General features: G+C 42.1%; 2 protein-coding genes across 4 annotated transcripts; one reads left to right on the forward strand and one right to left on the reverse strand.

Annotated features, from left to right (window-relative positions):
- Positions 1 to 4578: 4578 nt before the first annotated feature.
- On the reverse strand, positions 4579 to 101701 carry LOC117883493 (multidrug resistance-associated protein 1). Of its 3 annotated transcripts, none has more exons than XM_034782763.1 (31): positions 101554 to 101701; positions 61137 to 61313; positions 60079 to 60204; positions 58567 to 58704; positions 56788 to 56913; positions 53378 to 53439; positions 52354 to 52485; positions 50069 to 50296; positions 48968 to 49145; positions 48068 to 48229; positions 47082 to 47174; positions 45167 to 45370; positions 41216 to 41362; positions 40455 to 40542; positions 37843 to 37912; positions 36518 to 36644; positions 33365 to 33541; positions 31575 to 31742; positions 30626 to 30803; positions 19313 to 19397; positions 18166 to 18304; positions 16739 to 16946; positions 15441 to 15751; positions 14143 to 14342; positions 13563 to 13689; positions 12828 to 12929; positions 10832 to 10978; positions 9605 to 9763; positions 8109 to 8275; positions 6984 to 7178; positions 4579 to 6096 (listed from the first exon to the last, which is right to left on the reverse strand). In XM_034782763.1, the coding sequence occupies exons 1-31, from the start codon at positions 101599 to 101601 to the stop codon at positions 5988 to 5990; spliced, it is 4578 nt and encodes a 1525-aa protein (XP_034638654.1). In that variant the 5' UTR covers positions 101602 to 101701; the 3' UTR covers positions 4579 to 5987. The 3 variants fall into 3 exon arrangements, with proteins under 3 accessions (XP_034638654.1, XP_034638653.1, XP_034638655.1); XM_034782762.1 differs by lacking the exon at positions 101554 to 101701 and adding an exon at positions 61482 to 61825; XM_034782764.1 differs by lacking the exon at positions 101554 to 101701 and adding an exon at positions 61477 to 61561.
- Positions 101702 to 119355: 17654 nt separating this feature from the next.
- CEP20 (centrosomal protein 20) lies at positions 119356 to 131946 on the forward strand. Its single transcript, XM_034784528.1, has 5 exons — positions 119356 to 119502; positions 125317 to 125514; positions 127021 to 127105; positions 128002 to 128138; positions 131463 to 131946. The coding sequence occupies exons 1-5, from the start codon at positions 119475 to 119477 to the stop codon at positions 131537 to 131539; spliced, it is 525 nt and encodes a 174-aa protein (XP_034640419.1). The 5' UTR covers positions 119356 to 119474; the 3' UTR covers positions 131540 to 131946.
- The last annotated feature ends 6403 nt before the right edge of the window (positions 131947 to 138349 follow it).

Below are 138349 nucleotides of genomic sequence, written 5' to 3' on the forward strand. Positions count from 1 at the left end.
GAGATCCAACAGTTCCTAGGATGGAGACAGGGTGTTCTCACCGCAATGTGGGGACAAGGATATTCATGGGTCTCTGGAATTAGCTTTCACTACTGGCCCATCAGAGCCCAAGTTTGTTTATACTCCTGCGTAGAAAGGGAATGTTCCACCCAAGTTCTATATGGAACATCCCCTCAGACCAGCCAAAATCACTCTGAAGGCATACACAAAATACTTGCATGTATTTTACGAAGTACAGAAAACAGGTCTCGATGCCATCCATTAACCCCAATTCTAACCTCTTGGGGCAAGAATCAGTCAAAATGACTTCAGTGCCTTAAAACGGTAGTGGCTGGCATACTATTAGCACGGAACAGCTACATTCCCCCAACCCAGTTAGGCCAGTGGGTCCAAGAGCATGGCCTTTCATTTTGTACATTGTCCCATGTTGCTAGGCCATTGAAACATGAAAGCGGTAAAAGGCCAATTCTAATGGGAAATGCCCTAGGAAAGTGCCCACCCAAAAGTAGGAAACATCTCACCATGGGACACATGTATGTCAAAGGAGAACATGTATGGGATAGTTGGACAGTGTGTAAGACTGGTGGGAGCCAGCACCATGGGAGCTGCCAGGTCGAACCACAACAGCTGCGGACTCCCCTGTGCCTAGCACAGACAAATGCAATTTCCCCCCTTCTGTCCCAATGCACTTCGTTCCATGGCAGAAGCTTACAAGCTAAGGCTATGTCTACACTACCCCATAGTTCGGACTATGTGGGTGTGAATTGCAGTGCAAACCCAAGTAACTCCCCCATGTGGATGCTGAGGGCACAAACTAAAAGGTTCACATAAATGTAATCCTGTCTGAAGAGGACAATGTGAACTAGGAACCTTTTAGTTCACACCCACAGTTACAGCCTAGCACTTAGGCGCACACTTCTAGTCACCTCTCCCCCCCCCCCCCCCGTACGGACCACAGGGCAGTGTAGACAAGCCCCAAGTTAAAAATATTGAAGGGTTGAGACTGCTTTGCTTTCTCTACTCAGAAGTGCACAAAAGGACTACATACAAAGGAAAACAGGGCAAGTCATTCCACCTCTAAGTAACTTTGAAACATGGACTAGAATGAGCTATATACATAATAGATGAAATAAAAGTCAACCCTCATTATATGTAAGATTTCTATTAGCAATGCATGTTATTCTCATACAGTAACAAGGATTCAGTACAAAAGAAACTGTAACGGGACTTTATCAGACTCCTAATCCTTGTTGAAAGCCTGAAGTAACTTGCTAAACTAGGGAATTAATTTTTCAACACTAAATACGAACAAAACTAACTTACCCATATTTTTTTCTGAATCGATTAAGCTACAAAGCCATCATAATGAAAAGTAATTGCCATTCACTACATGCAAAATGCTTTTGGATTCGTGTGCAGACAAGATCTGGAAGGATTGTTTTCCAAGCTTAGCCTGAAAAAAGACTTCATCTGCAGTTTACTTGTTAGTAGTTAACAAGAACTCTAAAAATAGCCAGAGCAAAGGCCTGCATTAACATGACCCTATCTCACATTATTCCTATACATTTACATATCACTGTGCACCTAAAAGGTAGATTGTTTTATTACAATAAACTTGCATTTAAGAGGCCATTGGTACTTAGTTCATAGAACACGTACTGCAGTCCTTTAAAAAAAAAAAAAAAAAAAAAAAAATTTAATCAACTGCATATGAAACTACAAATTTCACAGATGCATTGGAGATGGTTTGGTAGGAATCCTAAAGGTGAATGGACAACTAGCATGGATGATCTGTGATATTACAGAAAGTCAGAGTAGATGAACTGCTGGTCCTTCGTGGCTTTAAATTCTATTAAATTAGTTAAACCTAGAAATATGTTCCAAGAGCTTGCACTAAAGAGATTGTTCCGTTCCAACAAGAGATGTTTAGAACACAACCTGAAAGCCTCCCACCCGACACATTACCCCATCGATCCCTTCTAGCAAATGTCTGAAATGTGCCCCAAAAGTCTGATGCAAGCTCCTTGGAGCTGTACGAGAAGCCAGTTCCAGAGGACAAGGCTCCTGCTCCCACTTTCAAATGAGGAGCACCCCCATCTGATCTCAGCTGTTAAAACAGCGAATAAAGGTGGTTCGTACCCAGGATGCAAGCAATATAATGCTAGGGCTTTATAGATTATGGTGTGTAATACTGCTTTGAGGTTGTGGAACACAGAGAAGAGTAACGAACATGCTATAATGAGAGAGTGCAAGCTCAAAAGGGTACTTGAATGCAGCAGAATTCATGAATGGTACATAGAACAAAATGCCTCAAGTGCTGCCCCCAACATGTTGTGTGCCAATCCCAGCTCTGCAGATGCCACCGTGTTCTGCTGCAATTCTGTGTATGAGAAGTCAAGGAATTAAGCAGCAAGATTATAAGGGGTTTGACAGGGCAGCATGGAGCTGGATTTTTTTTTTTTTTTTTTTTTGTTTTCCTTATTACACTGCACAGGTGCTGTCAATTTGGGAGACAAATTCAAAACAATAGGTTATATTGTAAACGTTTTTTCTATGTGGGTTGTCTCACTCTTGGAGCAGCCAGTGCAGAACATCTACGGGTCTTTTTATTGAGTTTCTTTTGTAGGTTTGGATTCCAACCTCTAAGATATTAACTTCTCTTTTGTTTAGTTTTTGGTTTGTCTTATCACTGCACAATACCGACTGACACTCCTGGTTCAGGTGGCAACTCATCCTCTAGATCCTGCACTTTTCTTGATATGGTGACTCGTCTGCCTCAAAACATGGTTCCCTCTGCTCCCCACAGAAAGGGGGGATATTGAGAGCTCCCAGCCCCATCAAAATGCACACCAATAGGAAAAATCCCCCTAGAAATGGAGAACCTTCCCCCCTTCAAAGAAGTTCGCATTAATAGCTTTACAACAAGGTTGGACCTTCTTAATACTGCATATGGGATTGTCTCTTCCTCCATGGAGCCAACAGGTCTTGCACAGGATCCAAACAACAAACAGAAGTGGCTGTAGTGGAATTTATATGCTGCCAGGAGAGAACAGAGTTGAGATTTGAGGAGACTTTTACAAGGCAGCAGCCCCACAGGAGGAGACCAAACACGGTATGCATTATACAGGAACAAAAGTTGGCGGTGGGCGTTCGGAATCAAGGGAACAGAACAAACAGTACTGTTCTAATTCACCTCCCTCATACCAGGACTGTGCCCGCTTACCAACCACCATCAAAAGGAAGAGGCGGTGAAGTGGGAAAATGTATCTTTCACCCAGGCCAGGCTTGCATGTGCAACACACAAAAATATTCAGCAGACCCCAAAAAAGGGGAAAAAAAGAGAAAGTTAGACATGACATGGGATGTAGTTATTTTTAAGTCATTTTTAAGCAGTGCTGTATGATTCAACATTTACAACACTCCTTTCTAGTCATAATTCATATCAGGACTGTGCATAACACACCGATAGGAAACTAAGTCTTAAAGCATGTGACATCATTAGGTACTGTTGAAATATAGGTACAAGAGAATTGACTTTGGCGAGGGAAAGGCTTAAGGAATGGTGCTTGCAATATGCTGATTTTATAACTCCTGCAGATAAGGAGCAAGTTACAGACAGGAACCAGAAAGATTAAGGTGAAGGGCCTTTCCCACCAGTCAGACTTCACTTTTTTCATACCCTATAACTCTTGAACTTTGAGATATTTCAGTTATCTGAGGGTTTCCTGGATTCAGATGTTACTTCCAAATGGTACAGGGTTGCAGCTCTACTCAGGTTTGCCTCGGCCATTCCTCCCTCATGACAGATGAGCAAGCTGGGCCAAATCTGAGCGAGTATTGTAGTGACCTAGCACATGGGGTGGCAACACCACTCATGTCTGGCCCAGCGGCCCCTCCATCATGACTAGTTATGCTACAACTACAGATTTCTAGAGAGTGTGTTTAGAGCATAATTCACCAACAGACCATGAAGGAGAACAGCTCCCTGGCTGTGGAGCAGGGAGGTCTGGTAAAAGTCCAGGAAAGGCCTTGGAGACTACACCTGGTGATCAATAACCACAGCCCTTAGTCTAAAAGTTGGCCCTTGGTAACCAGAAGAACCACTTTTATTTGCAAATGTTAAAATGTTATTTTCATAGAACAGCTACGCAGTGATAGCGCCACCTGAAAAGAGCAGCAAACATCAATTGGGCATGTTGGGTACTGCAAAGCATCTTTAGCACCCATATGTGGGAGCCAATTCTTTTTACTTGCCACCTCTGAGAAGCTCTCTCTGCTTATTTCCCATTGTAGTACTGCCATAGTAACAGAGTTACCATGTAATCGGAGTACTATGATCTGCTTATCCAAAGTGCACACTTCCACATATTCCCCTCAAAACAGGCCTCAGAACAAGGCTGATTATTCTCATCTATTCATTCTTTAACTGGCGATGATATTTTAGAGGCTTAGTTTTCAAGGCATGAACATCAACCTCCGATGCACCCACAGTTCTCCGGGCCTTAAACCCTTTGTCAATAATGGCACTAATACTTGTCATTAAAAGATTACAAAGGAGTATAAAAATTGGGACAATCATTTTCAAACAAAGAAAGTTTACTCCGAGTTCTTCCAGTATAGTCATTACAAAAAATACCAAAGACATTTTCAGTTTACTCAATTTTAAAGAATCATAATTTACAAAAAAAAATAAATAGCTTTTATTCTAAGAGAAGACACTTGTCTAGTTTTAAGGTCGGCAACATAAAACTCCCAACAGTCCACATTTCCAAAGTGGTAGATATCTGGATCCATCTGAACTCAAACTGCAGTCATTCAGCAATTGTTCTATAAAATAAGACTGTATGGAACTTTTCTTTTTCCTACTAAGTAAAAAACAAAAAACAGAAAACACTTGAGTTTCTTGGAACTAGACTCCATTATAAATTAAGCTCTGTCAGGCTACTCTGACATCCACGCATTAGTAAAAATGTGTATATTTTTGGGAACAGTAAGAGCATTTTGCACAACAGTTAAGAATTAGTAGCAGCAGCCTCTAAAGAAGGTTTCACTGTTTCCGTAGGGCTAACAGTCCTGGATGTGGCAGGGCTTCTGAATGAAATATGCGACAGTGAAATGCAATGACCAATAACACTACAACCAAATTATAACGGACTCTGAAGCCTTCAATCAGGTAAATCCTTACTCAGAAGTGTAACCCTCCCCCCGCCCCCCATTGGTACTTTTCACATAAGTAAGAACCACTGTACTCTATTCACTCAGAATTGGGTACTTAATATTGAAATACATTAATTTTTGCATTCACACAAGAGTTTGGTGTTATAGTGACTGTTTTGATGATGATTGTGCTTTTTCACATCAATGAGATGGACACATTTCTGCAAACTTGCTGCTACAAAGTATAAACACATATGAAAATTAACATGATGCATAAAAGCACTGACCCCATACAATAAGTGCCAAGATAAGGCCTGGTACATGACAGTATTTCATAAGGAATAAAAACGTTGACTCATATTGCTATTCCATAAAATGTCCCGAGTGCATCCCAAGGCAGATGGTTCTAAAAATGGTAAATCTCAACTGAACAAATAGGTAGCATTTTACAAAGATTTTTCAAACAAAATGACCTTCAGAACATAAGCAACTCAAAACAAAGGATTTTTCTTGCTTTCAGAAGACAAACATTTTTGGACTGCAGTTTCATCTTTTGCCTCAAATCTATCAAACAGGTCTAAGTTTGGTCTTTAGCACAGTACATTCAGAACTTCTACTTCTTGCAAAATAAATCTTTAAGGAAAAAAGACATTGCATTTATGTTACTTTTATCTTCTTCATGTTAAACTTAGATTTTTCTGGGTCTGAGTTGGAAGCATTTGGTTTGAGTAGCAGAACAAAGGAAGTCAGAATTCTCAAAATCCTCTCAATGTGTATAGTCAAGTCAATTTCCACACTTTTTCCCCACTCGTACAAGCTAAGTTCTTGTATTATACCAAGCCAGAATCTTTGGCCATACTATAGAAAATGCCTTTCTTCTGAAGTAGATTGGCTGGGGAATCACACTCCACAATTTCGCCTTTATCAAGGACTAGAACTCTAAAACAAGAAAAGAAAAAATGGTCAAAATACTGACTTCTCTGGAATTTTAGCAATCTTAGCATAATATCTCATAGTCACTGGGAAATAATGCAGGCTATTTGCAGGAGCTTTCACAAAAGGCGAAATTTGTCCCCGACCTCACTAATCCTATCGCAGATACACGGATTTACTCTGTGCTTAGACTGCCTAAGCAAAGCAACAGTGTTACTGTAACATTAAGGCTGTGAAAGCAAGCACTAAAGTCAGGAAACCAAGCATTCAGTCGAAATGCTACCCCCAACTCGCTGACCTCTGGGAGAAAAATACTGCTAGTACCCCCAAGAGGGGGTGTGTGGGGCGGCTTCCGCTGCATGAATGGCTGGAGTGCCTGAATTAGTACTGAGTGACTGTTAACAGAGGTGGTGAACCTCTGCAAGTTTGGTGGGGATATAATGCCCACTTCTCCTGCTTTGTCCCATCAACAGTGTGGCTCCCCAGTCCAATTACAGAAGTCACAGAAAAAGGGGAAGAGTAAAACACCTGTCAGGGGCTTATCAAGTTTTGATTCCTACCCCCACTCAGAGAAAGAGGGAACATTATGAATCTACATTTCAATTGTAAGAACAAGTGCTGCCATCAGCCACATCTGTGCAAGCATGCTGTGGACAATGGGGTTGCACAACCAGAGCCAAGGACAGAACTTGACCCTCCGCATGCTTACACTGGCGATACGGGGACACACAAAGAACTCACGAATTTCAGCTGATAACAGATCTAGCAAACATAAGGAAAAAATATTTGTAAAAGTTGATCAGTGTCCATTTTTGGTTAACGTCGATTCCTATTCAATGTAAGATACGGACACTAAAGACCATTCTCCCTTTGCAACAGTTGCATCACTTTACCTTTCATAGTCCATAATAGTGTTTAGACGATGTGCTATAGTTAAAACAGTGCAGTCTTCGAATTGAGTCCTTATTGTTGACTGTATAAGGTCATCGGTTTCAAGATCAACAGCAGCTGTGGCTTCATCTAAAACCAAGATCTTGGACTTTCGAAGTAGAGCCCGAGCGAGGCACACCAGCTGACGCTGTCCGACACTTTGTAAAAAAAACCAAAAACGTTAACTGCAAGAAGAAACTTATATTTTGTTTCACATCCGAACTTTATTACCTGTACAATCTTTTGTGAATTTTAGGTGCCAAGAGTCTAGCAAGCTTTAGATATGGAATTAACTTCAAGTTCTGTGATTTCTTCTCTATAAACAGAGGGTCTCTTACTACAGCTTCTTAATGGTAACAATTAAAAAAAAAAGCTTTCGTTTTTAGAAAGATACACGGAAACCATTTGTAATGTGTAAGTACACCAGACTATAGCATTTAAACAGTGCAGACTGTAGCAAAGTTTTGTATTTGAACTGGTTTGGTGGCCAATTTACAATCAGTAGATTGAATGTGTTTATTTAGGATTAGTATCGCAGTTACTAGATAATGTTTTCACCCCTCAGCTCACAGAGCCGAGCTGCATTATGAAACCTGCATTTGTTAGGTACAATTTTCTCTCCAAATTATAAGCAACTACAGCAGCCTGAAGTTAACCAAAAATTTCCCTAAGATTGTCCAAGCCAATAAATATAAATCTAATATATTTTACTATTTCTTATGTACTTTCACTTACATGGCTTAAAGCTTAAAATATTTTCAAAAACACTTAATTGTCTCGTTTGGCAATTTCACATTAAAATTTCTCTGTTTCCCCAACACAAGATAATCGGGTCTTATGCAGTGAATAAAAACTACAATGTTTATTTATATTGTTAGGTCTGTTTTGATGTCTGAGATAGATTTTAAGGTCCATGGGTCAGGGATCTCTCATGTTTGTACTGCACCAATCACGTCACAAATAGTAATATTGAACCTGTAGTCTGAAGTAAAGTGGGAGAAACATACAAGCATATGTTTCTCTTATGCTGTCAAAAGTTTTAGTTCTAACAGTAAATTTTCACTTAAAAATAAGGCATTTTACTGTACCTTAGATTCTCTCCACCTTCAGAACACTCATGATTAAGTTTATCAGGAAGAGACGAAACAAAATTTTTCAAGTGAGCCAATTCCAAAGATGTCCAAATTTCTTCATCAGAGTATTTGTCAAAAGGGTCAAGATTCATACGCAGAGAGCCAGAAAATAATACTGGATCCTAGTCAGAAAATAACATGCACTCAACAATTCTACACACAAAGAATATGGCAAATGTTCAAGAGAGATTTCATTTAAATGGCGAAGGAAATTGTATATTTTGTAAGCAAACCAAGGAATATAATTAATTATAGCAAAAGATCTTTTGAGTTTAATTATTTTTAAATAAAGTGACTTGTTTCTTGCTTGGAAAATGCATCTGCAGAAAGAACCTCAGACTAGTTGCAATACCAAAGAATATATAGAAACATCTTCAATTTAAATGCCAAAATATCTTTTTCAAATAAAATGGCATGTGAAAAACAAACTTCAAAATACACTCCCACAAGATTCAAAGTCCAAACTGGCTGCATCAGTAAATGCATCATGCCTACAATCTACTTATTCCATTTCCTCTTATGGCAATTAGTGATAGATTTCAGCTTTGCTAACATGGAATGATCAAAAAGGGCAAAAGCAATATAATCCCGACGTCAAACCTATTACCCAGATCCTAGATAAATAATTGCAAAAGGTGTTCTGCAATTCAGCTAAACCCAGTTCCTTCTTGCATTACTATAAATAGGCAGGAACGCTTATAGACTAAAAGCTAGTAACTTATAAACCCAATAGTTTTAAAAACTGAATTCAAAGACAAGTGACTCAGTCATGTGGCAATTTCATAAGCAGGCATCAAGCCCAAAACAATAACATGATCCTAAATCCTCAAAACTGGAGTGCCCTGTGCCATATCCCCATATGATTAATGTTGTTTCTTACTGTTCCTAAACAGAAGTGAACGGCAGAGACCAGACTTGATCTGCCAAGTTATTGTCAAAACAGAGTGAAATTTATTGAGTCTTAGTGTAATTCTAGTGAGACGTCTCCACCCTGTAATATGCAGTCTATATATGCCCTCTATTGGTCCAGAAGAGCTGGAGGCTTCTAAACCTGCTAAGGTCTACATCATGTCAGTTGCACTACCTGGTCAGACCTCTGCACTCATGCGGAGAAATCCGCAGCATCAGGACCTACGTGACTACTGAAAATCTATTATAAGGAGTTAACTAAATGAGTTCGTAATTTCAGAAGGCCCTGGATCCTGCCTCCATAGCAGCCAACCAATTCACATCCAAATTTGACTTCTTACATAAAGCAAGAGAAACATGCCTAAGCCAGCACAAAAGTCTGATCCAAAGTCAACTGAAGTCAATGGAAAGAGTCCCATTGACTCCACTGGGTGTTCAAGCAGACCCTAATAAGGTATATTAATAAAATACGCATCCAGTTAATTAAAGCCTCAATAGCCTTAAGAAATCAATTATAGTATTGGCAGGAACTTTGCACCTACCTGGGGAATAATGGTGATCTTGAACCGCAGGTCATGGAGCCCTATTTTTGCAACATTAACTCCATCAATAATAATCTCTCCCTCTGCTGATTCATTGATTCGAAATAAACCTAGAGTAAGGGAGGATTTTCCAGCACCTGTTCTTCCAACTATTCCCACCTATTAAAAGGCACACAGAAAGAAGTTATTGTTTAATAATTCTGGGGAAAGGATAAAGTCAAAGTGTCACCGAGAATCTCCTGAAGTGGACAGTTTCAGACCAATACATCTACCCAGTGCAAAGCAACTATATTAAGAAAATGGAGAACTAAGTTGGCACATTACATACATACATACATATATATTATATACATATACACACACACACACATATATACATACACATGCAACCGATGGTGCATATATATATACACACACACACACACACACACACGAAAGGAACAGATGTGATCTGAACTTTGTCAGCACTTCTCTACTTCACATTTTCACCACAATTCCATTTTCCTGTCCAGAAAAGTCCCAAAGCTTTTCCAGGTGCATTGGAATTTTGATGCGCCATTTGAAGGACTTTTTCGTTTTATATATATTTATTTTATAGCTACAGTTGTGGAGCTATAGGTTTTGATCTTGTTTTTCCACCTGACTTTAGGATACAATTGTGCTCATTAACAGAATACTCAGTTGCATGTCTGATTAGGAAGTTATAAAAACATGTGCCTTTTTTGTATTTGTGCTTGTATGGTTATATGTATATAAATTGCCTTGTATTTTATTTTAAAATAAAATAATCTACTAACTTACATAAAAAAAGGATGCACAAGTCAGTAAAATGTGGTTTTTAGCAGTAAGTGAAATTTAAACTTCATAAATTTGCCATTTCATTTTTGCTTGTATCGAATAAAAAAGGAAATTGGTTAAGGTCACATTCTCCAGTACACTCGTTCGTATTTCTATACCAAAAGAGCACACGCTCAGGAAAACAGTGAGCACATGTAACCCACAACGCACAGCAGGGGTCGTTGTCCCACTCTAGCTGGCAGCTGTAGTGGGCTCTTATTGTCTTATAAAGACCAGCCACTAAAGGACTTAATCTTTTAGCTCCAATGGTAACCTCATCCTTTTAGTGCTGAAAGTCTCAGGGCTCAAATCCCATTGTCAGCTGAAGCATGAGGTTGCCAGCTTATAAAATGAAGTGCGGGTATATAAACAGCGAGCCACGTTACTTACCTTCTCTCCTCCATTTATGGTAACGTTTATGTTTTTCAGAACTAAATCCAAGTCCTCACGGTAACGTAAGCCATAGCCTCTGAACTCCACTTTGCCTTCATGAGGCCAGTTGTCTGGTGGAGCAGTTTGCTCAATACACCAGGGAGCCTGAAAGAACAATTGCCCAGCCATTCAGCTAGATCATTATTAACAGATCTATTACTTTTTTTGACCCATCTGACTGAGCAAACGAAGAAATAGCTCCACCAGGGGTTGAATAAGGAAGAAGAGGGCAGAAGTCTTTTTCAAAAAGGACAGTACTGGAAAAATCACAAAGGGGCAAATTCGGCTGCATTGAAGACAATGAGGTTACAAGGTATAATCAAGGGCAAGATTTGACTCAAAAGTTGTGAAAAATTTGTGTCTTGACTAAAACAAGCCTCACCTCCCGGAATAAGTCTCTCTACAATTGCTGATGTGAGAATAACAGACAGCAAATATTATGACAAACTGGTCATGCAACAGTTACACACTGCGGTGCCAACCCAGAGAGCTGGGTTTATAACGATAAGAAGCTTGCCTGAGACAGAGAACACTGAACACTTTGCATGGTGGTAATGAACGAGTTCTGACTCAGATTTCAGTGGGTGTGTAAACGGAGCAGGGTTTTCACCCTAATCAGCAGTTATATTAAAGCGGAGATCCCAGTGGGTTCATTGCTAGAGCCAATTAAAACATTCTTAAAATCAGGAAAATTTTCCAACAGATTTTAGTTTGGAGGAACCACATGTGGAAAGGAGTGAGGAGAAACTCAATGGTTTGTACCCCACCCCAGACATGACTCAGGCTGGGCTGGGTTTTGATTTGAGGGTTTGGGCTTCCTATGAACACATTGCTGAAAATAAATCACGTGGGGGAAGAAGGCTAAGAGGGGAAACGCACGACCAAAAGACGTTTACATAAGTCGTCATCAGACTGAAAACGAATTTTGCATAGCTCCATTTGTTAATTTGGTACGGACTAGACAGAAGACAAAGGGTTCCCACAAATTAAGTGCAAATAGCGATAGAGGAAACAAATGCTTTAACTCAGTGGTTCTTAACCTGGGGTGCACACACCCCCTAGGGTGCGAGATGCCCCTTCTGAGGGTGCGAGACATGCCAGATTTTTTTAGAAGGTAAATCATCGAAAACACAAATTAAGCACAGGCACGTAAGTACAACTACTTTGTTTAATCAAACCTATGTATTTATTAACATTATACATTTAACGATTACTGTAATATACAAACAAAAAATATATCTAGGTTTAAAGAACTGACCTACTTCAACCATTTTTGATAAGGAGTGCGAGAATATATTTTGAGAACCAAAGGGGTGCAGGCAGCAGTAAAGGTTAAGAACAACTGCTTTAAGTGAAGAAAAATACCTGCAAAGTTAACATTCTGCCACTAGGGGGCACTCTCAGCATGAAGTATGAAGAAAACAACTACCCTGTTTCCCCGAAAATAAGACAGTGTCTTATATTAATTTTTGCTCCCAAAGATGCGCTAGGTCTTATTTTCAGGGGATGTCTTATTTTTCAGAAATGAAAAATGCCTTATTATCGGTGGATGCCTTATTATCGGGGAGGTCTTATTATCGGGGGGATGCCTTATATTACAACGAGAGGCAAAACTGTAAGTAGGCCTTATTTTCGGAGGATGTCTTATTTTCGGGGAAACAGGGTAGTACTTAAAAAGCAAATTCCAAGTACAAGTATCTCTGGATTCCCTTGTCAGTAAGGGCTACGCAAATTCAGCCCACTAGGGAATGGCAAGAAACACCTTAGCGTAAATTCTTTTGTTCAGAAACCAATACTGTAGTAGTCTAGCCAGTTAGGAGGCAGCTTGACTAATTGAAAGTCCCCCTTCTGTCCCATTAGAAAGGCAATGACTGTACAATGCAAGCCTGCAGCATTAGTTAATAGCAAGGAAGACCTTTAGACATAAGTATAGAACCTACTAGCCACAACGTACCTCTTTCTCCGTTTCAGAGTATTCTTTGACTCTTTCCACAGCGACAATGTTAGTTTCCATCTCAGATGACATGCGAACCAGCCAGTTTAAGTATGTTGTAACCTGAAAAAGAATTCCTAAATGTAGCGTTTACAATACAAATGGACATCAACATATAAAAGAACATTTAGCATGCAATATTGAGATGAAAACCCGAAGTTCCATCTGCTCATTAAACGCAGCACTTGGCTTTACCTGGGATGAGATGAGAACAACTCAGCCACCTTCTACAATTATGAAATACAACTGGGACCAAGTTCCACCCTCAGATACACATGTGCAGTGGGAGCTGTGTAAGTATAGAGCAGAATTTGGCCACTAGTGTGATCCCTAAACCAGCTGCCCATTTGTCCTGCTAGAGTCAGTGTGCCTCATCACAATTTCGTTTCATTGGTTCAAAAGGTTTCTCCTTACAGCCCCTCCCACATAGGAAAGCCCTTTATCACACCACCTGGACTCTAAATCTCTTTTCAAATCTCATCTGTAAACATTTACCCCATCGCATGCTCCGCAAATTAGTTCTCTCTCCAGGACTTGTTTAGTTTCATGAAGTATTTGGGGATTCAGTCTGTAGTGACAAAGCCTATTTATGACTATAGATGACAGATCAATTCTCAACTCTAATTCCATTACAGATTTATATCCTGATACTGGGATGTGGTCTTAAAGTGCAGAAAGATTTCTGAAGTATATTACCTGCAATGAATAGGACACTGAGAGTCCAACTAATCCAGGGCTGAGGCTGTTGCGAGCAATCACTGCAAACAGCGCCGCAAAGAGGACTATACAGTTCCCCACACATTCCAGCCGGACAGCCAGCCACCTGTAAGACACAGACAAGTGATTCAATTTTCCAGAAATATCTGATTAAACAAACAAAAATTCAGGGTGAACATGCTTAAATTCACATCTGTTTTGTTTTTTTAAAGTGTATGTCAAGTGAGGCATTTACATCTACGCATCCCCTTTGCCAGTGACACGGGAACTGACACATTTGGAGCTGTCTGACCATTTCCAGAAGGATGGGGTGCGGAAGCACGTGAAACTAACTCTTTGGGGCAGAAAATCCTATTTTAACCTTGAACATGTTGGGTCTCAGGTGCCCAACACAGCCACAGTTCAACTAAATGAACAATGTGTAGAGGAAGCGAAGGAGGAGCAAAACTTTCTCTGAAATCAATGGGTTGTACCTGAGTAATGGAGCGAGGACTGCAGAACTGCACCCTCGCTATGCCACTGCTCTCTATGTGCTGACCCAACGCTCACGCCCATCTACCTGTTTGCAACAATGCTGGGAAAGTACGCTTTCTGATTTTCATCCACTTTTAAGTCACTCTGCTGTTTGAAACGCGTCTGCTCCTCAAAGGCTCGAATGACACTGACACCCAGGAGAGTCTCGTTAAAGTGAGAATACACTGGAGAGCGGCTGACAGATTCAAGACGTTTCAGCTGGCGAGAGGTGGCCACATAAAATCTCTGGAAATCAAGTTGAATAGAACACTGAGTTCAAAGGCGCAGCACAGCCTGGACACGACTTCAACTATTAACTACAGGGAGTCAAGGGAGCCAACTCTCACCCAGACTTTTACTCTGGATAAGAGTACTACACATCACTTAGAGAAATCCAATTTGCTTCTAGAAAAATGCACTGATTCATGGATTTTAAAACCAGAACAGACCATAGGATTATCTAGTCTGACTGCATTTTTAAGAAGCGTGGTAAAAACAGCAGTGGGTGCTCTTGTTTATGATCTCCAAATGGCTGAAGATCACATTTCCTCACATCAGGAAGATGTATTTTCCCCTCAAATGCTGGTCCTGAAAGCTCAGTCTGAGATCTGAGAGTCAAGCTGAGTTCTGTTTGGCTCAGGCATCACCACCAGGAAAAAAGGATTCCACAACCAGAACTTGGTGAACAAACTCACTGATACAGGAGTCAAAAAAGAGAAGCCAATTCCCTTTCCCATGGCTGTATTGGCTCTGCAGGGATCACTAGAGTAAAGCAGTGAAGTCTTTTTTTTAGCCACTAAAGTAAGCAGGTATGACAATACACACAGGGAGCAAGACTGTAGAGTAAAAAGGTTGCTGTCAATCCTATTCTCTCCCTGTTTTAAGCTCAGTTTTCTGACTATACCTGCATTTTCTACATCTGTGCCTCTCCAAAGCACACACTCGTTGTTTGAATTATAGGAGTTTCTTTCCCCAATATTAGAGCTCTGAATGAGAAATATTCTATGTAATATACCTTAGATTCTTAAGGAGGCTGTCTTTAAGTCCAGTTATATTAAAATATTCCCATTATCTTCTTTGTAGCATTTACAATGAAATGATCCATGATAGCAAAAATTATTCATGGTTTGACACGGTGTCCTACTGAGACAGCAAAGTAGAGAATGCTCAGCTACTGGAAATCCAGCAAGCTGACGGGCCTGCCAGGCACAGGGCACGTCATATAGTATCCAAAAATGGTCAGTCAAACTCAAGTCACAATCACATTAAAATCTAAAACCGAAGTAACAAAAGGAGAGGAGAGACAGAGGCTGGTGAGAGAGCTCAATGGCCGACGTTCCTTACCTGCACAAAGAAGTAGACAAGTCCCAGCGGCGGAATGACGATGGCAGCTATTGGCGTGGCCAAGAGAATGATGATGCAGGCCCCAATGACGTTAAACAGTGAGCCCATGAACATTTTGATTATCTGAGGAATCACAGAGTCTATAGTGTCCATCTCTTTAGAGAACCGGTTCACTAAGTTCCCACTGGGTGTTCGTTCAAAAAAACTCATTGGAGACCTAAGGACACTGTGAAGCAGGCCAACGTGTAGGTGTCGGGAGGCAAATATCCCCCCTATTGACACAGCCATTGAGTAGCCAAACACAGCAATACCTGAAAGAGAAAACCGAGTTGACAACTTTTTTTTCCTCCCTGAGCAGAAACGTTTTTCCTAATTATGTTTATTCTTGGTTTGTAATCAATGAAATCTAAACCATAGTAAATTTAGTCAACACAAATTCAAAATCAATCAATCCTCATTGAAGAAGGCAGATGGTGATCTGAAGTAGTTGGACTGAGCAGTAAAGATTCTTCAGTGAAAAAGGTACGCTCATCCGAAGGAAATGTTACCCTGAAATCACATGTTGAAAGGCTATTTGGCACACATGGCCTGCTTACACGCTGCTCCACTTTAAAAAGTTGTTTATTTCTCATTGCAAGGCTGGACATGGCAATTCCGAAGAGAAGTGGGATATTGGGTGTTTATTTTCAGGTCAGACAAAGCCTATTTATACACAGAACAGACTTAACAGGCAGCAATTGTGCAAACTTCTCCTGGACACTCTGTCAGCATGTCTGAATCCTGAGGTGGCAGGACCCATGTAGCAGTGACAGGATAGCTTAGCAGTCCACATGGCTCAGGCAATCCTTGGCTGCTGCTCTAGAACTGCCAGTAAGGCTGCCAAAGAAGACCAAAAGGTGTGGTGGCAGCTCCTGACCACTGGGAACTGGATTGAGACTCAATTCATTTCATTCGGGTTAAAGAACCATCAGATGGCAGAAACTTTCAGTCATCACAGACCTGGGATGGATTTGAACCAGCCATCCAGAGGCTAAAGATTCCAGATCCCATAATCAGAAACAAAGCTGGAATGCATATTACATTAAAAGAAAACCAAATTCACTAACTGAATAATTTATTGCCATTATTTAAACCTTCCCATAAAAAGCAAAATAAAATTCATGGCAGCAAGAGACTCCTGAGGAAGCCTTTGTGCAGTGCCGGACACACCAAGTCACTGATCTTTCTAACATTTGGCTTAATATTTTGAACCAGTCAGTTAGTTTTAAAATAGCTTAAACAGATAATTTCAGGCAAACCTTGAGACATTCCCAGTGCTCCATACACTCCTAGCCGGACGTGCGTGTGCTGCTGAGTCCCATTAATAACGGGATCGTCTGTCCATAAACTTAGCCAGTAGTTGGAAGCCAGGGCGGCTATGTGGTTACACATAAAAAGGAAAATGCTCAGGAAAGAGATAAAGAGTCCAATGGCTTTCATATATTCCCAGTAAACTGTTGCCTTTACCTAAAGATGCAAGAGAGGAAAAAAAAAAGGTAATTTTACACAGGAAGTGTAAGGCCTAAAACACTCATATATGTAACCACCACCTACAGGATAGTGAAGTCAACATACCGGTTACACAGTTTACATCTTTATGGTGGGCCACAAAATACCTACTAGTCCTGTCCCAGAAAGATAATGCCTGGCAGCACCAGTGTCACATTCTAACAGAATGCCTTGCAAAGGTTAGCTCAGTGACCCCAACTGCCCTGGGATGTTGGTAGGCACTGCTGCCTTTACACACATGGAGAAAGCGAGACAGATTAAGGGACTTCCACAAGCTCACACAGGAGATTTATGGCAGAGCCAGGAATAGAATCTGTTTCTGAGCTTTAGCTATAAGATCCTCCCACCTTTTAACAGGAGGATCCAACCACAAGCAGATGGGGGTACTACAACCAAAGGAAAAATTGAGCCCAAGGTTACTGCCCAATACATATGGATGGGACAAGTTATAAGCTACATTTAGAGAAAGATTCAAGTGAAATAGTTGACATTTATGCTGCAGTAGAGAAGTATTTCCCCCTCAAAGTACTAGCTCAAAGATCGCTTACAAAAACCCCTGGGTGTGCTGGGATTCAGCACTTGGATCTGACAGTGGAAACTTGGTTTTAATCCAGTTGTCAACTCCAATCCCTCTAGAGTGTGACTCGGGTCACAGAGCTTGTCACAACCTTGTAGCCTTTTTCCAAGAAGTGACCGCAATAGAGTTATAATTAACAGCTGAAATTTTCACCTCATTTTTTCCAGCTTGCCAGGTAATCGTGCCAGCCACACCAGTGTAACTGAAGCTTTCATTTCATCCCTCTCTGCCCTTCCTGGGCCTACAAACAAACCTGGGACGCAGGTTTAATTGCATAGAATCTAGAAACAATCAATGAAGTTCCACATGATCTGTCAACTCAAAAATGTGTTCACCTCCTTCCCCAAACTAGTTACTTGCTCTTTGCAGGGGTGCTGGAACAATTTGTATCGTGGGGGTGCTGAGAGCCATTGAACATAGCTGTAAACCCTGGATACGATGGAAACCTCCTCAAGCCAGGGGGTGCTGCAGCACCCCCAGCACTGCTAGATCCAGCACCCACGGCGCTTTGCTCCTAGATTTGAATGCTATTGTCTCCTGAATCAGAGGGATTTTTGATAAACTAAAATTTGGAATTGAAAAGAAATAATTAAATCTCACCCTCCCAGTCTTTGCTGTGTCAGCCTCCGTAAGTTTCCAAGCATTCTTTTCTGCTGGTGCCTTCTGAAGCTCTGTTGTACTAGTCTGGTTCGGAGACTTCCCTGTTTCTCCACTGTAAGTTGATGAGTTACTGAGTTGTCTGAAAAAAAAAAAAAAAAACATTTTTAAACAAGCCATCAGAAAGGGACCAGTTCTTTACTTGGCAAATGGATTTCAATGACCCAGATCTACAAGTCTGAACACAATCTTACTTTATGCTTCGCTGAGCCAGACAGAAACCTCCCTAACAGGAGAATGCATGTGAGTATTCAGTATTCTCTACCTGATTGCACTTCCTTAGCACCTGAAGACAAATGCTTCGGAATAAGTACACAATGGACTGCCAAGCCAGAGAGGAGTTCTTGCTTGAGCAATCAATCAAACTCAAGGGAGAACGATTCCTTGGTTAAAATAAATAAATAAATAAAAACCTGCCTTTCTGGATCCTGCCCTTGTACTGAGCAGATGCAGGGACTCCCGAGTATTCCCATCATCAGCAGGATTGGAAAATTAAATACATTTAATACATTACTCGTCAGCCTTCAAAATTTGCAGTCAAATTACTTCCAGAAATGGGCATATTCATCTCTGTGATGTTTAAAGGAGAAATGGACTGACTTGTGGGTATCCTGACCTGAAGCCTCCCCACAAAATGCAAACCCAAGCAGTGGAACAGGCTAAGATTTTCATGGGATATTCAATTTTTGCTGGCATGTGAACTTCCTTAGCACAAGACTTACACTACGGAACTACAAAACAGCCTTAGATGTTCTCTTTGGGAAGCTTGAAGGAGAGAGACTTTATTTCCTAAGTCTTTGTTCAGGTCAAAAGCCATTTAAGACTTTTAATCATTTAAGGAAACTCATTCTCATGAAGAGCAGAAATACTGTACTTGGAATGGTAAGAGTAGGCTGCAAACTGTCCAGTATGAAGCAGAAGGAAAAGACTAAGAGCTTGTCTAGGTGAAGAGAAAGCGCAGAGAACACTGGGCTGTAAATGTATAGCATAGTAGTGTGCTGCATACTAACTGTCTGTGTAGACCCCGCTACTGCGCACTAACAGTTCCCTAGTGCACTTTGACCTACTCTGCTTTGAAACAACTACACACCTAAGTATCGGTTTTCCCGTTGCTTCATTTGCGAGAACACCATTTTCCATATGCTTTCCTTCTTTCACAGTTGGGCTGTTTGCATCTGTAGGAAAAGCAAAGATGAACAAAGTTGGCCAGAGCTAGAGAAGTCATAGTCAAAACCCAGTCAAATATTTGCACACCAAAATTGCACCCAAAGGGGAGAACACAATTAAGCAATTAATACTCTATATGGTAATTATTTCTAATAGGTTTTAACAATCATACTTTTTAGCACTAGTTTGACTCTTAATCTTACTAGGCAAATGCAAAGATGATAGAATATTCTGCTCCTTTCCCTACTCAATGCACACTAATTTTAGTAGTTTGAAATAGGGTTATGAGAAGTGTTTGATAGTAAAGCACACATCAACTTCATAGTACAGAACATGCTACGGCTAATTTAGAGGATGCTCTAAGCTTTTTCTACTCTTCAAAAATTCATGCCTTAACTATTCATTAAAGAGGCAAAAAGTTATTTTTATTTTAGAGCAGACCAGAAACCACACAAAAACTTTGTCTGGATTTTTAGTGCAAAGATAGAAGATACATTCAGAGTAACTTGGAGAATGCTGGCTTTCCTTCATCACCCTAAAACACCACACACTACACAGCAGACAACAACAAACTTTCCAATAGCATTAATCAAGTACGTGCTACTGAGGCTGAGTAACTAGAAAGGCCTTTCTATGAATTTAACATAAAGCAAAAAATAGGTGTTACATTTCCCCTTAATACAGCTATATAAATCCATTTGATTAATAAGAGGCAGTATTGCATTTACGCAAGTTAACCGGAAATGCTTCGAAAACCAAATTAAAATTTGAAGTTTATGTAGCTTGTGAAACAGTAAAGATAAACAACAAGAATTAAATTCAAAGCTTTCTCCAGGCAGTTTAGTGAAACTCTATGAAACAGTGTCTAGTGCGGCTATCAGACCCTGACACATTTATATTTCATAGTTTTCCCACACACAAATCAAATGCCTTTTTTCCCTTAAAGAAATACCTTCTCTTAGTCTGGGCAATAATGTTTCCATGTATGCAGAGCTGTTCAGTGTTTAACCCAGAAGGAATTCTGCACACAAACAAACATTCTTAAGGAGGCTGAATACAGCCAAAAATAGTCAGTTTGTATCTACAGTAAAACCCGCTATACCACGATGTTTGGGGTCCAAAAAGTTACATTGCACTAAATGTGGGGTCGCGGTATAGCAGGGTTTCAAGCCCGTCAGTGGTCCCCAAGGCGGTGCATTGATGTGCGCCGCTTAGTGCCCCTAGTGCCCAGCAGGGAAGAGAAGCTGCGGCCCCACACCTGCCGGGGACAGAGAGCTCCAGGGCTGCGGGCGCCGGTGCTCTCTGTCCCCGGCAGGCGCGGGGCGGCTTCTCCGGGGCTGCAGGCACCGGTGCTCTCTGTCCCTGGCAGGCCGGAGAGAAGCCACGGCCCCGCTCATGCCAATGACAGAGAACTCCAAAATAAGTCTGGAAAAATTGTTAGCTTCCGCCACACTCTTCTCAAAACATGAATGTGCTTCTGGCCACACAAAGGTTGGGGACCACTGCCGTAATACTGTTAGTTTTGCCACTTTTTACAACATTTATAAATAAACCGCGTTTTTCCAGTCCTAGAGGATAAAGTGACTTGTGGCCATTGCAGATCCATTGCACTTACTGTGGTTCTCAGGTTGTACATGTGTATGGTGTTTGTCTATGAAGTTGTTATTCATTTCCTATATTTTTAAAAATATTTTACCATTATGGATACCCCAGTTCGCAAATGCAAGTCATTTTCTGCCCGAGAGAAATTGTACACCCTGGATCAACTAAAGAAGGGCAAACAACAAACTCAGCTTGCTAGATATCTAGGAATTAGTGAGTCCACTCTGCGAGGGTGGAAAAAAGAAGAAAAGCTCCGTAGCCTACTCTGCACTCTTGAAGAGGAAACTGGTTTACAGCGCAAAAAGGTCAAGTTTGCTAATGACAAAAGCCTAGATTCAGCCTTGTATCAATGTTTTGTCCAGGCTCGCTCAGGAGGAGTCCTATTTCTGGCCCTGTTCTGAAAGCTCAAGCTGAGAAATTTGACCACCTTTCTCAATGGAAATGAATCAAAATGTAAGGCGAGTAACGGTTGGCTGGACAGATTCAAGAAAAGGCACACTGTAAGCCAAGTTCTTGTGTCTGGGGAAATCCACTCAGCTGATAAAGAGCCTGCTCATTCCTACCCAATTGAGCTTAAAAAGTTGCTGGAGGAAGGTTGCTACACAGCCGGTCAAGTTTACAACTGCAACGAGACTGGTTTATGCTTTAAGCAGAGAAAGGACCAAGTCACTCTCTTGTTTTGTGTCAACAAGTCTGGCAGCCACAAACTCAGACCTCTGATGATCGGAAAAGCGAGGTCTCCCAGATGTTTTCATCATGTTAATATGAAAGCCCTTCCCTTTGAATACACCAACAGCAAGAATGCATGGATGAATAGCTCCATATTTAAAGACTGGTTCCATAAAACTTTTGTGCCAGCCGTTTGGGCTCATTTGCAAAAACTGAAGCAGGCGGAAAAAGCTCTCCTCCTGCTGGATAATTGCCCTGCCCACCCCCCACCGGAAAATCTTGTCAGTCATGATGGCTTATCTCCCGATGAACACTGCATCAGAAATCCAGCCACTGGACCAAGGCATCATATCGGTATTTAAACAAAACTATCGTCGGGAAACGATCAAGAGGATGGTAGCGGGTAACAACTCCTCTGTCCACACATCACTGGCATCACTCAACTTGAAAGAAGTCTGTCACCTCGGCGGGAAAGCCTGGGATGCTATCTCTGCACGTTGCATTGAACAGTGCTGGATAAAGAGTCTTGGTCCAGCTTTTCCATCATCTACACACGATGACGGCAATGACGACGAGCCTGAATTTACAAGATTCATTGAAGACAGCGTATGTTTAGCCAAAGTAGCACTCCAAGAATATGAGCACAGTCATCATGATATCCTCAACTGGTTTTCAGCAGATGACATCTGCCTCATATATGAACACATCTCAGATGAGGAAATTGTTGCAAATGTCAGCAGGAAGAATGAAGCTGCACCACCAGAGCCCGAAACCAGTGGCGATAATGATGATGACGACGATGATGGCACCTCAACTCCCCCACCAAAAGCGTCTGAGGCAGTAAAGCACCTAGAAGCCAGTTTGAGGTGGCTGGAAACTCAAGATGTGGAGAGCGTCAAAATCCTCCAACTCAGAAGCATACTTGACTTTGCTAGAAGCCAACAGTCCCCGGCAAATAAGCAGACCTCACTAGATAGCTTTTTTAAGAAGCGATGACATTTAAAATTATGAAGTCATGCAACCAGATTGACTTTGCACTCTGCTCAATGATTAGTACTGTATACAGTACTGTAGTTGGTTTCACATTTCTTTCATGTACATTTAATTAAATTACTTTTGTGTTTAAAACAGGCTGGGATAACCGTTTTTTTTTTTTTAATAAGACAAACCAGTGGTCCCCAACCTTTGTGTGGCCAGTAGCACATTCATATTTTGAGAAGACTGTGGCGGGAGCGAACAATTTTTCCAGACTTATTTTGGAGTTCTCTGTCACTAGCAGGACCGGGGCCGCGGCTTCTCTCCGGCCTGCCAGGGACAGAGAACACCGGTGCCTGCAGCCCCAGAGAAACCAGAGAGAAGCCACGGACCCGCACCTGCACCTGCAGCCCTGGAGCTCTCCAGATTGCTCGGTCACATGGTGTGACCTGCAGGGCCCCCTCTCTGCAGAGCAGCTGAGCCAGGGAGCTGTGCCAGGCAGGGGGAGGTGGAAGCAGGAGCAGAAGAAAAGTTGGGAGTTGCTCGGAAGTTCCGCTGCTTTAACTCTGCCAGGAGAGGCAAAGGAATAGCTGGGAGCTGCATGGAGGGGCCACGGTTTTCCGGAGCGGGGACTGCTTTCCAGAAGGGGAGATTGATGCCAGGAAGGAGGGGGGCATGGCTGACAGTGGTTGTGCTCCCCACTGTCAGCAGACAGGGTAGTCTATTGGGAGCAGTGAGTAGGAAATAAAACAAAATGGTGGGGGGCAATCACTAGCACTGGGGAAACAGGTCCATGGGGTAAGCAGGGCTGGGCAGAGCAGGACAAGTAGGGAAACAACTGGCAAGTGGCATGGTGCCTGGGCAGTGCAGGGAATAAACAGATAAAGGGGGCACTGGGCTGGGAAAGCGAGTACTGAACAATGAAGGGGCGGGGAGGGGAAGCTGGGGAGGGCAGGTACTAGACACCAAGAGGAAGGGCAGGGAACAAACAGTGAAGCAGGGAGGCCAGGTCTGGCCTGTGAAGGTGAGTATCAAACCACATTGTGAGGACCTGGGCATGGCAAGTATCAGAGCCAGAGAGAAGCCGTGGCCCCGCGCCTGTCGGGGACAGAGAGCACCGGCGCCTGCAGCCCTGGAGGTCTCTGTCCCTGGCAGGCGCGGGGCTGAGGCTTCTCTCCAAGCCAGAGGAGCCGCGGCCCCGCGCCTGCCGGGGACAAAAAACAACAGGGCTGTGGACGCCGGTGCTCTGTCCCCGGCAGGCGCTCGGCCGCATCTTCTCTCCCCTGCCTGGCACTAGGCGGGGGCACATCAATGTCCCAGCAGCCATCATGGCGTTGGGGACCACTGGTACAGTACATACAGTACTGTGTGTCTTAAAGGGGGGCCAAATTGTTATCGCGTTATATGCGATTCGCGTTATGGCAGGGCGCCTTATTGCGGGGTTTGACTGTATTAGAAAAAAAAATATTTAATAGGGAGACAATTATTTGTTTAGACCTAAAACATTTGTTTTGTTAAAAATAAAGATGTTCAATGTTTCCATGAACTATTTTTCTGAACATTAAACAACAAACTCCACTGAACTGCAGCTGTTTGTTTGACTTAAGGCATTCTCTGCTTCGTGTGCAAATGAAACACTGATGCATCGAGCTAATGCTGGAGAGTCAGAAAGCTAAACTGATCAGTGCTGTTTCATTGTCCAGGATGAGTGAAGTGCAAACAGTGAATAAAACCGCATAAATGAAAACTTCACACTATTAAAAACTAAGAAATTTACAAATGAAGTTATTGAAAGTGAGAAACTATTTAGGTTTTTACCCAGACAATATTTCTTTAGGAAAGCTTCCAGATGAAGAACTTCAAGCATTCAATATCCCCTTCAATTGCAAACACTGAATTTAATAGCAACCCTTATTCCACGTTATAGTCCGCAGCTCCCAAACGGCTTTTCAAAGTCAGATTTAATTTTGTACGCGATAAATATTTCTGCACATGTTGAATACAGTATTTCAGAAACAAGGAAAGCTCTCAGAAGTATAATTAATCTGGCACCATACAAGTGAGGATGCAAACTCACTAACAACTATTCTTATTTCATGTCTTAGTATCACCACTGAAGAATTCCTTTTCAAATCAAAAGGTCGTATAGTTATAACACTAAACAGGCAGTAGAGAAAGGAAATGAAGAAATCATTAATGCTCCAATCCTGCAAACTCTCATGCATGTAAGTAGTCACATTGAATTAAACGAGACCACTAACATGCATCAGCATTTGCAAGATTGGGCCCTCAATTTTTGTCATCCTGACAGGTTTGATGTTTAAGAGACAAGACCCATCTCAACCTGTCAATGGGATATTCATTAAGGATTTCCATCTTTCATATTTATTTTCCCACCCTGCCAAAAAATTAGGATGCATTGAACTAAACTTAAAAACCTATCAGTAAAAGTTTTCAGGACTTTTTACAGTGTTTACTCTTACCAGATCTTGAAACATACCAATCTTCCTCATTGTGAAATGGACTAAGAGGGGCCGTTAACATCTGGAAGAGTGAAGACCGAAGACCCGAAACCACAGGACAACTGGTTTAGTCGGGAGAATTTTTCAGTAATTTTTTTTTCTTACATTACTTTTTTTTTTTTTTGCAAATTTCTCAATAAATATTCATTTGAATCTCACACCGGCAGCCCTCAATTCAGTCAGTCCCGTTTGGGATGGAATAGCACATCTTGTGAAAAATCTACTGCACAATAGAATGTAGACAACTATTCTGCAAGTTTCAGTTGCCATAAAAAGTTATTTTAAATGTAATACTTAAGAAAATAAAACCTTAGGTTTGTCTAAGATGTTTGACACATCTCTCTGTGTCAAAATGAACATTGCCTTTGTGGCTTCCAATTTCCACAAGTAACTGGGAAACATTAGTTTCACAAGGAAAAAGTTTCTACATAGTATTAAAAACTCATTATGTAGAGCAATCAATATTTTAAAACAGCTACAGGGAAAGCGTTCAGCTTTTTTTGACAAGATTTTGTCCAACCTTAAAATTATTTCAGATGAAGATTCATTATTGTCATAAACTCTATTATTGAAAAGCCAATCTCCCAAATGCTGAAGTCTAAGCCACTATTTTCATGCAATGTGCTCTCTCCCTACTGTTATGAAGTGTAGTGAGGCGGTGTGGCTCCCTGCCGCCCCGGAGAGGGAAGAGCCCATCCGGAGGCCAGAGTGGGATGAGCTAGGGAGCTCAGAGCCCGCCCCTCAGAAGGTCAGGCAGCGACCCGGAAGTATAAAGGCTCGCCCTCAGAGCTCAGTAAGGCCCGAGCTGCCAGAGAAGCCAGACGCCTCCAGCCTAGCTCGTGACTGGGAAAACTCCGCGGCCCAAGGCAGCCACCAGGACTGGCCGGACCTGCCCTGCGCCCACTACCCAGAGGAACCTATGGTGCTGAACCCCCCAGAGGACAACACCCTGACCCAGGTAGGCCCCGAGGGGGAGTCTGGAAGTAGCCCGGGGGCAGATGACCCTAGTCTGGCTGCAGCACTTCCAGAGCCCATGTCAGTGTGTTGCGGTCAGGACCCCCACTAACTATGCAGCGGGTCTTCTACTGCTGCTAGGGCCCCAGGCTGGGACGCAGTGGAGTGGGAGGGCCTGCGTCCCCCCTGCCACCCAACTCGTGGTTGGAAGTCTCCCCCTCTCCCAGGCCTGAGGAGGTGTGGGCCTATTGCTATTGGTTGTACTGTTATTGCTCAGCCCTGCTTGAAGGCCTGAGCTCTGACTTTGCACTGCTGCGCCCTGACCTAGGGCCTGGGCTTACAGTATTTGTTCCTGTACAGCAAGGGCTGCCGAGGGAGACCCCGTGGCCAGACTAATTCCCCAACATCAACTGTGTGTAGTGAGCCGCTGTTAACCCTTGTACATGAAGCAAGAAGCTAACCAACACTATTCTTCATGTAGAGTGAAACGTCAGCTGCCAATGATGCAGCCACACGAGAGAAAAAACGCAGCCATGTCTATTGGCCTAATACAAAGAGTATAAAACAAACGTGGCAAAAACGGAGTTACCTGTGGCCAGTGAAGGAGGAATGGTCAATAGTAATGAATATTTTGAGTTTAAACGTATACATTGCCTTTTCCAAAACCATGTACATCTTTTATATCACAGTCAACTATTTCCACTATCTACATGCAGAAAAGCATCTGAGCAAACCAACACAAACCTTCCTTGTCTTCTCCTGTCTTTAGATCTGTGTTCAGGATTCGGGGCAGAGGGAGAGAGAAAGGGGGAAGAAGGTGATGAAACAGTTTAAAAGACAAACAAAAATTGAATTCAAATGAAAAAGGCCATCAACTAAGAGCGTGACAAACCTTCTCCTTTCTTTGCAGCTGTATATTAATGGAAGCAAGAAGAGAATGGTAAAGAGTGGGATTGAAAAAAAAAAAATCAAATGATTACTTGCTATGAAAGTTTACTAAGACAGCTGCCCCCCCGCCCCCTCCACACCTGCCAAAAGTAGTTCCAGACTTAGAAAGAAAAATTCAAAGTTAATGCTGGAGCCCTTCATAAATATGTTCAGATGAAAGTGCGAGACATTTATGCTATTCTAAATCAAGTTGGGTGGAAGGAACAAGTGAGGAGGTTAGACTAATGGGTAGCCCAATTACTGCACCAACAGAGGAGCTGGAAACAGGTAAATTGGAAAAAAAAGCTGTGGGAGGGTGGACAGAAAGCTGTGTAAGGTTGAGCCAGCATTAAGAGGACATGGGAGGACAGGCAGCCAAACTGAGCTTTGGCGGTGTGAGATGAGTACTGAGGCCGGGGGAGTTTCGGACACTTGTTTAATATAGTGGTGACTCCTTTTTGTTGGTTTCCATAGACTATACAGTCTGCTTATGCAACTATAGATACAGACACACACAGTAATTTGACTTTAGAAGCAAAAGACTTCTCATTTATATGTCCCCTTTAAATTAAATTAGTCCATGTGAACTTGGTAGAGAGAGCAATACCACCATTTTACGGCTAGGGAAAAATAAAAGCAGAGGTAAAGAGATTTGCCCACAACTAAAGGGCAAATAGTAGTCAAACACTATGATAATACATTGCCTTAGTAAACAACAAAGGTGCCCAGTGTTCATTTGGGTCACAGTAATGAAGAAGAATTACACGCAAGGATGGCAAGTAAGTGCAGCATACGAAAAACACTGGACTTCTTTCCAAAACAAGTTACCCAGCACACCAATGGGAAAAGACTCTCAAACAAAAGCAAGGGCATACTTGTCAAGCATGTTTACATGTACAAAAAGCAAACAAAACTGCCTAAGTAAGCTGACAAAGGCTAGAACTAGGGAAATTGCAAAGTATTAAATTTTATCGAGACTACAAAAGAAAAAGGCAGATTAATCCTTCTCTCTGAAGTCTGCTCATACATTGACGTCCATATCAGATATCCTTTAAATAAGAGTACATCTAGCTGCTTCCAAACCCAAAGCATTATTTCTTTAATTCTATACAGTGTGCAAGTTAATCCTATTTCTTCTATTGTTATGGCTTTTTTGTGGTACTTGTCCCAGTGATAGGTGAGAACCCCACAATCCTTACTTTGCCCCATAGCTCTCACAGTGAAATATGAAAATATTTCCATTTTGCAGAATGGGAATTGAGAGAGATTAAGGGACATGCCCAAGATTATACAGGAAGCCTGTACCAGGGACAGGAGACCGATCTGCACAGTCTCAGCTCAGTGAGTTAGCCAGAGGACCATACCTCTCCCAGAATGCCAGTGCCTACAAAAGGTCCAGTGGAGCTAGGGTTGCCAACTTTAATAGCACAAAAGTGAACTCCCTTGCCACACCCCTGCCCTACTCCTTCAAGGTCCCGCCCCTTCTCAGAGGCCTCCTCCCCACTCACTCTATCCCCCCCTCCTTCTGTCGCTCGCTCTCCCCTACCTTCACTCATTCATTTTCAATGGGCTGGGACAGGGGTGGGGAGAGAGATACGGGCTCTGGGGTGGGGCCAGAAATGAAAGGAGGGTGCTCGGGGCTGGCACAGGGGGTTGGGGTACAGGCTCTGGGATGGGGCTGGGGATGAAGAGTTTGGGGTGCAGGAAGGGGCTGGGGGATGGAGCCAAGGGGTTCAGTGTGTGGGAGGGGGTTCCGGGCTGAGGCATGCGGTTGGGGTGTGGGATGGAGTACAGGCTCTGGGCTGGAGATGCAGGTTCTGGGTTTGGGCAAGAAATGAGGGGTTCAGGATGTGGGAGGGGACTCAGGGCTAGGGCAAGAGGTTGGGGTGTGGGAGGGTAGTGGGATTCAGGCTCTGGGGGACACTCAACTTGTTGCTGCTTCCAGGGAGTCCACCCATGTCCCTCAGTTCCTAGGCTTAAGGGTGGCCAGGTGGCGCTGCACAGTGTGCACTGTCTCCACCCGCAGGCACTGCCCACGCAGCTCCCATTGGCTGTGGTTCCCAGCCAATGGGAGCTGCGGAGCTGGCACACAGGGCAGGGCAGTGTGCAGAGCTCCACAGGCTGTTCCTCCGGCTGGGAACCAGAAGGACATGATGCCACTTCTGGGAGGCACGCGGAGCCAGATAAGGAGCTTGACAGCCCCGCCAACTGGACTTAACGGCCCGGTTAGCGGTACTGACCAAAGCTGCCAGGGTCCCTTTTCGACTGGACGTTCCAGTCGAAAACCGGACACCTGGCAAACCTAAATGGAGCAGATTCAACAAGCACATTCAGAAGACAAGCTCAGCTCTTCTACAACACACATTAATACATGCTCTCACCAAGGAGGCACATTCTGCTCTGCTTTCTCCAATAATCAGAGGGGGACTGTCATAGCTTTCTATGGCCTGGGAAGGACAGGGCCTGAACAGGGCAACTCTGCTTCCTACCTTACAGGCCCTCTCACCTGGCCTCACTCTCCACCCTGTTCCCTAGTCATTCTCTTTGTCAGCCTCTCTCCACCTGTCATTCCCTTCCCACTCACCTCTCCCATTGCCAGAAAGGGGATGCAAGCACCGCATTTCCCTCTCCTGGCCCGTGGTAGAGGGCAGAATACTATTTTCACTTATCTCCTGGCTAAGAGGACAAGCAGCAATTCAGTACAGTTCTATGGCTTGTCTGACAGCTTCATTCAAATTCTGTAGTTCAGTGCACTGCTCATGTTCAGGCAGGATGGAGTGTCGAGCACCAAACACCCATGCAGCACTCCAGGTGATAGGTGTGAATTATGCAAAAAATCAGCAGGAGCAATCCATTTCCTGCAAAACCTGCCATCTGTGTGCCTCAGCAGAGGGTGCATGCCAAAGGACACGTCCTGTGTGCACACAGAGGGAATATCAGCGTAACCCCAGCCAAGCACACTAAAAACCACTGCTTGTATCTGAGCATTACTACAGGGAACAAAGCCAGAAAACAATTTGGGCAAGTCTTGTAAGAAATCAGACTGGGAGGCATTGGATCTTCTTCCACGATTTGCAGACAAGATGCAATACCAGAAAGTTACAAAGCTTCCCCGCAGTCTCTAAGTGTGAATGCAGCTGTGTTGTAACAGGAAGATCTGGGAAAAGAACAGCTGCTCTTTCCGGCTCTCAGATTAAGTAAGGTTCCATTTATGTGAGGGACTCACCAGCCCTGTGGATAAGTAGTCAGAGATTCCATGACTTTTTTTTTTTTTTTTTAAATCTAAGAGTAAACAGATGCCCAGCCTTAGACTGACTTCAGAGCTGTATTGGACAATCTGAAAGGATCCACGATTGGGCTTCCACAGAAGATTCTTCTACAGCCCAACAGACCTCACTATTATGCTGAATATTGAATACCTGGTTTTCAATTCTACCAGCCAATCATGGATACCTTCATGAAACAAGGATCCCTGCCTATTTTGATCTACCATGGGGAAGGAAAAGCACTCAAGGAAGCATACTACCACAAACCCACTAGCAGGCAGCACATCATCTTAGCTCAGTGCAGTTTCTTTGTGAGCTTACCTCCATTCTCCACATCCTGATCAGCATTAGCATATGTACGAAGAAACTCGGCAAAGGCCCCGTCTTGCTTTAGCAGGTCTTGGTAAGAGCCCATCTCAGATATTTTACCATCAGTCATCACTATAATTGTATCCATCAGAGGCAGATAACTGACCCCATGGGTTACCAAAACCCGAGTCTAGATGTTAAAAATATAAAGAGATATATATTGAGTACAAGGCTCTCTAAACAGTACCTAAGTGTTAAATTCTTGCAGTAAGTGTCGCACAGCAGATTTTAATTATGTGCATAACAACACACGCAACAGGCACATGGTAATTGTTAGACAAAATTAGTTCTTGTTTTTTAATAGTCGTTTTCTCCAGCTGACCCGCATCTTAGGCCTTTGGAGTCACTGAACTCTCTCATAATTCTTTGCACTGATGCTACTGGACCTTTCATCAGAGGTGCTCAAAAAGCACTTTATAAACACGAAACTCACATTTTTAAAGCTCTGTCTCTGCTCAACATTGCAACATCTGCCTGACTTAGGAGCATGTGTCTCATTTTGAAAAGTGACTTTGGCACCCAAGTTTCACTGAAAGTCATTCCGACACATAAGCACCTAAGTCACTTTTGAAAATAAGGCTTAGGCATTGCAATGCTGAGCCGAGTAACGCCTAAATACTTTTAAATATCTGGGCCTACGTCTTCACATCACTTCTCCATTTTACAAATGAGTAAAGCCAGGTCCAGATGTTTCATGCGACTTTCACAAGATCATGTAACAAGTCAGATCCAATTGGAAATAGAATTGAGGAATAAAAATGATGATAACCGGGAAGTAAAATGGATGAAGTTGTTTCAAAGGAGTTTTCTAGTTCTTGGAACCTTTTGAACCAAGCTTAAATCACAGAAAGGATCATTCCATGGAAAAGTCACCCGATCTGAAGTATTTAAAAATACCTACTTTGTTTTTCAGGATTCCCTTTGGTCCAATAACTTTGTCAAAAATATGCTTCCCAACATGGGCATCAACAGCAGATAAAGGATCATCAAATAAATAGACATCAGTGTTACAGTAAACTGCCCGAGCAAGGCTGACTCTCTGCTTCTGTCCTCCAGAGAGATTCACACCCTGGAGAAGGAGGAAATAAAGTGCTGCTGGGTTTTACAGTAAAATACATTGTTTCAGGGTAAAAGTCATAGGAGGCTTCTGTGAAGGCATTAGAGGAGCTGCAGCTTCATGATAAACATACCAAATAATAGACATTATTTCAGTAGCTTAATAGTGTTAAAAATCGTGGGCCAACGCCTCCTTTTTGATATGTATGGAAAAATCTAGACATTAATTAACGTCTGGCCAGGCCTCTAAACATGTGAAACACTATAGAGTGGCAGGGACCATATCTATCTATATGTTTCTATAGTACCTCCCACAAGAGAGAGGAAGTTCCAGACTGGGACTTTTGGCACCACTGTAATACAATCATCTCTACTGCATGTCCTGTAACTCGTTACATTCACAGGATTTCCATGAATTAAAGTGGGAGTTTTGTGAATGGAAATCACCTCCTATATTTTGCCCAGTGTAAGGAAAGCATCTTAAACATGATTGCATTTAGTTTTCTTACTAAGCTGGGAAGCCACTTCAGTGTTGTACGATAAACAAGCATTTAGTTACCACGATGAAAAAATAGGAGTTCTTGATTGTATAGGGGCTATTTCATATTACAAGTGAAAAATGGCATGCTTAATAAATATACTCTGAAAAAATAACCCATTTGCAAACTCATGTCTGTAGTCATCACGAGAGCAAGCCAAGAAAGAGCACGACTAGCCCTAGGTTTTGCAAGGGCCTTATTCAGAGACAGAAGTGCAGAACTCCTGTTTAAAAATCCTCTCCTCCTCTGTGCGCTGGCACTCTGGCTCTGCTATCTTCCACAATCTGGAACTATTTGGTTAGAACACCCACCAGAACTGCGAGCCCTAGGCACTCTCCCTAGACGCTGCACACTCCCAGGATGCACCAGTGTGGGAGCTCCTTCTGTGCACCAAAGCATGCAGGCGCCTTCCCTCCACCTCTATATGCTTTGCATGTTGTGCAGGGGCTTAGGTAAGGGCTTTTCAAGGGCTCTCCTCCTGTTTTCCCCATTGACAAACAGCCCAATTCACCTAGCTGCCTGCTCCTTTCAGGTGAGGGGTGGCTGTTCTTGGATGAGAACTTAGCTTAGTTTGGTTGGAAAGTGGATTTGTACGGACACTGGGGGCTTTGGGGCCAATGAAGCAGCTAGTGGAAAGAGTCTGCCCAGTGAAGCATCAAACTGTCTTCCTTAGCAAGTCCACAGCTATGGTCACTCCAAGCTGATTCCATAGATGACCTCAGTCCCTGTTCATAAGTTTTTACATTTTTCAACACTTAGTTAAATTAAACATTCAGCAACGAGGGTGATTTCCATACTGCTCATCAAGATTCAGCTCTTAGACTGCTTAACAATAATAATGAAAATCCTTTAATTACATCAATTTACTAATGGGGACAGGCTTTCTTCCCCAGCTTTCCTAGCATTCAAAAAGCACCACTTTTGCTCAACTATTTAAATAAATAAAATTCATCTTCAGGTGGAGACCTGGTCTGACAGATTTTTACCAAAAAGATTTTCAAGTCCCGTACAATTCTAAAAAGGGAGTTGGAATGGAAAGTATGTATCTTCAACTCCAATGACTGCATCCATTAGGATACGGGGTGTATCTCAATACCTTTTCCCCTATTTCTGTTCTGTCTCCACTAGGAAGAATCTCTATATCAGGCAGAAGTGCACACGCCTCAATCACACGTTTATACTGGCTCTCTTTCATCTCCCTCCCAAAGATAATATTGTCCTTCAGAGCTGCATTCTGTATCCAGGCTTGTTGAGGAACATAGGCAACTGAGCCCTATAAGAAACAAAAATTAGCTATTCAGTATTTCACTCTATTTAAATAACATCTCACAGACATCCTCAAAGCACCATGCAAACAATAATCACATTCAACATCCTTCTAAGAGATGCATGATGCCCATCATACAATTGGGGAAAACAGTGCTAGTGTATGTTTTACAGTGCAGCTGAGAGTGCGCTTCCCAGTGCAGGCAGACAGATGCGCTAACTCTCCTTAGCTAGCATGCTAAAACAGCATGTGGCTGTGGCAGCTCAGGTTAGCCATGCTCTTCTACAGCAATCATGTTGCAAGTATGTTTTGAGGAATGGGCTTCAAATGGAACATTCTCCCCTCTCCCCGCCCCCCAACAACCACCTTGCTGAATTCTCCATGCAAATACATGTGCTCAATAGAAGTAGTGAATGCTAAAAAGTAGGGCTGTCATGCGATTCAAAAAAATCCATCACGCGATTCACAAAAAAAAATCAAAAATCTAATATTTTTTTTTAAATTGCACTGTTAAACAATAGAATACCATTTATTTAAATATTTGGGGATATTTTCCATGTTTTCAAATACAACACAGAATACCAAGTGTACAGTGCTCACTTTATATTTATTACAAATATTTGCACTGTAAAAATAAAAAATATTTTTTAATTCACCTAATACAAGTGCTGTAGTGCAATCACTATCATGAGAGTTGAACTTATAAATGTTGAATTATATACAAAAATAACTGCATTCAAAAATAAAACAATGTAAAATTTTAGAGCCTGCAAGTCCACTCATTCCTACTTCTTGTTCAGCCAGTCGCTCAGACAAACAAGTTTGTTTACATTTGTAGGAGATAATGCTGCCGGCTTCTTGATTACAATGTCACCTGAAAGTGAGAACAGGCGTTCTAATGGCAATGTTGTAGCCGGTGTTGCAAGATATTTATGTGCCAGATGCTTCAACCACTATTCCAGAGGACGTGTCCGTGCTGATAACTGTTTCTGCTTGATGACGATCCAAAGCAGTACGGACCGACGCATGTTCGTTTTCATTATCTGAGTGAGATGCCACCAGCAGACGGTTGATTTTCTTTTTTGGCGGTTCGGGTTCTGTAGTTTCCGCATCGGAATGTTGCTCTTTTAAGGCTTCTGAAAGCATGCGCTATACCTTGTCCCGCTCAGATTTTGGAAGGCATTTCATATTCTTAAACCTTGGATCAAGTGCTGTAGCTTTCTTTAGAAATCTCACATTGGTACCTTAATTGCGTTTGTCAAATCTGCAGTGAAAGTGTTCTTAACATAAAGAACATGTGCTGGGTCATCATCCGAGTCTGCGACAATATGAAATACATGGCAGAACGCAGGAAAAACAGAGGACATACAATTCTCCCCAAGGAGTTTAGTCACAAATTTAATTTACACATTTTTTTTAATGAATCAGCATGGAAGCATTTCCTCTGGAATGGTGGCCAAAGCATGAAGGGACATACGAATCCGAAGAAGTGGGCAGTAGCCCACGAAAGCTTATGCTCTAATAAATTTGTTAGTCTCTAAGGTGCCACAAGTACTCCTGTTCTTTTTACGGACATACGAATGTTTAGCATATCTGGCACGTAAATACCTTGCAAGGCTGGCTACAAAAGTGCCATGCAAATGCCTGTTCTCACTTTCTGGTGACACTGTAAATAAGAAGAGGGCAGCATTATCTCCTTTAAATGTAAACAAACTTGTTTGTCTTAGCGATTGGCTGAACAAGAAGTAGGAATGAGTGGACTTGCAGGCTCTGAAGTATTACATTGTTTTGGTTTTGAGTGCAGTTATGGAACAAAAATCTGCATTTGTAAATTGCACTTTCATGACAGAGATTGCACTAATGTACTTGTACAAGGTGAATTTTGATTTAGTTGGGGTTGGTCCTGCTTTGAGCAGACGGTTAGACTCTATGACCTCCTGATGTCTCTTTCAACCCTAATCTTCTGATTCTATTAACTGAAAAATACTATTTTTTGTTTATCATTTTTACAGTGCAAATATTCGTAATAAAATATATACTTTGATTTCAATTACAACACAGAATACAATATATATGAAAATTTTGAAATTTGTTAAATATTTGTTTTTCTATTGGTAGTCTATTGTTTAACAGTGTGATTAAAACTGCGATTAATTGTGCTTCATTTTTTTAATCGCAATTAATTTTTTTGAGGTAATCGCAGGAGTTAACTGCGATTAATCAATAGCCCTACTAAAAAGACATTCAGGCTCATATCTTGACTAAGAATGTTCAGAAATGCCTGTGTCACTGCTGAATGATTAAATGAAAGATTGGAGTATTTCTCCCCCCTTTCCCATCACATACAACAGGGTGTAAGGAAAAAGATGGCTTGTGTTGAATATTTTTTCTGTTAAAAAAAGGGGAGGGGGGAGAGGGGGATGGGGGTTGCAACATGAGAATTCGTGTCTTGTCCACTTTGTTTTTCTAGGACGATTCAAAGGATGACCAAATTAATAAAACTCCATCATAGGCACAAAGGAAATTAAAGTCAATTTTTATTTTTTTTTTTTTAGAGGGGAAGTGATTTTTTTCAGATAATTTAAGAACAACGTTGGATTTTTCAACTGAAATCTGTATTAAGAACAAATTTACAGCTGGAAAAAAGGTCTTTGTAAGTGATTCAACCCTGCCCTCTCCCTTTCAATTTAGGGCTGAGAGAGCTTCCAAATCATTTCTCTAGGTCCTCCACAAAGACCTGCAAAAACAGGAACAAGGTTTTATATTCCTGATATTTCTATGATAAAAAGAAAATTTGAATACACCATGCACACTTTCAGGCCTCTATGTACATCATAATGCAGCACAAGCACAATTCCTCCCCCACCGCCACCCATAAAAAATAACTTGTTAATTTGAGAGGCTTTTATCCCCCTCATGCTACTGAAGTGATAACACTTCCAAAGTACCCACAAACAGAACGGTTATCCAGACATTTCCTACCTTGACAGCCACATATCCTTCCCTCTTGTCCATCTCTCCTAGAAGGGCAGACAACAATGAAGACTTTCCACAGCCAACCTGTCCAACAACGGCAATCAGGGAGCCTTCAGGGACAGTGAAATTAATGCTGAAATAAATCACACAGAGTTCAGCCTTGCTTGATACAATACCACACACAAATAATAGTGAGCATTTTATTGTAGAATCAAATACAGAGAAACACCAGATACAATTAGAACATCTGCTCTAAAGCTGCTGACAATTGCAATACAGTCCATTGGTTCTTTAACAAGAACATGAGTCTGAGAATTCAAGCTTCTATATGCAGAACGTGCTCAGCTCTGCTTATACATAAACAATCATAGTCTCAGTATGTGATCAGGCCTCCAAAAAGCAGCTGCCAAGACCATCCTTCTTGCCCACCAGTCTGATACTCTCACCCTTGCTTGAAACTCTGCACCAGCTTGACCTCATATTGCCTATGCAGCACTATAAATATGCATGGTGTTTTACAAACACCAAGCAACATCAGCGTCCCAGAAAACATATGATCAAAAACAAGGGAGAGGATAGGGAGAAGGGAAGACTTTCAAGCAAAAACATCCTGCAGGTGCATTGGTTAGCACTGTGTGCATCCTGAGGATTTTGTAAGGTTCCTCTCCTACCCATCCCCAGTACTGGAACAAAGAGGGCTATAGATAAGATGTTTAAGGGGGAGACTTGGAGGATAGGGTGGAAACATGGCAGGGAAGGGGATACAGGTGTAAGGAGTCCCATGGATGAAGTCATAAAACAAGAAAGGGGCTGGTTAGTTGTGTAGCTCACAGCTTCTATTAACTACAAGCTATTCTCATCACTTTGAGCCTCCGGAGAACTCTGCTCCTACCTCCATCTTCTCTTCCTCTACCCTAGCCCACTGCATATGCTCTACACCAGATTTTCTCCTGGCTATTCCTTTAGACTCCTTACCCCACTAATAACTTTGTCTTCTTTCGTACCAACCTGTATGCTTGAAAGAGAGACTCCTAATTAATTGGAGGATGCAAAAGCTCCCTTCCCATTCAACAGTCTCTCCCCCGCCCCTCCCCAAACAAAACCCACACACCTTATAAAGCATGGAACATCCTATCTATGACTAAGTGAAATGTGTTTGTATTGCTGTTCCTTTAAGGTTGTAAGCTCTTTGGAGCACAGACATACCATTTTAGCAGAGCTTATTTATTGTGCAGTGATGCACACACTTCAAGCTTTACAGAAACAATTAAAAAAGTGATAAAGATTTAGTGCAATTATAGGCCAGAACTAATTAGGATACCAATTCTTACTCATTCAGTGAGGGAGGATCAGTTCTTGACCAACTAAATGTTGCATTCTTCACAATAATGCTTCCTTCAGCTAGCAAATAATGAAAGAAAAATTATGTTTAGACGCAGACCAATAAGGAAACAGTTGTATGATGTACACTGCACTGTGCCATGGGAAGTAAATCCAGGCACACACACAGAGGCAGGTCCAATGCTATTTTAGTAACAGAACTCCAGCACTGTTTTCGTTAATAGCTCACGCTCCATTCTGACTGATTCTACAAACAGGGCTGGGGTTCTCAAGTTACAATCATTGGCTGGCCACGGCACAGGTATGGCAAGAAAAGCAAGTATATCAAAATACTACCTTGATATGCAACTGGCAGGACTTTGACTCCCTGTGTGTATTCAATCTGCTTCCCTTTCCCAACAAATTAGATTTTACTATTTACTCCTTTTAACACTGTAAAGCCAACAAAGAAGCCAGTTGAGGAAGCTGGATTCTAGTCGGACTTACGATTCAAAGGAAGCACTAAAGGCTGAGTTAACAAAACTGACATTAGAAAAAGCAGCCCTAACTTGTAAACAGAACAATTTTGAACTGAAAATCAACAAGAGGCACTTTTCCTACAATGCCACATTGCACATTCACTTTTCAGACGTTAGAGCAGTGGTCACCAACCGGTCAATCACGATCGACTGATCGATCCTGGGGACTCTCCCAGTCGATGGTGATCTATGGCGGTGCCACTGGGTGCCTGTCTGCCCCAGCCCCACACCGCTCCCGGAAGTGGCCAGCGCAGCCCCATGCGGGGGTGGGCAGGGGTCTTAGCATGCTGCTCCTGCTTGCAAGCACTGCCCCCACAGCTCTCGTTGGCCAGGAACGGGTAACTGTGGCCAAAGGGAACTGAGGGGCTGGTGCCAACAGAAAGGGGCAGCACATGGAGCCACAGGGATACATTGTCCCCTTCTGGGATCAGCATGGGGCTGGGACAGGCAGGGAGCCTGCCTTAGCCTCACTCCACCACCGACCAGCAGCTGCCTGCGGTAAGTGCCGCTCGATGGGAGGCTGCACCCCACCCCCCATCCCCAAGCCAGCACCCCATAGCCCCTCCTGCACCCCAAGCCCCAGCCCTGATCCCACACCCCAAACACCTCCTGCACCCCTACCCCAGCCCTGAGCCCCCTCCCACAGTCAGCACCTCAAACCCCCTCCTGCACCCCTGCCCTGACCCCCCCCCGAAGCCAGCACCCGCACCCCGCACCTCCCCATGCATCCCAACACTCTGCCCCAGCCCAGAGCACCCTCCTGTACCCAAAACTCCCTGACAGAGCTTTCACCCCATACCCTCTCCTGCACCCCAAACCCTGCCCCAGGCTCAGCCTGGAGCCCCCTCCCACACTGCGAACCCCTCGGCCCCAGCCCAGAGCCCGGACCCCCTCCAAAACCCGACCCCCTCCCCCAGCCTGGTGAAAGTGAGAGAGGGTGGGGGAGAACAAGCCAACGTGAGGGGGTGGGGGCTCAGGGAAGGGGTGGGGGTAGATCCTGGGTTGCCCTTAAATTCAACAAGTGATCTTGGCTGTAAAAAGTTTGGAGACCACTGCTTTAGAGGGACACACTTTCATATCTACCAATCCCAGCGGAGCAGGAAAAAAAAAAGCCACTGTAAAGCCAACAAAGAATCCAGTTGAGGAAGCTGGATTCTATCCGGACATGCGATTCAATTGAAAAAAGGAAGAAGGCAGATAATGGTCATAGCAAGAAACTGCTGATAGGAAAACCAAGCGGATCTAGTAATGGAGAACCCACTTGAACGCATGAGAGCAAGAGAGAAAATATTGTATTAGCTTTATAAAAAGGATGACTAGGGAATCACTTATCAGGGTTTAAACCAGCTATAAGAGCAGCACATTTTACAACATGGGGCATTAAGATTCTACAAAACCATACAGTTCTGTGATAAATCCACAGAGACATAAATTTATAGTGCAGCATTACCTAAAGGTCACTACACCAGGTAGGGCCCTGCCGTGGTAGATACTATACAAACATAATGACTGACAGTCCCTGCGTAGAATGGGAGACTGGAGTAGTATTAATTGTATTTAAGCAGAGTTGGATGACTACATGCAATTCCATAAATGAAGAGAGGTGTGTGTCACTGTGCTGGGGAGACTCTTTCTGGGCCTCAGGAGTGGTGTTTAGATGCTCTCCACAAAAGTGATTACGGGTTTTCAGTATGGGAGTGCTTTTGCCATCTTCTGACCTACACTGACTGCTACATGAAAATTACTTTTCTGCAAGGTGTCCACTTAAATGTGATCAATATAATTACAATAACCCTCGTTTCTTACTGACACTGGACATGAGCATTTTATACTATGGACAAAAGAGAAGGGGGATAAAAAAAAACCTCAAAGAAATTGCACAAAAATTGAATTGAAAAACCCAGATTTCTCTTGCCAGATACATAACTTCCACAAATTGCAAACATTTATTACAAAGGCCCACAAGACACTTTAGAACCCACCCAAAACATGCTCTATTGGGCTCCAATACTTGTAGTTTGTAGCACTGGAAATTAACACGACAAAATAGAAGCAAATAAAAACTATACAAAATAAGGACTTACCATCTTTGATAGAACCTCTGATTACGCTATCTGGCTCTAACTCTTCATGCGAGAGAAATAACCTGAGACGTTTTAAGGAAACACTTGCCTAAACATGAAACAATTGAATAACTATTTTACACACAGCTTATAAAAAAGCTTCATTTTGCTTGGTTAACTAGATGTTAAATCCAGTATATTCTTCCCACTGTAGCCACCACAAGCCACTTCACCCACCCCCTCCTCAGAGTGGAAAAACAGACAGACAGGCATTTATTTGTAGTGCAGTAACACCCAGAGGGCACAACTAGGATTGGGGTCTGATGGTGCTAGGTGCTGTACAAAGGGTATATCTATGCTACAGAGGTTATACCAGCATGCCTACGTCAGCATAGCTACGCTGGCATAGCCTCCAATGAAAACACCTACACCTAGGCAGGAGGTTTTCTGTCAGTGTAGTAATACCCCCGATTTGAACAACACTTCCATCGACGTAGCTATGCCTCTATTGGGGGTATGTTGGCATCACATCTCCTCTCCTGACCAACACAGCTATGTCAATGTAACTTTCAAGTGTAGATCAAGCCAAAATACACAGGAAAATAAGAGACCCAAAAACTTTACCTTCTAAGGTGACTGCATTTCAGTGGTGAGTAGAGAGAAGAAACTTCTATGTGCACATAGGACTGTAAGGCTTTAAAGCATTCACAGACCTCAAAAAAGCCACTATATATAGAAATAATCACTTTGGAGTTAATCAGTCACTAATATTAAAATCTTACCTGTACCACGCTGCTGATGACCATAGGAAGAATATTCAGTGGGAACCTGAGGATGTTGAATAAGGCTAAGGAAACAAAAGCTTTCTGAGCATCCAAGACATTGTTCTTATCTACCAGTACATAAACAGCAAAGGTCGATAAAGCAACCTAAAAGCAAAGAGGGAATAATCACGGTCTGTTTTCTTTACGCTTACATTTTTAAATTCAAAGACAATGTCTTCTCTAATAACTAGAGCCATATTTACACACTGCAAGGCAATTAAACAAAAACTCATTCTTAAGAACAAGAAAATAATTAGAATAAGCCTTTGCAAAACAAATACTAGGCCTTAACGATTTTGTTATTCAGCTGCTGGCTTCTCTTGGAAAACTTTAAGGAAAAAAAAGTGTCTCACTCTTTACAGAACAAAGGTGAGACAAGGCAAAGCAGAAAAAGAAAGTATGCGGATTAACTCAGCTGTACCAGGTTGTGTGTTTATTTTTTTGCTTCCTCTGCCTTCTAATCACCCCTTTTCCCTCTGCTAGTTACAATCACTGCACTGTGCCACATTTCTGAACAGCTCTGAAGGTGGGCACACAGCTAATGTAACTAAGACAACTTAGATCTTGCCCACACTACATTTTGTAGAAGGCTACCAACAAGCCTGGTTTTCACAAGCATAGCTTCCATAACTGGGGATAGAAGAATCATTTAAGAAATGTGTTCTTAAGTATACTAGAAGATAAAACTCTACAGTACCCCACCCAGTTCAGGAAAAGAATCGCTGTGCGCACACAGGTGCTGGAACTAGGGGTTTTAAGGGTGCTGCCACACTCTCCGGCTTGAAGTGGTTTCCATCATATACAGGGTTTGCCATTTGGTTCAATGGCTCTCAGCACCGCCACTATACCAGTTGTTCCAGCACCCAGGTGCATACTTAACAAAGAAACTATATGCTTGACTATGTCATCAATAACTACATTTAAACAGTGTGGCTAAGACATTATGTACTGACAAAGAAAACAATAAGATAACAAAGACTAGCACAAAGCCAGGCATGGCTGCTACTAAAATCCCTCCCTTAAGACTGCTCAGCTCACCTTTCAGCTCCTCTTCTCCCTGACAGCCACTCCCACATGCCTTATACCAAGGTGGCATAATAAATCATGTGCCTCAGTACATCAGCAGCACCCAATAATGCTTTCCCAGCACAATCATCACCTGCTATCCAGTTTGAGGCATGGAAGTGCCAACAATCTTACATTTAGTTAGAAAGACTAAATCTAGGGTTACCATACATCCGGATTTTCCCGGACATGTCCGGCTTTTGGGGGTTCAAATCCCCGTCCGGGGGGAAATCCCCAAAAGCCGGGCATGTCCGGGAAAATCAGGAGGGCTCGGTGGTGCTCGGCCGGGGCCGGTGCGGGGCCGGGAGCATGGTGCCGGGCCGGGAACCAGTGGGGCAGTGCCGGGCCAGGGTCACAGTGCCGGGCCAGGCGCGGGTCCGGGGAGCCGGTCAGCCGGGGAGCCGAGCCCGCGGGGCGGGAAGCCGAGCCCGCGGGGAGCCGGGAGCCGGGGAGCCGAGCCCGCGGGGCGGCGGGGGGAGGCAGGGAGCCGAGCCCGCGGGGCGGGGAGGCGGGGGGGTCCGCCGGGGGCCGGCAGTGCTGGGCGGGCCGGGGGTGGTCGGCCGGGGCCGGCACCCCAGGGCCCGAGCCGACCCAGGCTGGAAACGCCGGGGGGCCAGCCTGGGCCGCGCCTCCTCCCCCCACACCGCCCCATACCTGCTACAGGCTTCCCGCGAATCAAATATTCGCGGGAAGCAGGGGAGGGGGCGGAGACTTTGGGGAGGAGGCGGGGTTGGGGCGGGGGTGTGGGCGGGGCTGGGGCGGGGCCGGGGGGCTGTGGAGTGTCCTCCATTTGGAGGCACAAAATATGGTAACCCTACTAAACCCCACTTTATTTACCTAATGCATAGATTGCTTTTCTTAGTTCTGCATGAGGTCTATTTAAAAGCTTATGTAAAAGCCTATTTAACTGCTATGAAGGCATGTACTGTTTTTCTTATGCCTGCTGACTCAACTGTGCACGGTAAGGTAGCTTGTTTACATGTTCGTTTATTCAGACAGATTACTACAGTGAAAAAAGCCCTCCTGTAGAGAGAATGAAAAACCAAGAAGGGTTCAAACAATAACTTTAAAGGCAGAAAGTTTGCACGTTCCTGTGTTACTGGAATCTATATTAAAATAGACTTATCAGCACACTCTGCCACAAAAAGGTACAATGACGTGAGCAGTTTCATGAAACAGATACTGAACAATTTTATAAGAAGCCCTGGTCAGAAGAGCTACAAAGCAGGGCAAAAAGGAAGAGAGTGCATGGGAAAGGAATGACCCAATTTGAAAATCCTTTGTGCTTGCTATAGTTCTTCATAAGTTGTTATCCTGACTGATAAAAACTGGGGAAAGAGAAAGTTATAAAATATCCCCTCCCTCAGAGTCAAATCCTGCTCTTGTAGAAGCTTGGGGATACCTCTCCCTTTAACCTGGGGTACGTCTACACTTACCGGAGGGTCCGGCGGCAGGCAATCGATGTTCTGGGATCGATTTATCGCGTCTAAACCAGACGCGATAATCGATCCCGGAAGTGCTCGCCGTCGACGCCGGTACTCCAGCTCAGCGAGAGGAGTACGCGGCATCGACGGGGGAGCCTCCCTGCCGCATCTGGACCCGCGGTAAGTTCGGACTAAGGTACTTCGAATTCAGCTACGTTATTAACGTAGCTGAATTTGCGTACCTTAGTCCGAAGTGGGGAGTTAGTGGGGACCAGGCCTTGTATGCGAGCAGGTCCACTGACAAACAAACAAACATTCATAACACACGGGTGTTTAGGGAATTGGCTATGGAAATCAATCATCTTGGCTTCAACAGAGCTAAACTGAAATAAGGAAAGTCCTTCTGCGGAGCTGTATTTAGGAACCTAGTAAATCGGCTTTTTAAAAAGCAATCTCAGCCTTCTTTTAGAAAAAGATTCACTAAAGAATACTTCTGACATTTCCTACGCAGGATGCTGCTTCTTCTGCCTTTTATCATACCAATGTCATGTAAACATGCACAGCACTTGGAGGGAAGGAATCCATGAGTGGAAAGAACACTTAAACACCTTCAAACGGAACATACATATTTTACCCTAATGTAGGCATGGTTTGTTTGCTTTTGCCAGATGACGATAGCAATGGCCCTTTGTTCTATTAGGGGCACAAGCAATTTTAACACAATTTGTCTCCTCTCTTCCTTTTCCGTGTAAATTCAAACCAGCCATAAATAGTCAGAGACAATATTTAAAATGTGGAACAAAACCTTTTTAAAAGTTAGAATGATCCCAGGCTAAAGAACAGCCCTCTCCCGCCAAATCAGCTTTACCAGTGTGGGTGGGAGAAAAGAGGCATTTTTGATTAACGCTCTCATTTGGGAATCTGTATAGCATGCACTTCTAGAATGTAATTTTTTTCCAGAAAAATTACAAAGTATAAATGTTAATGTAAAGGGAAGTTCTAAGAGGTGCTTCCTAGATAATCTATATATAATAATGACCTCCTGGAGGGCATTTTGTTCCAGTTTGTGACCAAATTACTATTATTACTATTTACTCCTTTTAAGTTCCAACAACAATTGCAGTACTGGTGAAAATGAAAGCCTAAGAACTAACCAAGTCACTGCCTTAAAGTCGGGAAATGTTTAACTTGGAGGTTAACATTTAAAAAAAAAAGTGTAGAGAAATACCTTTTCTAAAAGTGCTGAAAAGTTGACTGTTGAACTGCATGTTGCTGTGGATAGAGTTCTGGTTACAAGACTGAGTTCTCTGAACAGTGAAAGACCAGTACAGTAACTAATAGGAAAGCAGGACTTTGCTCTCACTGTTGCTTTGGGCTTCTACCACCCAGCAAAGCACAACTTCAAACCTGTTTTACTTACCAGAAAAGGAGCGCACACCCAAGTGAACGTAGACACTGCTGCAAGGTAAGCAGACTTTTTAAGCACTTTCAGCTCTTCCTGTCTGATCCCCAATATTTTCTCTTTGAAGGCTAATTCCCAAGCATAAAGTTTCAGCACTTTAATCCCATTGAGAATTTCATTCATCAGCTTAATTCTGTTGTCTTTGCTCTTCATATGGGCTACCTAAAATCCCATTACAAAGAAACAAGTCATTAGCATAGCACAATACTTGGCATGTGTACAAAGCCGTTTGAATAAACCGATTTAGCCCATACAAGTTTCTTAACTGTATATTTTGTGTTGGCAAATTATTATGGGGAAAGACCACTTACAAATGCAAGTGAACAACAAAAGTGCCGCCTTACCAACAAATACGGAACTGCAGAATTAAACAAACGTTTTAACTAATTAGGGGTGGTTTTGAGGAAAGGCAAAAACAATTTAAAACAAATAAAGTCAGACATCTTTGTAGAATTCAGGAACTTGATGGTCCCTACTGGCCTTAAAAAGTCTATGCATTTATGTACAAAATGCAGTTTAAAAAAGTAACTCCATTATACCTTTGAGCGCCAATGATATACAATTTGTATCTAGCCCTTGGCCACCCCACACACTTTTCATTCTGTTCACACTCCTGTTGGCTCATAGCTCATGTCTTCCAGTCAGCAGCAGGAACAAACCTACCTTCCCTTCTTGCTACTTAACTTCTGAGCATTTTTCTCCCCACTACACCATGAGGCTACACTTATATGTTCACTTCAGAAGCCTCCTTCCTCCTAGAGGCCTTTCCAAATTAAGGAAAAGAACCTTTGAAAAGATGTACCGTTTTACGGATGGAGTGTGAATCAGTATAGAACAGTCAGGAATTTCGAGTTCTAATCTCAGCTCTGCCACTGACTCATACTATGTCACCTTGGGCCAGTCACATATCACATCTGTACCTTATTTATAAGTACATTATACAGGTATTACCTTCATTATAAAGGACATCTATAGAATGGGGAAAATACCTACCTACTGTTCCTCAAAGGAATGTGGGGAAGCTTCATCAGTGGAATGGGGCACTTGAAGAGGCTTGGATGAACGCACTATGCAAGTGCAAAATTCAAAGGAGTTTCACTTTATTTGGGTGGCAGCAGGGTCATATGATTCAATGCAATGGTCCCCATTAAGGGTCAACATTTACCCACAGTAATCAGACTCTGATACCTGGGAAATCTCAGCTATTTCGTATTCTGGACTTAAATTTTCAACTATAGTTCACAGAAAAAAAAAATGAACATAATCAAATGGATTTGTATTCTTTGACCTGATTAGTTTGAAAACCAAAACTGAGAGTCAAGGAGTTTTGTGGGTATTGTAAGAGGTTTGTTAACAGACTGACATTAACATAAGAAGAGTAGTCTACAAGCATCCCAAAGTTAAGCTTAACAGCATTCCAGTCGTGTCCCAAATTCAGTAATACACTTGATTCAAACACTCTGGTGTACACATTTCTTAGAAGAGTCAGCTAAAAGCCAGTTTAAACACTTAACAGCACGCATTTTATCTATCATCTCAGGCATTCTGTTGAGTTGGAGAAAGGTACCTTACCACTGTATTGGAAGTTACTGCATTTTACATGTGACTTAAAAAAGCTACACTGCAACGCAACATTGCAGGACACTGGTGCATTTTTATTTTGGAAGAGTTTTGTGCATTAGCTTTGCTAGTCACTGGTGGGAAGGCTACTGTCAGGCAGCACATGCCCATTATAAAAAACACCCTGGCACACAGGACAAGAATTTGAATAGTAAGCATAAAACTTTCATGAATTGAATGGGTCACACAGAACAGTAAAATAGTAACATGTCTTAAAGCATATACACATACAAACAAACATGAAGTGTCATACCTGATATGTTTTTGTCTTCATTGCCATCACAGCATTTACTGGAACCAAAAGTATCATGACTGCCACACCTGCTAGGACAGAAGGACCTAAATTCTAAGAGGGGGGGAAAAAAACAACAAAAAACAAACAAACCACATTTATACACACACACACTATTTAGAAAATGTTAGCATACACCTTTAAAGATCTTATATCAAAGCATTCTATGTAGCGTAAACCCATGTGTATATATAATTTTTCTATCCCTTTCCTCCCTCCTTTTTTGACTAAAGACATATGCAGATAATTATGATCTTTGCTTCTTCAAAGCTAAAATGCAAGTCCTTCCCGACATGCCTCTCAACTTTTTGTTGGTGCTATTCTTTAAAAGTAGAATACAGGGGGGTGAGTTTCTAAGATTCTGCCTTAACTTCCTGGCTGTAAGCAGAACCGGGGCTGCCCTTCTGATAAGTACCTGGACTAGAAAGAGCAGGCATTATCCCAGCATGATGGGTACTGGGATGATGAATCAAAGAGATCCTTCATCTGCCCACTTCTCCACCAAATGACACAGCGTAAGCAGAGTCCCAACAGCTAACTGGGTGCTCTAGAAGCACAGGATGCCCAAATTCACATGACCCATGAAAGGGCTGCTTAGCTGGCCAGCCACTGGGGCCCAAGACTGCTAAGTGGAGGAAGGGCTGTTGACAGGACACTCACTTTCTACACAGGGAATGGGTAAGAGAAGCCTTTGTCCCAGCATGGTACTTGAGGAGGCTTTGGCTAGATTTGCAATTGAGAGCCCTCTACCTCCTCTCTTCCATCACAGCGGCAGCATACTGCCCTAAATGGTTCTCCATGCAGATTCTCACTCTCGCATGTTCTATACTCTCCAATGGTCTGACATTAGCTATCTATAGTTTTGAACTTCAGAGGAAAACACCTGGCCACTAGTTGCATTCACCTACCATAATTAAACAGGAAAACAAGAAGCATGACATAATTACCTGCCATAATAAATACAATGCTAATATAACTTGCAGAGGCGCAGACCAAATCATGTTTATATACGTAGCCAAGTCCATGAACCTCTGAGCATCCACAGACATTAGATTTACAATCTCCCCAACAGTAGACGTCTTTCTTGCAGAATTTGTGATAACCAATGCCTGTGTGTAGATAAAAAGGAAGATACTGTCTATAGTAGGCAAAACAGCTTCACAATTTGCCTTTATTTCATACTGCAGCATGAACAGCTTTTTCTGGAGTTTAATTTGTGGTCACAGGCAATGCTTCTCTTACGTACAGTATTGCTTTTTTCCTGCATGCCTAAAAAGCACTGTATACTGAATACACAGTTTTAATCAGGGTTAAATTAACCAAGGGTTAAAAACATGAGCAAGTTGTTTTTGTTTGGGGTTTGTTTGGTTTTAGTGTCCGGGTTGAGTGCTGGCTTCATATGTTTTCCTGCCTCGCCTCCTGCAGAGCAGCTAGTCTAAAGTCTATTTTTTAAATAGTTCCAAGTTGTTTCAGGCTGAGGTTGTGCAGACTGGTGCCTGCTTGGTTGCTAATAATCCTCTCATTTTACTGACGTCTGTCCCATTTCTGTGCAGATGGAAGTTTAGTTCCCATTCCAAGGTAAGATGTGAAATAGGTTGGGGTTTTGTTGTACATGATCAATAAAAGCAGCTTCTTAACTGAAAGTATCTTTAATTTACAGCTGTGGGCTGAAGAAGGTCTCTTACATTCTGTTTACCATTAGATACCAGCCTGGGCAAAGCATACCAACTAGTTAAAATTATGTAATTTACTCAAGTTCATCACTAAGATTTTATTGCAGCTCCCCCGCCCCAATTTTCAGAGGTGCCATTACTCAGGTGATGATGCAACATTTCAAACATGCATACCTTGCGATAGACTGCACCAATGACAGCTGTTTTAAGCCTCATTCCAGTAACAAAGCAAATATGGAAGTACTGGTGGAGGATCAGAGTCTGCAGACAGGCACATGCAAACAGAAGCCCTGTGTACAGATAGCCTTGCCAATTTGGGGCATCTTTATCATTCACAAAGTTAATTAACAACCTGCGAAGAGAGAATTTGGCAAGGTTAATGCACATTGTCAGAGCTTATCAAAATTTCCAAACAATGACTAGATTATTCCAGACATATCGGTCACATGATATCCCAACAGACGAACCAAACTGGCAATAGCAAACACTCAGAAACACTAGAATGTGGCCTCAGTCAAGTCACAAGATTTTTACCCAGACTTTGTAACTGAGAGGTCCCCCGAATTCCCCCACCACACACCGTCTTCCTATCCCACCAGCACGGGTCCCATTCCCAAGTGTCCCTAGCTATAATCTGGAAGATTGAACTACCAAACTTTCTCAGACACTTCTAATATAGGTCTTCTTGGATGTACTGACAGAAGTGATCACTAGTAAGGCACATGGCTATCTCAAAAAGAAAATGAGTAGAATACATTGCATAGGCTCTGCACCGACTCAGAGCTACTGCCACAGAATTGTTTCACCACCATCCAAACTAAAGGTACATCATTTCCACTTAGTGTTCCACTTCCCTTGCATTAAACCAGCACACCTTTTCCCCTCACCCTTCCACTGCTTCACCTACTGATTTTAAGCGTTACTTTTTGCTTCAGGAGCCTTTAGACCCCCTCTGTGATCCCATGAACTGTCACAGATTAACATTAGCTTAGATGAAGCAAGTTTCCTGCTGCATCTGAACTTCCATTGTCTGACCTTCCTAGTGTTAAAGGTCACTCTCAGAGCATCAGAAGGGAATTGGAATGCTAGATCCCAAATTGGAAACCAGTGAAGCAAAGTCATTTGCATAGAAACTCTAGTGCAAAAGAAAGCAACTTGTCAGCTGTCGCAGCTAAAGGAAGAGTAGTCTGATATTAGCGAGAAGGAATCAAAGAGATCTACCTAGGTACTTTGTATAAACAGAGGAACTGAAGAAAGCATTAAAGGAAGTCTTACTTTAAGATTTCCGGGCCAGAAAACATCATAAGATCATGACCGGCTTTAAACAGGAAGCTCATGAGGAAGTACGGTCCAAAGGTTTTATACAACACTTTCAACAGAGAAGGTGCAGAGTTCCTTTGAGATGGTTTTACAATCAAAGCTTCAACTTCTTCTGTCACATCGCCATTTGAGTTGCTTGATTTCATTTGCTTTTTGGGTGAATACACCATTTTTATGGCTTGCCTACAATAATAATAATAAAAAAGAAACATTTCTTTAAATAGTTAGGACATTCTACTGAATCACACTGACAACTATTTAAAATTAATGACAGTGACTCTTTTGTAAAATTGAACATAAGAATGCAGAGTCTTAATATGAGAAGTCTACTCCAGTTGCCAAGAAAAAGTAGCTTAGGGTATGTCTACACTTACTGTGACATCCAGAGTACAAACACTGCGCGCCCAGCTATCGCAGGTTTAAATAGCAATGTAGTCAATGAGGTGCAGCTTAGATGGGTACCCCACAAAGCTGAATCCCAGGGTATATAGCCTACACAGACTATCTACTTGCCCAAGCCATACCTCCCATGTCTAACATTTTATTTTCTAGCAGCGTAATGTCCTGTTGCTGGAGCCTTTCCCACTGCAGTGAACGACTCCAGCAGTGGAGAAAGGCTCTGGCAGGAGAGACAGCAGGGAAAGGCTCTGGCAGCTCCCCACAGCTGGTGGCAGCTCCCCACAGCTGGAGCCTTTCCATTGCAGCATGTAACTATGCATGTAGCGCACGTACTCTACACGTCATAATGAGTGTAGACATAGCCTTAGGCCTACTCTACACTGGCAGTCGATTTATCATGTCTAAACTAGACGCGATAAATCGACCCCCGCTGAATTGATCGCTGCCCATAGATCCAGCGGGTAATGTAGACAAGCCCTTAGATACTCACCACCACAGGGATTTGCAGTCATCATAATATTTGCCATCATTCCTTTCAGTAGCTCCAAATGTCCCTGCATCAGAGATGGTAGTTTACCAGCCACTTTTGGGACTGGTAAGCCAGTGTTTCACAACATTATGGAGGGATCTGTTTATCAGAAGCTACTAGCCTTTGGTTAACTGAGCAGCATTTCAGAAGCCTAGTTTTTTTTTTCCTTGGGACAAATGTTCCTAAAAACCACATCCTATAGCTATGGAATATTCAGGTGTACAATTATATGTGAGTTGCAAAGTCAAACATGAGTTTATTATTTATATTACTGTAGCAGCCCTAGATCCTAGTCAATATTAAGGTCCCACTGTGCTCAACACTGTACAAATGGAGTTAGTAGACACAGTCCCTGTTCTTAAGAGTTTACAACCTAAGAAAGAATCATGCTAAATCATCCCTAATGAGTAGAACGAAACCATAGTTAAGTTGATGAATCTGGTATGCCAAACCATATTTCCCAGTATTTGAGAACAGGCTGTATGTAAAACTGTGTTTCTGTGTATACTATCTATCATGAGTGCTGGAACCAGGGGTGCTGTTGCACCCCCGGCTTGAAGTGGTTTCCATTGTTTACAGTTTGGTTCAATTGCTCTCAGCACCCCCACTATACAAACTGTTCCAGCACCCCTGCTATACACCTAACTAAATTGAGAACAACATATGAATTTAAAGTTTTTTCCTTCACTGGCCAGTCATTTCAGTATGCCATGATGACGTAAGCATGAGAAAAATTTGTAGACAAAATGCACATTGGTTGAAAATTATACAAAATAGAAGACTGCAAAGGTTGTAGTCCATTTGCAAGCTGAGAAAAATCTAAATTTAAAACAAACAAAAAACCCTCTTCTCTGACACATACACTCACAAGGTTACTCCTCAGTGTCTATGCACCTAAGGGCAAATCCTGGAGGTCCATACTCAATCCTTATTCAAGAAAGTGTCTAATGAGCTTATGGAAATTTGTCTGGGTAAGAACCAAATAATGATACTTTAATTGTCATGGACTTCTGGAACATATTCATAATAATATGCATAGCAAGTGGAATTAACCAACTGGATAAAAGCATGGATTGTGTAATCAATCAGTTGTACTTCAGTACTATTTCTCAGTGTTAACAGCTTATTTTACTTTCACTCATGTATTATTTTACCTATAAATAAAATAGTTTCCTCTTTATATTCAGTTTTCTTGACATAAATGGAATTCAAGAAAAGTTTCCTGACTAAAATGGATCTTGACCAATGCCATCTAAGTTTCCTATATTAGCTACCACTTTGTATTAATAACTGTTAGCATAACTGAACTTACTTCTTTGTATTTGCACACTCCTTCTCCCAGTATCTAGCCAAACCTTGCACTACCTCCTCAGATGTGTCCTCTTTGTTTAATGACCACAAGTCTTTAGCTTCCAATGGTCGCCGATATCCCTGAATCATCAACCTATATTGGAAAGAATCATCATCAGCAGCATCCTTTAGAGAGTGCCAAAACAAGTTATACCCTGTATTTCTAATTTCAAAACACAGAGAACTGTTGATCCACCCCCAAAATGCAGCCAGCTGCGAAGTGAGATGCAGTAATTTATTTAACAATGCACAAAAAATTAAGATAAGTAGTAATATAGTGCTTAAGTGAAACTACAGGGAGAATTTAGGAAGCAGAATGAAATTATCCCACTTGGAATTTAGCAATGCAATTAAAACTCATTTTATAAACTGAACAATAGAATGTTTATTAGCCTTCATTTTACTCTTACCTAAAAGGCAAAACCTGTACCTAAGACCATGCTGAGACACTGGCCAAGTCCTGATTAAGAAAGAAGTTATAACCTGCTTAATCACCTATAATGCTTTAAGTGTTTACATATTCCTTAGTGCTCTCCCATCCAAACAGTGATACCATGTAGCTTGAGATAGCGGATTTGATCACAATACAAGGAAGCACAGTTGAAGATAAATAAAACGAAGCAACTACAGATAACCAGGAAAAAAATTTTAAAAGAAGATTAGTCTATCATCTTCTAACAGTCACAACGACACAGGTACTATAAGTTTGGTTTCCACTCCACCACTCCTATGCATCAAACATTAAAATGCATCATTTAATGATACATGTTTATGAGGCTACATATGCAACATCAGCAGAATTCAAGAGACTGAAGAAACCCGTCATTAGAAAATAAAAGTAATCATCCACCTATCAGTTTCCTGTAGTTAAGTGTCTACTGAACAATCGTAAAACTCTCCACAGGTCAGGATATCCTTAAGTATCTTCTGAAAGCACAATAGGTTGACACTTGACAGCTGCATTATACAATGACTTATTCTCTTACCCTGTAATCCACCAGAATGTAATTTTGGAAAGGAACGAAGCACTAGACTCTGGGCAGGGAATCTAAAGGAAAGGAAAGGAGAAAAATGTCAGCCATGTAAATAAAACCTATTGAAACAATTAAAAAAATACTACTTTTATCCTTCTGAAATTATAACAATTCCTCAGCACCACTAAGTCCTCCTTTCTTGGTCATGCATGTTTCAGGGGGCTGCCAAGCAGGGCTGGCTAACATTAGACTCACTCGGGTCCAGGGCAGAAAACCAAAGCCTCACCGCATGGGGCTGAAGCGCAAGATCCGATGCACTGCCACCCGGTGCTGAAGCTGAAGCCTGAGCAATTTAGCTTCACGGGGCCCCCGGGACATGGGGTCCCAGGCAATTGCCCTGCTTGCTACCTACTAATACTAGCCCTGGCTTTTATATGAAGAAAAATAGTGGTTGTAAGCACAGGTGGGCCATGGAATTTTTATAGCATGTTGGGGAGGGGGGGGGGGCGCGGGTGTCTCAGAAAGAAAAAGGTTGAGAACCCCTGCTCTAGATAACCAAGCAGAATCTTATATTTTATTTCTCAGTAACTAGCAGAAGATTGTCTAAGCATTACATAGCCTGTCTGGTGATGGAGTGGAACTGTAGGGAAAACCTACAATGGAATGATTGAGACATCTAAGCACCAAAATTCCATTTTTAAAAATACATTTTAAAAATTAGGCAAATATCATTGAAAACAAGGAGAAAGTGTATGTTTAAGCAGTTGCAGCATTTGCAAAAGGTGCCAAAACTGATTGCCCTAGAGACTGTAGGCCTTTATCAACAAGACATACAGCACTGGCCAGCAGCACAGAATCCTAACATCTAGCCACTTGCCCTTAGAAGGCTGAGAGTTTAGTCTCTGAGACTATCCGCAAGGGTATTGCTCAATGCCGCTTGTGATGGTGATTTGGGGTGATGTGGTCTGAAACCCATCAACTCCTTTCAAACTAAGGCAGTCACTGGAGAATGGCCATTTTAAAGTCAACTATTCTGATCTTACATACACACACAGCCCTCCAGTAGCTAGTAGACTTTCATTAAGTCTGTGAAAACAAAAAAGGGCTGGCTTCTTAGAATGAGAACCACATTAGAACATGGTTTTGCACCCCAAAAAAGCCCAAGCCTGAGGAATGGAAGAGGGCAACTGGTCAGAGAAAATTAAGTTACCCATGAAGAAAGTTTTCTTGTACACCACATATGCAAATTCCAAATAGAAAGATCACAATTGGAGTTATGCTGGTCTCCACTCTCTGACTCATCACAAAGTCAGCACCAGATTCCTAGTTTGGGTTTTCTATCAGTTTATATTAAGTGTAACATTAGCCTTAACTAGTTTAAAAAAGTATCAGTGGTTGGATTAAGTTAAAAAGGAATCTTGGAAGAATTTCAAAGGCAATACTGTGGATTCAGTGCAAAATTCCAGAGGAGATTATACACTCCCCTCCCTTTATTCCCCCCCCACACACACACACAAAAGTATCAGCATATCAAGAACACACAGTCGGCCACTCCTCTGGCACATGTAACCAATAACCATAATTATAAAATTATATTATATGTGTATTATAAAATTAGAGCAGCTCATGCACTTTCACCTATGAAGTCATCTGTCACCATTACAGAGATGATGTGAAAAATACAGGAGTTGAATTTTTTCAGGATTAATATTTGTCTCATGTTTGTTTCACTCAACTTTTCCATTAAATTGAATTCTAAAAATGTTACAACAAAGTAGCATGAAACAGATCTGCATTTCTTCTCCCTTTCAAATGACTGAGCATCTGACCTTTTTGGGGGGAGGGGAGAGGGAATGATCTATTGAAGTTAACACAGAAAAAATTAATACTGTTAAGAAGCACACAGACAGAAATATAAAATAGCATATTTATGTATGAAATAGACAGCATTTGGGGGAGGGATAAGGAACTTGACAGTTCCCAAGTATTCAACATTTCTAGCACTTTGCCAGATCAAAAACAATGCTACTTGCAAGCAATTGAAGCACTCTGCCTTCCTGGAAAAAAGGCAGTTTTAAACTGACTCAAGGAAGCATACGGAAAGTATTAGATTTTCTCTGTGCATTTCTGCAGTCTACTTATAAGTAAGACCATGGTTTTGTCACGGAGGTTGCAGACATCACCGTGACTTCCAAAGACCTCCGTGACTTCAGCTCTGGCAGCTGCAGGGTCCTGCTGCCTCCCGCAGTGACAGGGAGCTGTAAGGTTCCCCCACCACCTGAGGCAGTGGGCTGCGGGGCGCTCAGGGGGACCTCTGCCGCCCCCAGCTACCGCACGGGGAAAGGGGAGGAGCGCAAGCAAGAGGGATTCCAGCAGCACTTCCACTCCTGGGGGAAGGGTAGGGGGACTCTGCAGCTCCCATTTGCTGCTGCTGGCAGGGGGACCCCGGAGCTCTGAGCCCACATGGGGTTGTGGGGGCCCCAGAGCTCCCAGCCATTTTGCTGCTGCCCAGTCCCTTCCCATTTTATCAAGGATATTTTTAGTAAAAGTCACAGACAGATCACGGGCAATAAAGAAAAATTCACAGAAGCCGTGACCTGTCTGACTTTTACTAAAAATATCCATGATAAAATCTTAGCCTAACTTATAAGTGGAAGTTCTGCATTAGGCAGCTAACAAGGTCTCCTGCTATCAAGTGCTGAACTTGATTTGTAGAGAGAAGTCTAGAACACAATATAAACATTTGAGTATTGATGAAATTAATAGCCCTAAAACATTTTTTTCATATTTAGTATTAAATTCAAAACCATTCTAGGCTGTGAGAGCAGATGATGCATTATGAATTATATAAAGCACCCAGGGACTGTTACAATGGGTGGATAACTTGCTACTATATCAGGGTTTCTCAAACTACTCCAGGGGGTCTGCCAGCCCCAAAGATCAACTCCTCCCTCTCCCTCCCAGTGCCTCCTGCATGCCAGGAGGCACTGGGAGGGAGGGGGAAGAAAGAGGCAGGGAAGAAGTAGAGTGGGGGTGGGGCAGTATTTCTTAGAATCAAACCCGGTGCCTACCAGAAAAAAATATTACCTCTACCATCCATGTTCCAGGATAGCTAAAGCAATCTCCTCCCATTTAGCCATCACCACCACCAGCCTGTCTCTTAAACTGTTGACATTGTTTACAAAATCCATCTAATCTTTGCATGTTGTGGACCTAATCCTGCACCGTGCCAAATGCCCTCACTCTCAAATCAACTCAATAGTGAACTGCAAGTGCCTTCTACTGCAGTTTAATTCAATGGGAATTGAATTATTCAACATTTTCCAGAATCAGGCCCAATGACTCACTGTAAACAGTATTACAGGTAGGACACTTTATATTCCAGTCTATTCCTCCTGGGTAAAAACATTACTGAAACTTACAGGATCATTAACGGTTTCAGAAAACAGAGGCGGTCGTTCTGGGAAGCAGGACAGTATAAGCTGTATTAGCACCAGGACGAAGTAGCTGTAGAAGGTAACGTAACGAAATACATCAACTTCAGCACCCTAAAAAAAGATTTGATATTCTGGTTAGAAGATGTAAAGCAACTGCTTAATGTACAAGTGACCGTGTACCAAATGCCTTTATTCGGAAATAAGCATCTAAGCACCAGAGCAAGTAAATATTCTTATCAACCAAGCAAAACGTGGGTTCTGTGCTGCTGGTCAAACTGAGCCACAAAGCAGCAAGCATTCCTTAGGAGAGTATTGGGCATTCTAGGCTAAATGCATTGCTGACAACATTCTAGGAGTCGCCTGGACAAAACAGAACGTCTGGCCATCTCTATGCAATGCTCTGTTATAGTCATGTCGGTCCCAGGATATTAGAGGGACACGGTGGGTGAGGTAATATCTTTTACAGGCCCAACTTTTGTGGGGGGGGGGGGGGGGGGGGGGGGGAAAGAGAGGAAGAAAAGAGAGAGACAGACAGACACTTTCAAGCTTATACAGAGCTCTTCTTCAGGTGACCTGTGTAAAGCTCAAAAGTTTGCCTCTCTCTCACCAACGGCAGATGGGCCAATAAAAGATATTATCTCATCCACCTTGTCTCTCCACGTCTATGCAAAACATTACAGGAGAAACAGTTTTATCTTTGTGGAGGAGAGAGGAGAAAAAGGGAGCTTTTTTGCACCAGGTTCATCTGAGGACACCACAAAAAGAGTTCCTGAGCATCTCACGCTTTCTTTTAAGGCCTTGTCTACACTGGAGTTTTCAGCCACTGGTGTAGCCACACGTACAATTCCCTAGTACAGATGTGGTGTTTAAGCCATGACTTGCACCAGTGCAATTCACTTCAGTTTAAAGCCAGGATCAAATCACAAGGGGTTTCATGGAATAGTAGTAAGTGATTTGGCCAAGTCCACAGAGGAAGTAAGTGTCAGAGCCAGGATTAAAAATTAGTCCACTACACCATGTTGTGTTCAGACACCAGAGCTTCCTCTTTCTATGCTTATGCACAGCACAGCTCAATCCAACACTCCCAAAGAAAGTAGAGACAACTTAGGCTGAAGAAAGCACAAAGCCACTACTAAACCCAATACCAATTTAATAGGAGCCAGTCAAAAGTTTTCAAAAAACCTCACAAAGTTGAGGAACTTTTTCAAGAAAGTTACATTCCATTTTCAGCCAGCGCTACAATTTAATGAATTAGACAAGGGTAACTTATTATTAAAAACCCAACCCCAGCGAGATCTAAAATATTCTAACCATACAAGGGAACACTTTGACTAAATGGGCGTATAAAACAGAGCTACCATCAAAGCAAGTGCTTCAGGAAATCCCCTGTATAATCAACAGGAAAAAGAACTAAACTTTAGCCTGAATTGTTTCAGATGTAACCGTACACTCATTCATTCTATTCAAATAGGTTATGAATGTTTCTAGACGTTCCAGTAAAACTGTTTTGCTTTTAAACTTCCTTGCCAACATTTATAAAAGACCATCAAACCTTTGATTAATTTCAAACATGGAAAACTAAATAAAAAGTAAAACAAGCATGACTTAATGGCCCTTAAAAGCTCAGGAATGAAGGTACACTTAATGGATCATCAACTCGCTCAGTATCTTAAGCAGCACTGATGGGCACTACAGGTTAAATTAAACAAGTAGCCACTGCTATTGCAGCACTTAACTCACCTTAATTGAAAAGTAATCACTTACCAGGTTTAAGGCGTGCAGTATTTTGGACCTGAAAATTATTGTGGCACACAACAGTGCAGTAAACCAGAAAATCAACATTACGCCTGAAGACTGGACTCCTTTCATTCGCTCATATTGTATTAAAAATGTGGCGAGCAACTACAGACAGATAAAAAGATAGCATAAGCAGGTTATGTTCATAAAGGTTAAGAAATAAAATGATACACAAAGCAAACGCAATATACAAAGCACAAGCATGGCTATCCCAAACCATGAATTAGTGTTTCTATTCCAGTATCATCCAGAAGTTCCAACTATGTCTTAATGTCTTTGGCCCTGTACAAACATAACTAAAAGCTAGTTCCTACTCCAAAGGGCGTCAGTTTAAAAAAAAACAATACAGAGAGGGGAAAAGCAGAGCACCAAACAAAATATGTTCAAAGCCTCCAAAGGGAAAAAAAGCGTCACAAATCAACATACACAGCCATGTCTAATTATGAAGATATTTTAACCTTTCCAAGGGATTTCCCAAGGCTAAGCGCTTGAAAGCTGACTTAGCAAGAGTTCATCTTTAAATAATCATCTTTCATACTTGTTAAAATAAAGTTACACTAACCAATATGATTTATGTTTGTTTTTTCCATTTCCACACTCTGTTTAGAGGAACTTTTGTACACTTTAGGAAACTTATGTAGCCCTCGCATGGCATAAAGCATGTTTACAATGGGTCCAGGGCTTCCCATTTTAGTCACATCATTAATCTTGCATGTAATTATGGTCAGGTATGGGCCTGGGTTATTCTTTTCAAGTGTGTTGTTTTAACTGGGTTTTTAATTTGTATTACTCTTAACCTGGGCTGAAGAAAAGAAAAAAAAAAATCAACTTGCTGATTACTAAAGAGAGGTTTTCCTGAGGAAGCACAATGCAGTCAGCTTTTAAGAAAAGCTAACAGGATAGTACCTGCACTTCCCAGCAGGCAGGCAGTCTGGGACATCTAGCACCTAGTGCACAGAAAACTAACTTTTAAACACTTTCCATCACTGCGTCAAGAGTGAGTATAAACACATGTATTTCACTCAGACCCAGAGAACTCAAGGGTCTATTACAAATACCCATAACAATTTGAAGTTTTGTTTTTAAAATTTAGTAATGTTGGCAACTCTCTTGACTATATTTTATGGTTTTAAGAACTTCTATTTAGAGTTACTGGTCCGCAGAATTAAATCAAGTTCTCAAGCATGTGCATGAGTAAATGGAATCTCTAACCTCCAAGAAAGTGTAGATGCCTTAGAACTAGCCTGTATGCTTCTCAACATGCTGATACGCAGTTTTAAGCACAAAGTTTGCTTTACATAAATCAAAAATCAGCATTTCAGTTCAGCATCAAGTGAAATCTGTAAATGAGGATTGTACCTAATGGAATAAAAATGCTAAGCAGCTGCAAAAAAGGCAATATGTACAGTTGAGAAAGCTAGATTAGTGGTCGTGATTTTGCATCACAGAAGGACTCTGAGTAGAATGATTTATACTTACCATTGTTATGCCCAAAACTGTAGGGCTAATGACAAAAACTGGAGGTCGGAAAATATTTTGACTTCTTTCCCAGAAAGAGTAGAAAAGATCTGCCCAGCAGATTATCCACAATAGTAAGCCCAAGGCCTGGAACATAAAAGTACGAATAAATATTGAAAGTGAACCCTTACCACGTGTAACAAAATGTCTTTTGGTACAACAAATTAATGCATACACAGTCCAATGCAATTGCCCTATGTGTGTAGTCCTATTAGGCAATTAAAATTAGTCCAACCGTATACTACATACATAATACATGAGGTAAAAAGATACTCTCTCTCTGTAGGTTCCCAATTAAAAGAGAGAATTTTAGATTACTGTGTTATATAGTTCAGATTTATTCTAAATGTCATATCACACGCTAACATTTTATGAAGCAAAGACTGGCGTATATCAACTTAGACTGGGAAGAAACTCTTAAATTGAAGGTTTATAAACAGGGCAGAAATCCTCAAAAATACACATTAATGAATCAACTCCTCTCAAAGGCTCTTGCTTGTTTTACAAAGGAACAAACTCTGTTAACAGATTGTTAAACGTCAGTTGGTCGAGAGAAATGGAACGAGATGTCTATAATTACTCTAAAAAGACAGACTATTTTATATGCTTTAAGAGATGGTCAAAAACCTGATTAGTTTAATAAAATCCTTTCATTTCTAGGGTTGAAGCTTCAGGATCAAGTTGGCCAACACAATGTGGTACTTCCCAACTTCAGGGCACCAGGCACGCTGTAGGGGCTGTATCCAAGGGCCAGTAATATGTATCAGCACACACGCAAGGACCTTGAAGGATATGCGCTTTTTTAGACCTGACAAACTTATTCTCAGGCAGCCCACTGACATGACAGCATAAGACTTGGAAATTAAATTCAGGTGAATTGTATGCATGGATCCCATCCCAATACAAACGTTTCATAGAGTTAAACCATTTAAAAACAAAAAGCCAATTTGGTACAAATCTGAAAATAAAACCAAAAAATCCAAATACATGGCACAGACTCTGAAGTAAAAGTCACTTACTGTTTTGGCTTTGTTGAGATGCGACATTTGGATATAGCCCCTGTCATGACGACGGAGGTACAGGAAGTATATTGGGAAGCAAACCCACAGGTAAATGCAAGGCACCCAGACAAGGATGGTGTTCTGAAAGCACTTAGTGAAATCTGGATTTTCTGTGTGCCAGGTCAGGTTCCAATCCTGAGGAAACAAAATGGATAAGTAGTGAATGAAAAAGCAAAATGCCCACCACCCACTTGTGCCTGAGGAGTCTTATTCTTACTGGACTGTTAATCTAAATCTGGTTTAAAGATTAAGATCAAATGGCTCAGGACTAGAGAATATTTAAAAAGTTTGGCTTCACCTCACATTGCTCACGAAACTGCTTTCAAAAAACCGCTCCAAAAAACAAAACAAAAACAAAACACAAAAAAACACAACACAGGTCATTGTTCTCTGTGCTGGTTTCACAACAGCTACCACAGCAATCTTCTCACTCAACTGGCCATACTGAGACCTTTAACTTCACTAACTAGTTATTTTAAAAGTATCTCTGCAGAAAAATGCAGCAGTTTCCTGTCCCCATTACACCTGTTTCAGAAATATTATTTAATATTTAGTGTGAAAAAGATATGTAAAGATTAAAAATCCAAGATTAAATAAGAAATCTTGAAAATGCTGCTGTAAAGCAGCTTCACGGGGCACCACTTAATAGCATGAAAACTCTCTCAATCCTTGAGTATTCACCAAGATGATCTGTACAACTAAGGGGGAAGAGCCTTTCCCTTTGGCCAGATTCCTGCTCCCTCTATGAAGCTGACAACTTCTAAACAGGAGGAGGATCAAACTTTATGTATCTAAGAGCTTGTCCACATGGGACCCAAGCCAGGGTGTTAAATCGACAGCGTGCTAGCTTGCCATGTAGTAATGTCTCAGGTGGACATTATGTGGCCGCTACAGTGTACTAAAAGTTCTGTTGTGCGCTTTGATGTTACTTTTCCTATGCTCTGACCATGGTGCATAAACAGAGTCTAATCTAAAGCTATCATGTCCAGAAGCCAAAGGAATACTGACCATCAGAGTAATTGAAGTATAATCACCATTTCCATTACTGGTCACAAAGCTATATACAGTGACACATACTCACTACCAAAGGAAATCCTATCCCAGGAGAACTCATTAGTTTGAATTAAGGAAAAGGAGATTACAATGCAGGAAATCATACATGATTATCACTACCAAGATGAGACTATAATTATGAACAAAATCAAGTATTGGGATAGTAAAGTAAATAGCTATAGTAGCATTATAAAACTGAAAATAGGATGTAATTCAGCAGCAGATAGTTTCTCTTCAAATATTTGAAGAGACCAGTTACTTCCTGTTTAGAAAATTAATTTTCTTCATATACAGAATGATACAGCAGGACAAAATGCTTATGTCAAAAGTAAAGCATAGTATGCTACAGTTAAAGACACTTACCCTCTAGTGTTTTAAGGACCACAGTCAATATTTCACACATCTGAATTTTTTTTAAAAAATTACTACAACATTTAAGATAGTTATAACTAAGTTTAGAGAAAAAATACTTCTATTTTTTTCTGTTGACTTCAACATTTTACAGCATTGTGTAGAAAGTAACTATAGTCTCATTCAATAATAACTCATAGCATTTTATCTGTAGATTTCAAAGCACTTTACCTCCTTTGTAAAGTATGTGGAAACTGAGGCACAGGGAGGTGAAGTGACCTGCCCAAGGCCACCAAGCAATCTACTGGCAAAGCTGGGAACAGAGTTCAGCCCTCTTGAATCCCAGGCCTCTATCCAACAGCCCACACTACCACCTTGAAATTCTTCCCTATCCACGCCGGTCTCTCGCAGAGAGACAGTAATTTATAAATACATTTTGAAAGATAAGAAAACGTGGTTGCAGTGTCACAAAAGTTGGCAGAAGGAAATCAGAGGCTGATGTAACCTTGGAAATATTTTTAGTTCATCTTTTTTAGATTAGCTAGATATCAGGTTGACAGTGTTCTAGTCTCTATCATTTTAAGTGCCGTGCCATATATTATATTGCTGTTTTATGAACTTTCAACTCCTCCAGGAAGTGTTCTATGGGAGGGGGGAAGGAGGGGACCTATGAAGCATAGAGGCATTCCAGTTTAAACTGGAAACAATTATCCTAATTCTTCAGGAACTAGTGTTTAAAAAAATACCACAACACCACAACAACAAACCAAGCATGGAGCTGGAGGGAGAGAGCAGAAGGAAGCAAGGCTCTTTTAAAAGACATTCAACATTTGTACCCTTTTCATGTTGTCTGCTGTAAGTCAGAGCCTGCAAGATTTTGTTTTATTCAGAGTTCAGTTCTTGGTTACACATAGTAAGTGATATGTTTGGCTGTCACACAGCAGGACTATAGGATACAAGTAACAAAATGAGGCTTTTTTTTTTTAAACTATATCTTGTTAGCAGTGAAATAAAAGGTTTCTGATCAAATACTCACTCAATGCAAATACATAAACAAAAACACAGATTTTCCTAGAAGTAGTGAAAAGAACAGGCACTGACAATAAGTATCAGAATGGTAGCGGTATTAGTCTGTATCAGCAAAAAATACTAGGAGTCCTTGTGGCACACTCCTCGTTGTTTTGACAAGAAGTAAAATCTCAAAACTGGAAAACCTGAATCCCTAATTATATTTCCAGTGCGTGTATGTGTGTTAAGAGATCTCCCTGAACCGCTGGGTCAAACAACTCCTTTGATGATTCTGCAGAAGTTATAATGAGAATGCAGTTGCTATACGTGAAAGTCATTGAGCTAGCATGCTTATACATTTCCTTATCCCTGAAAGACCCCATCTGGATTATATCTTTTATTGGACCAATGTGTGTTGGAGAGAGACACAAGCTTTCAAGCCACACAGAGCTCTTCAGGTCTCTGTGGCTTAAAAGTTTCTCTCTCACCAACAGACACTGGTCCAATAAGAGAGATTACCTCACCCACCTTGTCTTTTTAATATCCTGGGACCAACATGGCTACAACTACACTCCATACCATTGGGATTTTCAGCTTAGTCACGCTTACATTTCGCCACTACACAATCATTTCCTGCTTTAAAGATTTCAATTTCACTCTTCCCCATACAATAGTCAAGAGAAGCATTAAACTGGATAGCAATTTACAGACCTTACAATAGTTGATACAATTACAGCAGTACCTGATTTTACGAACATCAACCTCATACGTGATCAGTTATACAAACCATTTTCCCAGTGGGGAAAAATAAAACCTACCACTTTCATTATGTGATGCCGATGAACAACAAGTCAACATCCCTTCACATTCTTAAGCCTTCTGTGTATTGGAAGTCGCTTTGCAGTGGTTTAAAGGACAAGAATAAAGTGATGCAGTGCACTAGACTGCCACTTACACATCATGCTTATTGTCATTTTGAGATGTTTATTTTATGAACTCTTCAGTCCCCAATTAGTCCGTAAAATACGTGTTTTACTGAAAACCCCTTCAATTCTAGAAGTGCTCTCTGTGCAGGTGTCATACATAAACTACTTCAATTAAGGGTATGTTTAATTAAGGATTAAGTATGTAAATTACATTTACATGAATTAATTATATAATTAAGGATTAAGTATGTACAACTGGCACTGACATCTATTTCATGCCTCAGTGACACAATTTCTGAAACCAAATACTCAAATATATGACGTGGAGGGACAAAAAAGGAGAAAGGTATAATCTGTACACATCTGACCTTTCTCCTGCCACAAAACATACCAGGAAAGTGGTTTCTTAGCAGCCAATCATTGTACTGTTTCCATGTCACTGAACAGAGAGAAGTGCTCTATGCATTATTGATGTATAAACTGGCAGGAGGTTATCCTGAAAATATGCATGTAACTTTTAGTTCAACTGACTTACACATATTCATGTGTCTTTCATATAGCAGTACCTCAAAATACCTTGCAAAAGGATACAAGGTATGACAATCAGAGCCCAGAGACTCCAAGGGGAGAACAGAGGGGTGCACCCACCAAAAAATAAGCAGCTAAACCAGTAGTTTTCAAACTTTTGTACTGGTGACCCCTTTCACATAGCAAAGCCTCTGAGTGCAACCCCCACCCCTTATAAATTAAAAACACCTTTTTATATATTTAACATCATTATAAATGCTGGAGGCAAAGCGGGGTTTGGGGTGGAGGCTGACAGCTCGCAACCCCCCCAATGTAATAACCTTGCAACCCCCCGATGGGTCCTGACCCCCCGTTTGAGAACCCCTGAGCTAAACCAACTGATCGTGTACTGTATTATTCTAATATAAAAATATATCAAGTAAGGTCTTTTATTAAATTGTAATGTTCTGAACTTGATGGTCATTATGAGTTGTATACACACTGATTATTAATATATGTGTTTGTGTATACATAAAACTGTGCTCAGAACTTGTGATGCAGTCAAGCAGGACAGACTGCCTCCCCAACCAGACGAGACTAGTTCCAAGCACCTAGCATCCTACAAACCAGGTGTAGACAAATCATGGGCCATTAGAGTTAGTGGAAAAAGACAGATAGGATAGTTAAAATTTCCCATTCTGAAAAAGCATGAGTCACCATCAGAGAGAGACCAACTTAAAAAAAAAAAAAAAAAAAAAAAAAGGAGAGACGAGCTTGAAACTGAGGTCTTCATCCAGAAATTGAGGGACAGTGACTTGGTGGGGGCTGCCTCTGAAGCGCTCTCTCTCCTCTAGGATGGGGGTTATGCTGGAAAACTGTTCCACGGCAATCGGTAACTTGTATTAGAAAAGGGATTTTCTCCAGTATAGAGATGTAAAGCCTAAGGTTGCATCTTTATGTTTATTTTCCTTACTATTCTACCTTTGAATCGGATTTTGCTATTAAATAAACCTTTTGTTTATTTATATCCCAAGCAGTCTCTGGTGTGCAAACTGAGCGGAGTGTGCACGATAAAGTAAGCTGGTGTCTGTGGGGCTGGTTTCATGCTTTCGGGGGTGACGAGCCAGAGGGGAAATGTTCAAATTGTCTGGTAACTAACAATCTGGGGAGACTGATTTGGGGAGACTCTGAACGGAGGGACTGTCGGTGTCACCGGGCTGGTGGAAGCCAGGGTGAGACCTTGCACTTGTGGACAGGCTACTGGTGTCAGGGTTCTGAACTAAAGCTGCACAGTAAAAGGCCCCTACGGTTACATGGCAGGCAGAGACAGAACCCCTTACTGGTTGGGTGATCCCCAAAACATCACACAAGGAAACGCCACAGAGATAAATACAGTTGGTAAGAGTCAAGCAAAGGCGTAAACAAGAAAGGTGTAGGCAAGGCAAGAAGGTTCAGAAAAGAGCTAGACGACTGTTAGAAGTTATCAGCTGTAATAGCAATGCATTTTCTAAGGCTGGATTCAAAGCCCGTAGACTCCCATTGACGTCATGCCCACAGTGAGGGAGAAAATGAAAGTATTTTCACAGAGAATTATCCAACGCTGATATGGCTACAAAAAGACCCTTGTAATCAGTTTGGTTGAGAAAGAAAATACAAGGCAGGCAAAATAAAAGATTTATAAAAAGATAGGGCAAAAGGCACAGAGGAGTCAGGAAAATGAGGAACTAAGCAGACAAGTGTAACTAAGCATACTGGATTATGGGAAAATCTTAATACTTTAGACATTTGTGAAACAAGGAAAACACAATTTGTTTTTTCTTCACTCCTGAAGGCTTTTCCCAGCCACAAAAATCAGGAAAGCCCTTAATCCAGAGGCCAGTTTTAACAAGCTGAGCAAAAGGAAAGCTCCATAATGTCACTGGGTACATCCGGTCCTTGGGAGGTTAATCCGGGGCAGTAAGTCTAGTCTGTTTCCTCACTAATACTAGATCATCACTGTGGTTTGAGGGTGAATAAGTGCTGCAATAGTTTTTCTGCCAGCTAAAGGCTTGGGTGCGAGGATAGGAGGAATACAGCATAAGAATTTAGTAGTGGGGAAGAGGATGAAAAGGAAGCAAGCAGCTGATTTAAATTCAACACATTTAGGTTAGTTGGGCAATAAAAACAATATCTATACCTCCTGCAGTCCATGTCAGTTTCATAGTTTCACATCCTTAGTGCAAATCAAGACTCTAAGGAAGTCAGGAAAAGTGTAGCAGAAAAAGAAAACTTAGTGGAATAAACTGAAGTTAAAGACAAATCAAGTGAGTAATAGTGGTAAAATATGACAAAATAGCATTTCTACTGCTGGATTCAGAAAAGGAATGAGGCAGTAGCTACTCAAAAACAAGTCACATGTGGGTACCACCAAAGATTAACCACTCTTATTTTTCACCCCATCTAATGACACTTGATGCATCTATTTTTCAAGAGAAAACTTTTTTCTTGTTAGCATAACAAAGAGCTCCACATGCATGTTGAATTACTACTTCATAAAAACAGCAACTTCATAGCTTGCAATGCTCTGACTGAAGCTGTCGGCAAGTGGTTTGCAAATTGAAATTATTGTCCCATAGGAAAAATTAGGGGCGGAAGGGACCCACTGTTCACAGGAGAAGGAAGTCTAGTGTGGAACCTCACTTCTTGGGTTGCATTGAGTATTGAATTTTGCAGCAATTTTTCCAGAGATGGCTGCTTGTTTTGTTTTTATTGTATTATTTTAATAAAATGTCAAAGTCCCAGCAAAGTAGCAGATAAGTACTTCTTATATATTGATTTTTAACAAGTCTACCACCAATTTCTCCAAAATCTAAGCTTTAATTTGTTTTAAAAGATTTTACATTTTTAGCTCTATGGTTTCAAATAATACTGTCCCAAGTCTGTACTATACCAAGCACAATATGCAGGCGGAGACTGAAACAACAGGTCTTGGGGCCAAGTAATAGCTCCTTTCACAGGCACAAAAGGCCTCAATAAAAAAAACAAACACACACAATTTAAGGAAAAAGCACTCTTGCAAGAAACAAAACTGGCACCAGGTACCCAACATTCAGATGGACCCACTGAAAAACTAACTACTAATCAAACCTGGAACTGCATAAGGTTTGGAAAAGTAAGGGTCAAGCATTTCCTCAGAAGTGTCCTGTATTTCCATTCAGAATGGAGTGTTGAACTCTTCCTTCTGATGGTTGATTCCCCCATAAAGCCTATGCATACAATACCAACTCACTGGAAAGCAATTCCTGTCTGAACTTTCCTAGACTGATAAGATGGTGGTGCTGGCAGCAAGACTAAGTGCATGGCTACAGTTGCAGATTGTACTTTGAGCACTTTGAGTTAAAACCAGCCTTCATAGAGCACAGTAGGGAAAGTGCTGCAGTCTGTCCACACTGACAGCTTCAAGTGCACTGGCATGGCCACGTTTGTGGCATTTGGAGCGGCATTGGGAGCTTTTCAAATGGGGGGGGGGGAGGAAGAGAGAAAAAAGGGGGGGGGGGAAAGGGGGGTGTTTTTGTGTACGTGGGGGGGGAGAGTGGGTTTTTGGGGGGCTGAGAGCATGTCAGCATGCTGTCTTGTAAGTTCAGACAGCAGCAGACCTCCCCCTCCCTCTCTCTCACACACACACACACCCCATTCCACACTAATGGTTGCTTTGTCTCAGAGCAGATAAGCAGCCAGCTGTCAGAAACTGAGCTTTCAAAGGGCATATCTGTATTCCTACAGTGATTCAAAACAGTGACAAGAGTGGTCACTTGATTTAAGGGGATTATGGGACATTTCTGGAGGCTGATCAGAGCACAGTAATGCAACACCTCGTCCACACTGACAATCGGGCATCGTAGCAAGGCGCAGCAAATGTTATTCCTCTTGCCTAGGTGGAGTACCAGGAGCGCTCTAGCTGCGGAGTCAGAGCACTCTAATTCCAGCGTTTTAATAAAAGTGGTATATAAACTGCTGTTGCGTGTCCACACTGTGATCCTTGTGATGGTGGAGCGCATCCACATTAGCAGCTCTTGCAATGGCAAAGACAGCAGTGCATTGTGGTAGCTATCCCACTGTGCAACTGGCTGCAGGGTGCTTTGGGAAGGGTTTGCAATGCCTCATGGGGCAGGCACAGCATTCCCCAATCCCATTGTTCCATGGGCATTCTACTACATTGCCAGCTGCTTTTCAACTGAAGGGGGGGAGGAGTGTGTGACAGAGAGTGTGTGTGTGTATGGAGAGGGGGAAGCAAGACTGTTTTGGGGGACAGCGTGTCAGCATGCCATCTTGTAAGTTCGGACAGTGGCAGGAAGCAACCAGTCCTGAGGCAGAGGGAAGAGGAGGAAACCCCGACCTCAGCCCCCGCCTCCTTCCCTGAGCGCGCGCTCTCTCTCTCACACACACACACACAACCTCTGTTTTCAGCAACATAAGCATTCCACATTAATGGAATGTGTCCCGTATGCGTGTCCCAGAGCAGATCAGCACAGCACTCAATGACTGTCAGAAGTGGTGCTTTGAAAGGGGAGGAGTGCGTGTCTCCAGGGCAGCTAAGTTCAAAACAATGAGCAGAGCGGTCACTTGAGGCATTATGGGACAGCTCCAGAGGCCAATTACAGTGCAAAAAGCAATCAAGTGTCAACACAGGCAATAGAGCGCTGGAGCCTCTGTGCAAAAAGCCTTACACTCTTGTCGAGGTGGTTTTTGGTTTTTTTTTTTTGCAGCACTGCAACAGAGGAGTTTCTGCGCACTAAGTGGCTTGGCAGTGTGTACACGTTTGCAGTTTGAGCGCAAAAAGCTGCTTTACTGCGCAGAAACTTGCCGGCGTAGACAAGCCCTATGAAATGTTAATCTGCCTCCATAGATGGGAGAAAAAAATAAGGAAAGTTGTGTCCTAAATATGTCTAATTTTGGGAATAAACATTCAAAACTATGTCTGTCTTTGTAGCTGGCTGACTTCATCCCTGGCATGCAATAGCTGCTGTTAAAGGAACAGCTACATGCCTACTGTTCTCATGTCAATAATCCTTTTAAAAATATGCTGTGGTTCAAGATTTCCATTGTCAGAGGGGAAAAAATTAAACTTGCACACAGCAGGCTTGAAAGTAAACTAGTGCTCTGGAGGTGCAGGCTGCCAGGTATGTTATCAATGCGGTGTTTCATGAGCTACCTTAAATGGAAAAACATTTTAAAACTACTGAAATTCCACATTAGATAAATCTTTGTGATGAACACAGATTGAGATCTAAATATCTAAAGCCACCACTGTTTAAAGTCAGTTTAAACTTGAAATGCAGTGTTTTGTAAACAAACATCTATTTACACACCCACACACAAAATCTGAGTTCTGATACTTCACATGTAATTCCGAACAATAAAAACAAAGGGCATTGTAAACTAAGGCAACATTCCTATGCAACACCATGCCAATTTAAGCATTAGACCTCGACCATCATCATACTCCACTTTACCAGCATACTTGTATCCTCTCCAACACATGCATAGAAGATGGTAGTACTGTTGACCTGAAAGTGAGTGTATCAAAGAACTGAAACGGTTACACTGCAGCCTGAAAGCTTTGAGAGCTAGGCATATAAGTTTGAACACTGGATAAAGCTCTCTTTGCCAGAAGAATATTGGCACTGTTGGTGGGTTGGTTCCCTTAGTCCCGCTTCCTGAACTCCACTCCAGACACCTGTTGGGTGAAGCGCAGAGTCTGCGCCAACTACTAAGCTTAACTAGTTTAAAGTTTTAACAACATATCGTCCTAAAATTTTCTTATCACCTTAATTAAGCATAAAGCACAAGTAAACAAAGAACAGGATCAATTATTCTGTCTTGGGGCACAGGTAGGCTGTTTCTATAATCAAATCCATGGTGATCTGGTAGGGGTTCCTGCGTTGCTTCACCCTCCCTTTGTTAAACACACATCCTTTATACCTTGTCTCCATAGGCACAGATTATTAAAACTATTGGAACATTCTATTCTAAATATACTCACACACCCCCTAATCCAATATCCCTTTAACGGATACCTTCTAAAACTCTAATTGGTACCACCTTATCTATCTTTTTTTAATCCTTGCTATCCTCCCTATTCAATCCAGCTGTCCTTTCATTGCTTTCATATTTTTCCATTATTTCTGACAACAGTTGTCTTATTTTGACTTATCTGCTTTTTGTGGCCTTGGAGTTACGGGTTGGCTAGCTCTGTTCAGTCAGTATCCATCCTCCCTAGTCTGTCGTTCTAGGGAGATCTACAGCTGGCTAGTAAATCACACTGTCTGGTTTGTTTTGCCTGGCTTTCTACACAGACCAAGAATCCACAGTAGATAAGACTCCAACCAATTAAAAAAAAAAAAATTTTTTTTTTTTTTAAAAACACAACCTTTGAAAACTGCGTTAACAAGAAAAGTTCCCTTTTACATTTTCTTATAACATTATTAAATACAGAATAGCTACTTCAAGATTATTTAGTATACATTTATCTAAGTTCATTATACATTTCTTTACACACCCATGGTTAGTCTTCACCCATGGTTACAGCGGCTCAGCTACGATGCTACAGCTGTACCACTGAAGTTCAGACGCTTCCTGTGTCGACTGAAGGGTTTTTCCATCAATGTAGGTAATCTTCCTCTCTGAGGCACACTAGCTAGGTCGATACTGGAAGAATTCTTCCATCAGTCTAGTTGTTTCTACAGTGGGGGTTAGGTAGACAACATCATGCCCAGGGCACAAAATTTCTCCCCATCTCTGAGTGATATAGCTAGGTCAATGTAATTGTTATGTGTAGACCAGGTGTTAGGCAGGTGTTTTCAGCACCCTCACTACACAATCCCCCATTCAGTTTTCTTCTTGTTAGCTCAAAGCCTAAGTGTTTTGGGTGTATGATTTACACTTTCAAAAATTATACACAAGTGTCTAAAACGTGAGCTTACAGGTCATAAGTAAACTGGACAGGGAAGCACGAGTGTGCAAGGAGCAGCAGCAGCAATGGTGAGAAGAGGAAGTGGGCAGGGAGACTGAAGGGCCAAGAGATAAACTTCCATCCCACATGCTGGAACATTCACATGAGGTTTAATATTGGCTTTCTATTAAAGTATCACCTAGTGGTCCCACTTAGGGATCAGGATCCCATCATGCAAGATGCTAGAAACTAGAGTAAAGTCCTTGCCCTAAAGTGCTTATTTATTTAGGTTAATTATAAGAGGCTACAGGTGGACAGATATTAGAATTTAATCATGTTTTGATAGAAAAGACTCCAGACATAGAAGAGAAAAAACTCCATACAATTTGCTAACCCATATCTGCTGCCTACAAAGACTCTGATGTTTCATTACTAGTACTCATGTACTCAAGAAACAGACATTCATCCCATAAACAGTATTAGTGGAGATGGCATTACACAAATCTCTGCATGTCACACTATAGACTACCCTGGCTCCTCCCTCTCCACCCACCCTCCCCTTCACATTTTCTTGTACAGTTGTCATTACATACACTTAAAAAAATGCTCACAATTCAGCAAAAACTGCATCGAAAGTTAAAGTGATCTTTCGGGTGTATTAAGCAATTATATTAGCTCCCTCCAGCAGCACCAGAATCAGTGCAAGGTGTGGTACTAACAGACGAAGACAAGTTCCTCATTCCAAGTTAGTTGGGCACCTAACGGCCCTAGGATCTTTCAAAAATTCCCGTTACCTTATAATGCAGTGACCTCAATGCCATAACAAACATGAACTGGATGTTCTCAGTCTTGCAACTGGAAAGCCCTTGACAACAGAAACCCGACTGGCTGTGCGTTGCCCAACTGGATCTGATTCCATCAAGCCCCCAAACACACATGTAAAACAAAATTGCTTCTTCCACACAGTGTGTGCAAGGTCACACTGCATGGAGGATGCCATTTTTTAGATCATGCCTTGCATGCAAAAATCTTGTTGCATGCCTTCTTTAAAATGCGAGACAGAAGTTCAAATTTCTAAAGACAATAGTTTGAATTAAGGCAATCTGGTGTCATTTCATCTAACCTGAACACATGGATTTTAATTTTAAAAGGCTTTTACAGAGTGAGAAAAAATATCATCAGAATTAAGAGAATGCTTGGAAATGCTGAAGGAGGAATGTAAAAATCTGGTATGTAAAAATTAACTATGGAGTTGTTACATCTGAGTGCTCTGGAAGAGGTAAAAGCAGAGAAAGCACATAGAGTGGTGCTTCCCCTGCCTTGGTCTTGTAATAGACCCAAAGATCTAATTGTGAAATGTCATGACTAGCAGCAGAAATAAATTAATTATGAGAAAAGCCAGAGAACATTCAGAGCTCATACTCAAAGGCCACAAGCCAGTGCTCAAGTCCTTAAAAAAAGAATGGCCAGAACACATGATTTCAGACCGACAGGTCGAGTCACTGACCAAAGCATGTCAGCCAGGCACACCACAAGGTAAAGATAAAGACAAATTATCAGAAGTACATAAATGCCTTTCTGATTCCAAAAAAAAGTGCCAGAATGGCATTCTGGAGCATTCTACCATGACAAGTGCTACCACAAGCTGCAATTTTTCCATGAATTCTCTCCTTACTTTAAAAGAAAAAAAAAGAGCAGAGGGAAACTACAGCAGCACTCAAGGCGGTAAATATCCTCTACTGATGGGGACTTAAACTCTCATTCAGCTTCCAAAATCAGTATTATATAGTAAGAGACTTTAAATAAGCAAAAAAATACAATCCAGTCACTTTGAATACAAATTCAAATCTCAGACGTGCATTTGGATACTCCAGAGGTAGTAACTGAAGACAAGCTGCTGAAAAAAACTCTAGGCAGACTATGAAACCTAGGAAAAGGAAGAGAGAAAAAGAAAAAAAGAAAATGACTCTAGAGACTGTACTGGCAACGGCAGAGTGTACCTGAACAAGAGAACTCAGATACCTGAGCAGTAACCTAAAGATTAACTAGATGGGACTTCCTGGAAGTCAACAAGAATGACCAGGCAAAGAGTAATTATGTTGAGTCTGAGAGATGGATGAGATTGGAGAAAAATAAAGAGGAGATGAAGATCCCTTAGTGGTTCCGTGGAAATCCTCCCCATGGAACTCAAATGATCAGATGCTAATCTACCCCTAGGGACGGGGGTTAAGGTCCCAGAGGTGGAGAATGTACCTTTTGGGTTGTGAGAAGATGTCCAAGTGTTCATGGGAGAGTACAGGGGCTTGGGGTTCAGCAAAGCACAACAGCACGTAAATCAGACCCCTAACTATGTCAGTATTTTATTTTTGGATTTAAAAGCCAGATACATGCATGGTCACATCAGTTATAAGAGACTGAAAATTGAACAAGAAAATTGTGGCAGTGTAAACACTGCTAGGTTACCATGGATTAACAACAAAATCACGCCCTCCAGAAATGTATACACATCCTTTAGCAAAGGAGACTCTGGATTTGGAATAGAACGAGAGAAATTATTTTCTCTCGCCAATGACACCCATTGCAAATAATCCAGATTTTAACCAAATCACAAACCAGAGAATTTTCAAGATTAGGAAAGAAACTTTTCTAATTTATTTAGAGATCAAAACTAACTTTCACTGGCCTACTCTCCCATGGTACCAATACCTTCAAATTAGACATATGTTTCTCAATTTTCTTGAAAAACCTTTCATACAGAAAGCTAACTTTAATAGAAGCAAGGGTGTCTGGTCAGGTCTGAAACATAAAAAATAATTTAGATCAATCTTTGCAGTCAACTTTCTTAAAAAAAAAAAAAAAGAAAAGAAGGATGTGCATATATGACACGCTGGGAAGAGGACCTGCATATACAAATTTCCCCAGAGGAATGGAGTTTGATCTGGAAAAGAGGACCAGCAGCCTTAGTTTGTGCACAATAATAAAAAAAAATTCTTTAAGATACTGTTTCAATGGTACGTCACACCAGTCAGGTTAAAAAATAGACACTGAATGGGAACAAATATTGGACAAATTGTGATGAAGGGATTTTATGCATATATGGTGGGAATGTCCAGTTATTAAAGAGTACTTGGTGCAATCTGTAATCAAATATCACAAATTATTGATTTATTACGAAGTGATCCTTTGGTAATTCTCCTGGGGCTTGTCGGGGAAGGAGGGGTGACCCAAAAGGAAATGAGGAATTCATATTGTAGCTGCTCGGCTATGATATAGTCTCACTGGAAAAAGAAAAATAGTCCAACCATAGAGGAATGGTTCAAAACAAAACAAAACACAAAGAAGGTTGTGATTATGTACCCAGCCAAATAGACAGAGGACAAAGACACTTACATGTTTGGTTACCTTTTATTCAAAACTCATACAAAGTATGTTCACTTGCAAAAAAAGAAAGAAAAAAAAAAAAAACCCACACAACAGCAAACCTGTTCAATTTTTTGATTAATTACACATTTAACATACCAGGTATGTCTGTGAAATGTTAATCAGAGATTTCACTCAATTAAAAAAAAAAAAAAAAAAATCATCACTAGGAATGATGTTATAGCTGATGTAATGACTCAATATGGTCTCCCTGTTAAACAGAGATTGGATTACTATTTTCCTGTAAGTCTCTTTAAACAAAGATTTAAATGATTGTTGTAATGATTGTTTGTTTGATATTAATTTGGCAAAGATTTGTAAACTAGTTAAGTCCTTCTTAAATAGTTTTTAAAAAGACTTTTAAATTTTTACAAAAGCCAGTCATCTGTCATGTTATTTAGATTGCACACTCTTCCAGATTCTGTATCTGGAAACACAAGTTCATTTTGATTGCTGCAATATTCTAAGTACCGTAATAATAAAATAATAATGAAAACTCTTTAAAGGCAACATTAACTTTTGACTAACCTTTTTACACAGAAGAATGGTGCGCTGTTATACCAACCATATGCAATAAGAAAGACTGGATGCAGTTTACTAGGAGTCAGAAGATAATTGATAACAAGTATTCAAGTCTCTACCTAGACAAGTAGAGGAAGTGTTCAAGATACTTATACAGTTTAAAAATGCATTTTTGTAGCTACATATTATGTATAAGAAGGGTATGGAAGCGGGCGCTAGGAGTAATTTGCATCATTCTTGTTTTTAAAAGTATACAGAAAAGAATTCTATTCACCCAAACGCTCGAGTTTGCGCCCAGATTTCCAAAAGATTCTGTATTGTTTACTTTATTACTAATGATCAATTATGTAGAACTATAGTACTGATCACATACAGTAAACCTGTGGACCAACACTCCATCTGATTAGCTGCTTATTTGATGGTGAGAGACTTTTTGTAGGGCCCCCCTTTCTTTATGAAATATGCAGATTGCTTCTTCCATATATGCTCGCTCACGCACACGCAGAGTGCCACATTGCCACCAAATTATCAAACAGCCTGCCAAGATAAACCTACTTCTCCCTGTTCACTCCCCAGCTTCCAACAAGGGAGATTGCCATGAACGTTTCTCATTTTAAGTAATTAAAAATAGGGTGATGCTATAATGGCACATGGGGTTTCAAGTTTAGGCCTTCATGAGAGTTTCAGACATTGTCCTCACTGACCAAAAAATAGAATACAAATAGATGTGTTTTTACCACATAACTAATGTACTTTGGCCATCTCACGCTGAAAACATAGTGGAGACAAGGCACTGTAGTTTTACCCAGAGGAAAAACTAGGTGATGTCAGCCACGGTTGTGGGTACAGTATTGGCCTCACCTAGCTACCTTGCAGTAAACAGGACAAGTACTTAAGTCTCCATTTAGTGTTTTATGGTGATAAGGCAACTAACCTGTGTTATTTATCTCACCGTAAAAAACAAAAACCAACTTTGTGTCAGCGAAGACAAGGCCTGTGTTCTCATGAGCAAGCCTTCCAGCTGATTCTCCTTAATGTCACTGATAGTCGTGTTGGGTGGGATTGTCCAGGAGCCTTAGAGAGAAGGTGTTGAGGGATGAGCTTCATCCCATCCACCTCCACATTCCTGAGTCACTCTGAACTCAAAGTCTAGAGATGACTATTGTTTACTTTCACTGTTTAATATTGTCACGACTACAGAGCGTCTCTAAACACAGAAACAAGGCTCATCATTAATGTCTTTCAAAATAGGAGTCTACTACAGGCCACCTAACCAGGTGGAAGAGGTGGATGAGGCTTTTTTTAAGCAACTAACAAAATCATCCAAAGCCCAAGATTTGGTGGTAATGGGGGACTTCAACTATCCGGAGATATGTTGGGAAAATAACACAGCGGGGCACAGACTATCCAACAAATTCTTGGACTGCATTGGAAACAATTTTTTATTTCAGACGGTTGAAAAAGCTACTGGGGGAAAGTTGTTCTAGACTTGATTTTAACAAATAGGGAGGAACTCGTTGAGAATTTGAAAGTAGAAGGCAGCCTGGGTGAAAGTGATCATGAAATCATAGAGTTTGCAATTCTAAGGAAGGGTAGAAGGGAGAACAGCAAAATAGAAACAATGGATTTCAGGAAGGCAGATTTTGGTAAACTCAGGGAGCTGATAGGTAAGGTCCCATGGAAATCAAGACTGAGGGGAAAAACAACTGAGGAGAGTTGGCAGTTTTTCAAAAGGGACACTATTAAGAGCCCAAAAGCAAGCTATTCCACTGGTTAGGAAAGATAGAAAATGTGGCAAAAAACCACCTTGGCTTAACCACGAGATCTTGCATGATCTAAAAAATAAAAAGGAGTCATTTAAAAAATGGAAACTGGGACAGATTACAAAGGATGAATATAGGCAAACAACACAGGAACGCAGGGGCAAGATTAGAAAGGCAAAGGCACAAAATGAGCTCAAACTAGCTACGGGAATAAAGGGAAACAAGAAGACTTTTTATCAATACATTAGAAGCAAGAGGAAGACCAAAGACAGGGTAGGCCCACAGCTTAGTGAAGAGGGAGAAACAGTAACAGGAAACTTGGAAATGGCAGAGATGCTTAATGACTTCTTTGTTTCGGTCTTCACCGAGAAGTCTGAAGGAATGCCTAACATAGTGAATGCTAATGGGAAGGGGGTAGGTTTAGCAGATAAAATAAAAAAAGAACAAGTTAAAAATCACTTAGAAAAGTTAGATGCCTGCAAGTCACCAGGGCCTGATGAAATGCATCCTAGAATACTCAAGGAGCTAATAGAGGAGGTATCTGAGCCTCTAGCTATTATCTTTGGAAAATCATGGGAGACGGGAGAGATTCCAGAAGACTGGAAAAGGGCAAATATAGTGCCCATCTATAAAAAGGGAAATAAAAACAACCCAGGAAACTACAGACCAGTTAGTTTAACTTCTGTGCCAGGGAAGATAATGGAGCAAGTAATTAAGGAAATCATCTGCAAACACTTGGAAGGTGGTAAGGTGATAGGGAACAGCCAGCATGGATTTGTGAAGAAAAATCATGTCAAACCAATCTGATAGCTTTCTTTGATAGTATAACGAGCCTTGTGGATAAGGGTGAAGCTGTGGATGTGGTATACCTGGACTTTAGTAAGGCATTTGATAGGTCTCGCATGATATTCTTATCGATAAACTAGGCAAATACAATTTAGATGGGGCTACTATAAGGTGGGTGCATAACTGGCTGGATAACCGTACTCAGAGTTGTTATTAATGGTTCCCAATCCTGCTGGAAAGGCATAATGAGTGGGGTACCGCAGGGGTCTGTTTTGGGACCGGCGCTGTTCAATATCTTCATCAACGACTTAGATATTGGCATAGAAAGTACGCTTATTAAGTTTGCAGATGACACCAAACTGGGAGGGATTGCAACTGCTTTGGAGGACAGGGTCATAATTCAAAATGATCTGGACAAATTGGACAAATGGGCTGAGGTAAACAGGATGAAGTTTAACAAAGACAAATGCAAAGTGCTCCACTTAGGAAGGAAAAATCAGTTTCACACATACAGAATGGGAAGAGACTGTCTAGGAAGGAGTACGGCAGAAAGGGATCTAGGGGTTATAGTGGACCACAAGTTAAATATGAGTCAACAGTGTGATGCTGTTGCAAAAAAAAGCAAACATGATTCTGGGATGTATTAACAGGTATGTTGTGAGCAAGACACGAGAAGTCATTCTTCCGCTCTACTCTGCTCTGGTTAGGCCTCCTCAGCTGGAGTATTGTGTCCAGTTCTGGGCACCGCATTTTAAAAAAGATGTGGAGAAATTGGAGAGGGTCCAGAGAAGAGCAACAAGAATGATTAAAGGTCTTGAGAACATGACCTATGAAGGAAGGCTGAAAGAATTGGGTTTGTTTAGTTTGGAAAAGAGAAGACTGAGAGGGGACATGATAGCAGTTTTCAGGTATCTAAAAGGGTGTCATAAGGAGGAGGGAGAAAACTTGTTCACCTTAGCCTCTAAGGATAGAGCCAGAAGCAATGGGTTTAAACTGCAGCAAGGGAGGTCTAGGTTGGACATTAGGAAAAAGTTCCTAACTGTCAGGGTGGTTAAACACTGGAATAAATTGCCTAGGGAGGTTGTGGAATCTCCATCTCTGGAGATATTTAAGAGTAGGTTAGATAAATGTCTATCAGGGATGGTCTAGACAGTATTTGGTCCTGCCATGCGGGCAGGGGACTGGACTCGATGACCTCTCGAGGTCCCTTCCAGTCCTATAATCTATGAATCTATGAATCTAAAATAAAACTAAAATGCTTAAGGAAAACAGCTAAATATCAAGACATGCTCCAACAGAAATATAAAATGTGATTTGGCAAGAGATAAGAAAGAATAATCCATCTGGTCTATTACTGTTTACTTTCACTACAAGTGCCCCAAGGAACAGGAAATTTATAACGGACTCTACCCTTATGGGTTCTCTTATTCATTTATAATCTTCAAAATGCAAGTTTACATTTCTAGAACTCCTTCCAGCAAAAAGATCTCCAAAGCACAGACTTGCATAATGCTAACACAGCAAGTATGCAGCACAGCCAAGAATAGAACATGCATCTCCTGACTCCCAGTCTTGTGCTTTGACCACTAGACCATACTTCCTTTCATGGAGATCCCAAACATCAAGCTCTCCTCATACTCTGCTTTGATCCTGATGTAGTGCCAAAGAAATAAGGATTAAAAGTCCTGTGACACAAAATATTGTATCCACTGAAATAGTAACTAATAATTAAATGTAAACAGAGCAACAATAAAAAAGCAGCATTTTATGCTTAGCCAAGCTGAAAAAAAATGGGAAGTAGATGCCTAAAAAATTCCAGAAAGAGCAATTTCCATGATTTTACATGCCACTACAATTAGCCATTGTAATCCAAGAATCAAAAAGCCTCCAGTCCATTGTGTGTTCTTAATTTCTGGGAAATTGTGACAAAAAAGACAAACTTTCAAAATATAAATATTTATCCTCCATCTATAGACAGTTTAACAGCCCCACATCCTGCTGTCTGATGGTACAGCTAGATGAGACACTTGGCCATCTGTCATTCAGGTGTCTTTTAAGGCCCATATTTTTAAATTATTCTGGGAAACTCTCTTTGATTTTAAACCATGATCAATTAAAGACATATGGAGATAAGTTGTGCCTTCATTACTTTGCATCAAGTAAGTCTTTTGTGTTAGCCTCACTGATGTCGTAACTAAAGTGACAGCAAAGATACCAAGTCTTCAGGTCAGACTATACAGAGGGCTTCAAGTTTTTGTAGCTTCTTGTGACATAGAAGGAAGAGGTAGTTTATAGGATCTAAAGCTACAAATGATCTATTACCAGACCAGTGTTATCTTCCCCTCCTCTTTCCAACGGTTGCTAATATGAGCCCATCAAAAGTAAGCAAAAGGTCAGGCCTTGTGGGAAGCTTTTTTGAGACACGGCCCAGAACAACTTCACTGCAACCTAGATTAACCTTCACACAAGCCAGAATTAGCAAGGCTTTTTAAACACACACAGCACCAGCAGCTAGAGAGAGAGAGAGAGAGAACGAACACGCCAGGACAAGTTTTTTCCTTATACATTTTTGAAGTGAGCTTGAAAGTGCTCATTTGAACTGAAGGCCATAAAGACTGATCTCCTCTACTTAAAACAACAGTAGAGATGGAGGAAGGGCATCAAGCTACACTTTCCCCACTTCTGTCCTGAAGTAATCTACCTCTAGATTGACAGAGATATGATAACAATTTCTTTGCACGCTCAAATCTTTAGTTTCTCTGCTGAGGCTGCTCAGACGGGTGTGGTGGTGATCTAGCTCTCAACTTTTCCCTCATTTAAACATAAATTTGCTTCCATCCCACAGTAATCTTTTATCCTGCTTCTGGCTTTCATTACTGTAAAAACCAACAACTGAGTCATGAGAATGAGGTTATAAAAACTTATGTTAAAGGTAGCCCAACACTGTTTAAAGCTTCCAGTTTCCTCTCTCTCTTTTAAAAAAAAAAAAAAAAAAAAATGTCCTGTATTTGGTCTTGGTCCCAAGTTATGGACACATCTGATCCTCCATGGTCAGCTGAAGTACAATGGTGTAACAGCAGAGTTCCCAACCTTTTTCTTTCTGAGCTCTTCCCCACCCCCGCTATAAAAATTCCACAACCCATCTGTGCCACAACAACTGTTTTTCCACATATCCAGTAGATTAAAAGCCAGGGCCCATGTTACGGCATAGCAAGCAGTACACTACAGCCAAATCGCCGCCCCACTGACATATCTAACCAAAAAGAAAACAGACAAATGCAGTTCAGTGGACTGAAGAGTGTCAGAAGGCTTTTAACCAGCTTAAAGCAACACTCATAACTGACCTTGTGCTAAGGGCCCCAGACTTTGACAAACCTCTCCTAGTAACTACAGATGCGTCTGAGCGTGGTGTGGGAGCAGTTTTAATGCAGGAAGGACTGGATCAAGAATTCCATCCTGTCGCGTTTCTCAGCAAAAAACTGAGATGGAAAGCCACTGGTCAATCAGCGAAAAGGAATGTTACGCCATTGTATATGCGCTGGAGAAGCTATGCCCATATGTTTGGGGACGGCGTTTCCACGGGCAAACCGACCATGCTGCGCTGAAGTGGCTTTATACCGTCAAGGACAAGAACAAAAAACTTCTTCAGTGGAGTTTAGCTCTCCAAGATTTTGATTTTGAAATACAACACATTTCAGGAGCTTCTAACAAAGTGGCTGATGCACTCTCCCGTGAAAGTTTCCCAGAATCAACTGGTTAAAATCATCCTTGAAATGTGGAAAATATTGTTAGGTTCTATATAATCAGTAATATCTAGATGTGCGTGTGTCTTATTAATTCTGTTTTCTCCTAGAGCTCCAGGAAGAAATCACAGCCAGTGTGAAGCAGGCTGTCCAGCACTGTCTGTGATTTGTGGGGGCGGCATGTCATAAACATAGAGCTAAGAGTAGCATAAAATCCCTCCTTTACCTGTAAAGGGTTAAGAAGCTCAGATAACCCGGTTGGCACCTGACCAAAAGGACCAATAAGGGAAGAAGATACTTTCAATCTGTGGGGGAATCTGTTTTTGTGTGTTCCTTTGTTCTCTCCAGGTCAGCAAGGAACCAGGGCAGGGAAAATACATCTCCTAAAGCCGTATCTGAACTAAGCATCTAATATTACAGAAACAGTAAATAATAGCAAGGAAATGCGTTAGATTATCTTTTGTCTTAGCTTGTGAATTTTCCCTGTGCTACGAGGGAGGTTTATCCCTGTTTTTGTAACTTTAAAGTTTTGCCTAGAGGGGAAATCCTCTGTGTTTTGAATCTGATTACCCTGTAAATTAATTTCCATCCTGATTTTACAGAGGTGCTTCTTTTACTTTTCTTTATTATAAAGTTCTGTTTTTTAAGAATCTGATTGGAGTTTTTAGGACACTAAAAACCCAAGGGTGCTCACCTTGGTTACTCTCAAGCCTTCCCAGGAAAGGGGGTGAAGAAGCTTGGGGGATATTTTGGGGAAACAGGAACTCCAAGTGGTCCTTTTCCTGAATCTGTCTAACTCACTTGGTAGTGGCAGCATACCGTCCAAGGGCAAGGAAGAATTTGTGCCTTGGGGAAGTTTTTAACCTAAGTTGGGTAGAAATAAGCTTAGGGGATCTTTCATGCAGGACCCCACATCTGTACCCTAGAATTTAGTGTGGGGAGAGAACCCTAACACCTGCAAACAAGTGTGAACCCAAATGACACAAAAATCACTGAGAAGTGAAAACAAATAAAAACAAGAGACACCAACTCTATCTCAAAGTGCTCTCATTACTTTATGTCCTCTTACATCAAACATTAGAACCAGCATAAGTTAGCAAACACAGGAACCACCATGGTACAAAGTAAGCAGTATCTTAGAGAATTTTTCACTTGACCAGAGCTCAAAGAGCCGGGAAGCAATAATTAAACAAAACCTTGAGGCATCTTTTTGCAGGAATTGCCTTCATTAAGCGGAATTACCAGCTCTTCCAGTCTGTTTGCCTTTCACAATCCAGTTGAGACCAAATGTTCATTTTCCAGACCTTTATTACTAATGCACTAACGTACTGTTATTACTATTTCACTTAGACATGTTGCCAAATGATCTAGAAAGTAAATTCAACATCTTCAGGTTATGTTCCCTCAAGAAAGGGTCCAATTTTAGCAGCCATTGTTTTACATTTCCATTTATTCCATAGAATGATTTCTTGTTTCCAATTACTAACTAGTGGTATCTAGATCTGCAGTGTTGATTTTATTAAAAACTCTGGCTAATGTAAACAAGTTACTACATTTTCAGGTAGGTCCCCTAGTCAGAAGACTGTAGGATATAATCTAATTTTATGTAGTTAAGGGGGGGGAGGGGGAAAGCAAGTGAATAGGAGCAAGAAGTTTCTCCATGGGTTGATATAATTATTCTGTCAAGCTCTGGTCAAGTGAAAAATTCTCTAAGATACTGCTTACTTTGTACCATGGTGGTTCCTGTGTTTGCTAACTTATGCTGGTTCTAATGTTTGATGTAAGAGGACATAAAGTAATGAGAGCACTTTGAGATAGAGTTGGTGTCTCTTGTTTTTATTTGTTTTCACTTCTCAGTGATTTTTGTGTCATTTGGGTTCACACTTGTTTGCAGGTGTTAGGGTTCTCTCCCCACACTAAATTGGGGGGGAGGGATAGCTCAGTGGTTTGAGCATTGGCCTGCTAAACCCAGGGTTGTGAGTTCAATCCTTGAGGGGGCCACTTGGGAATCTGGGGCAAAATCAGTACTTGGTCCTGCTAGTGAAGGCAGGGGGCTGGACTTGATGACCTTTCAAGGTCCCTTCCAGTTCTAGGAGATGGGATATCTCCATTATTATTATTATTATAAAACATCAGTGTAAATTCTTTGCCACCTTGAGTTCTCTACAGCCATCACATATTAGTCTATAAAAAGGTATATGTACCTCTCCATTCAGCTATCTATATGCATCTTTTACTCTCTACTTCTTCCTCTGCCTTGATACCTGTCAACCTTCATAACCCACAATACCACAACACACAAGTAGACCAGCACTCTGAATACCTAGGTTTAATTCCCAGTTCTGCCAATAGCCTCTTAGATGAAATTTGACTTGCCAAAGGTAACCTACCTATGCCTCAGTTTCTCCATTTATAAAATGAGGATAATGATTCTGACCTCCTGCATAAAGCACACTGAGATGATTGTGATGAAGAGAGCTAGATATGATTACTATTTACATGTATTTTTTTTTGCTTAGGACTCCTTTTATCCTTCCAGTAGGTCGAACAAGTTTATTGTAGAGTTGTTGTAGCTTTGTTGGTCCCAGTATATGAGAGACGAGGTGCGGAGACCAACTGGATGAGGTACTGGACCAACTTTTACTGGTGGAAGAGACCATCTTTCAAACTCCACAGAGTGCTCAATGAGCAGGAAAGACGGTAAGTGTGGTTAGAGACCACTCCGGCTTAAACAGGAGATCTTCAACCACCTGAAACTCAAGAGTCATACCAGAAAAGTAGAAACTGGGTCAAGTTATATGAAGGTTATATTTAAAAACAAAAAAACAAAATAAACAAGCATGCAGGGACAAAATTAGGAAGGCCAAGGCATAAAACAAGATTAAACTAGCTAGGGACATAAAAGGTAACCGAGAAACATTTTACAAATACATTACAAGAAGAGGAAAATCAAGGACAGGGTAGGCCCATTATTCATTGATAAGGGAAAGACAACAACAGAGCAATGGCCAAAATGTTAAATCCCTTTTTTGTTTCAGTTTTCAACCAAAAAGGTTAGCAGTGGTCAGACGACTAACATAGGGAACATCAGGGTAAATGGGGTAGGATCTGAGGCTAAAATAGGGAAAGAACAAGTACCGTAATTTTTAACAAGTTAGATGTCTTCAAGTCAGCAGGGCCTGACAAAATACATCCTAGAATACTTAAGGAACCAGCTGAAGAGATCTCTGAGCCATTAGCAATTATCTTTGAGAACTCATGGAAGACAAGGAGAGATCCCAGAGGATTGGAAAAGGACATGTATAGTACCTATCTATAAAAAGGGGAATGAAGACAACCCAGGGAATTATAGACCTGTCAGCTTAACCTTCGTACCCGGAAAGATAATGGAGCAAATAATCAATTTGTAAGCACCTAGAAGAAAATAAGGTGATAAGTAACTGTCAACATGGAAGTCAACAGTCAAGATACAAAATTTGTATCCACATCCGATCCGCAAACATAGTCTACAAATATAAAGCGGCTGTTCTCAGATTTGCAGGGCTCTAGATATAAAATTTGGATCCGCATCCATCCATAATCAGAAAACATGGTCCATGGATATCTGCAGATTTGCAGGACTCTACATGTCAAAGCCACTTAATCTTCTTTAACTGGGTAATAAGCCTTGTGGATGGGGGGGAAGGAGGGAGTAGTAGATGTGGTATATCTAAACTTTATTAAGCCTTTTGATACTGTCTCACATGACCTTCTCAAGCAAACTAAGAAAATATATCCACCCTAGACAAAACTAGTAGAAGGTGGGTGCGCAACTGGTTGGAAAACTGTACTCAGTAATTATCAATGGTTCAAAGTCAAGCTGGAAGGGCATATTGTGTGGGGTCTCACAGGCATCTCTCCTGGGCCCAATTCTAGTCAATATCTTCATAAATGATTTGGATAATCACACAGAGAGTACACTTATAAAGTTTGTGGACAATACCAAGTTGGGAGGGGGTTGCTAAAGCTCTGGAGGACAGGATTAGAATTCAAAATGATCTTGACAAACTAGAGAAATGGTCTGAAATAAATAGGATCAAATTCAAATAAGGACAAATGCAAAGTACTACACTTAGAAAGGAATAATCAATTGAACAAATGACAAAATGCGAAATCATTGCCTAATGCCTAGGAAGGAACACTAAGGAAAAAGGATCTGGTGTTATAGTGGATCACAAATTAAACTTGAGTCAACAATGTAATCTAAGTCTTCTACTCCACTCAGCACTTGTAAGGCCTCAAGTGGAGTACTGTGTCCAGTTCTTGGCACCACACTTTGGGAAAAATGTGAACAAACTGGAGTGTGTCCGGAGGAGATCAACAAAATTATACAAGGTCTAGAAAACATGACCTATGAGGAAAGATTGAAAAAAATGGATTTGTTTAGTCTGGAGAAAAGATGACTGAAAGGGGACATGACAAATCTTCAAGTACGTAAAAGATTGTTATGAAGAGGAGGGTGATAAATTGTTCTCTTTAAACCACTGAGGACAGGACAATAAGTAATGGGCTTAAATTGCAGTGAGGGATACTTAGGAAGTTTTTCTTAATGTCTAACCTAATAATAAGGGCAGTTAGGTCATCTAGTCCAATTCCCTGAGGCAGGACTAAATATTGTCTAGACCATCCCTGACAGGTGTTTGTCTAACCTGCTCTTAAAAACCTCCAATGATGGAGATTCTGTAACTTCCCTAGGTAATTTGGTCCAGTGCCTATCAGGGTCCCTTCCAGTCCTACATTTCTATGATTTCTTCAGGTCTGGGAAAGGTAATCAGTATCACAGCTAAACACAAAGTGGAACAGATTTTTAGGCATGAGGAGTTGACACATGTTGCATTCAAAATGAAGTGGGCAATTAACACCCCTGCAGTCATAGGACAAAGAATTTACAGATTGATGGGTGGGTTACAGATTGTTGAAATGAGACTAAAACCAGTATCTATACTGAGCCCATAATTTTTGGTATCTAGCAAAATTATTAAGTTAAGCTCCCAGGCTCGTCTTTTGAAGGTGTTGTGCAGGTTTCCTTTGAAGGAGAGGACTGAGAGGTAAAATATGGATTGATCGTTTTATGAAAGACGTTCCCACAGATAATAGGGCGTTTTTGTCATTTTTCTGTGAGAGTTCATTTGAGAGCGTAGTGATTGTCTAGTTTCACCCACATAGTTGTTGGAGCATTTGATGCACTGGATGAGGTACACCACATGTTGTGATAGTTATGTGTAGCACCCATGGATCTTGAAAGGAGTGTTGTGGGTGGTATTGATCATCATAGCAGAAGAGATATGGCTGCAGGTTTTGCATCTGTTATGGAAGTGTCTAGTGCCATTTTGCATCGGTGTGTAATGGTCTCTGGGAAGTTTGCTTCTGATTATTAACTTGAGGTTGGGGAGTTGTCTGAAGGCCAAAAGAGGAAGTTTGGGAAAGATTTCTTTCAGGATGTGCTCCCTTTTGAGTAAGTCTCCCCATCAGGTTCTAATTCTTTGATAATCCCCATACAGGTTCCCATATAGGGTGGGTAGGTAACAGCTAGGGGTGTGCACTCAGTCCCTCCATCCCTCTTCCCCTCCCATATTGAAGCAGGTTCTCTCACAGAACTAGGGTGGCCCATTCCACAATAAACACGGATTTTTCCTAGAAGGCTAAAGCCAAATGTACTTCACGAACCTTGCACACATTTGCTTGGACATTTAGTTATTTATTTTAAATTCAGCATTTGCTACGGCTGTTTTAAACCACAGGGGTTTTTGTGCCTGAAAGTTTGACATTGGCAGCCTACTATCGTGAGTGCATCCACACGCTTCACTGTGCAATAGCTGCTTATACAAACATTATTATCTGATATGGCAGACACGTTATCTATTTCTATAAGTAATACAAGGTTATTGCTACGCACCAAGAGCAGCTCACTTATCTTGGAACCCATCTGTTGAACATAGCTAATTAACTAAAATATTAATTATTACAAAATACAATATAAATATTTTCAATTTATATCCACCATGAAATCTGATTAAATAAGACAAAAACAGAAGACATTCACTTTCCTTTACGGCAATATTTATCAGGAAAATTCTTCCCTCTCTTACCCAGTGTCCCTACATGAAGAATGGGAATACCCACCTACCTCACAGAGTTATTATGAAGTTTTACAAGCTTCAACTAATCACTCTTAGAGCCCCCACTCATAAGAAAAGCCATACTGGGTCAGACCAGTGGTCCATCTAGATCAGTATCCGGTTTTCTGACAGTGGCCAATGCCAGGTGCTTCAGCAGGAAGGAAAAGAACAGGGCAATTATTGCATCATCCATCCCCTGTCATCCCCTCTCAGCTTCTGGTAATCAGAGGCTCAGCGACAACCAGAGCATGGGGCTCCAACCCTGACCATCTTATCTAATAGCCACTGATGGACCTATCCTCTACTAATATATCTAAATATTTTTTGAACTCAGTAATACTTTTGGCCTTCACAACATCCCCTGGCAATGAGTTCCACAGGTTGTCTATTGTATTAAGAAATACTTCCTTTTGCTTGTTTCAAACCTGCTGCCTATTAATTTCACTGGGTGACCCCTGTTTCTTATGTTATGTGAGGTGTAAATAATAATTCCTTATTCACTTTCTTCACACCAGTCAGGTTTATAGACTTCTATCATATCTCCCTTTAGTCATCTCTTTTCCAAGATGAACAGTCCTGGCCTTTTTAGTCTATCCTCATATGAAATCCATTCCATACTCTTAATTATTTTTGTTGTCCTTTTCTGTACCTTTTCCAATTTGAATATATATTGTTTTGTGATGGGGCAACCAGAACTTTACACGTTATTTAAGATGTGTGCGTACATCTTATTGTGGCAAAACTGGGTTACTGGGCAACAAAATGGCAAATGAAATTCATTGTTGATAAATGCAAAGTAATGCACATTGGAAAACATAATTCCAACTATACATATAAAATTATGGGGTCTAAATTGGCTGTTACCACTCAAGAAAGATCTTGGAGTCATTGTGGATAGTTCTCTGAAAACATCCACTCTATGTGCAGCGGCAGTCAAAAAAGGTGAACAGACTGTTGGGAATCATTAAGAAAGGGATAGATAATAAGACAGAAAATATCATATTCCCTTTATATAAATCCATGGTACGCGCACATCTTGAATACTACGTGCAGATGTGGTCACCCCCCCTCAAAAAAGGTGTATTGGAATTGGAAAAGGTTCAGAAAAGAGCAACAAAAATGACTGGGGTATGGAACAGCTGCCATATGTGTAGAGATTAATAAAACTGGGACTTTTCAGCTTGGAAAAGAGATGACGAAGGGGTGATATAATAAAGATCTATAAAATCATGACTGGTGTGGAGCAATTAAATAAGGAAGTGTTATTTACTCCTCATAACACAAGAGCTAGGGGTCACCAAATGAAATTAATAGGCAGCAGGTTTAAAACAAGCAAAAGGAAGTATTTCTTCACACAACGCACAATCAACCTGTGGAATCCTTGCCAGAGGATGTTGTGAAGGCCAAGACTATAACCGAGTTAAAAAAAAAATTAGATAAGTTCATGGAGGATATGTCCATCAATGGCTATTAACCAGGATGGACAGGGATGGTGTCCCTAGTACCTCTGTTTGCCAGAAGCTGGGAATGGACGACAGGGGATGGATCACTTCCCTCTGGGGCACCTGGCATTGGCCAGTGTCAGAAGACAGGATACTGGGCTAGATGGACCTTTGGTGTGACCAAGTATGGCCGTTCTTATGGCATTATGATATTTTCTTCCTTATTATCTATCCCTTTCCTAATGGTTCTTAACACTGTTAGCTTTTTTGACTGCCACTGTATATTCTCAGAAAACTTCCGGTCAACTATCCACAATGACTCCCAGATACCTTTCTTGAGTGGTAATAGCTATTTAGACCCCCATCATTTTGTATATACAATTGGGATTGTGTTTTACCATAAGAATTACTTGGTATTTATCAACCTTGAATTGTACTGACCATTTTGTTGCCCAGTGATGCACTTTGTGAGTTCCTTTGTATCTCTTCACAGTCTGCTATGAAGTTATCTATCTTGACTAACTTTGTATGATCTGCAGACTTTGCCACCTCACTATTTACCCCCTTTTTCCAGATCATTTATGAATATGTTGAATAGCACTATGGTCCCAGCACAGATACCTGGGGGAGACCACTATTCACCTCTCCATTCTGAAAACTGATCATTTATTCCAATCCTTTTTCCTGTCTTTTAACCAGTTACTGATCATCCATGAGAGGACCTTCCTTTTTATCCCATGAATGCTTACTTTGTTTATAAGCCTTTGGTATGGGGTCTTGTCAAAGGCTTTCTGGAAGTCCAAGTATTTTATATCGACTGGCTCACCCTTGTCCACATGTTTGTTGACCCCCTAATAGATTAGTGAGGCATAATTTCCCTTTACAAAAGCCGTGTTTTGACTCTTCCCCAACATATCGTGTTTATCTAGGTGTCTGATCATTCTGTTCTTTGCTATAGTTTCAACCAATTTGCCTGTACTGAAGTTAGGTTTACTGGCCTGTAATGGTCAGGATCACCTCTGGAGTCCTTTTTAAAATTTGGTTTCCCATTAGCTATCCTCCAGTCATCTGGTACAGAAGCTGATTTAAGCAATAGGTTACATGCCAGTTAGTAGTTCTGCAATTTCATATTTGATTTTTTTCAGAATGCTTGGGTGAATACCATCTGATCCTGGTGACTTAATACTGTTTAATTTATCAATTTGTTCCAAAACCTCCTCTATTGACACCTCAATCTGGGACAGTTCCTCAGATTTGTCTCCTAATAAGAATGGCATAGTGTGGGAATCTCCCTCACATCCTCTGCCATGAAGATGGATGCAAAGAATTCACTCAGCTTCTTCAAAATGGCGTTGTCTTCCTTTAGCGCTTCTTTAGCACTTTGATCATCCAGTGGCCCCAATGACTGTTTAACAGGCTTCATGCTTCTGATGTACTCAGCACAAAGCTCTCAGAGAAGGAGAGCTTCCTCAGGATTGAGTTCTCAAAATACAAACTGTGGTGGAGGACTCACTATATTCAGAGACATTGTATTTCCAGAAAGTTCTCACCAAAATGAACAAGACTTAGAAATAACTTCTGTCTTTAATCAAAAAAGAGGCAATACTTTTGGCTGTGAATAACCTAAGTAGTCCTTACATAAAATGAGCAATGTTCCCTTTTTCCTCCCCTAAATTCAACCTAGGAAATCAGGCAAATTATCAGATTCTACTTCCCAACAGAAAAGCTTCTCGGGATGGATAAGTTGAGACTCCAGCATTGTTCCTGGCAAAAGCAGAAGGAGATATATTGGAAAAAGACTCAGGTTAGCAGTCACCCTATCCACCATTTAATTTTTCAAACAATATTAAAGTGAGTCAGGCATGAGAAGGCCAGAGGTAATATTTTTACCCTTCCCTTCCAATACACACACACACACACACAAAATGCAAGACGATTTAAAATGTAAATAGTTTGACTTAAATTATATTTGATAGATAACAAAAATGTATAGAAAAATTCAACTGTGTTAAACTAAAATTGGAGACAATGTTGGAGGCAATTAAACATAGTAGCTATTTAAAAGTGTCACTGTACTGAGGCGGTCTCAATTGTGTGAGCTCCCACTTACCATACACACAGAGCTAGATCAGCAGCTACACAGTGCACAGTAACTTCTAGATCTGCTTTGATAATACTGCTGGTATTGAACATCTAAAGGCAAAGAGGAGCTGCTGTTTTGCATTACAAAGTAAAAGTTAAGTTTTTATGTTCTTATGTAATGCAATTTAAGAACGGCCGTACCGGGTCAGACCAAAGGTCCATCTAGCACAGTATCCTGTCTACCGACAGTGGCCAATGCTACGTGCCCCAGAGGGAGTGGGCCTAACAGGCAATGATCAAGTGATCTCTCTCCTGCCATCCATCACCATCCTCTGTCAGACAGAGGCTAGGGACCCCATTGCTAGGGACCCCATTCCTTACCCGTCCTGGCTAATAGCCATTAATGGACTTAACCACCATGAATTTATCCAGTTCTCTTTTAAACTCTGTTATAGTCCTAGCCTTCACAACCTCCTCAGGTAAGGAGTTCCACAAGTTGACTGTGCGCTGCGTGAAGAAGAACTTCCTTTTATTTGTTTTAAACCTGCTGCCTATTAATTTCATTTGGTGACCCCTAGTTCTTGTATTATGGGAATAAGTAAATAACTTTTCCTTATCCACTTTCTCCACATCACTCGTGATTTTATATACCTCTATCATATTCCCCCCCCCGCCTCCTCTTTTCCAAGCTGAAGAGTCTTAGCCTCTTTAATCTCTCCTCATATGGGACCCATTCCAAACCCCTAATCAACCCCCGCAAAAAAACAACAACCCTACATTCATAAATTAATGACACTATAGAAAAAGCCATTTCAAATCACAAACGGGATTTTCAGTTTAACGGTACCCTTAAAAAAATGATACTGAGCTGAAACTTGATTAAATTCACACTCCAAGCATGTTTTAAGTTCTTAATGTACTGTAACCCTTTTACTCCAGTGTAGAATTATATAAAATGAATAGCAAAATTATCCGTTGCAAACATAGTCTTGCCTTCTTATATTATTCATTGCAAGCTCTGAAATGCTGACTGAAGCAAGAGAGCGAGGAAGAAACAGTGCCCTTATGAAAAGGGAATTTGGTCTGAAGGGAAGTGAGAGAAAAACACTGAGTTCTGCAAGCTAAGTTAGATACAAGTAAAAATTAAGATGCTGAGTGGTTGAACAAAGATGAGTTAAATAACAAAAAAGTCAAAGATTAAACAGGCAGATAAAGAACAGGTATGATCTGGAGAGGTTTCAAAGATGGAACATGAACTGAAAACTGATCCTGTTTCACTAAAACAACACTTGAATGTACAGAAAAATAGCTGGCAAGATTGGAAGGATTATTAGCATGCAAGTTAAGGAGGACACTTGCTTACCTAAAAGTGCAGAAATTCCAAGATATTTAAATCAGAATTCCTCTATTAACAAAGAAGCAAACACTGCCGAAATAAAGCCCGCATCAGCAACTTGTCAGTACTCCTCTCAGGCTCCTAGTTTTCCACAAAATGAAACAGTCTGCAGCTGCTCTCATCTTTACTATTGAGGCATGCCCTACAGAGAACGCTGTAACCTGCAAGGCCTTCAGAGGTACTCAGATCAAACCGAACGCAAATGTTGGGACCTACACAAAATTAAAATAAAAAAATTAAAACACAGCCTGAGGCAGACATCCAGCATGCAAAATTTCAACACACACTTTAAGTTTGGCAAAGCAATCAAACACACGGCTTCATAATGGTAAGTGTTATTATCTAGTACTGCCAGCTTTGCCTGTAACACATTCATGGTCTACTCTCCAAAAAAACAGTATTTCTTAATAAGGAAATTACTTTCCACATTTAAATAGGATTAAAGTTGTGACAAACCAACAGAACAAACAAATTCCTTAATGTTAGTTAACATGGGTCCTTAAATAGTGTCTTTAAGAGGGAAAGAACATGATCTGCTGTCTTCTTGTTGGTAAAAGTTATCTGAACTGTTTAACATTAAGATGATTATCCAATGTACTCAAAGCAATTTTCAAGGGCGTTTTCAGAATTACAAATGTGGAGATACAACCACATATAAAAGTATATTTCTATATTCTTCTTCCAACTAGCACTGACTTGTGGAAGCAGAGAAAGAACTGTCATGCGTTGCATCCCCTTCCTGTCAGTTCTTTCTCTGCTTCCACAGACTTCTTTAAGTCCCTCTAGTAATCCTGTATAAGCACCTTTACTCTTGCGACTCTGGCTAGCTTTTCAATACACCATTATCTGTCTTTCCATGTTCATTTTTTAATTTTAGCTTTGCGATTCTATTATTTCATTTTCAAGGAATACGTAGGCTGCCTGGATAAAATTAAAAACCTGACAGAATCAATTCAGGCTTTCAACCTTTCACAGAAAATAATGCAGTTACAATTTATTAATGCATAATATTTTCTTTAATATCATCCCTCAAGTTCTTGTTATTTACTGACAACTGAACCACAAACTTCACTTAGGACAGTCAGATTTCAGATTCCCAGGACCCAGAAATATCCTTTTATTGTACTCAAGTTTATATGTTAATACCATTTAAGCTGCAATTAAACAATGGTTAGGGAGAACTTTAGTTATGCCATTTAGGGAGGCCATGTCTACACTTACAAGGTTACAGCGGCACAGTTATATCGATATGTAGCCGCATTATGCCAATGGGAGAGGGCTCTCCTGTCGACATAATAAAAACAGCTCAACGAGCAGCAGTAGCTATGTCGGAGGGAGAGCATCTCCCGCCAACATAGAGCTATGCACAAGAGCGCTCATGCTGGCAAAACTTGTGTCGCTCAGCGGGTGTTTTTTCACACTCCTGAGTGACAAACGTTTTGCCGACACAAGTATTAGCGTCGACATGACCCCAGTTTACCAATGGAAATGCAAGAAAGCCAATTTTCTAACTAAGAACAGGCTGAGAGTATGTATAGACAAGCAATGAAAAAACTAGAATTTAGAAGTATGAGTTTAAAGTGGCAGTATTTGAATATTTACAAAATGTTATATGGATGTTTCCAATATGGTTGCTGTGAATTCCTATGCATTAATATGTGAATATTGATATGTAATTTTTAAATGACTTTGGTCAGTAAGGTAAAGTTATTGTCTAACTATGGTGGGTTATTAGAATTGCCTGTATGACTACTGATCTGACTTAATGGGGGGGTCTGGGAAGAAGAAAGAGAAAAGCAACACAATAGATCTAGATAAGGATTCCCCAGCAATACACTTGAAAGACAACAGGACAAGCTGTTAGCTTCAAGGATCTTGTCTCCAAGGAAGATGCAAGTTGGGTTTGCCAAAGCTAGCAACCTGGAGATCAAACAAACATTAAAGATTTTAAAAGTGCTTCTCAGAAGAAGGGTTCTCTTCTTAAATGCTATGTAGGGAGACAGAGAAAAAAGACATGGCAGAGCGAGTCTAAACAAGTAGGACCTTCCCATTTCCAGCACAGAGCCAGCCTTAAGGAAAAGGCTAGATATACATACATTATGTTTATTGTTTTAAGATCTACTTTTCTGTTAAATGCTTTTGTTCTAAATAAACAACAATCTTCCTTTAAGGAGTCTGTCTGGCGACTGTATTAACCCCGTCATTGCTCTGTGAAGGAACAGAACTGCCGGGTGTTGCCTAAATCTGACCTGCTGATGTAATCACAGTTAGTACCAGGGGACTACAACCCAGGGCACAGTCAGAGTGGAAGAATCTGTAATTTCATCTGGAGCCAGGTGACAGTTAAGATACGTCTAAACAGCAAGCAGGAGCCCCGACAGCAAGTCTTGGAGCCTGGGTCTATAGATTCAGGCTTGCGGTGCTCAGGAGCTGTGTAGATGTTCAAGGCTTGTGATCTAAAGCTCAGCCCCCCTTCGTAGGCTTCAGAGTCTTGTCTACACAGTTATTTTTAGTGCTGCAACACAAGCACGAACCTGTAGACCCACGCTATGAGACTCACTGACACAGGCTGCCGCATGCTGTGTACGTGACCTACGAGGGACGCATTTAATGAGAGCAAGAGGGATCAGAGGTGCAGTTTGCTCAATAACAGACAATTACTTACAAATCCTCTACACTAGTGTTTTTGGGATGTTTCCCACTGTTGCACTACTGTACCACCATTTCAGCTTCACGGGTGGCAACACTAGTGTATTCAGAGCCCAGACATTTTTACCATGAAGTAAAACAGAGCGGTGAAAATACCTGTCAAGTGACTACCCTAGTCTTGCACTATTGTCAGGGGGTAGCAAAGAGAAGAGATTTTCTGCAAATAGCTATTGAAGACAAGTGCGAAAGGGAGATGAAATGGAATTCTATGTGCTTTATTGCAAAGGGGACTGAATATCCCTGTGACTGGTGCTCTATTCTTCACATGTTATGGCGCCTCCTCCTGGTCATTCTGGGGAATAGTTCACCAGGTCAAAGCCATCCCTCCACCTCTTTTTGTCTGCAGTCCCCTCTCACTCCAGGAGCTGCTTCGGCCTCTTCATTACGCAGCCCACAGGCTAGGTCACTATCATGGTTTCCCCTTCAGTTGGGGGGAGCAGAAGGGGAGAGGAGGGCTCTTCTCCCAAACAGGCTCAGGCAGTCTTCCTATGCACTGCCCCACCACTGCCACTTCCCCAGTCGCTGGTTGGGGGAACCCAGGCCCACCCTCTACTCCTGGTTCCAACAGTTCTCAACCTTTTTCTTTCTGAGAGTCCCTTCCCTCCCCCCAGCATGCTATAAAAAAAAGCTGTGCCACAACAAATGTTTTTCTGCATATAAAAGCTCTGGTAGCAAGCAGTGAAATTGCCCAAGGCCCCACACCACAGAGGGCACCGTGAAGCTAAATTGCTCAGGCTTTGGCCTCAGCCTTGGATGCTGGGCCTCGAGGCCCTGGGCTGCAGTCCCACGCAGTGGGGCTTTGGCTTTCTACCCTGGGCCCTAGCGAGTCTAAGGCTGGCCACGCTTGGAGGATGCCGTGAAAGGTGTTCACGGCCCCCGGACCTCTGGCTCAGAACTACTACAAGTCTGTTCCACCCTGTACCTTTCTGCATTTCCCTGAGCCCTTTCCTAACCTTCTGGCTCTCCTTTCCTTCTCTGGGTCTGCCAGCTTCAGCACTCCCTCCTCCCAAGGAGTAACTACAAGCTACATATCTGGGCAGCCTCCAAATACTCCTCCCTCTTCCCAGAGACTGACTGCAGCCTGTCCAGCAGCCCCTTCTGTTGTCAGCTTCCTGGTCGCACCTGTTCCTGCAGATGTGAGCTATTTCTAATGAAGGTTTCTCTCTGCATCTTAATTCTCCCAAGCTTGCCGCCTAAGAGGCTAATTGGCCCCTCTGGCCTGCCTTAATTCTTTCAGTGCAAGTGTGAAGAGGACACCCCATCACAGCAGCCACTGAATTCAACTGAAGCTGAGGGCACATAGTCCTTTGCATGATTAGGCTCTTCTATATGAGAAGAATCCAAAAAGCAGGTGACCACACCACAGAAGTGGATGGTGCAAAGTTAGGAAGACTGCAAGGGATTTCTAATTCTCAGGAAGAAAGAAGATGGTAATGATCTATCTATCTGCATGTTTCTAGAGCATCCATCAGCTTGGACAAAAATTCCCCTCCCATACATTGTGGCATCCACTAGTGACTTACAGCCTCTTCCCAAGAAGTGGCAACATTTCAGAGAAGTTGTATGATTTTCCATATACAGTTTGAAATACTTTAGAATCAGAATCGCTATTACTAATTGTTTGTATGAAAGACATTACATTTTAAGCTACTATTTTATATAAAGCCATGGAACAAAGATGTTATTTAAAAATATATTACAGATCTTCTGTTTCTTGGTGATGCAATGTATTTGTAAAGGGGGCATGACTCACTTTGCCACCTAACCCGTTGATTTCAGTTTTCATTCCCTGAAGTAATTGAAGAAAAAGTGAGACACTGTTTCACAACAAACAAGCACACAAACAGGGCTCATGCTTTACCAGAGCTTTCAAACAGAAAGGATGTAACCTATAATCTTTTTTTTGGGAGGGGGTGGTTCCTAAAAATTATCTGAACCACAAATTCTATTACAGTAGGCTTCTTTTTAATGGTCAGCCCTAAGGATCAACCTTTCCACACTGGCAATTGTATTTTTTTTAAATTACCGAAATGACTGCACATTTTTTTCAAGTCAAGGATTTCACAATATGGACAGAATTCTCACCAAAGAAACATACCAAAAGCAGAGTTTATCAATAAAGAAATCTGCCTTCATTCACAAAAAGAAAAAATATTTTACTATTCATGATTTATTATTCATTAATCAATCAATATTAATTTTAAAAGGACTGCAAATTAACTCTAAAAAGGATATGATCACAAGCAACCTTTACCTTTTTAATTAAGGCCACCAGATCACAGCTTAGATCAAGCAGAAAAAGAATGTGTCCTAGTACTTATGCTTTGGAACAAATCCAAGAACAACAGGAGTCTGAAATCCTCCAAGTGCTTGCACGTTACCCAACTAATTAGTAAAAAGTGATACAAAGGCATACCCATCAATCTTGAAAATAAGCACTATAACTGAATTTTTCATTTTGCATTTGTAATATTTTAAGTTATGAGAAAAGTCAACACGTAGTTAGAAACCTGAAAAAGAAAAAGTTCACACACTGTATGCATGTGCCTATTTCTAACTGAATCAAGCATCAAACTCTAAAAATGTACCATCTATTTGCTCAGATATAATAGGTGGGGGGGAATAAATACCCCCCAAAGCTACTCCCTTTCTTTGCCACCAAACGACATCTCCTGCTATTTAATTAAAACAGTTGCGTGCTGTTTATTATGTATATGCTTAACTGTAAAATTGTCAAACTTTTTCTAATGCAACATGTTTGGATAGCTGAGCAACAAAACAAGATATTTGTTGAATATCACCAATATTCATAGATAACGTATTTGCTGAATAGTTTTTGAACAGCTATTGAGCAAGATAACCATCACTAGACAACAAACAAATACATTTCATCAGTATTGTTGAATTATTTATCTTACAAATTCTCTCTTGAAGTATCTAATCAGCTTATTATCTGTTCAAATACTGTTTGGCAGATACATGAGTTGACAAATATGTGAAATTAATGGATTTTTTTTAAGTTCTATTCACCCAGCCCTACTTACTAATATATCTTGCTTTTGTTATATTTCTCTTCTTCTCTTTGCTTTAATAGTCAATATATTTTTCCTTCATTTCCTTCACTGTTTTCCTCTTTCCCTGTTCTCTCCCTGCATTCCCACTTCGCTCTTCCTTTATTTTCTTACATTGTCCATTCTAGTGCCACCTTTCCATGTTCTCTATATATTGTACTTCACTTCTCCAATTTATACCTTTCAGTGCATGGCAACAGCCAAAGGTCAATATGAAAGGTAGATTCCTAGCTACTACAAGGGCATGGGTGTTGAGTCTCTGCTACTCAACCCCTCTCACAGCTCCCTCTCTGCTGCAATGGAAACTTACAAGCTGCAGAAAGGGCATTGAAGTGGTATGTCTGCAGATTTATCAAGATATGCCCCATACCTACACACTGCATTGTACACAAGTGGCTCACATTTGGGACGTTACCTTCACAACCATAAGGACTAGAGACTTTTTTAAAAATGAAAACTTATGTTCTGCAGAAGTTGAGGGCACACACCAGGGAAAGCTTCCTACTTGCCATGGGAGAATGGATTTTTCAAGCCCCACTCACAATTTTAATACCTCTTGAAAATTTCAGGAAAAGTAGGACTAAAGCAAGCGCTCAATAGCTACTACAAGTCAGCCCAAAGAAAGTCCTCTGAACTCATCAACAAACAATCCAATGCACTTAATGCAAACTGGTAACATTTTCAGCAATCATTAATGTTACCATTATAATCGGATGAGTAACACAGATTACTACCTCAGAAAGGTGTATTTTCCCAGGAACTCTCTCTCACTTCAAGCAGGTTGGTTTAGCAACTGCTCCAGCTTGCACAAGAACTGTTTTTCAGTAAGCAAGGCAAGTTCCCAACTTGGAAACTCCCAATGAACTACAAGTTCCAACACTAATAAACCCTTAACTATTTACAAACCTTCAACAAAAAGCACATCAGTTATATCTATTTATATGACTGAAGTAAGAAGAATATCACATGTAACTGAATATCACATGTGAGAATGTGGTTTATCTGACCAAAGCAGGAAAACGAACGTTATTACAATGACCACATGTACAGATCACTATTTTGTGGCTAGTACCCTGAATACTTATCGAGTCTACAAGATACCACATACATTTTGGAATAATAGAAAGACAGGTTGAAGTGTCACTAGAATATAGGATTCTATATTTGCAGTAGCAATTGAAAGCCCCATTCAAGATTAGGGCTTCACTTGATCCACAAAGCAAGTGTTTTCTTTATTATCTCAGCTATAAAGGGGAACATTCCCATAAACCTCTATTCATACCCAAAGTTGCTCTGTTTACATGGGGACATCAGGCAAGTGAACCTGTACATGCCTGATTAGATAAAGAGACCAAATGAAAGCAAAACCAGAACAAAATTCATTAACAGCAGCTTTAAGGGCAGGGACCATGTACTTACAAGTGTTTGTTCAGCATTTAGCACAATGGAGCCCCAATTCTGACTTGCTACCAGAATATTAATATTTTGGTAACAATACATAGCAGAGAACCATGTAACCAACCATAGTGTAATGATTTGGATAACCAGAAGATAGCCCATGTTCTAACTACTCAAATATCCAGATAGAAAGTGCATTTCAACGTAAGACAGTATTATAGAGAAAGGTGGAAGGAGAATCAGAGTTTGGGGCATGAAAACCACAACAATAAAGATAAAGGAACCTTTGCTACTTAACTGTTGAGATACCACAAAGAGCCACCCATACTAACGTATTTACTTAACACACACACAATCTAACCTCGATGAGACAGGAAATAATTAAAAGCACTTTTTCTCTTAACAGATGTCATAATTACTGTAGCACGGAACAGGCAGCTCTGTTTGCTACTCAATAAACGTGCCCTGGGCTTCACAATCTCCTTAGGTGAGGGCTTGTTATTCCATAAGCCTTATATATGTGATGCATTCTCACGCTCTGCCAGTAAAGCAGCCTGTACCATACAAGTGCACTCACCACCACCTCATGCGGCCAGAGCTGCCCTTAGGATCTACCTAAACTGAAACTAGGCTTAGCCTGGGTGAAATTACCAAGAGCTTGCAATGAGTAAATACGTTTAGCAGACAGTCCTATGCCATCAAGAAAAGCACAGCCCAATCAGTCACAAACCCATTTACCACCACCACCCCAACCCTTTACATAACTATTGGCAGGGCGCGAGAACAACACAAGGCATCAGGCAAGCTCTTGGTACCCTAGCGCTGCCACTGGATGGGTGGGGGAGACTCTACCCCTTCCTTGGACCAAGGGCCCTGCACCTGCTCCCTCTGGGGCCCTGCAACCCCCATGCACTCCCTTCCTGTAAGGGAAGAGGGGGCTGCACCCTCCCAGAAAGGGCCTGACCCGGGGGAAAGGCTGCACCCCTTCCACGAGGACCCTAAAGCTGCTCTCCTGTGGGGACCCCCGCCAGGCGGCGTGCAGGACGCCCGGGCGCTGGATCTGGCCCCGGCCCCGGAGCACGCGGCCGCAGACCCCGTGCCGCTCTTACCCAGAAGGGCTCCGAGCCGCCCTCGCTGCACAAGCCCTGGATCGCCATAGAGCGCGGCGACGGCTGGGGCTGCCTCCACTCCACGCTCCCCCTCCCCGGGTAGCAGCGGCGGCGGCGACTGAGGGAAGTGGGGAAAGGCGGCCGGGCGCGCCGCTGCCAAGCTCCCTGATTGGCTCCTCGGTCACGGGGATGCTGGGCCTGCTGTACCGGCAGAACGCCTGGCTGGGGAGCGGCGCCACGCTGGCCGGCCGCTGGGGGCGCACGAGCCGGTATAGCGTTCCATAGGGTGCGGTTTGTAGCGTGCCCGCCCCGCTTACCCGCCGCCCACCCAGCTACAGCGTCAAGAGATTTAATCCCTGCTGGAAGTGCAATTATCAATGCACCCTTCATTAGATAGGCATTAGGGAGCCTTATTACTACGCCCCCCATGGTGCACACCCCTACACTAGGGGATTAATCCGAATTTATATCATTCGAATTTTAGAAACATTGTATAAAGTCGAATGTATGCAGCCACCCTAAGCACATTAATTCGGCGGTGTGCATCCATGTACCGGGGCTAGTGTCGATTTCCGGAGCGTTGCACTGTGGGTTGCTATCCCATTGCTATCCCATAGTTCCCGCAGTCTCCTCCGCCCACTGGAATTCTGGGTTGAGATCCCAATGCCTGATGGGGCCAAAAACATTGTCGCAGGTGGTTCTGGGTACATCCTCCCCACTCTCCAGGGAAGCAACGGCAGACAACCGTTTCACGCCTTTTTCCTGGGTGAACAAAGCTGACACCATACCACGGCAAGCATGGAACCCGCTCAGCTCAAGACAGCGGTCATGAACATTGTAAACACCTCGTGCGTTATCATGCAGTTTATGCTGAACCAGAACCTGCAAAACCAGGCGGCGAGGAGTATGCTACAGCAGCGCGGCGGCAAGAGTGATGAGGACATGGACATGGAATTCTATCAAACAGCGGGCCCCGGTGCTTTGGAGATCATGCTGTTAATGGGGCAGGTTATAGCCGTGGAAGGACGATTCTGGGCCCGGGAAACAAGCACAGACTGGTGGGACCACATAGTGTTGCATGGCTGCAAAACTTTCGCATGCATAAGGGCACTTTCATGGAACTTTGTGACTTGCTTTCCTGTGCCCTGAAGCGCCAGAATACCAAGATGAGAGCAGCCCTCACACTTGAGAAGCGAGTGGCAATAGCCCTGTGGAAGCTTGCAATGCCAGACAGCTACTGGTCAGACGGGAATCAATTTGGAGTGGACAAATCTACTGTGGGGGTTGCTGTGATGCAAGTAGCCAAAGCAATCACTGAGCTGCTGCTACGAAAGGTAGTGACTCTGGGAAATGTGCAGGTCATAGTGGATGGCTTTGCTGCAATGGGATTCCCTAACTGTGGTGGGGCGATAGATGGAACCCATATCCCTATCTTGGCACCGGAGCACCAGGGTACCCAGTACATAAACCGCAAGGGGTACTTTTCAATGGTGCTGCAAGCACTTGTGGATCACAAGGGACGTTTCACCAACATCAAAGTGAGCTGGCCGGGAAGGGTTCATGACGCTCGCGTCTTCAGGAACACTACTCTGTTTAAACGGCTGCAGCAAGGGACTTACTTCCCGGACCAGAAAATAACCGTTGGGGATGTTGAAATGCCTATAGTTATCCTTGGGGACCCAGCCTACCCCTTAATGCCATGGCTCATGAAGCCATACACAGGCAGCCTGGACAGGAGTCAGGAGCTGTTCAACTACAGGCTGAGCAAGTGCAGAATGGTGGTAGAATGTGCATTTGGCCATTTAAAAGGTCGCTGGTGCTAGTTATTGACTCGGTCAGACCTCAGCCAAACCAATATCCCCATTGTTATTGCTGCTTCCTGTGTGCTCCACAATCTCAGTGAGAGTAAGGGAGAGACCTTTATGGCGGGGTGGGAGGCTGAGGCAAATCGCCTGGCTGCTGATTATGCACAGCCAGATACCAGGGTGATTAGAAGATCACACCAGGAAGCGCTGCGCATCAGAGAAGCTTTGAAAACCAGTTTCATGACTGGCCAGGCTACAGTGTGAAAGTTGTGTTTGTTGAAAACCCGCCCCCTTGATTGACTCATTCCCTTTAAGCAAACCACCCTCCCCCCTTAAATCACAGCTTGCTTTTAAAGGAAATAAAGTCACTATCGTTTAAAAATCATGTATTCTTTATTAATTGATTATAAACATAGGGAGAGAACCAACAAGGTAACCTGGGTGAGGTTTGGGAGGAGGATCGGCGGGAAGTAAAAGGCCACTGAAAAAATTCAATATAATGACAGCCTTTTGGTTGGGCTGTCCACTGGGGTGGAATGGGAGGGTACACGGAGCCTCCCCACCCACCCACCCCCCCCCGCGTTCTTATACGTCTGGGTGAGGAGGATATGGAACATGGTGAGGGGGGAGGGAGGTTATATAGCGGCTGCAGCAGCAGTCTGTTATCCTGCTGCCATTCCTGAAGCTCCACCAGACGCCGGAGCATGTCCGTTTGATCACGCAGCAGCCCCAGCGTTGCAGCCTGCCACCTTTCATCTCAAGCATCCCTCATGACCTCACGTTCACTGGCATCTTTCCTGTACTTAGATACAGTGTCCTTCCACTCATTCAAATGAGCTTTCATTGCGGGTGCATTCCATTATTTCCGAGAACATCTCGTCTCGTATCCTCTTTCTCTGCCGCCTCATCTGAGATAGCCTTCGGGACGGAGGAGGGAGGCTTGAAAAATTTGCAGCTGCTGGAGGGATGAAAAAAAGGAAAGAAGTTTTTTAAATGATGTATTTTACAGAACAATGCTTATACTCTTTCATGGTGAACAACACTATTCACATTACATAGCACATGTGATTTCAATACAAGGTCGCATTTTCCATCTTAATATTGAGTGCCTGTGGCTTTGGTGTTAGAGATCACAGACGCAGGTCCGAGCAACAGAATTCAGCTTGCATGCGGCCATGGTAAGCCATTGTCTTTCGGCTTCTGCGCCCTCTTTTCCCACATACCAAGCAAAGCCCATTGACTGCTGCAGTTTTCCTATTAACCTTTAGCAGCAGAAAACAATCTAACCCCCCCGCCCCCGCATCCAATTCTCTGGGATGATTGCTTTATCCCTCCCCCCACCGTGTGGCTGGTATCAGGGAAGATCCCTGCAGAAACCAAACTAACCCCCCGCCTCCCTCTCCCGCCATGAATTATCTGGGATGATCGCTGTACCCCTCCCCCCACCGCATGGCTGGTATCAGGGAAGATCCCTGCTAGCCGAAGGCGAAAAGCTCCGTGCCAATTCCCGCCTCCCCCCCCCCCCCCCCCGCGCACTTGGCTAACTGCAGGGAAGGATTTCTTTTCAGCAACAGGCAAACAGCCCAGTAGGAACGGCCACCTCTGTCCCTTTAATTAAATTCCTGTATTTCAACCAGGTTACCATGAGCGCTATCACTCTCCTGAGGATTACGCAGCAAGATAAAGAACGGATGTTGCTTGAATGCCAGCAAACATCGGGACCATACGCTGCCAGGCTTTGTCATGAAATGATACCAAATTACTTGCTACTAGCATGGCATGGTCAAGTGTCCTACCATGGAGGACGGAATAAAGCTGCACTGCCCAGAAACCTTCTGCAAAGGCTTTTGGAGTACCTCCAGGAGATCTTCATGGAGATGTCCCTGGAGGATTTCCGCTCTGTCCCTAGACACGTTAACAGACTTCCAGTAGCTGTACTGGCCGCAAATGCATCCCAAGTCTTCAGGGCAAATTAATCATTAAAAAACGCTTGCTTTTAAACCATGTTTTATATTTTAAAAGGTAAACTCACCTGAGGTCCCTTTCATGGGGTCATGGTCTTGGGAGGCTTGGGAGGGTACTTCAGTCAGGCTGAGAAAAATATCCTGGCTGTTGGGGAGAACGGAGTGCTGTGTGCTCTCCACAAACTCGTCCTCCGCCTCCTCTTCCTCTTCCCCGTCCGCAGAATCCTCAGGTGTGGCTGATGAGATTACCCCCGCCTCGGAATCCACGGTCAGAGGTGGGGTAGTGGTGGCGGCCCCCCCTAGAATTGCATGAAGCTCAGCGTAGAAGCGGCATGTCTGCGGCTCTGACCCGGAGCGACCGTTTGCCTCCTTTGTTTTCTGATAGGCTTTTCTGAGCTCCTTGACTTTCACGCGGCACTGCTCTGAGTCCCTATTGTCGACTCTCTCCATCATGCCCTTGGAGATTTTTTGAAAAGTTTTGGCATTTCGTCTTTTTGAACGAAGTTCTGCTAGCACTGAATCCTCTCCCCATATAGCGATCAGATCCAGTACCTCCCTTATGGTCCATGCTGGTACTTTTTTTCGATTATCGGCTTGCATGGGTACCTGTGCTGATGAGCTCTCTGTGGTCACCTGTGCTCTCCTATGCTGGGCAAACAGGAAATGAAATTCAAATGTTCGCGGGGCTTTTCCTGTCTACCTGGCCAGTGCATCCAAGTTCAGACTGCTGTCCAGAGCGGTTACAATGGTGCACTGTGGGATAGCTCCCGGAGGCCAATACCATCGAATTGCGGCCACACTAACCCTAATTCGAAATGGCAATATCGATTTTGGCCCTACTCTGCTCGTCAGGGAGGAGTACAGAAATCGATTTTAAGGGCCCTTTATTTCGAAATAAATGGCTTCGTTGTGTGGACGGGTGCAGGGTTAATTTGATTTAACGCTGCTAAATTCGAATTAAACTCATAGTGTAGACCAGGCGTTAGATGCAGTGTAACATGTTCTCCAACTGTGCACAGTGGAGGCCTGCAGAGCACGTGCTGGTGGCCCACCCTGAGCCAGAGGATGCTGGTGCTCCCTACTTTCAATTGAGAGAAACAGAACTGATGGGAGGAGTAAATTAAGGGCCTACGCCATTTCCCACTGAAGTTAGGGGAAATCTTTCTAGTGGCTTGATCAGGATTTGGATCAGGCCCTGCATGAAGAACCAGTGTAGTTTGTATACCTCACTTTTTTCAAAACAGATCAAAAACTGGCCTAAAACCCATCTATATGCACATACTTTCCACATGTTAGATTTCCAAATATTCAGTGTAAGCAAGTGCTGTAGTTGCCACATTTTTAATAATGAATGCAAGAAGATGTTTAGTACTCAAACATCTTCAGTATTGCTCACATGTAGAACAGTGCACACTATATGGCCACATTTCTGTGCTACCTTATGTACACTAGACAGCAACAAAAATAACCAGGAGTCCAGTGGCACCTTAAAGACTAACATTTATTTGGGCATAAGCTTTTGTGGGTAAAATACTTCAACCTCTTCAGATGCATGGAGACATGAAGAAGTGAGCTTTTTACCCACAAAAGCTTATGCCCAAATAAATCTGTTTGTCTTTAAGGTGCCACCGGACTCCTGGTTGTTTTTGTGGATACAGACTAACACGGCTACTTCCTGATACTATACAGCCAGCAACTCTATGAAACACATCTGATATGTAGAGTTGGTGTAGGGCGTAGACAGTATCTCTTAGGCACACTATCATTGTTCAGCTGATAATGTGTACAGTATATAGCACATGTAGTGCAGAATATCCCTATGCAGCGATGGCACTATACATAGGAGGAAAGAGTGACAAGCATACATACTACACTACTGTGATTAAGCAATACACTATTTGGAAATATTTATTTTGCAGGTCACATAATGAACCTGCATTTAATTTCCCTCGTAATGTCTTATAGAGTTAAGTTAAATAAGAGATGTGTAAGAATATAGATGATCCCCACTTGTGTTTCCTGTAGTTAATCAGAAATCTTCATATTCTCCAACAGCAACACATACCATATCTTGGTTTCCCCTTACTTGTCTTATACTTAGATAGCTCCAAAACCCTTCAGGGGGGAAATAGAGATGTACTGTATAACCACAGACAATGGAACACTACTGTGCCAAGCAGCAGAGCCGTAACTAGCTATTTTTGCGCCCGAGGCAAGAATATAAAAATTGCGTCCTGCCCCCGCCATATAATTTCATAGTAGTTACTTTGTAAAAAAAAAAAAAAAAAAGAGAGAGAGAGAGAAAGAAAAATACGTAAATAACAATACTAATAATGATAATAGAACATTTATTTTAATCATAAGTTCCGCGTTCAAAATCAACTAATACATATAAGGTGTGCATCATAGTGCATGTAACATACTAGAACCCTTGCTGGCTCACTGTTCGCCTCTTTGCCCACTTGCTGCTTGCCCACCCGCTCGCCCCCTCGCGCCCCCCAAGTATAAAGCCTCATTCAAAGACATGGGGTCACTATATTACTGCACACAGCAGTCAATCAATGCAGTTGTAAATAAATCTCTACATTATGCATTTTTTATAACTTTTATATGACTTTGTATTGAACCTTGGTAATATGTTATAGCGGGCCCCTAAGGTAGTATAATTAAGGTAAAAGAAAAATGTCTTTTTGCTAGAAGTAGAATAAGATCTTCCCCCCCACTTTGTAATCAATTGCCCTGTTGAACGAATGAGGTGTGAATGAGGAAGGCAGGCACCTCCAGACAGTTGCAACCCTTGGAGAGGGGTTGAGAGCCAGACCAAGGACAATCAAACTTGTCAAGTGGGCTGACTAGAGAAAAGCAGACATACTGATGGCCTATGGGATTAGAAGCAAGCACCTTCCTTTGGGAACACCCTCTTTGCAGCATTGGGACAACCCCCAGCCCAGAGAAAAGCAGCAAAATGGACCAACGGACACACAGTCCCAGATTTTGAATCTGGGAGATTTGCCCCCCTCCAGCCACTGACTAGCCGCTCACCCCCCCCCCCCCCCCCCCCCCCCCCCCGCAAGTATAAAGCCTCATTCAAAGACCCAGGGGTCACTATATTAATGGACACAGCAGTCAATCAGTGCAGTACCAAAAATTAAAATACTGAAAATGGATGCCCCTCTCCTTCCACGGACTCGCCACTCACCTCCTCCCCCGCAAGTATCAGAGGCGGCAGGTTTGTAGAAATTTTGGTGGTGCCCAGAACGCTCAGAGTCCCCCATCCCCAAACTCTGCACCCCATTCCCCACTATGAGGGAGTTTGGGGGGGGAAGAGGTCTGGGGTGCAGGCCCTGGGTTGGGGCAGGGGATTGGGGTGTAGGAGGGTTGAGAGGTTGGGCTCTGGGATGGAGTCTGGAGTGCAGGCTCTGGGATGGAGTTTGGGTGCTGGGTGCAGGCTCCAGGCTGGGGCACAGGGTGGGGGTGCAGGATGGGTGGCGGGGTCAGGCTCTGGGAGGGAGGGCGGAGGGCTGGGGGCAGTCTCTGGGAGGGAGTGTGGGGGCAGGAGAGGGAGTGTGGGAAGAGGTGGGGGTGCAGGCTCTGGGACGGAGTTTGGGTGCTGAATACAAACTCTGGGCTGGGGCAGGGCCTGGGGATGCAGGAGGGGGTGAGGGGTGCAGGCTCTGGGACAGAATTTGGGGGCCGGAGAGGGGGTGTGGGCTCTGGGACAGAGTTTGGGTGCGGGGTGCAGGCTCTGGGCTGGGGCAGGGCCTCTGGGTGCAGGAGGGGGTGAGGGGTGCAGGCTCTGGGACAGAGTTTGGTTGCAAGAGGAGGTGTGTGGGAAGGGGGTGGGGGTACAGGCTCTGGTAGGGTTACCATATGTCTGGATTTTCCCGGACATGTCCGGCTTTTTGGGCTCCAAATCCCCGTCCGGGGGGAAATCCCAAAAAGCCGGACATGTCTGGGAAAATCGGGACATGTGGGGCCGGCGGTGCTGAGCCGGGGGCTGGTGGGGCCGGGGGCGCCAAGCGCTGGTGGCCGGCGGTGCCGAGCACCGGGGGCCGGCGGCGCCGGGGGGGGGGGGGCTGAGCGGGCTGGGGGGGCCCGGCCCGGGGCCCGGGGGGGGGGGGGGGGCGGGGGGGGCGGGGGGGGCCGGGCCGGGGGGCGGGCCCGGGGCTGGCACCCCAGGGCCCGAGCCGACCCAGGCTGGAGACGCCGGGTGGGCCAGACTGGGCCGCGCCTCCTCCCCCCACACCCCCTTTACCTGCTTCAGGCTTCCCGCAAATGAAATGTTCGCCGGAAGCAGGGGAAGGGGCGGAGTTGGGGCGGGGGGGCATGGGTGGGGCCCCGTGGAGTGTCCTCCTTTTGGAGGCTCAAAATATGATAACCCTAGGCTCTGGGACAGAGTTTGGGTGCTGGATGCAGGCTCCGGGCTGGGGCACAGGGTGGGGTGCGGGGTTGGTGGAGGGGTGCAGGCTCTGGGAGGGAGTGAGGAGGGCTGGGTGCAGGCTCTGGGACAGAGTTTGCGGGCCGGAGAGGGGATATGGGCTCTGGGAGGGGGTGGTGAGTGCTCGGGGGGAGGGGACTGCCATCACATGTGGCTTCCTTCCTCCCCTGCTGCCCCTTGCCATAGTCTCACTGGGGGTGGGGGATGGGGCTGCCCCTTGCCCAATGTTTGCAGGAGTGGTGGCGGGGGTGGGGAGGAGGGTGGATCACAGGGTCAAACTCTCACCAAAGCCCCAGCAGCTCAGGTGAGTGAGGTCCACTGCAGATGATCCTGTCGCCCACCGGAAGCCCCCTCGGTGTCTCCTCCAGGTGGGAGCTGGGGGAGGGGAGGGCTGTGAAGCATGTGTGTGCCACCTCTCCCCACCCCCTCCTGATGTGCAGCAGCCGGTGCTGGCCTCTGTTGCCATAGGCGGCAGCAGCCGGGAGAGCCTCGCGTGGCTTTCAATCCGGCAAGGATGCTCCGGGGCTTTTCTGCGCCCCTCAGCTTTGCACGCCCGAGGCAAGTGCCTCACTCGCCTTGCCCTTGTTCCGGCACTGCCACACAGCATGTTTGAAGGTCAAGATAGACCCCCCCCCACCCACACCCACACCCTCCTCCTCAGGAGGGCTGAGAGTATGACAGAGGCAGCACTGCATTCAGTACACATTGATCTCTCACACCTACTGCTGCTCAAGACAGAAGAATTATTGACAGACTCCAGGAGAAGCCAGGATATGTAGCTCTCCTTCACAGAAGAGTCAAACGGCAGAATTTACATAGCTCATTATGCTTGTAATTTTTGTTGCTTATTCACTTTATACAATAAAACTAGAATGGTCCATTCACACAATGGAATGTTTAAATATTAAAACTTTTCACTAACTTAATATAATTAAATATTTCTAAATCCAATTTCGTGCACCCTGTTCTTTCTTTAAGATATTAAAAACTAGTTGGAAGTTGTTTAACCCTTCCATGTCTACCATGACCCATATCCAAAAAAATGGGCATAGAGTAGTACTTAATGTGTATGTGTACTACGACCCCCTAATACAATGGTTTTAGATGTGTCCCCTATGGTGACTGTCCCACGAAGGATATACACCTTAATAATACTGACAACTAATAAGGATTAAGTTGAAGACAGAGGTTCTGGAGTTTGTCATTTATTATTTTCAATAGCACTGTAAAATAGGTAAAATATGCTGAACAGATAATAGTCCCTCTTCTGAAGAGGTTACAATCTAAATGCACATGTGGGTACAATATAAAGCAATACATTGCAGGACAAACAGACAAGGAGGGTGATATAGACAGAATGCTTCATGGACATGACAGGTCTTCCACAGAAAAGGGAGTTGCCTACTAGGAGGAAGGCATTTCCAAGCAGAAGGGAAGGAAACCTAGTATGAAGTTAGAAGTAGAAAGATAATACCTAATCTGTCTTTTCCTCATCTTTCTCTCCAGACAACATCAATGAAAAGATGTACCCACATAACTTAGTTTCAAAGCCCAGGTTCAAGATCCAAAAGTATTTTATGAAGACCATTTGCCTTGAACCATCAGGCAGTCATTATACCAATGATAATGACCAAAGTTGATGGTATTCTTGTTGTTCTAAAGTTTATCCAAAACATTTAATAAAAAAACCCCACAGACATTGACAGTACATTGTTCCATCAGTCTCTCAACTGGAACAGGTGTGCTATTGTATTTGGTGGTAGAGAATTCAGGTAAATAGGTCTGATCATTTCAAGCTAATTTGACAAAATAGATGGATTTTCTTTTTTGCAATACTGCTAAATAACCTACAGCAGTTGGATTCTTTATTACTACACCTGAGGAAAGTTAGTTTAGTACTATACTTATTCTGATTTTGTTTCTTGATAAATTCATTATTGTTTTTTCTTGTGTAATTTAAGTATTTCCATGCATCTTTCAGATTATATTTGGATGGGTTGTTTAGATGACATCTTCACTAAAGTTGGTACAGTCTGAGGCCTTGGCTACACTTGCAAGTTGGAGCACATTAAATCAGCCCCGGGCGCCCTAACTCCTGAGGTGTCCACACTGGCAAGGCATGTAGATCGCCCGGACTCCGCGGCTGGAGCGCCTCTGGTAATCCACCTTCACGAGCACAGAGCTTGCTGCACCCCAACTGGAGTGTCGTGATGCCAGTGTGGACGCCCTGGTCTATTAAAGCGCTCTGATCGGCCTCCAGGAAGCATCCCACAATGCCTGTTCTAGCCACAGCTGGGACTGGACAGCTTCCTCCCCCTAAACACTGATGAGGTCCAGCACCTTGCCATTGCTACATACTGGGGATCACCTGGCGCGTGGAGGCATGATCACCTGGAAAGGTGTGCTGAGAGCACTCCACGCCTTGCTGAGCGAATAGGAAGGGGACTTTCAAAATTCCCAGAGAATTTAAAGCCACGCTGGTAATCACTTTTGAAGTCTACTGCCTTGTACTCAGGTGACCAACCGTCAGACCCACCCTTTAAATTCTCTGGGAATTTTGAAAGTCCCCTTCCTGTTTGCTCAGCAAGGCATGGAGTGCTCTTACTATGACCCTTACCCACTGCACTCAACCCCCATCACCATGCATTTTAGCCAGCCTGAAGTGCAGCACTCATTGCACGGTACTCCAGATAGGAAGGCGGAATATAATAACAGGACATTTGCAAATCTGTGATTGTTCCATTCCCCACCACGCCCCCTTCCCTCCTCCCACATAGCACAGATGGGTCACGCCATGTGTGTTTCTCTTCAATAAATGAATTTTTTGGTTTTTGAAACATTCTTTATTGCATTAAGTAAAAGATAGCAAAAGACACTGCTAATCAGTTCATCATACATAGCAAACACAGATGCTTACTAGCCTTGTGACCACTTCACTCCCCTGCAGGGCACCAAACATTACTTATGATTTTCAGCATCAAATTGCTCCCTCAAGGCATCCCTAATCCTTAAGGCCCCGTGCTGGGCCCCTCTAATAGCCCTGGTCTCTGGCAATTCAAATTAAGCCTCTAGGCGTTGAACCTCAGAGATCCATGCCTAAGTGAAGCTTTCACCCTTCCTTTCCCAAATGTTATGGAGGGTACAGCACACGGCTATAACCGTAGGGATGCTGTCATCGGCCAGATCCAGCTTTCCATACAGACAGCACCAGCGGCCCTTTAAACGGCCAAAAGCACACTCAATAGTCATTCTGCACCGACTCAACCTGTTGTTGAACTGCTCCTTGCTGCTGTCAAGGCTCCCTGTGTATGGTTTCATGAGCCATGGCATTAAAGGGTAGGTGGGGTCTCCAAGGATCACAATGGGCATTTTGACTTCCCCTACGGTGATCTTCTGGTCCAGGAAGAAAGCCCCTGCTTGCAGCTTCCGGAACAGGCCAGTGTTCCGAAAGATGCATGCATCATGTACCTTTCCAGACCAGCCTGTGTTAATGTCTGTGAAACGCCCACGGTGATCCACAAGCGCCTGGAGAACCATAGAGAAATACCCCTTCTGATTTATGTACTCGGAGGCTAGGTGGCCTGGGGTGCCAGAATTGGAATATGTGTGCCATCTATCGCCTCTCCGCAGTTAGGGAAACCCATTTGTGCAAAGCCATCCACAATGTCACGCACGTTGCCCAGAGTCTCTGTTCTTCTGAGCAGGATGCAATTAATGGTCCAGCACACTCGCATCAACATGATTCCAACAGTAGACTTGCCCACTCCGAACTGGTTAGCGACCAATCGGTAGCTGTCTGGAGTAGTCAGCATCCAGATTGCAATCACCACACAATTCTCCACCGGCAGGGCAGCTCTTAAATCTCATGTCCTTGCGCCGCAGGGTGGGGGAGAGCTCAGCAAAAAAATCCCATAAAAGTGGCTTTCCTCATCCGAAAGTTCTGCAGCAACTGCTCGTCATCCCAGACTTGCATGATGATGTGATCCCACCACTCAGTGCTTGATTCCCAAGCCCAAAAGCGGTGTTCCACGGTGGTGAGCATGTCTGTGAATGCCACAATCTCATGTCATATGCGTTATGCGTGTTGACATCATCGTCGGACTCTTCACTGTCACTTTGTAGCTTAAGGAGTAACTCAACTGCAATTCGTGATGTGCTGGTGAGACCCATCAGCATATTTCTCAGCAGTTCAGGATCCATTCCTGCAGACCAAAAGGGAAGACAGACCGCGCAGTACAAAAACCATTGAAAGATGGCACCAAATGTGGACGGAAGCACAGGGATTGCTGGGATGTAAAGCGATGCATCACGGAGCATTGGGATAGGATCCAGGATGCCCCGTGCCGCTCCTTCCCCTTCCCACAAGCCTCAGAACCAGAATGGTAAGAGGTGCTCTGTAGGATAGCTGTCCATAATGCACCGCTCCAAATGCCACTGCAAGTGCCGCAAATGTGGCCATGCCACCGCGCTTGCAACTGACAGTGTGAACACACGGCAGCACTTTCCCTGCTGCTGCCTACGAGGGCTGGTTTAACTCCCGGCACTCTACATCTGTGAGTGTAGCCATGCCCTGACACAGTGAGATTTCAAGAATGCAAGTAGGTGTAAGTCTGTGGTCATTGTTAAATAATTTGTTAAGAATTACACCTACTTGTATTCTTGAAATTTCACTGTGTCAGACCATACCAACTTTAGTGAAGATGGCATCTAAAACAACCCATCCACATATAATGGGATATAACAGAGAATGTATCCTAAATATTATTTAAAAAGTCAATGGGGCTAATTAATTTAGAGCCAGATCCAACTCCTCCTGAACCCAGTAGGACTCACTTTCTCTTGATGCTTTTACATCTTTTATTGCCACACATGTTGCAATATTAAACTTCTATAAACTTCATTCACCACAGAAACTTTGAACAAAATAGGTTACACCACATCAGCAAAATGAACCGTTGCCCCAAAAATACAGAGCAGTTTGTCATAACAAAGGTGTCATAGAAATTCCTGTCCGTTCCAGCTGAAGAATAAGGAGAGACGGACATAGCTAATCAAGCAAGGAGTCCCAGGAGGGGTGATCCGTTTATTTCAATTGCAATTGGGTTCAAGCTCATAAGTCAGCAAGAACAAGAAAACACTTACACCAAAGCATTATATGCAGTTGACTATGATAATCTATCGCTCTATGATTGGCCAAAATTTGCTATCATTACCATACATAATTAGCAAGCTACATGTATCTGCCCCTCTTATGACCCCTTATTGTTCATCTACTTGCTCCCCCCTTGTGTTATTTTGCAAACCAAGCAGTTAATTATCTACAGAACGCAGGCACAGAAAGTTTCATTGTCTCCAGGTTTGGAGTTTGGCTACATTTCCTCTCGAAGGAACTTCCTGAGTTAAGATATAGCTGACACTGCATGTTTCACATGTGTACGTGACAAATTTGCCCCCAGCAGCTAAGTAGAATAATTTTATATCAATTTGACCCATATAATGGGCTCATGATCACACTTTCACAGCTGTAGGAATGTTACAGCAAATACATAGGGGTCAGAATATCGGCATCTGGCGTGGTTCCCACCTTTGCCAAAACCCGTCTTTCTTTTAAAGAGAGAAATATTCACTTTGATTTGCTAGTTACCCTAGCACATTTAGACATTATGCACATGGACAGTTTAAACACACAAAACACAATCAGTAAAATCTTAATACCTCCTTTCAGGAGTCCCTTTAACCAGCCTGTTAGGGATGGGAACCAGGAAAATAAACCATCAAAACAATCATGTGTTCAGCTATCTTCATCAGACCTGTCTCCCGCGATGTCTCTTAAGTGGGCTGCTCTGTTAAAGGTATCTTTATAGATGTAATTCACAAATACATAAAACTCTTACCTAAAGCCATATGATTTTCTAAAGCTAACTGTCTAAGCTGCTTAAGTTTAGTGGCTTGATTAGTAACTATGGTAGCAGTCTCATTAGCCATAATTTATAAAATACCCTGCAGTCTTATAACCCTTCTCCTAAGTCTGCAATTACTAGGGAATGTTGTCCACGTCATTGGTTCGAGTGCTGCAGCCTCTTCAGCTTGAGGTTTGCTAGTGTCCCTTACATTTCTAATCTTGCCTTTATGTAATTGTTTCACAATACGAGTGGGGGGTAACAACCAGGCAAGATAAGAACCTGAGAAGTGTACTGGAAGGTATGATAGGCTTTATTCCCATACCCCCAGTAAGAACCGAACCCTGCTGAAACAGGGCCGGGAGGTGCATCCCATGTCACTCCCAACGCTTTTTGTAACAGGGATGTATAACGTCCCGTAAACCCAATAGACCCGTGCTCCGAGGAGATGTCTTCGTCTCTACATTTCTGCCTACATACAGACATTTTCCATCGGAGTTTTCCCATACCATGGTGCAGTTTTCATAGCAGACACTATTGACGCAGACACTCTTGCGGTTAATGTCGTCAGTGGTGTCAAAACAATAAACAAGGGAAGTGGCCCACTCTCCATCACCATCTGGGCCCACATAGTATTTGCAAGTACTGTTCCCTAAAAACAGGCCTGGCCCATTCCCCAAGAGACACCACTCACCCTGCGCCTTGAAGGTTAACAAATACCTGGAGTTAGGGCTTATACCTTCTTGTTGCCAAGTATGAGTTGTAGCCCGATGGGGAGTAACATACACCTTTGAATGAGTAATATTTGCAGCCATCAAAGGGATAGGAAGGAAAGAAAGTCCTCATTCCTAATCGGGAGGCACCAAGGTGCACACCCAGCATGAGTCATTCCTCCATTCTGGGATTCTAGTCCTCACCACATGGCTAAATCTAATGAAATTATTATGCTCATAAGAAAGGGAAGGGGAAAACAACAAAATCAACAGAGGAAACATTTTCACAATAGGGTAAAATACCAACAAAAAAAGAAAAAAGAGCAATAAACGCTAATCCAAATAATACTGTCCAATCTTCTATATCCATCGAAAACTCTGATATCAGTCGTTTAGAGCCATGGTTGCCCTGTAGTCATTACTTCAGGTTGGCCTTGCCGGTCGGCCAACAAGCGTTGCTCCCTCCTTGGGGACCTTATCTAGGGGTTCCTTTTTGAGTGAATTTAAGTTTCAGTCCAGGCAAGGTCTACACCATCCACTGATACTCTAGTCAATCTTTCATTAGTGAAAGGTTGGGTATTTCGTTAATTTAGGAGAGTAACAGCATGTGAAACTTTACCACTAGGTGGTGTCCTTTTATCAACACTTGAGCTTTCTCAACTAACAAAGCTGCAGCAGCTAGGGCTTTAAGACATTCTACTGCTCCTCTTACAACAGGATCCAGTAATGCTTAAAAATAGGCCTCAGGCCGTCGCTGTGATCCTAAAGCTTGTGTAAGAACACCAGAGGCCACCCGCGCCCGTTCATGAACGAATAAGGTAAAAGGTTTCCTATAATCCAGGAATCCCAAGGCAGGTGCTGATGCAAGGGCTGTCTTGATGCTCTCAAAGGATTTGGTAGCAACTTTAGTCCATTTCACTGGGTCAGGTTTATCCTTGGTGGTCATCTGCACTAATGGTTTTGACATTTCCCTATACCCAGGAATCCAAGACCTACAGAATCCTGCCATACTGAGGAACCCCCTTAACTGTCTCTTTGTCTTGGGCTGGGGTACATTTAAAATGACACTTATTCTTTCCTGAGCAAGGCTTCTCTTTCCTGGTTTTAGTATGTGCCCTAAATATTTCACCTCCTGTGAGCAATATTGAATCTTTGAGAGTGACACCTTGTGTCCTTTCATTGCTAAGGCACATAAAAACTCCGAGTCCTGCTTATTAGTCTCTTGTGTTTCTGAGCATAATAAAAGATCATCCACATACAAAAGCAACATGGACTGTCCTGGGAGAATTACATCTTGCAAATCTTTGTGCAAGACAGCTGAAAATATAGTGGGGGATTCCACATACCCCTGAGGGAGACGCCCCCATGATATCTGGGACGACCCCCTAAAAATGACTCAATTAAGAGAGTCAATCCCTTTATTGCCTCTCATGGGAGAGGGTATTGGGGAATGCGAGGGGGGGTCTATGTCTGTCCTAACACATATCTGAACTGGCTCAGCTGACTTTAGTAATCCCATGTCAGTGTTTTTTGTTCCCCATACCCAAGGTGGGACAGAATTTTCCAACTCCCTGGGGAGCATTGCTAAATATGAAGGAGTTTCAGGATTCATTAGAGCCATTAAGGGGATGACAGAGTCATCTGGCAGGCTCAAAAGAATGCCTTGGTCAGAGCAGTGAATAGTAGCCCGGAGTTTGCACAGCAAATCACGTCCCAATAAACTGGTTAGTCCTTGGGTAAGTAGGAAGGCGTGTTCCTCAGACAGGGGCCCTATGTGTATGTTTAAAGGTTTGGAAATCTGACAACAAAAAGGATTTCCTTCAATTCCCATAACATGTTCGATTTTGCCACTCTTAGGAAGATCCAAATCAGTAAGGGTGGAAAGGGTGGCTCCTGTATCTAATAAGCAATCATACTGTTTTCCTCCAATCATCAAAGGAACTAGGGGATCATTGCGGGATAAGGAAAACACTGCGCAACATAACAACATGGAACCCCCCTTCATCCCATCAGTCATAAAGTCCCCCATCCTGCATCACCCCCAGAAGGGTTTTCCTCGGCCTCTGCCGACGCCAAGCTCTGCTCCCTTCAATACAACCGCTAACATTCTTATATTCCCTTTTTCTTCCTTCACCCTCTCAGCCTTTCGTTGGGCTTCTCGCCCATTAAACACTCCGGTGGCAATAGCCACTACCTGAGGAAGAGGCATCCCTGCAAATCCTTCCACGTCATTTAATCTCCACCTTATATCTTTCACAGCCTGGTCTTTAAACAATCAAGGAGTCGGGCAGACTTCGCCTGTGAACGTGGCTTCGGGTATTATAGGCCACTGGCAGATCAGGATACAATGTGGCTTAGGGTCGGGATAGGGTTAGAGGTAGATCCTACACCGGTGCAAAGGTGGTCCCTGGGACCACCTGATTTACCTGAACGGGAAGGGGTTGAGGGGACACAGCTGGTGGGGGAACTGGCCTATAATCATCTTCCTCTTACCACGACACTGCTGGTAAGGAGGAGGTTTAGCTTGTTGTAACATGAGAGTGCACTCTTTATCTTTACAAATTCCAGTTCCACCACTGCACCCCGCAGAGGGTCCCCTCCCATCTCCTGAAGAGGTCAGAAGGAAATAGAGCCTTATAATCGTTCTGGGTGACAAAGAAATACAGCAAACAGCCAAATTCACATAATGCAGGCAACATCTGGGGATTTATGCGAAGGGCTTCCTGCCCGACACTCCCCCTCCCTCACACACAAACACACAGGGCTAAATCCACCGCAACAAACACTCCCACCTGCCCACACTCATGGGCAGAAACCAGCTCCACCCCAGCCTCTCCGCCCCGCCCCAGAGAGTCACTTTCTCCCATTCAAAACCCCCCACGCTTCGGAACGCTCCAGTTGTCACGCACCCTGATTGGCTCAGGGCGCAGCGATGGAACGTTGAGACAAGCGCCACTTCCGCAATCGAAAGATTTTCGCGCCACCTCCCCGTTGCCGGTTAGCGGAGTAGGCACGCGCCGCGCGACCTTAGCCGTTTTCATCCGGGGCCTTTCCCTCTCCTCCCAGTCCCCGCCCCTCGGCGGAGTAGGGGCCGTTGGAAGATGGCGACCATCGCCGAGTTGAAAGCAGGTAATGGCTGCCTGTAGGGAGCAGCTGTTCCCAGAGCGCCCGTGCTGTGTAGGAGCCCCTGCCCGCTCCGGGGCGCTCTCGGGGGAGGGGGTGGCAGTGGGAGCCGCTGGGGCAGCGTGTGCGCCGGGCCGGCGCTGCTGGATAAATCCTTGCAGCCAGGCCCTGGTTTCCCAAGTGGAGATTCCTTCCCGCCCTGACAGACGATTGGGCGAGAGGCCCTGGTAGCCCAGCGCTCTCTCCTGGCGGCGCTGCCGGAGCTGCGCGTTGCCACACGTGTGGACGCAGCCCTGGAGGAGCTATACCGGCACCGCCTGTGCTTGAAGCGGTCCTCCTCCGCCCCAAGCGCCCACCTGGCCCTAGTGTAGACAGGGACCCAGAGGTAAGCTAGGTGATGAAGGCACTGCTGCGCCCCCTACCCGTAGTTTATTTTCTCTCCACTCTGTATTGTGCAGGGTAATTACCCCTTGTTTTAAACCCACCTTCTCTTAGCAGTGAAGCCAAAGCCAGACTCTGGCAGGAAAAGAGGGGAACAAACCTGCATTTATAATGGAGAGGGGAAAAAATTGGATAAAAACGCCTCACATGTTTCCTGAATACATCATATAGAAACAGACAAGGGCATGGATCTAGTTTTTTTACCCCTTCTTGCAAATCCTCTTTCATGTTCATCAGTCTCTTACTCTTTGGAAGAGTGTTCCTTCCCAAACCCTAGCATTTCCCCCCAGAAGCTCCTCTCTAACAGCCATTACAAAACATATCAGTGTTGCCAAGTCTCATGATTTTATCTCAAGTCTCACAGTAGTTAATGAGAATAGATTTTTAAAAAAAAAAGCCCCAGCTCCTGGAGTCTTGGGATTAGGTAAAACTGTCAGATTTCACCAAAAAAGATAGGGTGGATAAAATTAGGTTTTTTAAAAAAAAAATGGTTTAAAGTGGATTTTTTAAATTGTTTAAGTTATTCTCTTTTAAAATTAAACCTATTTAAACTAAAATCTGAATTTAATACAAAATATTAAGGCCTACATTTATTATAATCTCAAAACAGTTTCAGCATATTTAAATATGTCCCTCTATCAAAATCTTTGCGTTAAAGGCTACTTTTTTGTATATAAAGAACCTTGAGAAAAGCCATCTAACTTTTCAAGTTAAGCTTTATAAATATCGCACAATATTTTCATGTACTGTATTAAGGGCTTGATCAGGTGGGAGCCATAGGGGCTGTGCTACTGGGAGCAAGAGACTGGCAAAATCATCACAGGCATTGGGACCTAGCCATTGACTCCAGGAGACACCCTTATTATTTCATTAGGATCATCCACTGACTTAATTCTTAAATTATGAATATTTAAGACTCCTCCCACCATAGAAATTTACTCATTTCATGGGGAGGAGGGAAGGGGGAAAAAAACAGCAATTGATCTACCTAGTAACTACCAGCCCTTGCTTCTGGACAGTTTTGGGCACGTCATGTAAATGGCCTTGGCTCTGTCTCTTTGCATCTGTACACAGATAAACAAATCCATTATTTTCTCAACTGCCTCCCTTTTGTCTCTAAATAAATAAAATACTGCAGTGCAAAAGGCATGTGGGTCACATGAGCAAAAATCTTGGATTGTTAGTTCTTTTGTTTTTTGGGGGGGGAAGGGGGGAAATTGGGGAAATTATGTGACAAGGGAAGAGGAGCAGAGTGTACAACCAAAAAAGGAGTAGCATTGGTAGCAAAGCAGAACACTGAAGAAGGGACAACATTCTTCAGAATGCAACCTCTAGAGTGGATTTCAACACCAGGGAACTGAAGGAAAAAAGTTCCCATGGCTACAAGTCATAAAAAGGCACTAACTGGGAATATTTTCAAGAAATTCCTCTACCTCTGGCTAAACATGAACACCTACCAAATGTAAATAATGCAACAAAGTTGCAAGGTCTGGTTTGTCAAAATGAAACATGAAAAATGAACAGGAGTACTTGTAGCACCTTAGAGACTAACAAATTTATTTCGGCATAAGCTTTCATGGGCTACAGCTCACTTCTTCAGATGCATAGAGTGGAACACACAGGCAGAAGATATTTATACATACAGAGAACATGAAAAGGTGGAAGTACGCGTACTAGTTGTAAGAGGCCAATCAATTGAGATGAGCTATAAGTAGCAGCAGAAGGAAAAAAAACTTTGAAGTGATAATTGAGATGACCCATAGAAGGTGTGAGGAGAACTTAACATGGGGGGAAAAAAATTCAATTAGTGTAATGACCCAACCATTCCCAGTCTCTGTTTAGGCCTAAGTTAATTGTGTCTAATTTGCATATTAATTCAAGTTCAGCAGTCTCTCTTTGGAGTCTGTTTTTGAAGTTTTTTTTGTTGCAAAACTGACACTTTCAAGTCTGTCACTGAGTGATTAGAGAGGTTGAAGTGTTCTCGCACTGGTTTTTGAATGTTATGATTCCTGATGTCAGATTTGTGTCCATTTATTCTTTTGCGTAGAGACTGTCCAGTTTGGCCAATGTGCATGGCAGAGGGGCATTGCTGGCACATGATGGTATATATCACGTTGGTAGATGTGCAGGTGAACAAGCCCCTGATGGTGTGGCTGATGTGCTTAGGTCCTATGATGGTGTCACTTTTTTCTTCTGCTGCTACTTATAGCTCATCTCAATTGATTGGCCTCTTATAATTGGTATGCGTAATTCCCCTTTTTCATGTTCTCTGTATGTATAAATATCTTCTGCCTGTGTGTTCCACTCTATGAATCTGAAGAAGTGAGCTGTAGCCCATGAAAGCTTATGTGAAATAAATTTGTTAGTCTCTAAGGTGCCACAAGTACTCCTGTTCTTTTTGCGGATACAGACTAACACGGCTGCTACTTTGAAACCTGTCATTATGAAAAATGTTACTCAGAAGGCAATGACTTTGAAGATGTGGACAGCTGCAGTAGGAAGACTTTCATTTACAATCTTTTTTTTAAGCAGTGCACTGAGTAATAGTGAGTGAACGAGTGATGCTTTACCATTTTGTTTCAGGGTCCAGTTTAGACATAAGGGGCTATGAAGGTCTATCATCTGCACTGTTTACAACTTCAAAGTCTTCTGCGGTCACCTCTAGCAGTGCTATAACTAAACATATGGGCAGCAAATACCTGTATCAACAAAAACTCCTCCTTCAGTAAAGCCTTGGATAAATTCATAATCAGGGCCAGCTAATTAAAGCAAGACTCCATAGATGAACAGAAAGGCTAATCTGTTCAGTTCATTTATGCAACTTTGTCTTCTTCAGACCAACCATTTCATCGACATGGTTCGATCATTATGACCAGGCTATATGCCACCAGGCAGAGCAGATGTTGCTGGAAGGTTGCTGCATACAGTGTATCAGAAGGAAATTGAACAGTGTGCAAGAAGTATTGATAGGAAATTTGTTAATTTGAGTCTTAATGAGTGGAGCAATATACCTAATGATGCAGTAATACATGCGTGTGTCAACAGAAGATGGGGATGTCTATCTTACAGAAACAGTTGATACATCAAGAAATGCTTATACAACAGAATACTTAGAAGTAGCAGCAGTAAAAGCTGTAACAAACAGCAAAATTTCAAGTGTGAAATACATAGCTTGGTCACAGACAATGCTGCAGATGTAGCAAAGATGAGAAGAAATCTAGAAGATAAGGAAGGGAGCCTGTAAACTGTAACATGGGTGCAAAGCTCATTTGCTTCACTGAAAAGATCAAGAGGATCCAAACTAATTCTCCCCTAAGATGGAATTCAGTGGTTGACAGTTTTGAGCTATTTGTTAAGAACTGGCCTATTCTGATGACGTTTTATGAAGAAAATAGTGACAAAAATAGGTGGAACTATTATACCCAAAGTAGTCAACATCGGACTAAAGAGGAATGTAGAAGATATGCTGAATGTACTGAAACCTATTTTCATAGCCTTGGACAAATTGCAGCAGAAAGATTGCTACTGTATTGCTGATGATGTTGAAATTTGGAAAGAACTCAGACATTGAAGAAATGCCAACAAAGTAGTTAAATTGCGGGCCATAGAGTAGCAGATGGATCAAGCATCTATGCTTCCTTGACAATATTCTCAACCTAAAGTACCAGGGTAGATGCTTAATTGCTGAAAAAGAATATGTGGCTATGACATGGGGATCTAATAATCACCCAGTCATTCTAATCATAATAAATTTCAGGGCTGTTTGCTGATGTTTTAAAGACAGTTATGGCACTGAACTGGTGGAAATCATAGCTAATCACCTGAAAAAGAACTTATTGAAGTGCTAAACCAGCTTTTGACCACAGAAAGCATATTTTCTTCATTTGACTAATTAATTCAAAGTTGAAAAATTGGGAGTTGGAAAAAAAAGCAGGAAAACTTGTCTCTTCCAGTCAGTGAATAAAGATGAGGAGGGAGGGGTGAGATCGACCAGTCTTATGTTTGAAGGATAGCTGAAGTAACTTAAGTCTCCTGAAAATGAGACCGTTTGGGCAAGAAGGACTTTAAGCTCCAGTCACATTCACTTAGGCATATTGGAAAATTTTCCCAAGCGGACTTGAAATCTGTTTAATTCACTGACTACAGTTAATCCCTGTTTCTTTAATAAATGATTGAGTTGTGTTTTGATGAGACTGTATTCAAAACATTTAAGGTTTTAATAAAAAAAACTTTATATGCAGTTGTGTAATTCTAGTTTCTAACCTAGTGCAGCTTGCGCAAAATTAATTATCTAGTAAATGAGCAAGATATTCACCATTTTCTAACAGTCTATAAATGTATAATTAGGAATCTGAAAATTATAAGCTATAATTGCATAAATAAATGTATAATAGTGTACCTTCCTAAGTGGCAAAAAGATGTAGCAAATCTAGTGTACTGCCTATTTAGCTGTAAATCAACATGTTTTAATGTTTATATCAGGGGTCGGCAACGTTCGGCACACAGCTCGCCAGGATAAGCACCCTGGTGGGCCGGGCCAGTTTTATTTACCTGCTGACGCGGCGCGGGCGAGCGATGTGCTGGCCGCGGCTTCTCGCCACCCCCATTGGCCCAGGACGGCGAACCGCGGCCAGTGGGGGCCGCGATCGGCCGAACCTACCGCATCAGCAGGTAAATAAAACTGGCCTGGCCCGCCAGGGTGCTTATCCTGGTGAGCTGCGTGCCGAACATTGCCGACCCCTGGTTTATATGAACCAGTGAGAGTGCACCTTTCTTTAGAAAAATAAAGGAAGTACAAAGAGTTTATTAAAATTGATTTAAATCCAGGCTTTCCACTTGGTGATTTAAATAGCTGAAAAAGTAGTATCTAGACCTCATGGTTGCAGAGAACAGTTTGACACTAGAATCCATGTTTCCAAAGGCAAATAAATAGAACTCATTCAAATATTTCTCAAAATTCATTGTTAACCAATGTCATGATTAGTTTTTGGGCCCTGACTCATGATTTTTGAACACTTGGGGTTGGCCTTTCCTATATTAGACATTTTGAAATAATTTCTTACTGGTTTTAGCAGCATGAGAACCTTGTATACACTTGAGCTCACGGTGGCTGATATTGTTTTTAATTTCATGTTATCTAGCTTTGCTCAGAGATGGTCTCTAATCAGTGCTTAAAAGGCCAGCTGACTTGTCCATGCTTCGGATCCCATGCATTTCTCTTCATAATTAATAATCCTTAACCACCATTCCAAATAGTTTGGACAACTCACTTTTTTTAAAATGATTAAGTTATATAAAATGACTGATTCTGGGGGTTAGTATTGAATAATAAGCTTATGACTGTGCAGTAATAGAAATTCTTTTTTATGTATTTAATAGTACTGAAGGACACGTTGGAAAAGAGAGGTGCACTGGGACAAATAAAAGCAAGGATCAGAGCTGAAGTTTTTAATGCGTTGGATGACCAAAGTGAACCACGGCCACCACTGTCTCATGAAAATTTTCTAATCAATGAACTAATTCGTGAATACTTGGAATTCAATAAATATAAATACACTGCATCTGTTCTAACAGCAGGTATTGGGTTGGCTTACTGGCTTCAACTGCTTTATTTACAATCTCTATCTTAATGGATAATAGCTGGATTAGCTCAATAAATCTGATCGTATTACATTGTGATGACATAAGTCAGAAAATCTTCAGGGTCATGTGTATACTCTTTTCCCTTCTCCCCAGCTTGTTTTGTAAAGGTTAGTGAAGATAAATAAAGTGTAGACATCTCTTTTCCCTCAGACATCAGGCTAAATAATGGCATTAGTCTCTGAGAAGTCTTTCTTTCCCAGGCTCCTTACCATAAGTTAAATGTGTCAGTGTAGCAACTGATGCACAGGAGAGGATGGCTTTCTAAAGCAAAAATTAACAGTCTGCAATAGCAGGCGGAGAAACATCCTTGCCAGTTAAGCGCAATCGCATGTGATGCACATATAGTATATGGAATGCAAACTGCCACCACTGAAGTGTCCAAATATTTTCTGACACGGGAATGAGTATTTTAAAGCATACAGTCCCATTTATATTTCCATTTCCTATTAAGTAAAGTGCAAAATGGAAATATAAATGAAGGATGAAAATTCAGGTGTCAACTAATGATTCCAAACTATATTAGCACTTCAAATGCGGTGGAGGGCAGTCTTATGTCTTGGAGTACTGTGAATACACTATCTAACTGCACCCAAGACTTGGTTAGAGGTACTCAGTAAATAGTAGGATTGAGGGTAAAAAGGAGTAATTAGTGTTTGAACAACTGCATCTATGCTTTAATGTTATTGATTATATTTCAAATATTAGTGTGATAGTTATATAAAATAAATCAGTGTCCTACATATTTATACATATTTGAAATTTGTACAGGTCCTCAGTTCTGGCATTATTGCTGCTGTTGCCTGTTGGAAATGTAGTGTGCAAAAGACATGTAACATGCTCTAATTGTGCTTAGCAATAATATTTAAACTGGAAAGATGCAATAATTAGACTGAAAATAGCTCAGTAAAGCAATATGAAAGATGTTCAAGTAAGGAGCTAATTTGATATTTGTACTCATTGTGACAGTATCCTTTAGAGTCAACTTTCTCTTAAAAGGATATTTTAAATGCACAGATATGTCCATGCATCTTTTGATGGGGAGAGAGGAAGGAGTTTGTGGATTCCATTATGTGCGGAATCAGCCTGATATTTGTAACAGTATCCCTGTGGGGGAAAAATAAGTTACCCAAATATTTTTTATTTAAAAATGACTTTAGTCATGTTTTTCTTTTATATAACTTTAAGAACTTCATAGTAGAGGATAATTATTAAAGTTTGTTATAGGAATCCCAAGTAGTATTGGACTCAGAGCCATCATGGGAATAGAAAAGATCTAACAGTGGGAATATATGTCAAAGGTAACATGTGCACTCTGATGTTGTTCCAAAGACCAGAATGTAAAAAACATTATTTATATATCACACACACACATACTAGCAGACTTTTAGTTTAACTATTATTTAAGAACTTAAAATATTTTAAACATTCTTAACTTTTCAGAATCTGGCCAACCTGAAGTACCATTGGATAGACAGTTTCTTGTCCATGAGCTGAATATAGTTGAAGATCCAAATAGAAAATCAGTGTAAGTAGATTTGAAATCACAGTGCACTCTATTCAGTATATGTGCCACATTTTCTATGCCTGGTGTAATATTTGTTTAAGACCCAGGTAAGTGCTATTTGCAGTCTTAAGTCTTGGGGATGTGCAAATGGTCTTTGGAGGAACTGGCCTACATTTCATGCTCCAAGGGTGTAATTCTGCTCTGCACAAGCATGTTACCAATTTGTGTAGTAACTGTTAGCATCTGAAACATGTATACGGAACTGTTCTACCTGGTTTGCGAAAGTCTCCACACTGCGCATTAGGACCGCAACACGCAAGCCTCAGACACTACCCTTTAGAGAGCTGTTCACTGTGGTTTTCCACACATCTTTCAACTAACTCCAAAGTCAGTTGCGAAATTGTGCTTTGAGACTTCCATGTGAATGTGTGTGGTGCTCCTTGGCATGACATACATAAACCAATGAAATGATTGTTTCTGTATTGGCAATTATTAATTTTGACAAATATGAATAAAGAATCAGAGTAATTTTTTTACTTATCCTGATTTAGGACATCCTGTATGAGGTAAGATGATCAAATAGGATTGCTTTTTACAAAATTAGAGGAATGTATTTTAGGTTTATTTGTTTACAAACAGAAGGAAAAAGAGCATTGGCTGTGACATTTTTAAACTAAATAATTTTGAGACAGGAATTATAAACTTTGAGTTAAAAACACAATGTTTGGGAAATAGTTATGCTGAAGACATCTATCTGTCTACATTCTGGGAACCAGTACTGAGGACTAAGTGGCCTTTTCCTGTTCCAGGACTCTTTGTTCTTTGAAATTAAAAAAAAAAAAAGGGGGGGGGGGGAGATTCTTATGCTCAGCACTTTACATTCTATGTACACTACTTTGTTGTTTCTCTTTTAACAGCCCTCTCTTGTATGGAATTATAGCTCATTTTTTACATGGTAGTAAAGGCGACATCCATGATACATTTTCAAAAGGATCTTCACTGCAGTTTCCAAGACGGAATCTCAGCAAACTACCTAATGAAAGAAATCAAATGGGTGTGTATATCTTAATCTGCAGCTTTGTTGTTCCTCAGGAGTTTTTAGGTCCTACAAGAAGAGCCAGCACTGTGCCCTCTGCGCACCACTGACTCTGCTCTGATCCCGTCTCATGTTTCAAAGGGCGTAGTTTAGCACAATGATTAGGGATAGTTCTCCATTCCAGATAATCTGGTATTGGCAATTAGAACTTGACCACTATTCCCCCCACCTCCAGTGCCCTGTTTTGAGCCACTTGACAGAGATTTTAATAGAACAAAGATGCTAACAAATGGGAACAGTCATTGCCATAGATTCATAAGTGTTTTTTGCATCTAAAAGTGAATTCACAAGGCAGATCTCTATAGCCAAAAGTTTGCCTAGCCCATATTAAATTATTTCCCCAGTTGATTGATAACTTCATACACATGTATAAAGAACATGAAAGTGGAACACATCAGAATGCAAAATAAGATACACCAAGTGTATAACCTCTTCTATGCAAAGACTACATAAAGGATGAGATTTATTTTTCCAGGTTTCTCTGTGATGATAGTTCTATCAAAAACAATGTTAATATTTTCAAAATGTGTTGGCTAATCATGTTAAGATCTAGGGCTGTAGGATGTATCCTGCTACAAAGTGCTACATTAATACCAGATATAGCTATATGTACATGAAAGATCTTTGCTCAAACCATGGCTAATTTTATGAAGCAAGAATCCTTCACTTCTGATCTCTTTTAATGCGTATGAATATTTCATTTTTACCTTGTAACATCAAGGTAGGAGGAAAATACATTTCTGACTTACCAAGACCAAACACGCTGAAAACCAGTTGTGAAAAATGTTCACAGATCTTGTTTTTGCCATCAAATGTCTTGATAGTTGGAATTTTCCTCTAAAATGGGAATTATTATCTGGACAACAGACATTTTTGAAATTGGACACAGTCCACAGTGAAGTTAAATATACAGCCTTATTTTAAGTATTGCTGAGTGTTGCAGTTTCTATTGTCTTCAATGGTAGCTGCAGGTAGCCAGGACAATTGAAACACACAAGTTGTTTTTTAACTGCATATGAAAATTTTAAGAATATTACAAATGCTTGAAACTCATTAACAGGAGACAGATGAGTTATTCTGGTTGGTAGATAGTAGGAAGAGAGTTATGTGCAATTTTTCCTGTAGTTTTAGAAGTCAGGATTTGCTGACGCTGAACATTACCAGTGTTACTGATCTTGCATTGAGAAGCCGTAAATCCCAACTCCCAGTGCCAAAATATCACCCACGATCTTTTTCCAATTTTGCTTCTGAGGACAAGGCCCAAATTTCACTTTGTCACACTACTATAAATCTGGAATAGTTCTACTGGCATCAGTTGAATTACTTCATATTTACACTGGAATAACTAGGAGCAAAATTTATCCCAAACTCTCAGTACAGGGTTGGGGGTGCATACACATGAATATATATTTTTATGCAAAGACATTTCTTGTATGTTCTGATCATCAAAATATTTCCACTAGGAAGTTCTCATTAGTTCAGGCATCTTTCTTTAAGTTTAATTTATGCCTGTAGGCATAAATACCCAATTCTCTATAAGGCCTGATCCAAAGCCCATTGAGATCGGTGGGAGTTTTTCCCCCTGACTTCAGTCATCTCTAGATCAGGCCATAACTGATATTACCATGTTATACTGTAATATCACTGTCTTTAGTTTCCTGTTTGTTTCTAGCCACTTTGACCAGGTCCACACAAGTATTTAGTCTCCTTTCACTGAAATCAGTGGAAGTTGGGGCCTAAACACTTGTGTATCTGGGCTTTTCTGCCCACCTACTACTGATTCTGACTAGATACAGTGTATTTTCCCCCTTACTGTTTTATGCACAAGAGAGTGAAAGGGACAGTTGCTCCAGGATTTTTTTCCTTGAATAAGCCACTCTGCCGTGTTTTATTTCACTTATGTGCTCGTTGAGATTTGGTACTTTCCCTTAATTGTAAATCCTGAAAATCCTGCTGAAGATGGATATGTTTTATTCTCTTACATTATCTACAGATAAAAGCATTATATACAGGCTGTATTTTTATAGAGAGATTTATTTATCATGTAGGGGTATCAAAATGGGAGGCAGGGACAGCTAGTTTCCTTTCTGCCACAAGAGGGTGCCAAAGAAGCAACACTTTTTAGTACAGAAGCTGGGCTTCTCAAGAAGTAACTGGTTTCTCTTTTAGTTAAATCTCTTTCTGTGCAGTATTATCTCTAAGTGTTTAAGTTCAGTGTTGTGCTGGTTAGTTTAAACAATTATAAACTTAGTCAACAATCTTGCAATTGATTCTGCTCCGGAACTCCTATGCAGAACCCATTGATTTCGGTGAGACTCCACGCTGGGGTCTCCCTGCCAACTACAGGATGGGGTGTTAGTTGTTAGACATTACTACCTCCTTATGTAGGAATGGTAACTGTAGAAGCATATCTTAACTTTTTCGTAGAGGAAGCTTTAGTCTTTAGCTTTAGCCTATTTGTATTGTGAAGCAAGCGGATATGCAAAATGCAGCTGAGGAGCCCACAAAAAGCAATTGTTTTATGATACCAGATGTGTCTGATTAATTCTTCAGTACGTCTTACTATGAAGAAGCAAAATCAGTCCAGTGGAATAAATAAATGATCTTGAGAAAACAAATATTTCAGCATTCTGGAATCTGTTTTCCCTTTCTATGTAAATAGAACTCCTAATGAGTCATGTATGTTAAACAATGGAAGAGAAGACCCTTATTTTTCATGTTAGAAATGTTCTTGTTGTCCTGTGAATGTTCTGATATGCTTTTGGGCATGATACATCATAGAATATCAGGGTTGGAAGGGACCTTAGGAGGTCATCTAGTCCAACCCCCTGCTCAAAGCAGGACCAATCCCCAGACAGATTTTTGCCCCAGATCCCTCAATGGCCCCCTCAAGGATTGAACTCACAACCCTGGGTTTAGCAGGCTATCAATCCCTCCCCCCTTTGGTGATGGGGGTCCTGCTATATACTGTAAATTACAGTATGTTCCAATACATGAATACAGTACATTCAGGTGCGTCTGAGAACTATAATAAGACTGAAAGCTCATTCTATTAATATTTATTCAAAATGTTGTTGTAGCTGTATAGACAGATTTATGGTGCATAACTGCTAATGCAAAAACTGACATGGATGAGCTTCTTAGCCTCCTCTGGTCTTAAAATGTTTTATGTACTGAGGTTCGGATTACTAAATTTTGTTGACAATGACATTTACATAGAAATGTCTTCCCTGACTCTGCGGATGCATAAATACTTATACTACATCTTGTATTAATTTTCAGATTCAATTCCAGAACCAGGGAGGATGGCCGGCACTAGCATTGAAGATCCACTTGTTTTACAGGGTGTAAACAGATGACAATTCAGTTTTGTTGTCCATTTTTCATTTAAACAATCAAGACTGGATCCTGCAAACCTTTATTCACATGAATAGTTCTTGCTTACATAAGTTGTCCCTTTGACTTCAGTGGGACTGCTTGAATGAGTAAAGGCTACTCATAAATCAGACTTTGTAGGATTAGGCCCACAATAATTTATTGCTGGAAAAGCAAAGTTAGCTTAGGGCCTGTTCCTGCTATGCAAGAAGGGGCCCAACATGTTTTAATTTACAAAAATAAGACTTTTCAGGAGTATTTATTCTATTCCAGCACTCACTATTTAACTCTGTCTTTAGTCTCATTACTTTACACTACTTTTTCTGCACTTGTGAAATCACTATTACTGTACATGTGAATAAAAGCTAACTTTATTTTCTGTTTTACTTGATACTGCATTTGACTTGCAAGGGTGTAAACTTAATATTTTAAGCATTATTTGATAAGTGGCAGCCTCACCACTTCCTACAGATAATCAGTGGAAAATTAACTATGAAAACAGAACTAAAATGCCTTAGGGAATGTTTGACTTTTTTACTCCCCCGGAAGCCACAACTATATTTATCTTCATGCTATTGAACAACTATTGTCAAGTCTTCTTTTCCAGCAGGAGTTGTTATAAATTGTATGGAGTTAGTATCAAGCACACAAATGGGAAGACTATAGGGCCTATTTTTTTCCCTAAGCCGTTTAAAAATCAAAATTAGAGGAAGTTAAAACTAAAACTGCATAGTGAACCACCAGTTCCCAGAAAGTTCATTCATTTTCCCCAGGTATTTAAATTTTCAACAAACATAGGTAACCATTAAAAAACTGAGTTTGAAAGGCATGTGTGTATGTAAGTGGGCCTCAAGTTTGATTTAACAGACTTAATAAATATATTTAAATAAAACTCCTGATGGCATCAAGTAAAGGTTGTAGACTTGGATCCTTACTGAGGTTTTTTCCTTTATCTTGGCATAGCCTGAGGCTGACCTACGCTATAAAGTTAGGTTGGCTTGACTATGTCACTGACGGCTGTGAAAAATTTCGCACCCCGTGCAATGTAATTAACCCAACCTAAGCTCCAGTGTAGACACCACTAGATCAATGGAAGAATTTTTCCATCGACCTAGATACTACCTCACAGAGAGGTGGATTAACTACAGCAATGAAGAACCCCTTCCGTTGTAGGGAGTGTCTGTGCCAGCAGCTATACTGCTGTAGCATTTATTGTGTGGACATACCCTAAGTGTGTGTGAAGGGAGATAAGGTAAAATAGCAGCATAGGTAACTTTTGATTTAATAAGCTCTCAAGGAGAGGACTGTCTTCTCATTTGTGTTCGTACACTTCCCAACAAAATTGTGCCTTAATCCTGATTAGAACCTGTGGGCATTATTTATATTAAAGTGTTCTTTTGATTAGAACATAAAAATGGCCATAGTGGGTCAGACCAATAATCCACGTTCAGTCCAGTATTCAGTCTTCTGACAGTAGCCAATACCAGGTGCTTCAGAGGGAATGAATAGAACAAGCAATCAGTGTGATCCATCCTGTTGTCCATTCCCAGCTTCTGGCAGTCAGGGGGTAGGTACACCCAAAGCGTGGGTTGCGTCCCTGACCATCTTGGCTAATAACCGCCAATGGACCTATCCTCCATGAACTTAATTCTTTTTTAAAATCTAGTTGTACTTTTGGCCTTCACAACATCCTCTGGCAAGGAGTGCCACAACTTGACTGTGTGTTGTGTGAAGTACTACTTCCTTTTGTTTGTTTCAAACCTGCAACCTATTCATTTCATTGCGTGATCCCTGGTTCCTGTGTTATGAGAAGGAGTAAGTAACATTTTCTTATTTACTTTCTCCACACCAGTCATGATTTTATAGACTTCTATCATATCCTCCCTTGGTCATCTTTTGTCCAAAGTGAACAGTCCCAGCCTTTTTTGTTTCTCCTCATATGGGAAGCTGTTCCCTACCCGTAATCATTTTTGTTGCTCTTCTCTCTCCCTTTTCCAATTCTAATATATCTTTTTTGAGATGGTGCTACTTGAACTGCACACAGTATTTAAGGTGTGGGCATACCATGGATTTTTGTAGTGGCATTATGATATTTACTGTCTTATTATCTAGCCCTTTCTTAATGGTTCCTAACATTGTTAGCTTTGTTGACTGCTGTTACACAGTCAGCAGATGTTTAAGAGAACTATCCACAGTGATTCCAAGATCTTTCTTGAGTGGTATCAGCTAATTTAGATCCCATCATTGTGTGTGTATACATGGGATTATTTCCAATGTGTATTACTTGGCAGTTATCAACATTAAATTTCATCTACCATTTTGTTTCATGAGATCTCTTTGTAACTCTTCATAGTCTACTTTGGACTTAACTGCCTTGAGTAATTTTGTATCATCTGCAGTCTTTGCCACCTCACTGTTTACTCTTTTTTTTCTAGATCATTTATGAATGTGTTGAATAGCATTGGTCCCAGTACACATTCTTGGGGGACACCCCTATTTACCTCTCTCCATTCTAAAAGTGGAGGATTTCTTTCTAGCCTTTGTTTCCTGTCTTTTAACCATTTACTGATCCATGAGAGGACCTTCTCTCTTATCCCAGGACTGTTTGCTTTGGTTAAGAACCTTTGGTGAGGGACCTTGTCATAGACTTTCTGAAAGTCCAGTACACTATATGCACTGGCTCACCCTTGTTCACATATGTTGACCCCCCCCCTTTAGGAATTCTAATAGATTGGTGAGACATGATTTGCCATGTTGACTCTTCCCCAACAAATCATGTACAGCTATGCATCTGATAATTTTGTTCTTTACTATAGTTTCAACCAATTTGCCTGGTACTGAAGTTAGGCCTACTGGCCTGTAATTGAAGAATTGCCTCTGGAGCCTTTTAAAAACAAACAAAAACAAACAAACAAACAAAAACACATCACATTAGCTATCCTCCAGTCAGCTGGTACAGAGTCTGATTTAAGTGATAGGTTACATACTATAGTTAGTAGTTCTGCAATTTCATATTTGAGTTCCTTCAGAACTCAAAATAACTTATTAGGATATACCTGTAATGTGAAACCACAGCCATGAAGGATAATTACAGGTTTAAAGAGGAGAGGATTGTCAATAAAATAGATGCTCTATGGCTCTATTTATAACAGATATTAATTATATTACCCTCACAAGGTCCACTCACCACAGAGGCACCTCCTGTTGGCCATTCTGGGAATTAGCTCTGCCAGGCTTGCACTTTCTCCAATGGTGTCTTCCCCCATCCAGTCTTGCCATGCAGCCCCTCTCACTACAGAAATTGTAGTCTCCTCTTCATAGCTTGGCCCTCCAGCCACATCACAAAAATCCTCCCCTTCCAAGGAATTCAAAGTCCTTTTAGACTCAGTGGCATCTCCAACGCTCTTGCCACTTCCGGGTGGCTGGCAAGGGAACCCAGGCACCTTATAACAAGTAGCCAAAATCTCTGTTCTGTACTGTCCTATCCCTTGTTGCTGTTTCCTACCTATCCGTCCCTCGGCTTGCCAACTTCCCAACTCACTCCATGCAGGGAGTGGGTACAGAATACTTTCTCCAGCCCCTCCCTCAGTTTCCTGGCTTTATCCAGGTGAGCCTGTTTACTTAATTAAGACTTTCCCTTCAGTCTACCAGGTTAATTGGCCCATCTGGCCTCCATTCACTGCTGTGTGGTGGGGACACCCTATCACATGCTCCTTGAACTTAAAAAGCCTGAGTTTGAACTCCAGAGGACCAAATTCTACTCCCTTGTGTACACACAGAAGGCTCAGTTTAGTCCATAAGCATCTCAGAATTCCAATCATGTCTTCCTGTCAGGAGTGAGGAGTTAAGGTCCTCTGCAGGAAAGACGTTCCACTACCCAATGATTTATATGAGATATACAAAAAGGAGAATTCCCATGCAACAAAAGCACTTTTCTCTGAAGCCTTTCATCTCCCCCTGCACAACTTCTACAGAAGTTGCCCCTGGCTGCCTAGGGGCTCCAATGGGAGTTCATACTTACTTTTATAAGTCTAAATTTATTGGAGATGGATGTTGCTCCCGTGGATGGAGGCGATAATGAAGCTGGTACTTGCCTGTTCCTCACCAAAAAGACAATTGTGTAGGAGTATGATACTCTATGCATGAAAGGAAAGGCTACTGGGATCTACATTAGTCATATGTACTCCACTGAATTGTGGAATGGGGATTTAAATCTGGATTCAAGCCAGAAATCCACTTTAGAACCAAAGGAAATTGATGGGCTATTTTCTTACAAAAGTTTAGTAATATGGAGCCAACTTCAATAACATGTTGAGGTTCCATACTGATCTGGGGGTGCGATAGCTGCCACAGCATTTGCTTTGAATCCAACCCTTAATTTGTATTTATTTGTGCATAAGCTTTCGTGGGTAAATGACCCCACTTCTTCAGATGCATGGAGTGAAAATTACAGATACAGTCATAAATATCTGTAATTTTCACTCCATGCATCTGAAGAAGTGGGTTTTTTTACCCACGAAAGCTCATGCCCAAATAAATCTGTTAGTCTTTAAGGTGCCACTGGCCTCCTCGTTGTTTTTGTGGATACAGACTAACACAGCTACCCTTCTGATACTTAATTTGTATGCACTTTAATCTTTTTACATTTATGGAACTTGATTCTTTTTGGAACATGAAGCGTTTATTATTGTAGCAACCAAAGCTAAAACACAAACACAGTGATATTTGTATAACACAGCCTTGGAACATTGACATGAACATTTACCAGCCCAGCCACAACTCTTACTACCTACATTTTACCATGATAGTTGATAATAATGAAAGATGGATCATCCACCAAGATCCAGGCATGGAGAGATGCTGTGCATAAGGGATCTCCCCATTCTGATGTGTGTGTGGGGAAGGGAAGATTCAACTCCCTCCACAGTAATAGTGTATATTTCATAGTTTTCCATAAAAGAAACTTTCTTAGGTAACTTAAACTTTCTTATTAAGTACTTAAAAATTCAAACCTTAAGGTACAGATTCCTAACAAAACCCCCAACCCCTCCATGCACTAAAAAAAGTCAGTTTCATTTTTATTCCTAGAACCTAATCATTTCCAATTTCCCCCCCCTCAGGCAGAAGCACAATATTTGGCTGTCAAACTCAGCAGTGAGACATTTAAATCCAATCTCCTCAATGAGCTATACTTTTTCTAGAAAATTGACATGGAAATATTTTTGCAAACCCAACATTTGAGGTCTCTGGGGTGACAAAATCTTTTTAAACCACAAAGACATTGTAAAAGGACAAGTTGGATATCACCATCCCTTGCTTTAAAAGTAGAAGTTTAATTTTGCCTCAACATTTATGTTTCATAAATGCCCCAGTATTCAGGACAAAGGTGATAGTTAGCCTCTGATCATATTCTATTCCACTAACATTTTCTTATTTAGATTTTATCTTACATATGGCTTGCTTGCAACTCGGCCTCTGTGGCAATTCCTATCACACATGGCTTCCAATTGTAACTCTGATATATACCCCCATCTAGCTTTTTTAAACTTTCCAGTTCAGTTTAATATCACATCATACATCACTCACCACCATTTACTCTGTTAAACATGCAGCCTGCGTGTGTGCATGCAGCAGTTCACCAAATTGGAGGGACAATTTCCACTCCTTTTTAAGTTGCTATTAACATTCAGATATAGTTGAGACACAGCTCTATACGTTTGTAGGGAACATTTTAAGATAATTTTGATGAATGCTATATAATCCAGTGACACTTTTCAGAGGGCCCCATGGTTTTCTTTACCTCCCTGTTTAAAAGCTAAGAAGTAGCAGAGCAGCTGCAAGACATAGGTGAGTTACTAAGCAGACAACTTCCTATCAGGGAGGGCCTAGCCTTCCTTAATTTTTGGATCGATTTTCCTCTGCCTGGATTTGCCATAGTCATTTACACCTTTGTAAAGTGCTGTACATTGCTACCTTTCTGACTTTGGTAGGGTTGTGCTCTTACTTTTCCCAGGTGGAAATGACCACGCAAGATGCAAGGCAGAGTAGAAGCTGGACCTACATCTGCAGCTAAAGGATGCAAACAGCAGGAGAGTTCAAATTTTCCCAGCTGACTAGAGTTGGTCAAATAATTTGCTGACGTGCATGAATTTTGTGATTTTTTTCAAATAAGTTATTCACATATAACTCCTCCCCCCCCCCCCCCAATTATTTGTCCAGCTCTGCTAAGAATCCAGCAGCAGGTCCGGTGCAAAGCAACAATCCAAGTCTCTTGTACCACACAATAGTTGTATTAAAAAACTAAAATGATACAAAATCAACATAGCACACACTGAATGGATTAAAAACTGGCTAACGGATAGGACACAAAATATAATTGGACATGCAGAATTATCATTGAGCGGGTGTGTTTCTACTGCAGTCCACAGGGACTGGTTCTTGGCTCTATGCTGGTTAACATTTTTATCAATGACCTGGAAGAGAACATAAAATCATCACTGGAGAAGTCTACAGATGAAGCAAAAATTGGGGCAATGGTAAATACTGAAGCTGAAAAGGAAACTATGCTTTTTAATACAGCTCAGCGTAAATGTATACATCTAGGAACAAAGAATGGAGGCCATATTTACAAGATGGGGGGGACTTTATCCTGGGAAGAAGTGACTGAAAGAAATTTGGGGGATGCTGGTGGATAATCAGTTGAACATGAGTTACCAGAGCAACATAGTAGCCCAGGGGTCGGCAATCGTGGTTCCACGCCCGCCTGGGTGCATACCCTGGCGAGCCGCGTGCCA

This window comes from Trachemys scripta, chromosome 10, assembly GCF_013100865.1.
Source record: "Trachemys scripta elegans isolate TJP31775 chromosome 10, CAS_Tse_1.0, whole genome shotgun sequence".
Lineage (NCBI taxonomy): Eukaryota > Metazoa > Chordata > Testudines > Emydidae > Trachemys > Trachemys scripta.

Excerpts from the sequence above, each read along its gene's own strand:
- CEP20 (XM_034784528.1), top strand. The coding sequence starts at position 119,475 with ATGGCGACCATCGCCGAGTTGAAAGCAG. Across the intron at positions 127,106-128,001 it reads GATCCAAATAGAAAATCAGT|CCCTCTCTTGTATGGAATTA; the intron begins GTAAGTAGATTT and ends CTCTTTTAACAG. Across the intron at positions 128,139-131,462 it reads TAATGAAAGAAATCAAATGG|ATTCAATTCCAGAACCAGGG; the intron begins GTGTGTATATCT and ends ATTAATTTTCAG.
- LOC117883493 (XM_034782762.1), bottom strand. The coding sequence starts at position 61,562 with ATGACCTGTGTTGTGTTTTTTTGTGTTTTGTTTTTGTTTTGTTTTTTG. Across the intron at positions 49,146-50,068 it reads TCTGGCCCGGAAATCTTAAA|GTTGTTAATTAACTTTGTGA; the intron begins GTAAGACTTCCT and ends CTCTCTTCGCAG. Across the intron at positions 41,363-45,166 it reads GGGTGTGCGCTCCTTTTCTG|GTTGCTTTATCGACCTTTGC; the intron begins GTAAGTAAAACA and ends CTTTGCTTTTAG.